The sequence below is a fragment of the Anolis sagrei genome, chromosome X (genome assembly GCF_037176765.1).
Source record: "Anolis sagrei isolate rAnoSag1 chromosome X, rAnoSag1.mat, whole genome shotgun sequence".
Taxonomy (NCBI): Eukaryota; Metazoa; Chordata; class Lepidosauria; order Squamata; family Dactyloidae; genus Anolis; species Anolis sagrei.
Window position 1 is genome coordinate 110304905 of NC_090034.1, and position 144179 is coordinate 110449083.

Genomic DNA, 144179 nt, shown 5'->3' on the forward strand with positions numbered 1-144179 from the left:
TCTGACCGACAAGAAGCACTCCCTGAACATCAAGCAAAAAGTGGGTGCTAGAAACAACATCATACGAAAGCTGACTGGCACAACCTGGGGATCACAACCAGACACAGTGAAGACATCTGCCCTTGCGCTATGCTACTCTGCTGCTGCGTACGCATGCCCAGTGTGGAACACACCTCACCACGCTAAAACAGTGGATGTGGCTCTTAATGAGACATGCCGCATCATCACGGGGTGTCTGCGCCCCACACCACTGGAGAAATTACACTGCTTAGCCGGTATTGCACCACCTGACATCCGCCGGGAAGGAGCAGCCAATAGTGAAAGGACCAAGGCAGAGACATCTCCTGCTCATCCCTTGTTTGGGTATCAGCCAGCACGTCAACGACTTAAATCCAGACATAGTTTTCTAAGATCTACAGAGACACTCGCCTGAACACCTCAGCAAGCGAGAGTCCAAAAGTGGCAGGTGAAAACCTGGAACTTGATACCAAATGAGAGACTCCCCCATGGGCACACAGGAGACTGGGCGACTTGGAAGGCGCTGAACAGACTGCGCTCTGGCACCACGAGATGCAGAGCCAACCTTCAGAAATGGGGCCACAAAGAGGAGTCCACGACATGCAAGTGTGGAGAAGAAGAGCCAACCACTGACCACCTGCTGCAATGCAACCTGAGCCCTGCCACATGATGCACAAGGGAGGAGCTCCTTGCGGCAACACCAGAGGCACTCCAAGGGGACAGAGACTGGTCAAAGGACATCTAATCAACTACCAAACTTGCAAATTTTGTATTTTGTCTGTTTGTTTGTTTTGTTCTGTTAGAAATGTAATATAATGAACTGGGGCTGGATGGCCATCTGTCAGGGGTGCTTTGAATACGATGTTCCTGCTTCTTGGCAGAATGGGGTTGGACTGGATGACCCATGAGGTCTCTTCCTACTCTTTGATTCTAGGATTCTATGGTTGCCCTGACACGACAAATAAATAAATAAATGCAGTGTTCAAGACCATTTTGATGGCCTTGTAAAACTACAAATCCCAGGATCTTATAGCATCCAAGTGGCATCAAACTGCGTAAGTTATGCAGACGCACCCCCAGACTTCAGGGAACATCAGGTGAAAGCATCACTTGCCTTAAAGGCACAGCTGCAGGAGCCGGTTGAGAAGTTGGCAACCTGATATTTTGGGAGCTGTAGTTCACCTACATCCATAATGTATTATCAGTGGGAGAAAGCAAGCCATTCCTCGGTGTTTGTATTGGAGATCTCCCCAAGGAACCTCAATCGCAAAGCCAAGAAGCATTAATAATAGTAGAAACATTGCGTTGATAATGGATGCTCCGCGGCTTTTAAGCGCATGACATCAACGCAAGGGAGGAAAGGGCGCATGATCTCCCAAGGGCTCCAAGGGACGCCAGCTCTCTGTTTATGTCGACATATGAGTGTTTCTCAACTTGGGGGTCGGGACACATTGGGGGGGGGGGGTTGTGAGGGGGATGTCAGAGTAGTCACCAAAGACCATCAGAAAATGGGAGTTCTGTGTGCCAAGTTTGGTTCAATTCCATTGTTGGTGGAGTTCAGAATGCTCTTTCATTGTAGGTGAACTATACATCCCAGTAACTACAACTCCCAAATGTCAAGGTCTATTTTCCCAAAACCCCACCAGTGTTCACATTTGGGCAAATTTATGCCATGTTTGGTAAAGATCCATCACCAACTCCATCGTTCATGGAATTCAGAATGCTCTTTGATTGTAGGTGAACTATAAATCACAGCAACTATAACTCCCAAATGTCAAGATCTATTGTCCCCAAACCCCAGGAAAGAAGGAACAAAAGAGAGAAAAAGGGAGGGAGGGAGGGAAGGAGGGAAGGAGAGAAGGAGGGAAGGAGAAAAGGAAAGAAAGGTAGAGAAGGAAGGAAGGAGAGAAGGAAATAAAAAAGTGAAAGAGAGAAGGAAGGAGAGAAGGAACAAAAGAGAGAAAAAGGGAGGGAGAGAAGGAAGGAGAGAAGGAGGGAAGGAGAGAAGGAAGGAGAGAAAGGTAGAGAAGGAAGGAGGGAGAGAAGGAGGGAGAGAAGGAGAGAAGGAAGAAGAGAAAGAAAGAAAGAAAGCAAGAAAGAGAAGGAAGGAAGAGAAGGAAGGAAGGAGAGAAGGAAATAAAAAAGTGAAAGAGGGAAGGAAGGAGAGAAGGAACAAAAGAGAGAAAAAGGGAGGGAAGGAAGGAAGGAGAGAAGGAGGGAAGGAGAGAAGGAAGGAAAGAAAGGTAGAGAAGGAAGGAAGGAGAGAAAGAGAGAAGGAAAAAGAGAAAGAAAAAAGATAGAAAAGGACGGAAGGAGAGAAGGAAATAAAAAAGTGAAAGAGGGAAGGAAGGAGAGAAGGAACAAAAGAGAGAAAAAGGGAGGGAAGGAAGGAGAGATGGAGAGAAGGAGGGAAGGAAGGAAAGAAAGGTAGAGAAGGAAGGAGGGAGGGAGGGAGAGGAGAGAAGGAAGAAGAGAAAGAAAAAAGATAGAAAAGGAAGGAAGGAGAGAAGGAAATAAAAAAGTGAAAGAGGGAAGGAAGGAGAGAAGAAACAAAAGAGAGAAAAAGGGAGGGAAGGAAGGAGGGAAGGAGGGAAGGAAGGAAGGAGAGAAGGAAGGAAAAAAAAGGTAGAGAAGGAAGGAAGGAGAGAAGGAAATAAAAAAGTGAAAGAAGGAAGGAGCGAAGGAACAAAAGAGAGAAAAAGGGAAGGAGAGAAGGAGAGAAAGAGAGAAGGAAGGAAAGTAAGGTAGAGAAGGAAGGAGGGAGAGAAGGAGAGAAGGAAGAAGAGAAAGAAAAAGATAGAAAAGGAAGAAAGGAGAGAAGGAACAAAAGAGAGAAAAAGGGAAGAAAGGAGAGAAGGAACGAAAGAGAGAAAGAGGGAGGGAAGGAAGGAAAGAAACAAGGAAGGATGGAAGCCAAGAGCAAAGGAAGCGAGAAAAGAAACAGGTAGAGAAGGAAGAAAGACGAAGGCAAGGAAAAAGAGAGAAGGAAGGAAAGAGGGAGGCAAGGAAAGAAGGAGAGAAAGAGGGAGGGAAGGTTGGGCACAGCAACGCGTGGCAGGTGCAGCTAGTATATTTATATATATTGTATATTCATTTTCTGGAAACTGTATGGACATACAGAGCAGACTGTGGCTGAGACGGGACTCGAACTCGGGTCTCCAGGGCCGGGTTGTGCAATGGCTCCCATTCTTGAGCAAAGACTACCAAGGGATGGTCATTCTTCAACAATGCATGAGTCAGGCCCCAGAAAACGCTCTCCTGGCTGGGTTTAAGGGTGTGCGTTACGGCCCTTTTCCGTTCAGAGGCACGCCTTGCATTTTCATTCCAAAGCTTTGAATTATTTAGAGGCCGTTTCCTGGAATCTTCTTCTTTTCTCTCTCCTTCTTCTTCCTCTTGCTCGCTTGCAGATGACTCAGGGAGGAACCCAATTGCATGTTGTTCTGTTTTTCTTTCTTTGTTTTCTGCAAAACTAATCCGTCTCCGTAAAGGTCTTTCTCCGGTCACCGAATAAAAATATAATGCGGCACTTATGGGAACGGAGGAGTCATATGGCAGTAATGGCATCATCATCATCATCATCATCATCATCATCATAAAAAGGTCATGGTGCTGCAGTGAAAGAGGACTGGGTGAGGTGTCAGAAGGACAGGCCAACTGCACTCAGCAGGATTCGAACCCGTTAACTTCCAGAAAGAGCATTGATTTGGTTGTCTGAGCAGAACAAGCCCAAAGGTCTAATATTTGGTGGTTTCTTGGACTACAAGACCCAGCATCCTGGCTTGCAAACTCTGATTTGATTGTCTGAGCAGAACAAGCCCAAAGGGCTAATATTTGGTGGTCTTTTGGACTACAAGACCCAGCATCCTGGCTTGCAAACTCTAATTTGATTGTCTGAGCAGAACAAGCCCAAAGGGCTAATATTTGGTGGCTTTTTGTGACTACAAGACCCAGCATCCTGGCCTGCAAATCTGATTTGATTATCTGAGCAGAACAAGCCCAAAGGGCTAATATTTGGTGTTTTTTGGGACTACAAGACCCAGCATCCTGGCTTGCAAACTCTAATTTGATTGTCTGAGCAAAACAAGCCCAAAGGGCTAATATTTGGTGTTTTTGGGACTACAAGACCCAGCATCCTGGCTTGCAAACTCTTGATTTGATTGTCTGAGCAGAACAAGCCCAAAGGGCTAATATATTTGGTGTTTTTTGGGACCACAAGACCCAGCATCCTGGCTTGCAAACTCTGATTTGATTGTCTGAGCAGAACAAGCCCAAAGGGTTAATATTTGGTGTTTTTTTGGGACTACAAGACCCAGCATCCTGGCTTGCAAACTCTGATTTGATTGTCTGAGCAGAACAAGCCCAAAGGGTTAATATTTGGTGTTTTTTTGGGACTACAAGACCCAGCATCCTGGCTTGCAAACTCTGATTTGATTGTCTGAGCAGAACAAGCCCAAAGGGTTAATATTTGGTGTTTTTTTTGGGACTACAAGACCCAGCATCCTGGCCTGCAAACTCTGATTTGATTGTCTGAGCAGAACAAGCCCAAAGGGTTTAATATTTCGGGGTTTTTTTGGACTACAAAACCCAGCATCTCAGCTTGCAAACTCAAGAATGATGGGCCTTGTAGTCCACAAAAGTTATACTTTCCCATTTCAAATGGCGAAGCTTTTTTGCAGATGTAAATGAATAGAGATCCAAACAATAGAGGCTCAAAGTGATTTTAACCACCTTGGCTCGATGCTATGGGATGCTGGGAGTTGTGGTTTCCCGAGGCCGCCAGCCCCCTTTGGCAGAGAAGGCACAAGGCCAAAACTCAAGGCCAATGCCCACCGATGTTGGTCATAGGAGTTCTGTGTGCAGAGTTTGGTTCAATTCCATCGTGGGTGGAGTTCAGAATGCTCTTTGATTGTAGGTGAACTATAAATCCCAGCAGCTACAACTCCCAAATGTCAAGGTTTATTTTCCCCAAACTCCACCAGTGTTCATATTTGGGTGTATTGAGTGCTTGTGCCAAGTTTGGTCCAGATCCATCATTGCTTGAGTCCACAGTGCTCTCTGGATGGAGGTGAACTACAACTCCAGAACTCAAGGTCAATGCCCACCAAACCCTTCCAGTACTTTCTGTTGGTCATGGAAGTTCCATGTGCCAAGTTTGGCCCAATTCTATCATTGGTGGGGTTCAGAATGCTCTTTGATTGTAGGCGAACTATAAATCCCAGCAACTTCAACTCCCAATTGTCAAGTCTATGTTCCCCAAACTCCATCAGTATTCACATTTGGGCATATTGTGTATCCGTGCCAAGTTTGGTCCAGATCCATCATTGTTCGTGTCCACTGGATGTAGGTGAACTACAACTTCCAAACTCAAGGTCAATGCCCACCAAACCCTTCCAGTACTTTCTGTTGGTCGTGGGAGTTCTGTTTGCCAAAACAGGTTCAATTCCATCGTTGGAGTTCAGAATGCTCTTTGATTGTAGGCGAACTATAAATCCCAGCAACTTCAACTCCCAAATGTCAAGTCTATGTTCCCCAAACTCCACCAGTGTACACATTTGGGCATATTGAGTCTTCGCACCAAGTGTGGTCCAGATCTATTATTGTTTGAGTCCACAGTGCTCGCTGGATGTAGGTGAACTACAACTCCCAAACTCAAGGTCAATGCCCATCAAACCCTTCCAGTATTTTCTGTTGGTCGTGGGAATTCTGTGTGCCAAGTCTGGTTCAATTCCAATGGGTCACTGAATTAGGAAGGTGACAACACTGTTGTAGATGCACCTTTAGTGAAACTACATGTCCCAGCATCCCACAGCCTTGAGCTATGACAGCCAGGTTCAATTCCAATGGATCAGTGCATTAGGAAGGTTGTAGATGCACCCTTAGTGAAACTACAGCTCCCAGGATCCCACAGCCTTGAGCCATGGCAAAGGGGTGCTAAACTGCATCTATTCTGCAGTGCAGATGCACCCGAAGCCCATCGTGCCGCCCTTGAGACGGGCCCACCGTTCCCCGCCTTGACCCCTGGACCGCTTCACCTTTGTCCCTTTGGCCCCGAACACCCCCCACTTCCCGCATCTCCCTTGTTTGCAGGACAAACAAAGCCCTGTTTACGAGTTGTTTGCCCAAGCGGGGATCGAGGGGGCCATAAAACAATGGCACGGCACCCATGGGATGCGTAGTCTGCTTTGGCACCTTTTGGCTTTGTTTGCCCAAGGCGAGGTGTTTCTTCCCACAACAAGTGCCAACCCACTTGGGCCACCTGCCGCCATGGCCGGCTATGGGGCAACCACACACCATTGGCCATCTACGGCCGCTTTGGGGGTGATTCATCCCCGCCTGATGCGGAAATCATGCAACATGGGCACGGTAGTCCTCCCTTGGCGTGGGCAAACGGCTCGTAAATGCCTTTGGGGTGAATGAGTAAGACGTTGTCCTTCGTGCATAAGGCAAAGGACGATAGGATCTAGAGTAGACGCATCTTCAAGGGTCAAATACAGGGTTTCCATGAAGACGTAGCTCTCCAAATATAATTATGGGGCTGCGTCCTGGATAACCAGCATAAGCAATGATGGGGGATGATGGGATCTATAGTCAAGGGCTTCCAGGGTGAAGATGAAGCCTTCCAAATATAATTATGGGGCTTCGTCCTGAATAACCAGCATAAGTAATGGTGAAGGATGATGGGATCTATAGTCAAGGGTGAAGATGTAGCTCTCCAAATATAATTATGGGGCTGCGTCCTGTATAACCAGCATAAGTAATGGTGAAGGATGATGGGATCTATAGTCAAGGGTTTCCAGAGTGAAGATGTAGCTTTCCAAATATAATTATGGGGCTGCGTCCTGGATAACCAGCATAAGCAATAATGGGGGATGATGGGATCTGCAGTCAAGGGCTTCCAGGGTGAAGATGAAGCCTTCCAAATATGATACTGGACTGTGTCCTGGATAACCAGCACAAGCAATGATGGGGGATGATGGGATCTATAGTCAAGGGCTTCCATGGCGACGATGAAGCCTTCCAAATATGATACAGGACTGCGCCCTGGATAACCAGCATAAGCAATAATGGGGGATGATGGGATCTATAGTCAAGAGTGTCCAGGGTGAAGATGTAGCTCTCCAAATGTAATTATGGGGCTGCGTCCTGGATAACCAGCATAAGCAATAATGGGGGATGATGGGATCTATAGTCAAGGGCTTCCATGGCGACTATGAAGCCTTCCAAATATGATACAGGACTGCATCCTGGATAACCAGCATAAGTAATGGTGAAGGATGATGGTATCTATAGTCAAGGGTTTCCAGGGTGAAGACGTAGCTCTCCAGCATAAGTTATGATGAAGGATGATGGGATCTATAGCCAATCATTTCAAGGGTCACATATGCAAGAAAGCCCTATATAGAGAGCATTCAACTGGAAGGCCAATAGAGTGCAACAATAATAATAATAATAATAATAATAGTTACACTCTCTTAGCCTCAGAGCAAGGCAATGCCAATCGGTCTTGCAAGAAACCCCAATAGAGAGAGCAGTCAACTGGAAGGCCCATAATATGCAGCAATAATAATAATAAAAATAATAATAATTATAGTTACACTCTCTTAGCCTCAGAGCAAGGCAATGCCAATCGGTCTTGCAAGAATAATAATAGTAATAACAACAACAGCCACACTCTCTCAGCCTCAAAGGAAAGCAATGCTAATCGGGTTTTGCAAGAAAGCCTATATAGAAGGCATTCAACAGGAAGGCCCATAATGTGCAGCAATAATAATAATAATAATAATAATAATAATAATAATAATAATAATAATAGTCAGAGCAAGGCAATGCCAATCAGTCTTGCAAGAAAGCTCTAAATAGAGAGCAGTCAACTGGAAGGCCCATAATGTTCAATAATAATAATAATAATAATAATAATAATAATAATAATAATAATAAGTCACACACTCTCAGCCTCAGAGCAAGGCAATGCTAATCGGGTTTTGCAAGAAAGCCTATATAGAAGGCATTCAACAGGAAGGCCCATAATGTGCAATAATAATAATAGTAATAATAATAATAGTCACACTCTCTCAACCTCAGAGCAAGGCAATGCTAATTGGGTTTTGCAAGAAAGCCCTATATAGAGAGCATTCAACTGGATGACCCATAATGTGGAATAATAATAGTAATAATAATAATAATAATAGTCACACTCTCTCAACCTCTGAGCAAGGCAATGCTAGGTTTTGCAAGAAAGCCCTATATAGAGAGCATTCAACTGGATGGCCCATAATGTGCAATAATAATAATAATAATAATAATAATTATTATTATTATAATCATAATAATGTGCAAAAATGAGGTGCAAACCCACTTCAATGAGGGTTTCCTCTTGCTTTAGGTGGGGAAGGCCAGGCCTTTACTGGAAATCGGCAACAGGAAGAGCCACCTGTTTGCCCTGCAAAGGCCTTTCAAAAAAGATGCAAATCCGCCCTTGCAGAGAAAGGCCAGCAAAGGCCTGAGAGAGAGCCAGGTCTGCAGGAATGGGCTCGTTCGGCCAACCTGATTGGAAAATGCACAGCGGAGGATGTTAACATGGGACCGGATCCCTTTGTTGATGTAGACCACATTTAATATGGACCTAGCATAGGTTATCTATGGAGTGAGTGGGAGGGCTAGCAGGACTGAGCATGGAAAGAGCCCTCTTTCTCTGCGCCCTTGAATGCACACTCAGTAAGAGAATCGGCACCTTTTGATTACACGAGGGAACAACATTTGCAAAATGTTCTGCTCCTGGTTTGAAAGTGAGATTTCCTGTTTCGTTGTTGGTTTTTGTTGCACAAACCGGATTGAATTCGTTGCAACTCTATGAGTTATTACCTATTACAGGGAAAACCAGCTGACCCCTAACCCATCTAAAACACAGACATGTGCCTTTCATCTCAAGAACAGACAAGCATCCCAAGCTCTGAGGATCATTACCTGGGAAGGAAGGAAGGAATCCCACGGGAGCATTGCAGCGCACCCAAATCCCTGGGAGGAGTCACTCTGCACTGTGCCCTGACTTACAGATGCACTGCCTGAATATCAAGCAAAAAGTGGGTGCTAGGAACAATATCATACGAAAGCTGACTGGCACAACCTGGGGATCACAACCAGACACAGTGAAGACATCTGCCCTTGCGCTGTGCTACTCTGCTGCTGAGTATGCATGCCCAGTGTGGAACACATCTCACCACGCTAAAACAGTGGATGTGGCTCTGAATGAGACATGCCGCATTATCACGGGGTATCTGGAGAAATGACACTGCTTAGCCGGTATTGACATCCGCCGGGAAGGAGCAGCCAATAGTGAAAGGACCAAGGCAGAGGCATCTCCAGCCCATCCCCTGTTTGGGCATCAGCCAGCATGTCAACGACTTAAATCTAGAAATAGTTTTCTAAGGTCTACAGAGACACTCACTGGAACACCTCAGCAAGCGAGAGTCCAAAAGTGGCAGCTCAATCCCAGCACCTCAACCAATGGCTGATACCAGATGAGAGACTCCCCCCTGGGCACACAGAAGAAGACGGGGCGACTTGGAAGGCGCTGAACAGACTGCGCTCGGGCACCACGAGATGCAGAGCCAACCTCAAGAAATGGGGCCACGAAGTGGAGTCCACGGCATGCGAGTGCGGAGAAGAGCCAACCACTGACCACCTGCTGCAATGCAACCTGAGCCCTGCCACATGATGCACAAGGGAGAACCATATCACAGCCACACCAGAGGCACTCCAAGGGGCCAGGTACTGGTCAAAGGACATCTAATCCACTACCAGACTCCCAAGTTTTGTATTTGTCTGTTTGTTTGTTTTGTTCTGTTAGAAATGCAATATAATGGACTGGTTGTTCTGACACGACAAATAAACTCTATGAGACATTGAAAGGTATACACATCAAAATTTGTAGACTCCGGTTCTTTTTGAATTGAATGGCCCATTGGCGCTGTCCACACAACTTCTGCTCCATTAATAGGAGTACCATCAGTCAAGAGAGTGATGTGGCTCTCTAGCCATTCATCCATGTGTCTAGGTTCGACTGAATGGCCTTTGGGTGCCCCTTCCAACTGTAGGATTCTATCTATCAATCTATTGATCTATCTAGGTTGGACTGGATAGCCTTTGGGTTCCCCTTTCAAATCTGCCTATCTATCTTTAGGGGTTGGACTAGATGGCTTTTGGGTCCCCTTCCAACTGTAGGAATCTATCTATCTATCTATCTATCTATCTATCTATCTATCTATCTATCTATCTGTCTGTCTGTCTGTCTATCTGTCTGTCTATCTGTCTGTCTGTCTGTCTGTCTGTCTGTCTGTCTTACCTATGTATCTATCTTACCTATGTATCTATCCACCCATCTATTGGTGTTGTACTGGATGGCCTTTGGGTGCCCCTTCCAACTGTAAGACTCTATCTATCAATTTATCGATCTACCTAGGTTGGACTGGATGGCCTTTGGGTTCCCCTTCCAAATCTGGAACTATTGTCTATTTATCTTTAGGGGTGTAACTGTATAGCCTTTGGGTGCCCCTTTCAACTGTAGGATTCTACCTGCCTACCTTGGTTGGACTGGATGGCCTTTGGGGTCTCTTCTAACTGTAGGAGTCTATCTATTTACTTATCAGGGTTGGACTAGACGGCCTTTGGGTGGCCTTCCCAATTCTATCTATCTGTCTGTCTGTCTATCTATCTATCTATCTATCTATCTATCCATCCACTACCCACCCATCCGGGTTGGACTAGATGGCCTTCGGCTGCCCTTCCCAATTGTAGGATTCTATCTATCTATCTATCTATCTATCTATCTATCTATCTATCTATCCATCCACTACCCACCCATCCGGGTTGGACTAGATGGCCTTCGGCTGCCCTTCCCAATTGTAGGATTCTATCTATCTATCTATCTATCCATCCACCACCCACCCACCCATCCATCTGGATTGGACTGGATGGCCTTTGGGTGCCCCTTTCAACTGTAGGACTCTGTCTGTCTATCTGTCCGCCTATCTATCTATCTATCTATCTATCTATCTATCTATCTATCTATCCAATCGCATTTATGGAGAGGAGAGGCCAAACTGCTCAAGCCTAAGGCAGAAATGGCAGGTGCCTCCTAGCAAACCCCAAATCTCCTTTGAGGGATATGCCTTCTTCCATCACCCACCCACCCATCTGTATTGGACTGTATGACCTTTGGGTGCCCCTTCCAACCATAGGATTCTTTGAAATTTCACCCATAATGGAAGACCATCTTACTCGTCCAACGAGGGATCGCCTAAGTAAGTAAGTGAAACTTCACCAAAGTCTTCTTCCTGCTCCTCTCCTTCGGCCCCACCCCACAATAACGTACAGACATATCCTTTTTTTCCATACTTAATTTATTCAAATTTTTAATTAAAAACAAAAAAGATTTCACATTAATATATATATTATATATATTTATAAACACCAAAAAGGACCCGTTCTTCTTCCCTGTCCCGCCCTCCCACAATCATCACCGCACCCCATCCTTGGCTCCGTCCCTCGCAAACCATCCCAAAGGGGCCTTTGGGGCACATTGGGGAGAAAGAGGAAAAGAGGGAGATGCTGCCAAGCCAAATGGGTCAATTTCAGGATGCCCCGGCCATGACTTCACGCTTGTTGTGAACACTGAGCCAATGTCTTCCCTTCCAGAAATGCTCGGCATGACGTGCATGGCGCAACCAATGGTTTGGAGCGTGCCAAATGCCATTGCGATTGGACAGGGGATGACTCTGGATCATAAGAGGGAAGAAGGCGACCCCGAAGGGACCCCTGAGCTCTGGACCATAAAAGTGAAGGCGACCCCGAAGGGACCCCTGAAACCTCTCCATTCGCTTTGGTGTTTCTGTGCAAACTCGGCTGCGTTCTGGTTTCTCAAAGCAAAACAAGCCAATCCCCCAACAATGCCTCCCTTCCTTCCTTCCTGCGCTCCCTTCGCCACACTTGGCTGCATTTTGCAAAACAAAGCCCCAAAAAGGACATTCCTTGCAACGAAGGAGGGAGTCCACCCATGTTCTTGCACTCCCCTGAAATGCAATGAAGGAAGAAGGATCCCTCCCTGCCCAAAAGGCTCAAAGTGAGAGATATGTTTATCTCTTGCCTGGCACAACAACCCTGCGGAGGAGGAAAGGGGATGGGCCCAGCGTGCTTTGCGAGCATCACAGCTCAAGATGGCACGGCTCTCCATTCCAGGAATGAGTGCGAACTGCACACACCGCATCCTCATTCTCTTCCTTTGGGCTTGAGAGAAGTCTTGGACTTTAGCTCCCAGAATCCCCAATATGGGGGATGATGGGATTTGGAGTCCAAAACATCCCAGATAGGAAAAAGCTGACGATCACTAGGAAAAGCTTGCAAAAACAAATCCTAGGGAATGCATATTAATATGTCATCCCATTCTTTTCTGTTTGGACGGCACTTTGGGTCTTGATTGACATCTTGGACTTCAGCTCCCAGAATCCCTGACATGGAGGGATTATGGGAGTTGGAGTCCAAAACATCCCAGATACGAAAAAGCTGACGATCACTAGGAAAAGCTTGCAAAAACAAATCCTAGGGAGTGCATATTGATATAATGTCATCCCATTCTTTTCTGTTTGGACGGCACTTTTGGTCTTGATTGACGTCTTGGACCTCAGCTCCCAGAATCCCCGACATGGGGGATTATGGGAGTTGGAGTCCAAAACATCCCAGACAGGAAAAAGCTGAGGATCACCAGGAAAAGTTTGGAAAAAGGTGTGCATATTTATCTATCATCCCAGCGTTTTCAAAAGGGGAAACAGATCCACTTAGATCTGCTTTGCAGTGTCAGCAGGTTGCTTTTGTTCCCTGATTTCGAACTGGATTTTCTATGAGACAAAGATGGGATTTCTAGCAGTATTGGGAAGCTGGGAATTCTGCCCTGGTTTTGCAAAGTTGGGGGAAAAGGCACTGAATTTCGCCATTGCGATGCAAGCATTTCAATGCATCTCAATCCGAGTTCCCTTGATAAGGATACTGCCTAACGTGGATCTGTTTTGCAATGCAGCCGCTTGCTTTGGTTTCCCCGATTTGGAACCGGATTTGAGTTAATCTAAAAGGATCACTGGGAAAAGCTTGGAAAAACAAACCCTAAGGGGTGTATATTGATAGAAAATCATCCCAATGTTTCCAAAAAGGGGAGCAGATCCACTTGGATCCACTTTGCAGTGCAGCAGGTTGCTTATGTTCCCTGATTTCGAACTGGATTTCCTATGAGTTCATGGAGAAGTAGCTGGGAATTCTGCCCTGGTTTTGCAAAGAAAAGGCACTGAATTTCGCCATTGCAAAGCAAGGACCTTGAGCGATTCAAGCATTTCATGGAAAGGACGTTGGGAATTCTGCCCTGGTTTTGCAAAGTTGGGGAGAAAGGCACTGAACCTTGGGTTTGCAACGTTGGGGGGAGGCACTGAATTTCATCATTGCAAAGCAAGAACCTTGAGCGATTGGAGCATTTCAATGCATCGCCATCTCAAATAAGGATGCTGCAAATCGTGGCTCTGTTTTGCAATGCAGCCGCTTGCTTTGGTTTCCCCGATTTGGAATTTGGATTGGAGTTCATCTAGAGAGACAAAGATGGGATTTGCTGTGAGTCAACCGAGAGGGAAAACGGGGAGATTCTAGCCCGGTTTAGCAAAGGGAGCAAAACAAAAAGGAAGCATTTCAATGTTACCGTTGCGTACAAAGAACCCTGAGCAATCCAAGCATACATGGAAAGGTTTCGAATGCTTGTGCGTGCGTGTGTGTGTGTGCAAAGGAACACAAAGGGAGGCGAGCAAAGCAGAACAAGGTGCAGGTGATTGAAATGTGCAGGAACTCAATGCAGAAGCCGTTGTGGGAGGCCAACCCAGCCTGGCGACGGAGACCAATTTGCCGGAGCAAACAGAGCCACTCCGGCGCCTGCAATTCCCTTCCTTCCGTGGCATTAAACGCGGCTCCTTGGCAACCCCAAATCCCAAGAGACAAGTCGACGAGAGGAGAAGTTTGGCACAGCCAGGCCTTGCAAGAAAGGAGAGTATCTCCCCATTGTTGCAGAAAGGCGGAACGCAGAGGAGTTTCCCGGTTCCGGGATGCCGTGGTTGCGGAAAGATTAGCGGGAACCCGAGTCCATGGCCTGCCTTCTCCTTGCTTGTGCCCTGAGCGTGAAATGCTCTCTTGTTTTGCTGCAAAACCACTAACCGTTGCACGAGAGATGGGACCTTCAAAGGGTGGCATCGAAGGCTCCCTCTCCGCTTTGGAAAGAGACATAACGGCGGCACAACGGCGCCTTTGGTTGGAGGCCGATCTTTGCAGAGAGGCACGGAAAAGACTCCAGAGAAGGAGAACAACAACAATAGCAATAATAAAAGCACAAAAAGACAGAGATCCCTGATCATTTCTTCCTGATTTCTGAGTAGATTGTCACGCCGTCCGAAGCTTGTCCGGCTGCCGGGGCCGGCTGCGGAGGATGGCTCGCTTTGAAGGCTAGCGTTGAATATTGTATATCCTCGTCACCCTAAAAAGAAACAGGGGAAAGGGGAAAGGGGGGTTGGGAGGACAAGGAGGTCAAAGGCAGGAGGCGTGCGGGGTGCCAACGCCCCCCAAATTCCCACTTTGCATAAAGATTCCTTCCCCGTTGCATCCTGCAAAGAAGGGCGCAAAACAACATCCTCCACCCCTGTGCTGATTGATGCACCCTAACTCAGTATCTCTACTCTATTGATGCACCTTAACGCAATATCTCTACTCTATTGATGCACCCTAACTCAGTATCTCTACTCTATTGATGCACCTTAACGCAATATCTCTACTCTATTGATGCACCCTAACTCAGTATCTCTACTCTATTGATGCACCCTAACTCAGTATCTCTACTCTATTGATGCACCTTAACGCAATATCTCTACTCTATTGATGCACCCTAACTCAGTATCTCTACTCTATTGATGCACCCTAACTCAGTATCTCTACTCTATTGATGCACATTAACGCAATATCTCTACTCTATTGATGCACCCTAACTCAGTATCTCTACTCTATTGATGCACCCTAACTCAGTATCTCTACTCTATTGATGCACCCTAACTCAGTATCTCTACTCTATTGATGCACCCTAACTCAGTATCTCTACTCTATTGATGCACCCTAACTCAGTATCTCTACTCTAGCCTTCCCAATCCAGGATTAGAAATGAGGAGACTGCAAAAGTCAATAGTTAAATCTGCAGAACTCAAGTCTGGTTTGCAATCAAGCCACAGGGAAAGTGGGGGGTGGGTGGGTTGGGAGGACAAGGAGGTCGAAGGCAGGAGGCATGCGGGGTGCCAACGCCCCCCAAATTCCCACTTTGCATAAAGATTCCTTCCCCGTTGCATCCTGCAAAGAAGGGCGCAAAACAACATCCTCCACCCCTATGTTGATGGATGCATCCTGTGCCCCAATATCTCTACTCTAGCCTTCCCAACCCAGGACTAGAAATGAGGAGATTGCAAAAGTCAATAGTTAAATCTGCAGAACTCAAGTCTGGTTTGCAATCAAGCCACAGGGAAAGTGCCAACGCCCCCCAAATTCCCACTTTGCATAAAGATTATTTATTTATTTATTTACTTGATTTATATACCGCTTTTCTCAGCCCTCAGGCGACTCAAAGCGGTGAACAACATCGATACAAAACGTCACGAGACAAGTATAAAGATTCCTTTCCCATTGCATCCTGCAAAGAAGGGTGCAAAACAACATCCTCCATCCCCATGCTCCAATATCTCTAGTGTGGTCTTCCCAACCCAGGACTAGAAACAAGGAGAATGCAAAAGACAATAGTTAAATCTGCAGAACTAAAGAGTGGTTTGCAATCAAGCCAAGTGGTGAATGTCGACCCAAGATTTGGAGTAATTATCAACCTCTAGATTGCCGATTTATACATTTGAGGGGATACTTTAGGAGTAGAGCAAGGCTGGCTGCAATAATACCAGCAGTTCTGCTTTGGGGGAATCTCCTCTTCACCCTTGCTCAGTCCCTGGTCCTAAAATCCACAAAAACTCCCATGTTCTTCCATATTGATAAAGAGACCAATTGGGACATATTGTCTCCCCATTGAATGCTGCCTCCCTCTCACTTTGTTCTCACACTTCTTTGGGAGCAAAAATTATTTTTCCAACTCCTAAATGGATTGCATTTTGGAAGAAGTCCTGCTGATCATTACATCTGGAAGCATTTGCCCCTTGCCCTCATTTTTTATTGTCCCAGATCCTGGTTTTCCAGGTGTTTTGGACTCCAAGTCCCATCATCTCTGATCACTGGCCAAAGCAACTGAGGCTTCTGCTTATGTTCCCTGATTTCGAACTGGATTTTCTATGAGTTTATGGAGAAGGAGCTGGGAATTCTGCCCTGGTTTTGCAAAGAAAAGGCACTGAATTTCGCCATTGCAAAGCAAGGACCTTGAGCGATTCAAGCATTTCATGGAAAGGACGTTGGGAATTCTGCCCTGGTTTTGCAAAGTTGGGGAGAAAAGGCACTGAACCTTGGTTTTGCAACGTTGGGGGGAGGCACTGAATTTCGCCAAGAACCTTGAACGATTTGAGCATTTCAAGGCTCTGGGAGTTGAAGTCCAAAACACCTGGAAGAGGAGAGTTTGGGGATGACTGGTCTTTTCCTGTTTGGGGACCAAGAAGTCCTCAACGGACCCCAAAGAAGAGCGTCAAACGCAACCCCGATGCCCTTGCAATGCTGAACGCAAACCCATTTCCACTTTTGCAAAGTGCAAAACACAAAAGGTTCATAAAAGTGTGCGTCCTTACCGTTCTGGGCTTGGAGTCAGTGGCGCCCTGGTCTGCAAAGGAAGAGTCAGGACAGAGAGAATCAGGGCACCGGGTGGTGAACAGCCGGCACGGGCACCCGCACGGCCCCAACCGCCCGCAAAGCGTGAACCACGGAGGGAGGGAGGGAGGGAGGGAGGCCGAAGGACGCTTGCTTCCCTTCCGCCGTGGGGTTAGCAGAAGCAAGGCACCGTGTGCGGCGCAAGCGGGGTGAGGAAGCCAGTGGTGCAGGGCAAAGGGAATGGGGTGGGGGCCTCCCTTCTGCCAGGGTGGCATTGAGAGGAGGAGGACAGCTCTGTGCCAGCTGGGTCCAGGCAGGCACCTGACCCAAGCCATCTTGCTGTATGCAACTCTTGACATGAGTTCCACAACACCATTAAGGGTTGCATAGAGAAGACCATGCTGCAATGGAGAAATGCACAAGGCCTTGGGTTGTGGAGACACCTTGCTCGATGCAACTCTTAAAGACCCCCTTGAAACACCTTTAAGAGTTGCATAGAGAAAAAAGAACTTAAATGGAGAAATGGACCAAGTCTTGGATTGCAGAGCCACCTTGCTTGATGCAACTCTTAAAAGACTCCTTGATGTTGGGCCCATAGCCCACTTAAGGGTTGCATTGAGAAGAGAGCATGCACAAGGACTTGGGTTGTAGAGACACCTTGCTTGATGCAACTCTTAAAAGACATCTTGATGTTGGGCCCATAACCCCTTTAAGGGTTGCATTGAGAAGAGAGCATTGCAATGGAGAAATGGGCAAAGACTTGGGTTGTGGAGACACCTTGCTTGATGCAACTCTTAAAGGCCCCCTTGACACACCTTTAAGTGTTGCATAGAGAAAAAAGGACTTCAATGGAGAAATGGACCAAGTCTTGGATTGCAGAGCCACCTTGTTTGATGCAACTCTTAAAATACTTCTTGTTGCTGGGCCCATAACCCCTTTAAGGGTTGCATTGAGAAGAGAGCACTGCAATGGAGAAATGAGCAAAAACTTGGGTTGTGGAGACACCTTGCTTGATGCAACTCTTAAAGACCCCCTTGACATAATGGTCCCAGAACACCTTTAATCGTTGCATAGAGAAAAAAGAACTTAAATGGAGAAATGGACCAAGTCTTGGATTGAAGAGGCACCTTGCTTGATGCAACTCTTAAAGGACTTCTTGATGTTGGGCCCATAACCCATTTAAGGGTTGCATAGAGAAGAGAGCATTGCAATGGAGAAATACACAAGGACTTGGGTTGTAGAGACACCTTGCTTGATGCAAATCTTAAAGGACTTCTTGACATAATGGTCCCATAATGCATTTAAGCGTTGCATTGAGAGGAAGGCTTTGTGCTGGATGGCTCAACCCAAGCATTGTGGCTGAGAAAACCACAAAGACCTGGAACGTAATGCCACCTTGCTTGATGCAACTCTTAAAGACCCCCTTGACATAATGGTCCCAGAACACCTTTAAGCATTGCACAGAGAGGAAAGTTTGGTGCCAGGTGAGTCAATGGAGAAAACTATGACCAAGCCACCTTGCTTGATGCAACTCTTAAAAGACTTCTTGATGTTGGTCCCAGAACATCTTTAAGGGTTGCATGGAGAAGAGAGCATTGCAATGGAGAAATGGGCAAAGACTTGGGTTGTGGAGACACCTTGCTTGATGCAACTCTTAAAGGTCCCTTGACATAATGGATCCAGAACACCTGGAAGCATTGCATAGGTGCAAAGTTCAATGTCAGGTGGGTCAATGGAGAAAACTATGACCAAGCCACCTTGCTTGATGCAACTCTTAAAAGACTTCTTGATGTTGGTCCCAGAACATCTTTAAGGGTTGCATGGAGAGGACAGCACCCCAAATGGAGAAAACTATGACAATAAAGACCTGGATGGTAGAGTCCCCTTGCTTGATGCAACTCTTAAAGACACCTTGACATAATGGTCCCAGGACATCTTTAAACACTGCATAGAGGGGAAAGTTGGGTGCCAGGTGGGTCAAGCAGAACCACCACGTAGAAGGCAACAAAGACTTGCTTTGTGCAGCTCTTAAAAGAGTCCTTGACTTTGGTCCCATAACACCTTTAAGAAAACACTGGAATGGAGAAATGGAGAAAGATCTGGATTGCAGAGTCACCTTGCTTGATGCAACTCTTAAAGGCCCCTTGACATAATGTATCCAGAACGCCTGGAAGCGTTGTATGGAGAGGAAGGCTTTGATCCAGATGGGTCAACTCAAGCACAAAGACTGAGAAAACCACAAAGTCATCTTGCTCTATGCAACTCTTGACATTGGCCCCATAACACTTTCCAAGCATTGCATGGAGAGGAGAAAGCTCCACAATGGGCACTTCGACTTCAGCAAAGACCTGGAACATGAAGCCATCTTGCTTGATGCAACTCTTGAAGACCTCTTGACTTGGGTGACATCTTTAAGAGTTGCATGGAGAAGAAAGCACCGCGATGGAGAAAGCAACAATGACAAAGACTTGGAAGGTAGATGATCTTGCTCAATGCCAAGATGGTCTACCTTCCAAGTCTTTGTCATTGTTGCTTTCTCCTTCATGGTGGAGACCCAGGAAGGAACTTCTTAGGAGCCTGGAATCCAACACAATGCAGTTTCCACCAGTTTGGAAACCAGGCTGGAAATCCTTTTCCTTGTCATTCCAGGTTCTCCACGTCACCACATTTCTGCAATACCTCGGAAGTGTTGCATAGAGAGTTGCATGGAGAAAACGACAACTGCAAACACTTGGTGTTAGAGCCACCTTGCTTATATGCAACTCTTCAAGACCCAGGAACTCTTTTAGAGCCTGGAATCCAAAATCTATAGATCTAAGGGAATGCAAGGATGGTGCACCAACTTGGAAACTGGGTGGGAGCCCACTTCCTGCCCATTTCCCCATTTTGTCGCAGTCCCACTGCAGTCCTCTTCCCTTTGCGTCCTACCTGTCATGGGTCCAGTGTTAACATCCAAGGCTGGCAACTGTTTTCCACCCTCCATTTTTCCACCTTTGCGAGATGGAAGAAGCAAGCGCAGAAACGGCATAGAGGGTGGAAAACAGGAATGTGCCGAAGAAGGATCTCTCCAAATGCAATCCCGTTTGTGCGGGTTCCGGATCTCCATTTTCTCCACCACCAGGTTGTTCTAGAGCTGCTGCAGCAGAAACCCCCAAAGCTGCCCCAAAATGCAAAAGGGGGAGAACGACAGCGGAAGGAGCCAGGGACAGTTGCCGCCTTCCCAATTGCAACCGGTGGATCCCCAAAAGCGGTGGGATCCTAAGCCTTGGAACTGGAAATGCCCTTTGCTTTTCCATAGGGCTTTGTGCATTCGACTGGGGACACAACTAGCCGGGATCCTATGTTAGTCTTGGCAAGAGGGAATGCAAATGACTCGATGGAAAGGATGGAGACCTGGACTGCCCATGCAACAAGGAAAACAACCAGAGTGCATCTACACTATCGAATTAAGCCAGTTTAACCCCACTTCTGAAACTCAACGGCATGGAATTGTGGGAGCTGTCGTATTACAGCATCTTTTGCCTCCTCTGCCAAAGAGCACTTCGGCAAATAAATAATAATAATAGGGTTGTTGTAGTTTTTTTCGTGCTATATGGCCATGGTCTAGAGGCATTCTCTCCTGACGTTTCGCCTGCATCTATGGCAACCATCCTCAGAGGTAGTGAGGTCTGTTGGAACTAGGAAAAAAGGTTTATATATCTGTGGAAAGACCCGGGTGGGACAAAGGACTCTTGTCTGCTGGAGCTAGGTGGGAATGTTTCAGCTGACCACCTTGATTAGCATTTAATGGCCTGACAGTGCCTAGAGCAAACTTTTGTTGAGAGGTGATTAGATGTCCTTGTTTGTTTCCTCTCTGTTGTTGTGCTGTTGTAATTTTAGAGTTTTTTAATACTGGTAGCCAGATCTTGTTCATTTTCATGGTTTCCTCCTTTCTGTTGAAATTGTCCACGTGCTTGTGTATTTCAATGGCTTCTCTGTGTCGCCTGACATGGTGGTTGTGAGAGTGGGTCAGCTCTAGGCACTGTCAGGCCATTATATGCTAATCAAGGTGTTCAGTTGAAACATTCCCACCTAGCTCCAGCAGACAAGAGTCCTTTGTCCCACACGGATATTTCCACAGATATATAAACCCTTTTTCCTAGTTCCAACAGACCTCACTACCTCTGAGGATGTTTGCCATAGATGCAGGCGAAATGTCAGGAGAGAATGCTTCTAGACCATGGCCATATAGCCTGAAAAAACCTACAACAACCCAGTGATTCCGGCCATGAAAGTCTTCGACAATAATAGTAATACTAATACTAATACTACTACTACTAATAATAATAATAAGAGGATGATAATGATGAAGAAGCACTGGAAAACTGTTGTTTGTTGGAAATTAAAAATACAGACTTGTCAACATCTGAAGGGGAATTTTCCAGGGAGACGCATTGTCCCCACTGCTTTTCATCATTGCCAGGATCCCTCTGTCAACAATCTTACAAAAAACAAACCTCGGCTATCAAACGTCTCAGAGATCTCTCAAAATTTCACATTTTCTGTACATGGACGACCTGAAGCTGTGTGGGAAAACCGAAACCGAAATCCAGTCTCTGACTAACATTGTCCGAATCTCTAATAATGGTAATAATAACAACGATACTGGTCTTTATAATAATAATCGGTCACGAAAGCCTTCGACAACACAAATAAAATAATAATCTATATAATAATAATCTATATAATAATAATAATAATCTATATAATAATACTGGTGTTTAATAATAATAATAATTTATATAATAATAATAATACTGATGTATACAATAATGATAATAATAACAATGATACTGGTCTTTATAATAATAATAATCGGTCATGAAAGCCTTCGACAACACAAATATAATAATAATAAAAACAATCTATATAATAATAATAATAATCTATATAATAATAATAATAATACTGATGTATGTTATAATGATAATAACAACAATGATACTGGTCTTTATAATAATAATAATCGGTCATGAAAGACTTCGACAACACAAATATAATAATAATAATCTATATAATAATAATATTGGTGTATATAATAATGATAACAATAACACCGATACTGGTCTTTATAATAATAATAATAATCGGTTCTGAAAGCCTTCGACAACACAAATATAATAATAATAGTAATAATAATAATCTATATAATAATAATAATAATCTATCTATATAATAATAATACTGGTGTATATAATAATGATTTTAATAACGATACTGGTCTTTATAATAATAATTGGTCACGAAAGCCTTTGACAACACAAATATAATAATAATAATAATAATAATAATCTATATAATAATAATAATAATCTATATAATAATAATACTGGTGTATATAATAATGATTTTAATAACGATACTGGTCTTTATAATAATAATTGGTCATGAAAGCTTTCGACAACACAAATATAATAATAATAATAATCTATATAATAATAATAATAATCTATATAATAATAATACTGGTGTATATAATAATGATAATAATAACAATGATACTGGTCTTTATAATAATAATAATCGGTCATGAAAGCCTTCGACAACACAAATAAAATAATAATCTATATAATAATAATCTATATAATAATAATAATAATCTATATAATAATAATACTGGTGTATATAATAATGATAATAATAACAATGATACTGGTCTTTATAATAATAATAATCGGTCATGAAAGCCTTCAACAACACAAATATAATAATAATAATAATAATAATGTAATAACTCCCACAATTCCATCACATTGACACTTAAAAGTGGTGCCAAACTGCATTAATTCTGCATTGTAGACGCATCTATGGTTGGCTCATGTTCGGACAACCCAAAGTTTGGACGAGTTGAAGGAACCAACTTCATTTGGTACAAAAGTACAAAAGGAGAACTCGCTTTCCCGCAGTTAGAGCAGAGCTTGGAAAAGTTACTTTTGCTGGGCAGAACGATGTGTGCCGCAGCTTCCAGCACAACGGACACTAGAGCCTGGATAAGTGACCTTTCTTGGGAGTTGTTGCCCAACGAAAAGTAACTTTCCCAAGCTCTGAAGGAGTCGAGGGGCAGCTCGGTGTTGTGGGCGGGGGCGGTGTTAGTACCCGGAGAGCAGCGCAGAGCAGGCCCCGGCCGGCCCTTCTTTGGGCAGATACTTACTGTGGCCGGGCGCCGAGGGGACGTTCCCATTGGACGCGTGCCGCTCCGTTCTCCTAGGTAAACAGCAGACACTGGGTGATCCCACACACAAGCACAGGGCTCTCCCCCCCAAATCGGAATCCCTATCTATCTATCTTTCTGGGCAACCAAAGAACCCTAACACCCCCCGTCCTTACTTTTGAGTGTGTGATGCAGCAGCACAAACGGCCAATACGATTCTGCTGCATCGATAGGAGTCTAGCGGGGTTGGGCCGGATGGCCTTTGGGGTTCCCTTCCCACTCTAGGATTCTAGGAGTCCATTATCTCTCTCAACATACCTGTCTGGAGGTGGGATGGCCATCTGTTTGGAAGGATCGGATGCTGTCTTCCTGCCTGGCAGAATGAAGCTAGACTGGATGGCCTTTGGGGTTCCCTTCCAACTATAACGAAGTAGGAGGCTTCTCCTTGCTTGTGCTCATTCAGCAGAGGCTAGGTGGCCATCTGTCCAGAGAGCTTGGATGATGTCTTTGTTGGTAGAAGGGGGTTGGACAGGATGGCTTTTGGGCATCCTTCCAATTGTAGGGGTCTCTGTCTATCTATTTATCTATCTATCTGGGTTGGATTGGATTATCTTTGGGATCTCTTCCAACTCTAGGATTCTCTCTGTCCGTCCATCCTATCTATCTATCTATCTATCTATCTATCATCTATCTATCTATCTATCTATCTATCTGTGTTGGACTAGATGGCATTTGGGTGCCCCTTCAAACTAGGATTCTATCTATCTGTCTGCCTGCCTGCCTGCCTGCCTGCCTGCCTGCCTGCCTGCCTATCTATCTATCTATCTATCTATCTATCTATCTATCTAGGACTTGACTGGATGACCTTTGGGTGCTCCTTGGGTGCCCTTTCCAACTGTAGGACTATCTGTCCACTATCTATCTATCTGTCTGTCTGTCTGTCTGTCTGTCTGTCTTGGACTTGACTGGATGACCTTTGGGTGCCCCTTCCAACTGTAGGACTCTATCTGTCTAATATCTATCTATCCATGTATCTATCCATGTAGCTATCCATGTATCTATCCATGTATCTATCTACCTACCTACCCATCTATGTTGGACTGGATGGCCTTTGGGTGCCCCTTCCAACAGTAAGGTTCTACCTATCCATGGTGGATTGGATAGTCTTACAGTTGGTGCCCCTTCCAACTGTAGGGTTATCTGTCTAGCATCTATCTATCTATCTATCTATCTATCTTGGACTTGACTGGATGGCCTTTGGGTGCCCCTTCCAACTGTAGGACTCTATCTGTCTAGTATCTATCTATCTATCTTTCTATCTATCTATCTGGGTTGGACTGGGTGGCCTTTGGGTGTCCCTTCCAACTGTAGGACTCTATCTGTCTAGTATCTATCTATCTATCTATCTATCTATCTATCTATCTATCTGTCCATGTATCAATCTATGTATCTATCTATCTATCTATCTATCTATCTATCTATCTGACTATCTACGTACCTACCCACCTACCTACCTACTTACCTACCTACCTACCCATCTATGTTGGACTGGATGGCCTTTGGGTGCCCCTTCCAACTGTAGAATTCTCTATCTATCTATCTATCTATCTATCTATCCATCTATGTTGGACTGGATGGCCTTTGGGTGCCCCTTCCAACTGTAGAATTCTCTATCTATCTATCTACCCATCTATGTTGGACTGGATGGCCTTTGGGTGTCCCTTCCAACTGTACAATTCTCTATCTATCTATCTATCTATCTATCCATCCATCTATGTTGGACTGGATGGCCTTTGGGTGCCCCTTCCAAAGAAGCCTGGTCCTTTCTAGTGCGGAGAGCGGACTGTCCAAGCGGCTTGGTCTTGCCCCTGAGCCTGGCTGGTGCCTGCCTCCTGCAGGTCTCCCCGATCCCCACGGCTTGTGGGGCAGAGCCCTTTGGCAAAGGAGGGAGGAGAGAGGCAGGCGAGGAGCCCCCCACCAGTGAGGCAGCACCAGACCCCCAGAGCCAGCCCCAAGCCCCGGCCCAGGAGCCACAGAGCAGAGGAGAAGAGAGAGAGAGAGAGAGAGAGATGGGGCAGGAAGGAGTGAAGGAAGGGGTCTGGCTGGCTTACCCCACAGAGGTCCTGGTGCAGATGTAATAGAGGAGCCCCGCAATGAGGATGACCGCGGCCAGGCAGCCAATCACGATCCCGGCAATGGCGCCCCCAGAGAGGCCGGTGTCGCCCCCAGTGTCATCTGGTTTTTCTGGAAGGGACGGAGGGAGAGAGAGAAGGAAAGGGTGAGTTTGTAGACATATCTCACACACACATACACACACACACACAAGAAAGAACTGGAATGTGTTCTACCTGCACCTCCAGAGAGCAGGGTTCAAATCCCTGCTCGGACACAGAAACCCATTGGGTGACACTCTCTCGACCTCAAAGGAAGCATTTGCTACGCTATGCGCATCGATAGACTCATAGAACACCTACCCAGAAGCATTGCACTATCACCATCTCAGTGTTTGGAAAGCCAGGTATGCACACCTGTGATACCTGAATGTTTCCGTAAATGCATACATGTACATAGCATTGGGTTAGAGGAGTGTTCCCAGAAATACATATGTACCATTGCTGCCATTATGAGACCATTATAACATACACACATTTGTGAACATCCTGCGGCTCCTCCATGATGACATTATGGCAACAGTCTTGGACAGCAGTGGCTCCCAAAGTGACCCATTTAAGGTGGAATCGGGTGTCAAACAGGGAAGATGTGTTATTGCCCCAACTCTATTCTCCATCTTCATCGTTATGATACTTCACCTTGTTGACGGGAAGCTTCCCACCGGAGTGGAAATCATCTACCGGACAGATGGCAAGCTGTTTAACCTCAGCAGACTGAAAGCCAAAACCAAGGTCACAACAACATCTGTTATAGAACTCCAGTATGATGATGACAATGCCATCTGTGTGCATTCAGAGGAAGATCTACAAGCCACTCTAAACACCTTCGCAGAAGCATACACGATGCTTGGCCTGTCACTGAACATCGAGAAAACCGAAGTGCGCCAAAACCAAGGTTACAACAACATCTGTTATAGAACTCCAGTATGCTGATGATGACGTCATCTGTGCACATTCAGAAGAAGACCTACCAGCCACTCTAAACACCTTCGCAGAAGCATATGAGAAGCTCGGCCTGTCATTGAACATCGAGAAAACCAAAGTGCGCCAAAACCAAGGTTACAACAACATCTGTTATAGAACTCTAATATGCTGATGATAACGTCGTCTGTGCTCATTCAGAGGAAGATCTACAAGCCACTCTAAACACCTTCCCAGAAGCATACACAAAGCTCAGCCTGTCACTGAACATCGAGAAAACCAAAGTGCTCTTCCAGCAGTCACTGGCCAACCCCTCCCCAATGCCAGAGATACAGCTTAATGGTGTAACATTAGAAAATGTGGACCATTTCCGCTCCTTTGGCAGCCACCTCTCCACCAAAGTCAACATCGACGCCAAAATACAACACCGCCTGAGCTCTGCGAGTGCAGCATTTTTCTGAATGAAGCAGAGAGTGTTTGAGGACCGGGACATCCAAAGGGAGACCAAGTGGCTTGTTGATAAAGCTATTCTCCTCCCAACCCTGCTCTATGCCTGCGAAACGTGGACTGTCTACAGACGTCAACATTGAGACTGAAATAAAACATCGCCTGAGCTCTGCGAGTACAGCATTCTTCCAAATGAAGCAGAGAGTGTTTGAGGACCGGGACATCCAAAGGGAGACCAAGTGGCTTGTTGATAAAGCCATTCCCCTCCCAACCCTGCTCTACGCCTGCAAAACGTGGACTGTCTACAGTTGTCACATGCAACTCCTAGAACGATTCCATCAGTGCTGCCTCCGGAAAATCCTGCAAATCTCTTGGGAATACAAGCGGACAAACATCAGCGTGCTGGAAGAAGCAAAGACCACCAGCACTGAAGCGATGGTCTTCCACCATCAACATTGTCCACGTTGTCCACGTTGTCCGGATGCCCGACCACCGTCTCCCAAAGCAGTTGCTCTACTCCGAACTCAAGAACGGAAAATGGAGTGTTGGTGGGCAGGAAAAGAGATGGAAAGATGGCCTCAAAGCCAACCTTAAAAACTCTGGCATAGACACTGAGAACTGGGAAGCCCTGGCCCTTGAGCGCTCCAGCTGGAGGTCAGCTGTGACCAGCAGTGCTGCAGAATTCGAGGAGGCACGAGTGGAGGGTGAAAGAGAGAAACGTGCCAGGAGGAAGGCGCGTCAAGACAACCCCGAGCAGGACCGCCTTCCACCTGGAAACCAATGCCCTCCTCACTGCGGAAGAAGATGCGGGTCAAGAATAGGGCTCCACAGCCACATACGGACCCACAAGGAAACCCATGATGGTAGACCATCTTACTCGTCCAACGAGGGATCACCTAAGTAAGTAAGTAAAGTAATAACATACACATAGTGTTCACAGAGGTATGTTTGTACGCACACCTTTATGAAAGGCTAGCATTCGCAGGTATACATGTAATATAAATATCAAACTATTATATTAATTCATTATAGAGGAATGCACTGCTCCTTAAGGGGTTAATATTCACAGATACCTATGCACACCTTTGTGACAGTTTAACATTCACCGATACCTATGCAACCTTTGTATTGGGTTAGTATTCACAGGTATGTATGAGTGCACACCTTTATCATAGGTTAGTATTCACAGGTATATATCAATGACCACCTTTATATTGGATCCGTTATCTATATGAACACACACCTCTCGAATGGTTTAGTATTCACAGATACCTATGAATGCACACCTTTGTAATATATTAGTATTCCCAGGTATATATCAATGCACACCTATATATCAAGTGAGTATTCAGCAATACCTATTAACAGACTCCTCCAGAATGGTTCAGTATTCACAGATACCTATGACTGCACACCTTTACAATGGGTTAGTTGTGACAAACAGCACACCTCTATGCGGGGTTGGTATTCGCAGAGATATATTAATCCACACCTCTATAATGGGTTTGTGTATGAATGCATACCTTTTTAATGGGTTGGACTGGATGGCCTTTGGGTGCCCCTTCCAAATGTAGGATTCTATTTATTTACCAATCTATCTAGGTTGGACTGGATGGCCTTTCAGGACCTCTTCTAACTGTAGAATTTATTTATTTATTTATTTATTTATTTATTTATTTATCTACCTGGGTTGGACTGGATGGCCATTGGGTGTCCCTTCCAAATATAGGATTCTATTTATTTATCTATCTATTGGGGTTGGACTGGGTGGCCTACCTACCTACCTATTTACCTACCTACCTACCTATCTGGGTTGCACTGTATGGCCTCTGGCTGCCCCTCTCAAATTTAGGATTTTATTTATTTCCTGTCTGTCTGTCTATCTATCTATCTATCTATCTATCTATCTATCTATCTGTGTTGGTCTGGATGGCCTTTGGGTGCTGCTTCTAATTGTGGGATTGTACCTATTTATTTATCTGTTTGGGTTAGACTAGATGGCCTTTGGGAACCCCTTCCAAATCAAATGTAGGAATCTATCTATCTATCTATCTATCTATCTATCTATTGGCGTTGGACTGGCTAGCCTTTGGGTATCCCTTCCAAATATACGATTCTATTTGTATATCTATCGGTGTTGGATTGGCTGACCTTTCGGTGCCTCTTTCAAATTTAGGATTCTATTTATTTACCTACCTACCTATCTGGGTTGTACTGTATGGCCTTTGGGTGCCACTTTCAAATTTAGGATTCTATTTATTTCCTATCTATCTATCTATCTATCTATCTATCTATCTATCTATCTATCTGTGTTGGTCTGGATGGCCTTTGGGTGCTGCTTCTAATTGTACCAATTTTTTATCTATCTATCGGGGTTGGACTGGATGGCCTTTGGGTGCCCCTTTCAAATGTAGAATTCTATTTATTTGCCTATCTGTCTATATCTATCTATCTATCTATCTATCTATTCATTTTCTTATCACTCTCTCTCTCCATCATCTATTCAACTAGATGGACCTATGATTCTCTAAATGTACCATCAATCTCTCCATCCATCCAGCCATCCATCCATGTTCCTATCTGTCTGTCTGTCTATCTATCCATTCATCCATGTTCCTATCCATCCATCTATGTTCCTATCTATCTATCTATCTATCTATCTATCTATCTATCTATCTATCCATCCATCCATCCATCCATCCATCCATCCATCCATCCATCTATGTTCCTATCTATCTATCTATCTATCTATCTATCTATCTATCTATCTATCTATCTATCTATCTATCTATCTATCCATCTATCCATCTATCCATCTATCCATCTATCCATCCATCCATCCATCCATCCATCCATCCATCCATGTTCCTATCTATCTATCTATCTATCTATCTATCTATCTATCTATCTATCTATCTATCTATCTATCTGGGTTGGACTGGATGGCCCTTGGCTTCCGCTTCTATTTGTGGGATTCTACCTATTTATTTATCTTATGGGACTGGATGGCCTTTGGGAACCCCTTCCAAATGTAGGATTCTATCTACCTATCTATATGGGTTGGACTGGATGGCCTTTGTGTTGGACTGGATTGGCTCCTTCCAACATATGAGTGCATGCCTCTTTCACGGGTTAATAATAGTCACAAAGACATGTGCGCACGTATGTACACACAGGCTCATTTCTTCCAAAAACGGAGCCTTTTATAATTATCGATGGACCAATTTGGCATGGGCTATCCCCGCATTCAGGACCCAGCCCAACAGAGAAGGCTGGTGTTTGTCTTCAATTTCCATGACAAATGCGGAAAGACGAAGCCTTTTTGCTGAAATCTGGAGCTTAAAGAGTCGAAGGGAAGAGTCGGCACCATGAGTCCGATAGTCCTTACCCACAACAGGTCACAGTTAACCTTTAACGTCTCTTTTAAAAGTTTATGGCTTCGATTGTGCGTGATCAGATGTTGTCGCCTTTTCCTTTATGAGACCATAAAGAAGCAGTTTCACCCCAAAGTGTAGGACACTCATGCTCAAAGTAAGCAAATAAAAGTGACAACCACCAGCAACAGGCTGGATCCAGTTCCTTCCATTTGCATCAGTCTCCTTCTGATTTCAATGGGGAAGGTAGGGCGGTTTCGATGGAGCCTAACTGAAACTAACCATCCTTCCAGAAGCTGGCCATTGTCTCCAATTCAATATATGACCAATGAAGCAAGGCTTCAATGTCTCCAATTCCATCTATGACCATTTCAACAAGACTGCCTTATGTACCACAATCCCAATGTCTCCGATTCTATATAGAACAATTGCAACAAGACTGCCTTATGTACCACCATCCCAATGTCTCTGATTCAATATATGACCACTGTGGTAAGACTTCTGTATACACCACAATCCCAGTGTCTCCAAATCAATATATAACCATTGTGGCAAGACTGTACCGCCACCTCAATGTCTCCAATTCAATATATGACATCTGCAGCAAGACTTATGTATGTACCATCATCCCAATGTCTCCAATTCCATATATAACAATTGCGACAAGACTGCCTTATGTACCACCATCCCAATGACTTTGATTCAATATATGACCACTGTGGTAAGACTTCAGTATGCACCACAATCCCAATGTCTCCAAATCAATATATAACCATTGTGGCAAGACTGTACCACCATCTCAATGTCTCCAATTCAATATATGACCATTGCAGCAAGACTGCCTTATGTACCACCATCCCAATGTCGCCAATTCAATATATGACATCTGCAGCAAGACTGCCTTATGTACCACCATCCCAATGTATCTGATTCAATATATGATCGTTGTGGCAAGACTTCCATGAGCACCAAAATCCGAATGTCTCTGATTCAATATATAACCATTGTGGCAAGACAGCACCACCATCCTAATGTCTCCAATTCAACATATGACCTCTGTAGCAAGACTTCTGTATGTACCACCCTCCCAATGTCTCCAATTCCATATATAACCATTGCAAGAAGATTGCCTTATGCACCACCATCCCAATGTCGCCAATTCAATATATGACCATTGCGGAAAGGCTAGTGTATGCACCACCCTCCCAATGTCTCCAATTCAATATATAACCATTGTGGCAGGACTGCACCACCCTCCTAATGTCTCCAATTCAATATATGACCTTTGCAGAAAGACTTCTGTATGCACCACCATCCCAGTGTCTCCAATTCCATATATAAGCATTGCTACAAGACTGCCTTATGTACCACCATCCCAATGTCTCTGATTCAATATGTGACCATTGCGGAAAGACTGCTGTACGCACCACAATCCCAATGTCTCTGATTCAATATATGACCATTGCGGAAAGACTTCCGTATGCACTACCATCCCAATGTCACCAATTCAAGGTATGACCATTGCTGCAAGACTGCTGTATGTACTCCCATCCTAATGTCTCAGACTCCATATATGAGCATTATGGCAAGTTTAATAGATGACCATTGCTGCAAGACTGCTGTATCCACCACCATCCCAATGTCTCAATTTCAATATATGACCAATGAAGCAAGACTGTACTGTGTACCAATATGGCTGCTGTATCTGACCGTAGCAGCCACACTGTCATATTTATTTATTTATTATTCAAACGTATATGCTGCCACTCCCCTGGGGCTCGGAGCGGCTTACAAGAACAGGCTAAAATCTAACACAATTTAAAAACAATTTAAAACAATTTAAAAACAGCAATATCAAAGATCAAAGGCCTGTCGAAACAGATATGCACCAAGATGGAAGAATGTAAAGAATACCTACCATGACAGAATGGATAGACCGAGGAGAAACAGGCACCACATGCCAATGCCTCCAATTCAGTATATGACTACTGCAACAAGACTGCTGAATGCACCACCATCCCAATGTCTCCTATTCAATCTATGACCATTGTGACCATTGTATGTGCACCAACATTGCTGCCATATATGACCGTAGCAGCCACACTGCCATATGCACCAAGATGGAAGAAGAGAAAGAAAGATTACCTGCTGTGATGGAATAGATAGACGGAGCAGAAACAGGCCCTTAATGCCAATGCCTCTGATTCGATATATGACCAATGAAGTAAGGTTGCCGTATGCACCGACACGGCTGCCGTATATAACTATAGCAGCCACACTGCTGTATGCACCAAGATGGAACTGATAGATTGAGTGGAAACAGGCACACAGAACAGCCAAGGTCTCAAGCTTGGACACTCACTAATTTGCATGGTGACATTGACGCTGATTGTGATGTTGGTCTTGGGGTTGAAGGCCTGGCACCTGTAGACCCCAGTATCTTCCAAAGTTGCTGAGATGATGTTGTAGGTTGGTTTGGTCTCCTTCGTCTCGCTGTTGTTGAAAAACCACCGAAACTGCGGCGCGGGGTTGGAGTCGGCAGAGCACACAAGAGACACATTCGAACGGAGGGTGAAGTCTCCAGACTGGACGATCATGGCATAGTAGGGCCCATCTAGAAAGGAAAAGAATCAGGGGTTGGACGGGGATCAAGGCGTTGACCTCTCTGCATTGGTCCCAAAGGACTGGACGTCTTAGCATCTGGAGCAAAGTTTGCCCTTCTTCAAAACTCCATATATGACCATTATGGCAAGTTTAATATATGACCATTGCTGCAAGACTGCTGTATGCACCACCATCCCAATGTCTCAATTTCAATATATGACCAATGAAGCAAGACTGCCATATGTACTAACATGGCTGATGTATCTGACCGTAGCAGCCACACTGTCATATGCACCAAGATGGAAGAACGTAAAGAATACCTCCTATGACAGAGCTATGGGTCAACTGGAGGGTCGCCTTGGAGCGTCAATGCTTCATTGCTAAGCTGACCAAGTTGCTTGAAAAGTAAGAGGGGAAGGGGTTAAGGGGGGCTTTGCTCTGTGTCCCACATAGGAACGCAATCCTCGAGACTATTCGCCATGCTTTCCCCTCTTTATTGAGATCCTTTGCATTCAGGCTCCTAGATACGAGAGATCTAGCTCCGCATAAAAAATAATAATCTTTGATGTCATTACCTATTTCATTTGGACATGGTTTCGATCTTTGCTTTCCCATTAAACACAGTTCCAAGAGTATCGGGCGGCAATGGTCATGGAGTGTAGGACCTTTCTAAACATACGTGAACGGGGAAATATTATTTTACCAGTTTCTAAGGATTCAGTCGTGTTTCTTCCATTGTAAGATGCTGCTGATTGTAAGGCACGCTCTTCACTTCAGTGCTGACGCCACCAACAAAAACCAATTCTTAAAACATGTGATGGAGTTCAGCCTGTGACTGTGTCTAATGATCACGGTTCATGTATCTGATAATGTTTTCAATGACGAGGTTGCTTTAGATGCAGAGAACGACAATGGGATTCCTGCTCAAAGTGTACTTTCTGATGAGAATGTTCCTGAAGGGTTTGGGGATGATTGAATGGCCCCTGGAAGAGGGCTTGAATTGCTACCAGAGAATTCCCAACACTCTGAGCCTGAGAATAGCTCGGCACCTGGGCCAGCTGCAGAAATTAATGAGCCAGTAGATAGGAGGAATATTTTCAGACAAACAACCCAAACTCTCAGGCGTTCTGCCAGACTGAGAGAGAGATTGATAACAGAGTCAAGGCTGAAACGGAATCTGTTCCTGGCCGCTTGGGACATAGAGTAGATTAGGGGATAAAAGTGCCAAGTACAGAATCTGTAGCCAGACGAAGCAACGTTGGAATTGAGTCAAGACTTCTTCCCAGGACCCTGGAAGCCTTGCCTTGGATAGATTCATATGTGTTAAGTGCCTTGTTTGATTCATGATTCAAGTTTTGGGGTTTTACCTTTGAAGTATTAGTATTTGTTTTTCATGAACTCTGGACTATTTGTTTCTACTTATCTTTCCATCTAATTGGAATCACCTATTTTTATGGATTTTTTTACTGCTACTGCTTTTAAAATATCTTCAATAAACTGCTTGCATTTCTACTCAGCTGTGTGGGCTTTCCTGGCCTGGAGTGCAACAGCATGCTCAATTTTTGGAGAGATTTATATAAGGGGAAAATGCGTCTTAGAATGGAAGAAATACGGCCGTTCCGATCTTCTCGTGCGTGGTCCTTACTCCCTTGTTTCTTTGACACTCTTTCCACATCTCCAGTGTTTTGTTGATGTCTCTTACGTCACCTTGAAGGCTTTGTTGGCAATTCACCTTCATAGGTTGCGTGGAGGGAATGGGGATTTGCGGGGCTTTTTGGCTCCTCGGCTTTTCCCTCTCGGAACTCCCGAGGCGAAAGCAGACCCGAAACCGGGTTTACTCACATGCCATGGACAGGACACTGGGGTTGCTGATTTGATTGTCGAGCCCGTTGCTGGCCACGCAGGTGTAACTCCCGTTGTCTTTCTGGGTGAAGCTCTGGATGGTAAGGGTCTCGTCGTTTGCCGAAAGGAGGGCATTCTCGGGGAGCGTGTCTTTGCCATCCTTGCGCCAGGAGACCGTGATGGATTTGGTGCTGGAGGTGTTGCACGTCAAGGTGACGTTCTCCTTCTCCAAGGGCTGGTAGGACGCCGGGGTCAGGACGGGAGGGTAGAGATGCTCTGTGCACAAAACAGAGAGAGAGAGAGAGAGAGAGAGAGAGAGTCACCCGCTCTGCGTCCCATCCGGGCTTCGTCCGCCAAGGAAGACCCAAGTTGGCTTCTCAAGAGAAGGAGGACACAGCTGCGGAGTCCGTTGCTGCCCAAAGGGATCCATGGAAAGAAATGATTTGGAGGCAATATGGCGTGAATGCTTAGCACACACACACACACACACACACACATGCAGTAGAGCAGTGGTTCTCAACCTGGGGGTCGGGACCCCTGGGGGGGTCATGAGGGGGTGTTAGAGGGGTCGCCAAAGACTATCAGAAAACATAATATTTTCTGTGGGTCATGGGGGTTCTGTGTGGGAAGTTTGGGCCCATTCTATCATTGGTGGAGTTCAGAATATTCTTTGATTGTAGGTGAACTATAAATCCCAGCAACTACAACACCCAATGTCAAGGTCTATTTCCCCCAAACTCTAGCAGAGTTCACATTTGGGCATATTGATTTTCATGTCAAATTTGGTCCAGATTCATTATTGTTTGAGTGCTCTCAGGGTGCAGGTGAACTACAACTCCAAAACTCAAGGTCAGTGCCCATCACACCCTTCCAGTATTTTCTGTTGGTCATGGGAATTCTGTGTGCCAAGTTTGGTTCAGTTCCATCATTGGTGGAGTTCGGAATGCTTTTTGATTGTAGGTGAACTATAAATCCCAGCAACTACAACTCCCAAATGACAAAATCAATCCCCCACCCAACACCACTAGTGTTCAAATGTGGGTGTATTGGGTATTTTTGCCAAATTTGGTCCAGTGAATGAAAATACATCCTGCATTTCAGATATTTTCTTTCTTTCTTTCTTTCTTTCTTTATTTATTTATTTATTTATTTATTTATGCACTTGTATACTGCTAATATCTCAGCCTAAGTCGGCGACTCATTGCGGTTTACAACACTTAAAAGAAAAACAGTATTCAGTTAAAAGCATAAAACACATATACCATACAAATTATTGGGCCACCAATAATAATCCCAGGCATCTCGTAACTGGAATTGCAATCCAAAATTCATCGTCCATGATTACCAGTCCTTTAGTCATCAAAATTCGTTGCACCGGATTAACCGAATGCTTGTTTAAACATCCATGTCTTCAATCTATTCCGAAACACCATCAGCGAGGAGGCTGATCGTACCTCTATGGGGAGGGTGTTCCAAAGCCGAGGGGCCACCACAGAGAAGGCCCTGTCTCTCGTTCCCGCCAGCCGCACTTGTGAAGCCGGCGGGATAGAGAGCAGGGACTCCCCAGAAGATCTTAGGGTCCTGGTGGGCTGATAGGCCGAGATACGTTCGGATAGATAAGTTGGGCCAGAACCGTTTAGGGCTTTAAAGGCCAACGCCAGCACTTTGAATTGAACCCAATAGCAGATCGGCAGCCAGTGGAGTTGGCGCAACAGGGGGGTTGTATGCTCCCTGCGCTCCGCTCCCGTTAGTATCATGGCTGCCGAACGTTGGACTAATTGGAGCTTCCGGGCCGTCTTCAAAGGCAACCCCACGTAGAGAGCGCTGCAGTAGTCAAGACGGGATGTAACCAGAGCGTGGACTACCGTGGCCAAGTCAGGCTTCCCAAGGTACGGTTGCAGTTGGCGCACAAGTTTTAACTGTGCGAATGCTCCCCTGGTCACCGCCGAAACCTGGGGTTCCAGGCTCAGTGATGAGTCCAGGATCACACCCAAACTGCGAACCTCCGTCTTCAGGGGGAGTGCGACCCCGTCTAGCAAAATTACAGTTGTGAAGTTGTCATGAAAATAATTTGCTGGTTGGGGGTCACCACAACAGGAGGAACTGAGTTAAGGGGTCGCGGCGTTAGAAAGGTTGAGAACCACTGCAGTAGAGTCTCACTTATCCAACATCAACGGGCTGGCAGAACCTTGGATAAACGGAAATGTTGGATAACAAGGAGGGATTAAGGAAACGCCTATTAAACGTCAAATTATGTTATGGTTTTACAAATTAAGCACCAAAACATCACGTTTTGCAAGAACTCGACAGAAAAAGCAGTTCAGTATGCAGTAACGTTATGTAGTAATTCCTGTATTTACGAATTGAGCACCAAAACATCACAATGTATTGAAACAGCTGTGGATCCGGGTGGGAGGCAGGCTGCGTGGCGTAATACAGAACGTTGGATGAGTGAAAGTTGGGCAAGCGAGACTCAACTCTGTGTGTGTGTGTCTGTATATATATTTTTCCACAGATATACAAACCCTTTTTCCTAATCCCAACAGACCTCACTACCTCTGAGGATGCTTGCCATAGATGCAGGCGAAATGTCAGGAGAAAATGCTTCTAGACCAGGGGTCCTCAAACTAAGGCCCGGGGGCTGGATGCGGCCCTCCAAGGTCATTTACCCGGCCCTCGCTCAGGGTCAACCAAACTCTGAAATGACTTGAAAGCACACAACAACTGCCAACAACTGCCAACTGCGACCGTACCTCACAAAGGCTGATCTGGCCGGAGTGGTCCATGCCTTGGTCACCTCTAGGTTGGATTACTGTAATGCGCTCTACGTGGGGCTGCCCTTGAATACGGCTCGGAAATTCCAACTGGTCCAACGGGCAGCGGCCAGGATGTTAACCGGGGCTCCTTAGAGAGAGAGGTCAACCCTCCTGTTCAAGGAGCTCCACAACATAGGGAACGGCATTAAGGGGTCCACGGCATTGGCAAGGTGGAGAACCACTGCTATAGGGTTTCGAATGAGCCGCTTTGGCCAGGAAACCAGGGCGGGGCCAAGGGGGCAAAGTCCTGGAAAGTGTCCTCAACAGAAACCGCCGGCAATCGAAACGTGGAGCCTCTCTCCATCGCAACCTGCCATCAGACTCACTTTATGGGATTCATGATATCATGCAGACCATAGTTCACAGGGTCCAAAGGTGTGTCACGCTTCTATAAGGCATGGGATCAAATGACTTGCAAGGACCAACCCAACACCCCCAATCTACGCTGCAGAATAAATGCAGTTTTGATACCACCTGGACTGCCGATGGCTCAATGCCATGGGATACTGAGAGTTGTAGTTTGAACTACAACTACAGCTTCTAGCAGTGAGATATTGCGACCAAAAGGGTGTCAAACTGCATTAATTCCACAGTGTAGATGCACTTTGTATCTCGCTTTCTCCAAGAGTGCAAACTACAACTCCAAGGATCCCCTAGCAGTGAGATATTGCGACCGAAAGGATGTCGAAACTGGGAGTTGTAGTTTTAACAAGGGCCCCAAGAGTGCAAACTGCAGTTTCTAGCAGTGAGATATTGTGACCAAAAGGGTGTCAAACTGCATTAATTCCACAATCTTGGTGCACTTTGTATCTTGCATTCTCCAAGAGTGCAAACTACAACTCCAAGGATCCCCTAGCAATGAGATATCACAATCGAAAGGGTGTCGAACCTGGGAGTTGCAGTTTTAACAAGGGCCCAAGAATGCAAACTGCAGCTTCTAGCCGTGAGATATTGTGACCAAAAGGGTGTCAAACTGCATTAATTCCACAATCTAGATGTACTTTGTATCTCACTTTCTCAGAGAGTGCAAACTACAACTCCAAGGATCCCCTAGCAATAAGATATTGCGACTGAAAGGGTGTCAAACTGCATTAATTCCACAATCTAGATGCACTTTGTATCTCGCTTTCTCAGAGAGTGCAAACTACAACTCCAAGGATCTCCTAGCAATGGGATATTGTGACCAAAAGGGTGCCAAAACTGGGAGTTGTAGTTTTAACAAGGGCCCAAGAATGCAAACTGCAGCTTCTAGCAGTGAGATATTGTGACCAAAAGGGTGTCAAACTGCATTAATTCCACAATCTAGATGCACTTGGTATCTCGCTTTCTCCAAGAGTGCAAACTACAACTCCAAGGATCTCCTAGCAATGGGATATTGTGACCAAAAGGGTGCCAAAACTGGGAGTTGTAGTTTTAACAAGGGCCCAAGAATGCAAACTGCATTCTTCCAGCAGTGAGATATTACGACTAAAAGGGTGTCAAACTGCATTAATTCCACAATCTTGGTGCACTTTGTATCTCACTTTCTCCAAGAGTGCAAACTACAACTCCAAGGATCCCCTAGCAATGAGATATTGCAACCGAAAGGGTGTCAAACATGAGAGTTGTAGTTTTAACAAGGGCCCAAGAGCGCAAACTGCAGCTAAAAGTATCTCCTAGCAATGGGATATTGTGACCAAAAGGGTGCCAAAACTGGGAGTTGTAGTTTTAACAAGGGTCCAAGAATGCAAAATACAACTCCAAGGATCCCCTAGCAATGAGATATTGCAACCGAAAGGTTGTCAAACCTGGGAGTTGTAGTTTTAACAAGGGCCCAAGAGTGCAAACTGCACCTCCAGAAATTCCCTAGCAATGAGATATTGCGACTGAAAGGGTGTCGAAACTGGGAGTTGTAGTTTTAACAAGGGCCCAAGAGTGCAAACTACAACTCCAAGGATCCCTTAGCAATGAGATACTGTGACTGAAAGGGTGTCGAAACTGGGAGCTGTAGTTTTAACAAGGGCCCAAGAGTGCTTCTAGCAGTGAGATATTGCGACAGAAAGGGTGTCAAACTGCATTAATTCCACAGTCCAGATGCACTTGGTATCTCACAGTCTCCAAGAGTGCAAACTACAACTCCAAGGATCCCCTAGCAATGAGATATGCGACTGAAAGGGTGTCGAAACTGGGAGTTGTAGTTTTAACAAGGACCCAAGAGCGCAAACTGCAGCTCCAAGGATCTCCTAGCAATGCAACCAAACAGGGTGTCAAGCTGTGTTAATTCCACAGTCTGGATGCACTTTGTATCTCGCTTTCTCCCTCTCAAGGAGACTCAAAGCAGCCAACAAGTAAAAATGGCACAATCTATACATTAAAACATACAAGATGCAAGATAGCATTACATATCAGAAACGTAATAATGATAATGATAATAATAATAGTATGGTCTGAGCATTCAAATATTTTGCAATTCAAGGGAAATTAAATGCCAATAGTAATAATAATAATAGTAATAATAATAATATGATGTGAGCATTCAAATATTTTGCAATTCAAGGGAAATTAAATGCCAATAATAATAATAATAGTAATAATAATAATATGATGTGAGCATTCAAATATTTTGCAATTCAAGGGAAATTAAATGCCAATAATAATAATAATAATAATAATAATAATAATAATGTGGTCGGAGCATTCAAACATTTTGCAATTCAAAGGAAATTAAAAGGCAATAATAATAATAATAATAATAATATGATCTGAGCATTCAAATATTTTGCAATTCAAGGGAAATTAAATGCCAATAATAATAATAATAATAATGTGGTCTGAGCATTCTAATATTTTGCAATCCAAGGGAAATTACAAGGAAATGTTGTGTTTGGGATATTGGTGGCATTATATTATTATTATTATTATTATTATTATTATTATTATTATTATTACTATTGTTGTTATGCTGAAAAACGAGCATTTCTAAGGGAACCAAGAGGGTGGTTTCAAACAGGATACTTTGCAATCTAGACCTTCCGTAATGCTTCGCGGTCGACAAGAGCTCCGATTCTGGAAACTCCGTGGCCGGGGGCCAACTTTGCAGCTTCCCTTTTGTGCCATTTGCATGCCATTGGCACCCATTATCTCGGGTTTCCTGCTCCGATGCAAGTCCCTGGGAAACCTATTCGATTCATCTGTATAATGAATTAAGTTTGGTACTTCTATTATTAATGCTGCGGGATCCTGGGAGGTGTAGTTTGGCAAGCTTCGGCAGGGAAGGCTGGAAAAAAAATCACCTTGGGAAACTACAAATCCCATTATTCCATACCAAGCAGCTGAAGAGCACTCTTGGGTAGGGAAGGCTAGAGAACCTTGGGAAAACTACAAATCCCATGATTCCGCACCAGTTTGACTGGAGCCAAAACTACACTGATTCCCTAATGCACCCAAAAAGGAGCTTGCTATTATTTGGCAGGGAAAGCTAAAAGACCTTAGAAAAACTACAAATCTCATGATTCCGTACCAGTGTAGAGGCAGCCAAAGGGAGTTTGGTCCTCTTTGGCAGGGAAACTACAAATCCCATGATTCCATGGCAGTTCGACGGCATTTGCCCTCAGTGTGGATCCACCTGAAGTTTCCGAGATCTCAGCAATTACTCCAAAACATCTATAATGAGATTGGAAACTTCCTTTGTCTAAATATAATGCCAAGAAGCGGACCGAGATGCGAGTGAACTATATATCCCTTAATAAAAGGGACAATTATGGTTGGCTAACAGGCTCCAGAGCTTAATCCAAAGACATAAGCTGGCTGAGTCCCAGCTGCATTAAGATGACTCTGACCAAAAGGTCATGAGTTCGAAGCCAGCCCGGGTTGGAGTGGGTTTCCAACCAATTGTGTGTAGCCTGTTGTCGACCTTTGCAACCCGAAAGACAGTTGCACCTGTCAAGTAGGAAAATTAGGTACCACCTTAAAAGTGTGGGGAGGCTAAATTAACTGATTTATGAGGCCATTAGCTGTACCCGCCACGCATTGCTGTGGCCAACCTTTCCTCCCTTCTTCTTTCTTTCTCTCCTTCCTTCCCTCCCTCTTTTTCTTTTTCTTTTCCTTCTTCTTTCTTCCTTCTGTACCTGTTTCTTTCCTCATTTCCTTTGCTCTTTGGTTCCATCCTTCCTTGTCTCTTTCCTTCCTTCCTTCCCTCTCTCTTTCTCTCTTTTGTTCCTTCTCTCCTTTCTTCCCTCTCTTTCTTTCCTTCTTTCACTTCTTTTTCCTTCTCTCCTTCCTTGTTGAGAAGAGGAACCCAGTCAAGGCCAAGGAGTGACCCTGGTCCCTGATAACAAGGCAGGGCAAGGCCACATTGGAAGAAGGTATCTTGCCCTCGCCAACCAAGGATTATGGTTCTAAAAACTCTCAGTTGCGGAGCGGGCCTTTCCCGGCACAGCTTGGATCCCTTCCAGACCCTTCTCTCCTCTTGGCTTCCCCTTTCCCCTCCCTGTTGTCTTTCTGCAGAACTTTCCAGGAAAACGAACATTCGGAACTGGGAAATGAGCCTGATCTCCACCAAGCAGGGGCCAATTTAGGCCGTCCAGCAGACTGGAGGAGGGCCAATGTGGTCCCAATCTTCAAGAAGGGAAAAAAGGACGACCCAAACAACTACCGTCCGGTCAGCCTCACGTCGATACCGGGCAAGATTCTGGAAAAGATTGTTAAGGAAGTGGTCTGCAAACACTTAGAAACAAATGCAGTCATTGCTCATAGTCAACATGGATTTATCAAAACCAAGTCATGTCAGACTAATCTGATCTCTTTCTTCGATGGAGTTACAAGCTGGGTAGATGCAGGGAATGCCGTGGATGGAGCGTACCTGGATTTCAGGAAGGCCTTCTTGGACAAGGTCCCCCATGACCTTCTGGCAAGGAAACTAGTCCAAGGTGGGCGAGGCAAAACTACGGTGAGGTGGATCTGGAATTGGTTAAGTGGACGAACACAGAGAGTGCTCACTAATGCTTCCTCTTCATCTTGGAAAGAAGTGACAAGTGGAGTGCCACAAGCAGGGTTTTCCCGTCCTGGGCCCGGTCCTGTTCAGGATCTTTATTAATGACTTAGATGAAGGGCTAGAAGGCAGGATCATCAAGTTTGCACACGACACCAAATTGGGAGGGAGAGCCAAGACTCCAGAGGACAGGAGCAGGACTCAAAGGGATCTCGACAGATGAGAGAGATGATGGGCCAAAACTCACACAATGAAGTTCAACAGGGACAAATGCAAGAGACTCCACTTTGGCAGGAAAAACGAAATGCAAAGAGACAGAATGGGGGGCGATGAGGCTCAAGAGCAGGACGTGTGGAAAAGATCTTGGAGTCCTCGTGGACAACAAGTTAAACATGAGCCAGGAATGTGATGTGGCGGCAAAAAAAGCCAATGGGATTTTGGCCTGCATCAAGAGGAGCATAGTGTCTAGATCTAAGGAAGTCATGCTCCCCATGCTCTATTCCACCTTGGTTAGACCACACCTGGAATATTGTGTCTAATTCTGGGCAGCGCAATTGAAGGGAGATGTTGACTCCAAGCTGGAATGTGTCCAGAGGAGGGCGACTAAAATGATCAAGGGTCTGGAGAACAAGCCCTATGAGGAGCGGCTTAAGGAGCTGGGCATGTTTAGCCTGAAGAAGAGAAGGCTGAGAGGAGATATGATGATAGCCATGTATAAATATGTGAGAGGAAGCCACACGGAGGAGGAGGGAGCAAGCTTGTTTTCTGCTTCCCTGGAGACTAGGACGCAATGGAGGAATGGCTTCAAACTACAAGAGAGGAGATTCCACCTGAACACGAGGAAGAACTTCATGACTGTGAGAGCCGTTCAGCAGTGGAACTCTCTGCCTTCCCGGAGGGAGTGTGGTGGAGGCTCCTTCTTTGGAAGCTTTTAAGCAGAGGCTGGATGGCCACCTGTCAGGGGTGATGTGAATGCAATATTCCTGCTTCTTGGCAGAATGGGGTTGGACTGGATGATGGCCCAGGAGGTCTCTTCCAACTCTTGGATTCTATGATTCTATATTGCAACGCAAAACGTGCCAAAGTTGTCATTCGGAAACGATGTCCATCCTTCCTTCCTTTTCCCACGGTGACATGCAATATCACCCCCATTCTCTTCTGTGTTTGTGATTGGGGGAGACTATTATGGGGTAGATCTGATGACACTGCATTGTCTGCCTATTTGAAAGCAGCCTTTTCCACTCCCAACATGGGAGAGAGGAAGAACATAAAGAGCGAGGAGGATGGAGAGGAGCCAAGGGAGCGGCCAAGGCGTAAAGGACAAAGGCAATCTATCTAAATAAAAATGTCATGTTCACTTGTGGGATTGACAGAACTCAAAAACCGCTAGACGAATGGACATCAAATTTGGACACAAGACACCTAACAACACCCAATGTATGTCCTTCACCCAAAAAAATGATTTTGTGATGATTTGGGAGTTGTATTTGCTGGGATTTATAGTTCACCTGCGATCAAAGAGCATTCTGAACTCCACCAATGATGACATTGGGCCAAACTTAGCACAAAGGACTCCCATGACCAACAGAAAACACTAGAAGGGTTTGGTGGGCATTGACCTTGAGTTTGGGAGTTGTAGTTCACCTACATCCAGAGAGCACTGTGGATTCAAACAATGATGGATCTGGGCCAAACTCTACACGAATACTCAATATGCCCAAATGTGAACACTGGTAGAGTTTGGGGGAAAATAGAATCTTGACATTTGGGAGTTGTAGTTCACCTACATCCAGAGATCACTGTGGACTCAAACAATGATGGATCTGGACTAAACTTGGCACAAATATTCCATATGCCCAAATATGAACACAGATGGAGTTTAAGGGAAATAGACCTTGACATTTGGGAGTTGTAGTTGCTGGGATTTATAGTTCACCTACAATCACAGAGCATTCTGAATCCCACCAACGATGGAATTGAACCAAACTTGGCACACAGTTCTCCCATGACCAATGGAAAATACTGGAAGGCTTTGGTGGGCAGTGTCCTTTGGTTTTGGAGTTGTAGTTCACCTACATCCAGAGATCACTGTGGACTCAAACAATGGTGGATCTGGACCAAACGCTACACGAATACTCAATATGTCCAAATGTGAACACTGGTAGAGTTTGGGGGAAAATAGAATCTTGACATTTGGGAGTTGTAGTTGTTGGGATTTATAGTTCACCTACAATCACAGATTATTCTGAACCCCACCAACAATAGAATTGGGCCAAACCTCCCACACAGGACCCCCATGACCACCAGAGTGGGTCACAGCAAGGCGTGGCAGGGGATGACTAGTAGTAGTAGTAGTAGTAGTAGTAGTAATAATAATAATATAGATAAAGGAATGGATGCTCAGGCTATGATGATTTTTGCATCAGAATCGGGCACTTGTTGCACGGGGCCGTCAAACGTTGCAAAATGTCCTAATTGGGAAGGTGGTGACTCACGTTTATTGTCATCGTTTCAACCGACAAAGGGTTGCAAAACAGGTTGCCGACTCTGACCTGCCCTTAACATCACCTTATTATTACCCCAAGACAGGCGCCTCACAACAAAAAACTCCATTATTTCCATCAAAAGTCATCTTACCTTGTATCAGGTCCTCCCTTTGTGTCCTAAAAAGACTTTGCTCATTCAGTTTGATCCAAAACACACACAGGAAAAAACCCATTGCACAGAATAACTGATGCGTGTATTGAGATGCTTTGGGTCTCGATCCAGAGATAGAAAACGGGGAAGGAACAATAATAATAACAACAACAACAATAAATGGTCTGAGCATTCAAACATTTTGCACTCCAAGGGGAATTGCAAGCAAACACAGAGTTTGGGATGTTGGTATTATTCGTACTTGTCCACAGCCCGAGGATGTGGACAAGATACTTGGAGGAATGAGGCCCACCACGTCCATCCTAGACCCCTGCCCATCCTGGCTTCTGAAGGAGGCCAGAGGGGGATTGGCTGAGTGGGTAACGGTGGTGGTGAATGCCTCCCTTCGGGAAGGCAAGATTCCAGCGAGCCTAAAACAGGCTATCATAAAGCCGCTGTTGAAGAAGCCATCACTGGACCCCACCAAATTCGAAAACTTTCGGCCTGTTTCCAATCTCCCCTTTTTGGGCAAAGTCATGGAAAGCGTGGTGGCCTCACAACTCCAGGTATTCTTGAGAGACACGGATTATCTGGATCCGGCGCAGTCTGGTTTCAGACCGGGACATGGAACCGAGACGGTCTTGGTCGCCTTAGTGGATGATCTGCGCCGGGAGCTAGACAGGGGGAGTGTGTCCCTGTTGGTGCTCCTGGACCTTTCAGCGGCCTTCGATACCGTCGACCACGGTATCCTTCTGGGGCGCCTTGTGGAAATGGGTCTCGGGGGCACTGCTTTGCAGTGGCTCCGGTCATTTCTGGAGGGCCGCACCCAGAAGGTGTTATTGGGGGACTCCTGTTCAACACCACAGCCTTTGACCTGTGGGGTTCCTCAGGGCTCCATCCTGTCCCCCATGCTGTTTAACATCTACATGAAGCCGCTGGGTGAGATCATCCGGAGTTTCGGGGTGCGGTGTCACCTGTACGCAGATGATGTCCAGCTCTGTCACTCCTTCCCACCTGCTACTAAGGAGGCTGTCCAGGTCCTGAACCGGTGCCTGGCCGCTGTAACGGTCTGGATGAGGGCGAACAAACTGAAATTAAATCCAGACAAGACAGAGGTCCTCCTGGTCAGTCGCAAGGCCGAACAGGGTATAGGGTTACAGCCTGTGCTGGACGGGGTCGCACTCCCCTTGAAGGCGCAGGTTCGCAGCTTGGGTGTGACCCTGGACTCGTCGCTGAGCCTGGATCCCCAGGTTTCAGCGGTGACCAGGGGAGCATTTGCACAGCTCAGGCTCGTGCGCCAGCTGCGCCCGTATCTTGGGAAGTCTGACTTGGCCACGGTGGTACACGCTTTGGTCACATCCCGCCTTGACTACTGCAACGCTCTCTACGTGGGGCTGCCCTTGAAAACGGCCCGGAAGCTCCAGCTAGTCCAGCACGCGGCAGCCATGTTGTTAACAGGAGCAGGGCGTAGGGAGCACACAACGCCCTTGCTGTCCCAGCTCCACTGGCTGCCGATTTGCTACCGGGCCCAATTTAAGGTGCTGGTACTATCCTACAAAGCCCTAAACGGTTCCGGCCCAAAATACCTTGCAGACCGCATCTTGGCCTACGAGCCCACGAGGACCTTGAGATCATCCGGGGAGGCCCTTCTCTCGATCCCGTCTGCCTCACAGGCACGCCTGGCGGGGACGAGAGAGCGGGCCTTCTCGGTGGTGGCCCCCCGGCTGTGGAACACCCTCCCTGCTGAAGTTAGACAGGCGCCCTCCCTTATGGCCTTTCGTAAGAGCCTGAAAACATGGCTCTTCGAGTTGGCCTTTAACTGAGTGCTATATCTTGGCAATGATGACCGGAATGGACCACGACTATGAGACTGACTATGACCCATGATATGACGAAGCGGATTTTTAGTATAAGTATATGTCAAGTAGTAGTAGCATGTTATGTATTGTTCTGATTACTGTAAATTGTCTTTTCTATGTTGTTGTTCACCGCCACGAGTCGCCCCCTGGGCTGAGAGTGGCGGTAAATAAGTGCAAGTAATAAATAAATAAATAAATAAATATTGTTGTTGTCGTTATTGTTGTTTCAATAACAACAACAATAATAAATGATCTGAGAAACAAATATTTTTCATTACAAGGGGAATTACAAGCAAACACTGAGTTTGGGGTGTTGGTGGTATTATTTGTACTATTGTTGTTGTTGTTGCTTCAATAATAATAACAACAACAACAATAATAAATGGTCTGAGTATTCAAATATTTTGCACCCCAAGGGGAATTACAAGCAAACACTGAGTTTGGGATGTTGGTGGTATTATTATTACTATTGTTGTTGTTCTTGTTGTCGTTATTGTTGTTTCAATAACAACAACAACAACAACAACAACAATTGGTCTGAGCATTCAAATATTTTGCAATCCAAGAGGAATTACAAGCAAACACTGAGTTTGGGATGTTGGCGGTATTATTATTACTATTGTTGTTGTTTCAATAACAATAACAACAACAACAAATGGTCTGAGAATTCAAATATTTTGCAATCCAAGAGGAATTACAAGCAAACACTGAATTTGGGATATTGATGGTATTATTCTTACTATTGTTGTTGCTGTTTCAATAATAATAATAATAATAATAATAATAATAATAATAATAAATGGTCTGAGCATTCAAATATTTTGCACTCCAAGGGGAATTACAAGCAAACACTGAGTTTGGGATGTTGGTGGTATTATTCGTAGTATTGTTGTTGTTGTTGTTTCAATAACAACAACAACAACAACAACAATAATAAATGGTCTGAGTATTCAAATATTTTGCACTCCAAGGGGAATTACAAGCAAACACTGAGGTTGGGATGTTGGTGGTATTATTCTTACTGTTGTTGTTTGTATGCCACTTTCTCTCTCTCTCGGTGATTCAACGTGGCTAACTAATTAAATTGTGCAAACAATAAAACAGAATTAAATGAGGGACTTATTAAAAACAGTTCAATAAAATCACCAAAGCCATTCAAAACCTGTTGAAAACGACATAAAACAATACCATCCTGCTGAAAACACATGTATTGGCATTACAATGACTACTACGGAAAATTATTATTATTATTATTATTATTATTATTATTAGGGGAAAAGGGGTCCAAAGATGGAGAAAGCACACATCTGCATAACACAATACTCCTCGAAATTGCATTTTAGGAAATTGCCCCATGGAAAGACAGAAACACACGAAGGAACACATCATATCGCATTGAGCAACAGCCCCAGATGGGTCAAACAGCATTATTAAATCTCACAGGAAGTGGATCTGGCATGGATTGGATCACACTTCATGCAGGATTTGGAGGCGACAGAAGGCTCACAAAGTTTTGTTTGCCGGCTCCCGTGGGAAAAGGTTCCCAAAGCACAGCAAAAAGATGGGATCCATCGCATGCGCTCTTCCACCAATATATATTATATACAATATATATTATATATGAGATGTCTATCAGTCAATGTTAATGTATATATATTAGCATATATTATCAGTGTAGAATCCCATTTCCATGATTGGGAAATGATAGTGATGGATTGTCAATAGTATAAATCTTGCCAGCACATTGACTTGGAAGGGCAAACATATATACACGTTTTCACATCTGTTTACCTATTTGTTCATCCATTCATCCAGCTATCCATCCAGCTATACCACTCTCTCCATACAGTTATCTATCCATTCACCCATCTCTGTCTCTCCATCTCCCCCTCTCTCTAGTGCTCTCTCTCCATCCATCCATCCATCCAGCTATCTCACTCTCTCCATACAGCTATGTATGTATGTATCTATCTATCTACCCTTCCTATCTAGCTATCTGTATCTCTCTCTCTCTCTCACTCTCTCTATCAATCCACCCATCCATCCAGCTATGTCTCTCTCCATGGAGCTATGTATCTATATATCTATGTATCTATCTATGTATCTATCTATCTATCTATCTATCTCTATCTATCCATCCATCCATCCATCCATCCATCCATCCATCCATCCATCAATTTATCTATCTATCCAGTTCTCTCTCTCCCCATCAAACCATTCATCCATCCATCTACCCATCCATCCAGCTATTCAGCTATTGAACTCTCTCCCTCCGTCCATCCATCCAGTGATCTCTCTCTCTCTCCATCCACCTACTTATCCATCCATCTATCCATTTATCTATCTATCCATTTCTCTCTCTCCCCGTCAAGCCATCCACCCATCCATCCATCCATCCAGCTATTCAGCTATTGAACTCTCTCTCCATCCATCTGTCCATCCACCCAGCGATCTCTCTCTCTCTCTTCATCCACCTACTTATCCATCCATCCATCCATCCATCCATCCATTTATCTATCTATCCAGTTCTCTCTCTCCCCATCCATCCAGCTATTCAGCTATTGAACTCTCTCTCTCCATCCATCCGTCCATCCATCCAGCAATCTCTCTCTCTCTCTCTCTCCATCCACCTACTTATCTATCCATCCATCCATTTATCTATCCAGTTCTCTCTCTCCCCATCCTTCCATCCATCCATCCATCCAGCTATTGAACTCTCCATCCATCCATCCATCCATCCGTCCATCCATCTAGCGATCTCTCTCTCTCTCTCTCCATCCACCTACCTGTCTACCCAGCTCTCTATATCCCATGAAATGTTTACATAGAAGTCTCCAAAACCCAACTTCCCTCCAAAATCTCTCAAAATCATGACTTAGAATGATAACATCTTGGAGTTTGAAGGGACCCTAAAAGACTCTCTAGTCCCAGCTGCAGGAATACACAACTGAAGCCTTCCTGAAAGATGCCCATCCAACCCAGACCACCTGAGGCCTCAATTGATTGATTGGTAAATAGATTGATACTTCTTTCTTACGACAGATAGTAAGAGTGTGTGATTTAGAGGGGCTTTTAAGCACCAGATCTGTACGAGGAACCAACGGACAGCGACACCAAGGCATAAGAGATGCCTTGAAGGTTCAAAACATGCAAAAGAGAGAAGGGCGCATCGCATTGATTATCGTGATTGGAAGGCTCCATGGAGACGGAGCGTATGCTTCGAGCAGAATCTCGGAACGCATGCAGAAACGCAAGAAATCGGATTTCTTGGGTGGGAGAATCAAGGGGACGTTGGCAGACGGCGTGCCAGGAAGACAGGAAGTGGGATCGTACACAAAGGAGGCGGAAATCAACCGGGAGAGATTGGGAAGGGATCCGTGAGTCCCTCGCTCTGCAACTCACTCTTGCAGAGGAAGGCAGAGGCATGCAACTCGCAAGATACTCACCCACAACCACAATCTCCTGGGATCGGGTTTCACTGCGTCCGGTCTGGTCGTTGGAAGCCGTGCAGTTGTAGAAGCCGGTGTCGTCCAGAGTCAGGTTAAAAGGTTCCAAGTTGCTCCCTTGGAAGACTTTGCCATCCCCGTAATGCCAAGTGTAGTTTGCAGGCGGGTTGGAGTCCGCACTGCAGGAGAGGTTGAGCAGGGAGCCCGATTCGTAACGCGTTTTGTTGGGGAGGATGAGGGGGACGTCGGGCCCATCTGGAGTGGACACAGGAGAGCAAGGTGACCGGCCTTGGAAGGGGCTGGAAGGGACTCAAAGGAGCACCAGGGACCCCTCAAGGCCAGGCCATCCAGTCCAACCCCTTTCTGCCAAGCAGGATGACACCATCAAAACCCTCCCAGTAGATGGCCATCCAGTTTCTAGTGGATCATAGAATCCAAACGTTGGAAGGGACCCCTAAAGGCCATCCAGTCCAACCCCTTTCTGCCAGGCAGGACCACACCATCAAAACCCTCCCAGTAGATGGCCATCCAGTTTCTAGTGGATCATAGAATCCAAACGTTGGAAGGGACCCCTAAAGGCCATCCAGTCCAACCACTTTCTGCTAAGCAGGACACCATCAAAACCCTCCCAGTAGATGGCCATCCAGTTTCTGTTGGATCATAGAACCCAAACGTTGGAAGAGACCCCTAAAGGCCACTTTCTGCCAAGCAGGATGACACCATCAAAACCCTCCCAGTAGATGGCCATCCAGTTTCTGGTGGATCATAGAACCCAAACGTTGGAAGAGACCCCTAAAGGCCATCCAGTTCAACCACTTTCTGCCAAGCAGGATGACACCATCAAAACTTTCTCATCAGATGGCCATCATGTTTCTGCTGGACTTTCTCATCAGGTGGCCATAAGGCCTCTGTTTAAAGACTTCTGTAGAGTTGGAAGGGACCCCCAATGGCACTCCAGATGGGATGATACCATCAAACCTCCCCCAACAGATGGCCATCCAGTTTCTGGTGGATCACAAAACCTGAAAGTTGGAAGGGACCCCTAAAGGCCGTCCAGTCCAACCGCTTTCTGCCAGGCAGGAAGAACCATCCGATCCCTCCCGACAGATGGCCGTAAATCCTAAAATGGAGTTGACTCTCAAGGTCATCCAGTCCAACCCCTTTCTGCAATAAAGGGTGGCACCATCAAAACCCTCCCGACAGATGGCCATCTAGCCTCTGCTTAAAACCCTCTAGAGAAGGAGGCTCCACTACATACACCCTTTGCATTCAAATCAACCTGGAGCTTTCTGTTGACCACGTATGGAAAGGCCTTTTCTGGAGATGCCAACTTTGGCACAGAATTGGCCCCTGAAGCCCGTTTCCGATGTTAATTTGCTCAAGTGTGCTGGGACCATGGGCAGAACGGGAATGAGTGGCTCTTCCGAAACTAAAGGCACTTTGATGAAAGCCAGGGATGATTTGCAATATGAGAAGCTTGGGTTCTCTTCAGGACACATTAGTATCGATATTATTATTATTATTATCTTTTAATTTCCCTTGAATTGCAAAATATTTGAATGCTCAGACCATATTATTATTATTATTATTATTATTATTATTATTGGTTTTTGATTTCCCTTGAATTGCAAAATATTTGAATGCTCAGACTATATTATTATTATTATTATTATTATTATTATTATTACAACAAGATGAGTCCATTGCAGACAAGATCACTTTGCTGGCTGTTGTTATTATTATTATTATTATTATTATTATTAATAATAATAATAACAACTTATTATTATTATTGAATTATTATTATTATTATTATTACTATTTTGCCATTGAGACTGCAATGCGCTTATTATTATTATTATTATTATTATTATTATTATTATTACTATTTTGCCATTGAGACTGTAATGCACTTATTATTGTTGTTGTTGTTGTTGTTATTACTATTTTGCCATTGGGACTGCAATGTGCTACAGCTGAGCTAAAATGGGAAGTCCAACCACCTAGTCGGATGTGGGCTATTTTGGGGAACCCACGGCTACGTGCTCTTGAGTCACTTGTGGAAAAGGCGGTTGGTGGGTGCCCAATGGGAAACTCTTAGACTCGGGAAATGCATCCGCAGAGAGAAGGAACCGAGAAAAGGCCAGGTTTCTGAAAAGACCAACGGCATCTCAGAATTGGGTTGGAATGATCGGGTTTGTTTATGGACAGTCTCAGGTCAATGGCACCCATCTCTTGGGTCAGGGGTTATCACCTGAGATTTGGCACCCTGGAGAGTCAACATGAGGGGTATTAGATGTGGAAGTCCTGGCTTGAAAAAGGCATACCTGCTCAGTATGCCAAAATATGAGCTTTCCCACTTTGGGCCCAGTCAGAAGAGGCATCTACACCAGGCACGGGCAAACTTGGGTTCTCCAGGTGTATGGATCCATCCCATTCTCTCTCTCACACTTTCTCTTGCCAGCCAGCCAGCCAGCCAACTATATCACTCTCTCCATACAGCTATGTATGTATCCATCCCTTTCTTTCTTTCTTTCTTCTCTATCTATCGATTCACCCATCCATCCAGCTATCTCTCCCTCCATCCAGCTATGTATCCATCCATCCATCTATCCAGCTATATCTATCTATCTATCTATCTATCTACCTACCTACCTATCTATATCTATAGCTATCCCTCCCTCCCTCCACCCATCCAGCTATCTATCTATCTATCTATCTATCTATCTATCTATCTATCCACCCACCCACCCACCCACCCACCCACCCATCCATCCAGTCATCCAGTCATCCTGTCTATCTATCTATCTATCTATCTATCTATCTATCTATCTATCTATCTATCTATCCATCCATCCATCCATCCATCCATCCATCCTGTGATCCTGTCTGTCTGTCTGTCTGTCTGTCTGTCTATCTATCTATCTATCTATCTATCTATCTATCTATCTATCTTTCCATCCATCCATCCATCCATCCATCCATCCATCCATCCACCCATCTACTCATCCATCCACCCATCCGTTCTATCTATCTATCTATCTATCTATCTATCTATCTATCTATCTATCAGCCAGTAGGCTGTTAGGAATTGTGGGAGTTGAAGTCCAAAACAGCTGGACCCAAGTTTGCCCATGCCTGCTCTACACTGTAGAATTAATACAGTTCGATGCACTTTAATAGCCATGGTTCAGTTACATGGAATGGTGGGAGTTGTAGTTTGGCGAGGCACTAGCTTACGCTGATACAGAAGGCCTTGCAAAACTGCAACTCCCCGAATGGCGTGGCCTTGAGTTAAAGTGGCGTCAAACTGCATTCATCCTGTGGTGTGATGCACCCTGAGCAATACAACGACTTGGACGTGGAGGTCACGATATCAGAAATGTGCCTGTGTTTGCATTATGCACATTTGGTCAATGCAGGCCGAGGTATAGGTCAGTATTTGTCAATCTTGGGGTTATCGCTCTACTTAAAATTATGTATTTTGATTTACTTAATTATTATTATAATCGTCATTTTTATTGTGAACCATGTTATGGGTCAGCATTTCTTTACTTTGGAGTTATTCCTATTGTTTATTGATTAATGATTAATGTTTGCATACTGTTTGTAAGCCATCTTGGGTCTGTGTTGCAGAGAAAGGCGGAATAGACGGGTAGCATTACTTCCCTAGATCTAGACACTATGCTCCTCTTGATGCAGGCCAATGGGATTTTGGCCTCAGGCATCAAGAGGAGCCTAGTGTCTAGGTCCATGGAAGTCCTGCTCCCCATGCTCTATTCCGCCTTGGATAGACCACTTTACCTGGAATATTGTGTCCAATTCTGGGCACCACAATTCAAGAGAGATATTGACTCTAAGCTGGAATGTGTCCAGAGGAAGAGGGCGCCTAAAATGATCAAGGGTCTGGAGAACAAACCCTATGAGGAGCGGCTTAAGGAGCTGGGCATGTTTAGCCTGAAGAAGAGAAGGCTGAGAGGAGACATGATGAGAGCCATGGATAAATATGTGAGAGGAAGCCACAGGGAGGAGGAGGGAGCAAGTCTCCAGGGAGGAGACTAGGACATGGAACAATGGCTTCAAACTACAGGAGAGGAGATTCCACCTGAACACGAGGAAGAAATTCCTGACTGTGAGAGCCGTTCAGCAGTGGAACTCCCTGCCCCGGAGTGTGGTGGAGGCTCCTTCTTTGGAAGCTTTTAAACAGAGGCTGGATGGCCATCTGTCAGGGGTGATTTGAATGCAATATTCTTGGCAGAATGGGGTTGGACTGGATGATGGCCCAGGAGGTCTCTTCCCACTCTAGGATTCTATGACTGTGAGAACCGTTCAGCAATGGAACTCTTTGCCCTGGAGTGTGTTGGAGGCTCCTTCTTTGGAGGTTGGATGGCCATCTGTCAGGGGTGCTCTGAATGCAATATTCCTGCTTCTTGGCAGAATGGGGTTGGACTGGATGGTGGCCCAGGAGGTCTCTCCCAACTCTTGGATTCTAGGATTCTATGATTCTATGACCTATCCTAAATAACTCAATACATGGGACCCAAAGTGGCTCTGGATGCGCTCTTTGAATGAGGAGTTACCCAAACCCAAGTCTTCCCATTCGCTTTCAACCTTCCTAGGAGAGCACAACCCGGACTTACATAAAACATTGAGGAAATGGGTGCTGCTGCTACTAGAAAGGCTGTTATTGGCGTAACAGGTGTAGTTGCCGGAGTCTGACTGGAGCGTTCTGTTGAACGTTAGGTTGCGGTTATCGTCGCTCAGGGAGATGCGATTGTTGCTTTCCAAGATCTGGTCCCCTTTGAGCCAGAAGTAGGAGACCTCAGTGCCCTTTGCGGCACTGCAGTTCAGGCTCACTACGTCATTTTCCTCGGTCTTAGAAGGAGTACTGGTGATGGAGACGTCGCTAACGGGTTCTGCGGAGAAAGAAAAGGGGGACGAAGAAGGGAGAGGGGTGGGGGTTATCCAAAGGAGAAGTCATGGCACTCGATCCGGAGTCTCGTTTTGGGAAGAGACGCACCAACAGGATCCGGTGAAGCGCCTCCATTTCTAAAGCCTTGCTAAAACACGGGTGCAAACAACTGGAGCTTGCACGCTTCAGACCTTCTTTTGCTCCGAGAGACAAAACGGAATCGACGATGAAATGCATATTAAAGTTTTCTAAAGTTGCAGAAACTTCAATAAACCCCAACAAACCCACCAGGATTGTGGCGCAGTGTCTGGCTGAGTGTCAGCTGCATTAAAGATCACTCTGACCAAAAAGGTCATGAGTTCAAAGCCAGCCCAGGTTGGAGTGGGTTTCCAACCAATGTACAGGACGCATACAGACTTCTCAACTATTAAGACTTCCCAGGGGAGAACAGTCTTAAGAGCTCTAAAGCTCTGAGGAATTTCAGAGGGAAAAACAGCTTTGAATATCTAAAAACTCCCGCTGAAGTGACTACAGGCCTACTGGTAGGTCCACTCGGTGCTTTGAGACGCAGTTCAACCCGGTAGTGGAGCCCACATCAGTTAGGTTTAGGTTCACAGTCAGCCTGGGAGGAGTTTGGAAAGGGATTTTCCTTTAGAGTAAAAGTAACAGTTAGAAGCCACCAGTTGCGCAAAGCCTGGAAGCAATTGTTTAACCTTTTGAAGACAAAAGAAGTTTCTGTTGATTGTTCACTGTGACGATGTGTAAGTTTTATTCCTTTGGTTATGTGTAGTTTGGACAGTGGTTTAGGGATGGTAAGTATCGGAGATTATGTTTTGTTGGAGATGGTGGCTTGGCCTTAGCTGAGTTGCCATAGCAACAGGGGCGGAGCCAACTGCCTCTTCAAGAGGCAGCTGTTTTAAAAAGTCAGTCAGTAAGCCGGCGAGCTACTGAGAGGACTGAGTCTCTAGGTGGAGATTCAGGGAATGTGTCTGTAGCCAGTGTGCTATAGGAAAGACTGAATCTCAGGGTGGGGATTCAGGGAATCAATTGGTGACCAAAGTGGTTGCAGAGAAGGACCTGGTAGTGAGAGAGCTACAGGGGGTTGTTGATTCTGAATTAAGAATCAAGGTTTGGCTGGGTTTAAGCCTGCTGTGCCTGCTGTGAAACGTTTTGAAGTCTGTGCCTGAGATTACTCATGAAACCTTTCCAATGTAACCATCAAGATTTGTACCTCTTGAGAAGAAACAGTTAAACATGTTATACTCCTGTTAAAATAAACTTGTTACTGTTTTCCTCAAGCCTTGCCTGATACAGTTGCTCCTAAGTTGAACAGCCTGCAATAGTAAAGTCAAGCCAGGAAAGTAAACGCTACGCTATCAAATGAATAAAGCCTTCTGTAATTAACAGTCCCTTTATAAAATAGCTCCTAGGTTGATATTGATCGTTGCCCGGCTTCCCTCATAGATTAGGTGGCAGTGGGTGTTTTACCACGTGCACCTTCACAATTGGTGGCAGCAGTTTAACAACTCCTTCACATTCACCAATAAAGACTTTGTTATATTTCACAAGCCCTCTAAAGACTGTTTATGGTGAAAATCCTTAAGAATTTCTCTTCAGGCCCCCTGGCTTTCCGCTGGGCTAAAGTTGCACGTCCTGTTTTAAAAGCAATTCATTTCAAGCCCAGCGCGCGACAGAACACCCCTCCATTCCCTCTATGTCTCCCAAGAAATGGTGCCATGGCGTTCATCAACAGAAGAGCAAGACCAACCAAAGAGCGAGAAATAATCACACATTTTGCCACCGTCCACCAATGGAAAGCCAAGCAAACACACAATATTTACTGAAGTGACAGTCAAGGCGCTGATTCAGACAGATGGAACGATTTTGTGCTTTGCCAACGACGATCTCACAATAATCGCAAAACGACACAGAGAGGAGTACAAAACGCAGGCGTTGCAAACCTTTGGAGCGAACCAATGACAATCAAGAGTCAAGATTTGGGGACACAAAAGCAAACCCTAATTTGGAGAACAACGTGAGCAAAAAACCACACCGGAAAAGTGGAATATTGATTGAAAGACTCCAGAAAGAAGCAGAATCTTCGCGTTTGGTGGGACGGCCGTGCGCATCCCGTGGAAGGCAAGCGGCTCCGGAAAAATCATTCTGGATCATAGGACGATCATTTGCAAGGAAGGAAGCCAAGGACACCCAACTGCAGAGGACAGATAGATAGGCTACGATTGGACGCTTGGATACACAGTGTTCCCTCACTTATTGCGGGTATTACGTTCCGGGAACACCCGCAAAAAGTGAAAATCCGCAAAGTAGGGATGCTTTGTAACGTTGCCACCCGGGAGGCAAAAACCCACGAAACTACGAGTCCGCGAAAAGCGAACCGCAAAGTAGCGAGGGAACACTGTATTACGTTTTGGCGTTTACGGAGACACGCAGCCTGAGGATACTCACCCAGGACCTTGATCTCCAGGAACTGAGAAGAGTTCCAGCCGGTCTCCTCATTGAACGCCTCGCAGGTGTAGTTCCCAGCTTGACTCACGTTCAGATTATCAATTAGCCAATTGCCCCCACTATGGGTGTCGTTGTTAAAGCGCCAGGTGTACTGTGCAAGTGGGTTGGAGTCCGCAGTGCAGGTGAGATTGAGACTGGAGCCCGTTACGTAAAACGTTGTGTTGGGGCTGATAATGGGGTCACCGGGCCCATCTGGAGCAGATACAGAAGAAGGAGGTGTTGGGTCTTGGGTGGAATTTTGGGGGGCCAAAAGGGGGGCTAAAACACCAAGGCATGGGCCAATGCACACCTGCATTTCGGGGAACCCAAGGGCACCTTTCGGGGCTCCGAAATTTAAATTCTAAGTGACGTCTCTATTGTTTAAGGGGAAAAGAGACAGACATGGAAACATCCTTTTTGGAGATTCAACCTTTTGCTGAGAAAGGGCAATGCAAACCTGTTCTCTCTCTCTCTCTCTCTGTGTGTGTGTGTGTGTGTGTATATATATATATAAACTAGCCGTCCCCTGCCATGCATTGCTGTGGCCCAGACTGTGTATATGTGTTTTGTGTGTGTATATATATATATGTGTGTGTGTGTGTGGGGGTGGGTGCATATATGTGTGTGTATATATGTGTGCATATATTTGTGTATATGTGCTTGTCTATATGCATATTTGTGTGTATATTTGTGTGTATTAGGCTTGGGCAATCCATGGTTCTAAATGGTTCTAAAGTACTTACAAAACTAAAGTTCTGGTGGTGAAAATTTCAGAACTCTAACGAAACTCTCAAAATTTCATAATAAATGGCCGTTCCTAATTGGTTCTGTCATTAAAATCACCAATAATGAAATAATAATTAAATTTTGAGAGTTTTGTTAGAGTTCTGAAATTTTCACCACCAGAACTTTAGTTTTGTAAGTACTTTAGAATCATTTAGAACCATGGGTTGCCCAAGCCTAGTGTGTATGTATGTATATATGTACATGTGTGTGTATATGTATATATATGCATGTGTGCATATGTATGTGTCTATATGTGTATATTGTGGCGGGATTGTGGAGCAGCCGGCTGAGTGTCAGCTCCATTAAGATCACTCTGACCAAAAGGTCATGAGTTCGAGGCCAGCCCGGGTTGGAGTGGGTTTCCAACCAATTGTGTGTAGCCTGTTGTCAACCTTTGCAACCCGAAAGACAGTTGCATCTGTCAAGTAGGAAAATTAGGTACCACCTTAAAGTGTGGGGAGGCTCAATGAACTGATTTATGAGGCATAAAGAAGACTCCAGCAAAGCATTCCAGCGGGGAAGCATGCAGGGAATGCGGAAGTGCTTCATCAGTGTCGCAGATGGACGAGGAAAGCGACAGCTCCCCTGGCGGCCAGAAAAAGTTAAACAGCCTCTGTGTATGTCTGTATATGTTTGTATGTCAAAAATTGGCATTGAATTGAAGGGCGGAATAGAAAACCTGTAAATAAATAAATAAATATATTTGTGTGTGTTTGTGTGTGTGTGTATATACACACACACACACATATATACACATGTGTGTGTATGAATGTGTGCATGTGTATATGTATATGAGTGTATTTGTATATGTATATATGGTGTATTTTGGGTTTTTTAAGTCTGTTCCGCTGGGGTTTTGTGTGTCCGTACGTACATGTGTTCATGGGTGATGGACACTCGTTGGACTGTTAGGTGCCCTGTGTACAAATTTTGTGTCAATTCTCCCAGTGGTTTTTGAGTTATGTTAATCCCACAAACGACCATGACATTTATATATATATAGATATAAGATATATGCTGTGTTTCTGCAATAAGGACCAAGGAATCGAAATGATCTTCCCAAACCGAAAAATACTTCGATGCAAGCTGGGAATGGCTTTCAGTATTTGGAAACTGAGTTCAGTTTGGGAACTATTACCCAGATATTATTATTATTATTATTATTATTACTTCTCTTTATCTCCGCAAAGGGGACTCAAAGCGGCAGACAGTTTTAATAACAAATTGCAAACTTCCGCTCAACGCCTAACTTTTGTTTCCTGTATTTTAATATGTATTTATGGAAATATGTTTTCAATATGTGTATTCTATGGAGTGTTTGTGTGATTTGATTGTGTGTTTTTGCAATGTTGTGATGCATGCACCTCAAGCCGTGAGGAGAGGCAGGGAAGAAATAAAATTATCGTTGGGGTGCTGTGAGTTTTCTGGGCTGCTCTGGCCATGTTCCAGAAGCATTCTCTCCTGACGTTTCGCCCACATCTGGCAGGGTTTTTCGTAGGGTTTTCAGATGTGGTTTTGCAAGTTCCTTCCTCTGAAACAAAGCCTTTTCTATTTAAGAGGAACTAAATGGCCTAAAATGGGAAGGAAGTTCAGCCTGCCGGGACGCTGGACCCAAATATTTATATCGTGCTATTTTTAGACACTTGCTGTCGACTTGAAACTAGGTGTTTTGGGGTTTTTTTTTTTACAATGTTTTTAGATATATATGAAATATAGTCAAAGTCTTGCTTGTGGGGAAAGCGGAACTGGAAAGCAAGGACGTCGACCCTTCAAAGGCACTTGCAGATTTCGGTTTTCTAGGCATGCCTCAAAAGTGGAAGTTTTTGGACACAGGGCGCATGGACATTGTAGAAGGAACGCACGTTGGCATCCCTTTCACTGCCATAGCTCAACGCCATAGAATCTGTGAGTTGTAGTTTTTCAAGGCCCTTCGCCTTGTGCTACAGATTCTTGGGAGTTGCCATTTTATAAAGCCCTTTCGCAATATCTTATGGACTTCTGGGAGTTGTAGTTTTACAGGACCTTTCACTCTGTGCTATGGATTCCTGGGAGTTGTAGTTTTACTAGCCCTTTCGTCTTGTGCTACAAACTCTTGGAAGTTGTAGTTTTATAAAGCCTTTCGCATTATGTTACAGACTTGTGGGAGTTGTAGTTTTCCAAGGACTTTGTGCTATGGATTCCTGGGAGTTGTAGTTTTCCAAGGCCTTTCCTCTTATGCTACGGATTCTTGGGAGTTGTAGTTTTATAAAGCCTTTTGCCTTACGCTATGGACCCTTAGAAGTTGTAGTTTTCCAAGGCCTTTTGCCTTACGCTATGAACCCTTTGAAGTTGTAGTTTTCCAAGGCTTTTTGCCTTATGCTGCAGACCCTTCAAATTTGTCATTTTATAAAGCCTTTCACATTATGTTACAGACTCATGAGAGTTGTAGTTTTACAAGGCTTTTTGCCTTATGCTACAGATTCTTGAAATTTGTCATTTTATAAAGCCTTTCGTATTATGTTAGAGACTCATGAGAGTTGTAGTTTTACAAGGCCTTTTGCCTTACGCTATGGACCCTTAGAAGTTGTAGTTTTCCAAGGCTTTTCGCCTTATGCTACAGACTCTTGAAATTTGTAGTTTTATAAAGCCTTTTGCATTATACTGGAGACTCATGAGAGTTGTAGTTTTACAAGGCCTTTTGCCTTATGCTATAAGCTCCTGAAAATTGTAGTTTTGCAACGCCCTGTCCCTTACGCTATGGACTCTTGGAAGTAGTCGTTTCACAAGGCCTTTCGCCTTGTGCTACTGACTCCCGGGAGTTGTAGTTTTCCAAGGCCTTTTGTCTTATACTACAGACTCTGAGAAGTTATAGTTTGACCCTTTGCGTCATGCTACGGACTCCCGGGAGTTTTCCTCCTCTGCTAAATGGCGCAGGTTCCTCACCAAACTACAACTCCCAGGATTCCTTAACATTTAACCATGCATTTAATTCTACAGTGTAGACGCACCCTGAGCAAAAAAAAAAGAGGATTTGGACACGAAGCTCACAACATCAGAAATATACCAGTGTTCAAATCATGTATGTTTGGTAAGTGTGGACCGAGGTATTACTTTTCAATTATTATCATTTTTAAATGTTTATCATTTTTGTTATTGTTGTTGCTGTTGCTGTTGTTGTTGTGATTGTTGTGGTTTTACTACTTCACCCCCAAACCCAAATCTTTCCGTTCACTTCCAACCTCCCTTTGAGAGGAAAACCCAGACTTACAGAAAACATCGAGCGAATAGGTGTTGTTGCTACTAGAAAGGCTGTTGTTGGCGTAACAGGTGTAGTTGCCGGAGTCTGACTGGACCGTTGCGTTGAACGTTAGGTTGCGGTTATCGTCGCTCAAGGAGATGCGATCGTCGCTTGCCAAGATCTGGTCCCCTTTGAGCCAGAAGTAAGAGACCTCGGTGCCGTCAGCATTGCAAGTCAGAGTTGTGACAGTCCCTTCCACAACCTTACTGGGATTACTGGTGATGTTGACATTTCTAACGGGTTCTGCGGAGAAAGAAAAGGGGGGAATGAAGGGAGAAGAATGGGGGATATCCAAAGGAGAAGTCATGGAACTTGATCTGGAGTCTTGTTTTGGGAAGAGATGCACCTCATGGTGGTCCCTTCCACAACCTTACTGGGATTACTGGTGATGTTGACATTTTTAACGGGTTCTGCGGAGAAAGAAAAGGGGGACGAAGGGAGAAGGATGGGGGTTATCCAAAGAAGTCATGGAACTTGATCTGGAGTCTTGTTTTGGGAAGAGATGCATCTCGTGGTGGTCTCATCCACAACCTTACTGGGATTACTGGTGATGTTGACATTTCTAATGGGTTCTGCAGAGAAAGAAAAGGGGGACGAAGGGAGAAGGATGGGGGTTATCCAAAGGAGAAGTCATGGAACTCAAGCTGGAGGCTCGTTTTGGGAAGAGATGCACCTCATGGTGGTCTTTTCCACAACCTTACTGGGATTACTGGTGATGTTGACATTTCTAACGGGTTCTGTGGAGAAAAAAAGGGGGGAATGAAGGGAGAAGGATGGGGGTTATCCAAAGGAGAAGTCATGGAACTTGATCTGGAGATTTGTTTTGGGAAGAGATGCACCATTGGAACTCAATCTGGAATCTCATTTTGGGAAGAGGATCCAATGAAGCATCTCCATTTCCTTGCTTTGAAACACAGATGCAAAGAACTGGAGCTTGTACGCTTCAGACCTTAATTTGCTCCAAGAGAGAAAACAGAATAGATGATAAGCTTTCCAAAGTTGCAGAAACTCTTAAGCTTTGCAAAGTTGCAGAAACTTCAATAAACCCCAATGGCGGATGCCAAGGAACGGAGCGCACAAATGGAACCGCTTTCGACTTCATCTGTCCGTATGGGTTTGCCGCAACATCAGACAAATCAATACAAATGAGATCATGGATCTTAGTGTTTTTTTCCCCCCAAAAGTTTGCGGGCAAATTTGGAAATGACCAGAGTGAATTGCATTTATGGATCCGGCGCAAAGCAATGCGGAAACGTCTGCTCCGTTTTTGGAATGGAGACCATCAAACCCAAGACAACGAAGAAGAAGACAGAGAAGTACTTTGAAAGATTTTGGACAAGTGAGCAAATGGAAGAAAGGTGTTTACAAACATTGCTCTGAAATTCTGGCCCAACGTGAAGCACTCGACAACCAATGTTTCAAAGGAAAGATCTTGGAAAGAGGACACAAAAAAGGAAAGAATTTCCAGGAGACGATGCACGCAATTTGTGTTGCTTGTCAGAGTTGTTATACGGATTGAGAAACAAGTAGGAGAAACTGGGTTGTTGTAGGTTTTTCGTGCTATATGGCCATGTTCTAGAACAGTGTTTCTCAACCTGGGGGTTGGGACCCCTGTGGGGGTCGCGAGGGGGTGTCAGAGGGGTCACCAAAGACCATCAGAAAACATAGTATTTTCTGTTGGTCATGGGGGTTCTGTGTGGGAAGTTTGGTCCAATTCTGTCATTGGTGGGGTTCAGAATGCTATTTCATTGTAGGTGAACTATAAATCCCAGCAACTACAACTCCCAAATGTTGAGCTCTATTTTTCTCAAACACCTCCAGTGTTCACATTTCAGCATATTGAGTATTCATGCCAAGTTTGGTCCAGATCCATCATTGTTTGAGTCCACAGTGCTCTCTGGATGTAGGTGAACTACAACTCCCAAACTCAAGGTCAATGCCCATCAAACCCTTCCAGAGTTTTCCATTGGTCATGGGAGCCAAGTTTGGTTCAAATCCATCGCTGGTGGAGTTCAGAATGCTCTTTGATTATAAGTGAACTATAAATCCCAGCAACTACAACTCCCAAATGACAGCATCAATCCCCCAATCCCACTAGTATTCAAATTTGGGCATATTGGGTATTTGGGATTTGAAAATACATCCTGCATATAAGATATTTACATTATGATTCATAATAGTAGCAAAATTACAGTTACGAAATAGCAATGAAAATGTTATGGTTGGGGGTCACTACAACGTGAGGAACTGTACTAAGGGGTCACGGCATTAGAAAGGTTGAGAACCACTGTCCTAGAAGCATTCTCTCCTGACGTTTCGCCTGCATCTATGGCAGGCATCCTCAGAGGTTGTGACCTCTCAATCTCTGAGGATGCTTGCCGTAGATGCAGGCGAAACATCAGGAGAGAATGCTTCTAGAACATGGCCCAAAAAACCTACAACAACCTAGTGATTCCAGCCATTAAAACCTTCGACAATACAAGTAGGAAAAAGTTTGGGAATTTCGAGGAAAGACAGGCGTTCGGAGACTGCAATTGTTTTGGGAACGAGTGCGATTTGTGTAAACAGTGCCCAAAGAAGCCATATTTTGACACCTGATGCGCAAAGACAGTTTGTCGCACCCAAATGAATGACCAAGAGTGTGGTTCAAGCTCAAGCGAAGGCGACAGCGGGTCAAGACGACCGCAGGTCAAGACAGCGGGTCAAGACGACCGGAGACGGTCCTTTGGGGTTCGGATAGAGAGTGACCGCTACTCACCCAGGACGGTGACCTGCACGGAGCTGGTGTTGGAAAGGCCGGTGTTGGCGTTGGACGCATTGCAAAGGTAGGTGCCGGAATCGGAAGTCGAAAGGCCCGAGATCACGTACTGAGCGTCATTTCCAATAGGCAGCGAATCATTGCTAAAGTACCAAGTGTAGGTTGCAGGGGGGTCGGAGTCAGCCCTGCAGGTCAGGCTCAGGTTGGTGTCGGCCAGGTAAAGCTGCTGCCTGGGTTCAATGGCGACCGAGTCGGGCCCGTCTGGAGTAAACACAGGAAATCAGCCGCAGGTCGGTTGCACCAACAGCAGGTTGAGACATGGCTCGGCTATAGCCATCCTGGCATCCATATGCAAACCTTTGCGCATCCTTTGCATGCCCTTCCCATATTATTACACTGAGTAGATCATTTTGCCTTAAATATGGGATTTGCCTGCATGCTTTTTTTCTGTACGGAGTCTTCCAGATATAGGGAGCCATAGCAAACCCTATACTAGCTATTGACCCTATATAATAACAGTAACAACAACAACAAGGCCGATGTAGGTTTAGATTTATATTGCACTCTACTTGGCAAATCTTAGATTATCAACTGAACCATTATTATTATTATTATTATTATTATTATTATTATTGTATTGTCGAAGGCTTTCATGGCCAGAACCACTGGGTTGTTGTAGGTTTTTCCGGGCTATATGGCCATGTTCTAGAGGCATTCTCTCCTGACGTTTCACCTGCATCTGTGGCAAGCATCCTCAGAGGTTGTGAGGTCTGTTGGAACTAGGAAAATGGGTTTATATATCTGAGGAATGACCAGGGTGGGACAAAGGACTCTTGTCTGTTGGAGCAAGGTGTGAATGTTTCAAATGCTAATCAAGGTGGTCACCTAGCTCCAGCAGACAAGAGTCCTTTCTCCCACCCTGGTCATCATTCCACAGAGATATAAACCCTTTTTCCTAGTTCCAACAGACCTCACTACCTCTGAGGATGCTTGCCATAGATGCAGGCGAAACGTCAGGAGAGAATGCCTCTAGAACATGGCCATATAGCCCGAAAAAACCTACAACAACCTTATTATTATTATTATTATTATTATTATTATTATTATTATTATTATTATTGTATTGTCGAAGGCTTTCATGGCCATAACCACTGGGTTGTTGTAGGTTTTTTTGGGCTATATGGCCATGCTCTAGAGGCATTCTCTCCTGACATTTCGCCTGCATCTCTGGCAAGCATCCTCAGAGGTTGTGAGGTCTGTTGGAATTAAGAAAAAGGCTTTATATATCTGTGGAATGACCAGGGTGGGACAAAGGACTCTTGTCTGTTGGAGCGAGGTGTGAATGTTTCAAATGCTAATCAAGGTGGTCAGCTGAAACATTCACACCTAGCTCCAACAGACAAGAGTCCTTTGTCCCACCCTGGTCATTCCTCAGATATATAAACCCATTTTCCTACTTCCAAACAGACCTCACAACCTCTGAGGATGCTTGCCATAGATGCAGGCGAAACGTCAGGAGAGAATGCCTCTAGAACATGGCCATATAGCCTGAAAAAACCTACAACAACCTTATTATTATTATTATTATTATTACTATTATAGCAACTGAGCCTATGTTGTTGTTGTTGTTGCTGCTGCTGCTGCTGCTGCTTTAGATTTATATCCCACTCTACTTGCAAATTCTATATTAGCAACTGAGCCTATATGACTATTGTCATATTATTATTATTATTATTATTATTATTATAGCAACTGAGCCTATATTGTTGTTGTTGTTGTTGTTGCTGCTGCTGCTTTAGATCTATATCCCACTCTGCTTGGCAACCTCTATATTAGCAACTGAGTCTATATTACTATCGTCATACTACTACTACTAGGCTTGGGCGATCAAGAAAAAAATTGGTTCTAAACTCGTTTCGTTTCTAGGGTGCGCTAGCGTTTCGAAATTCTGAGGACTTCCGAAATTTAAGATTTCAAAATTTCGAAATTTCGTAAATTACGAATCGATTCGTTAATGGCGGACGCGATTGCGCAATATGCTAAAAAAACCCTCCAAATGGGACACGGGGAAAGCTTCCCTCTCCCTCTGTTGTTGACTATTGGTGTGATAAAACAAACAACAACTATATTATATTATTATTATTATATTATATTGTTGTATATTATATTATAATATTATTATATTACATTATTGTATATTATATTATTATATATTATATTATTATTATAATATTATTATATTATGTTATATATTATTATAATAATATAATATATATAATATATGATATAATAATTTATTATATTACATTATATATATTATATTATTATAATATTTTTAAATTATATTATTGTATATTATATTATTATTATATATATTATATTATATTATAATATACAATTATAATATAATATAATAATAATATAGTAATATAATATATAATATAGTAATATAATATAATATAATATACAATATAATGCACCAGACATACGAAAATAATTACGAAATAATTATGAAAATTGGAAAAAATTGTTTCGATTCTTAATTGCTCCTCACACTACTCCTGCATGGTTCGATATTGGATCGTAAGCTAATTTAAATACGAATCAATAACGAATAACAAAATTAACGAACTGGATCGCCCAAGCCTAACTACTACTACTACTACTACTACTACTATTGCTGCTGCTGCTTTAGATGTATATCCCATGCTACTTGGCAAACCCCAACCCCCCTCTACTCAGAAAACCCTATATTAGCAACTCAGTCTATATTACTATTACTATACGATTAAGCGGCTGAGGGGGGAAAGGAAAGGGCCTAAGGCTGTGAGGAATTGTGGGAGTTGAAGTCCAAAACCCTTGTAGGGCCAAAGTTTGCCCATGCCTGCTCTACACTCAAGATGCACTACTCTTTCTGACAAGACTGGAAGTAAAGCTGGCAGGTCTTTGGGTGCAAGGGAGGAATCTCAGGGTGAGAGAGTTGCCTTTTTTTGTGTGTGCATTCGGGATGGTGTTGCAAGGGGTGGTCTCAACTTTGCAAACAGGAGTTACAAAACAGCAAGGATGAAGGGATGGGCTTGGAGTAGGAGACAAGCCAGACTTACAGTAGACTCTCAGCTCAAAGGGAAGGCTTTCATTGGCGGAGAAGCTGTTGTTCCCAAAGCAAGTGTAGGCGCCGGTGTCCTCCTTGGTTGTGCTGTTGAACGTCAGGACTTGGCTGTTGTTCGTCAGAGAGATGTGCCCGTTGGCGTTGACCAATTTGTTTCCCTTGAGCCAGTAGTAAGAGACATTGAAGCCGAAAGAAGTGCACCGCAAAGTGACCGGATTGGGCTCTATGACGCTGTGTGGGCCCTGGATGGAGACGCCATAGACACCTCCTGCTGCGGACAGAAAACCGGCACGTGTCCTTCCAATGCAACACCTCCACCAGGGACAGGTATGGGACGGAGACAGGTGCGCAGCAACGACAGAGAGGAGTGGGATTCGGAAGCCAACGAGGCCACAAAAGCCCGGTTGGGAAAGACAGCAACAACCATGGAAAATAATGAAGTTGGGGGACAGGAGAGAAGGTCGTAAGCCAAATATACGGTGAGAAAAGGGGCCTAGTGTAAATAAATAGAGCGATGATGATGATGATGACGCCTTGCAAGCAATGTCATGGGTGATTCGGGATGTGCGCCCAGGGAAAATGAGACTCAGCAAGGACATCGTTCCAAAATCAGATATCATCATCACCAGGATAATCATAATAGGATCTCTCCAAGGGTGCATGGAAGCACCCTTCTGTTGGAAGGGCTCTGGGATCCTCAAAGGCCATCCAGTCCAACCCTTTTGGCCATTCAGGAAGACACCACCTGATCCATCTTGACAGGTGGTCATCCAGCCTGTATTGGAACAATCCCATAGAATCCTAGACCTAGAAGGGGCCTCCAAAGGCCATCCAGTCCAACCCCTTTCAGCCATTCAGGAATACACCATCTGATCCACCTTGGCAGATGGTTATCATACCTGTGTTGGGACACTTCCATAGACTCCTTGACCTGTAGGGTACCCACAAAGGCCATCCAGTCTAACCCCTTTCGGCCATTCAGGAAGACATCATCCTATCCATCTTGGCAGATGGTTATCATACCTGTGTTGGGACACTTCCATAGAATCCTTGACCTGTACGGGACCCACAAAGGCCATCCAGTCCAACCCCTTTCGGCCACTCAGAAAGACACCATCCGATCCATCTTGGCAGATGGTCATCATACCTGTGTTGGGACACTTCCATAGAATCCTTGACCTGTAGGGGACCCACAAAGGCCATCCAGTCCAACCCCTTTCGGCCACTCAGAAAGATACCATCCGATCCATCTTGACAGATGGTCATCCAGCCTGTGGCTCTATTCCTGGAGCCTGACAAAGAGGAGACGGAGTGGCCGTTCTCCATGGCTGACCCCATTCCAACCCCATTGTGCTTGGAGGAGCCTCCTTCATGTATTTACCCAGGTGCCTGCACACTCCTGGTTCAAGCTGTTCCTCCCGATGATTTATTGAAAGCGAAGTGCGTCAAACCCATTTTGGAAGGCGTGGGCGCGATTGTCCGAACGCCGCCGTTGCATTCATTGCAAACACAAAGGTGATCCTGCTCCAAGGCATGGACCATGAATGAAAGGGAGCCCGTCAACAACATCTCAGCTCCACTCAAGGGCAGATGCACCTTGCCATTCGTCTCTGGGAAACAATGCACTCTTATCACGCTGGGGAGTTGTCCGCAGCAGCGACATGTGGGGAGGAACATAAAATATGACCCTTGGAAACCTCCTTGACACCCATCCGGGAACATGCCCGTCCTTCTCAATGATTTACCTCTTTCTTGGGAATTATTTTCCAAACTCTTCTGACGGGGCGGAAAGGCTTTGTTATTGGAAAGATGACTTTCCTCCACCCGGGACACAACGGAGGGAAGATCAAACAACGCTTGCAATGTTTGCGGAAAAATAATAATATAGAATGACATTGACTAATCTGGATAGATGGGGTCAGCTTGCAACTAATGACACTTACAACAACTCATTGTCTGGAGTTTTTTCAACAGAGGTTGGATGGCCATCTGTTGGGAGGGCTTTGAAGGTGTCCAGAAAGGAGGTTGACTGGATGGCTCCTTGATACACACACACACACACACACTGTCTTCCAACATCATTGTCTGGAGGTTTTTCAACAGAGGTTGGATGGCCATCTGTTGGGAGGGCTTTGATGGTGTCCAGAAAAGAGGTTGGCTGGATGGCCCCCTGATACACACACACACACACACACACACACACAATGTCTTCCAACATCATTGTCTGGAGGGTTTTCAACAGAGGTTGGATGGCCATCTGTTGGGAGGGCTTTGAAGGTGTCCAGAAAGGAGGTTGGCTGGATGGCCTCCTGACACACACACACACACACGCTCTTCCAACATCATTGTCTGGAGGTTTTTCAACAGGGGCTGGATGGCCATCCATTGGGAGGGCTTTGAAGGTGTCCAGAAAGGAGGTTGACTGGATGGCCCCCTGACACACACAATCTCTTCCAACATCATTGTCTGGAAGTTTTTTCAGCAGAGGCTTTATGGCCATCTGTTGGGAGGGCTTTGAAGGTGTCCAGAAAGGAGGTTGGCTGGATGGCCTCCTGGCACACACACACACAACCTCTTCCAAAGGCCATCCAGTCCAACCTTTTGGCCATTAAGACACCATCCGATCCATCTTGACAGATGGTCATCATACCTGTGTTGGGACACCTCCATAGAATCCTAGATTTGGAGGTTTTTTCAACATAGGCTCTATGGCCATCTGTTGGGAGGGCTTTGAAGGTGTCCAGAAAGGGGGTTGACTGGATGGCCTCCTGACACACACAATCTCTTCCAACATCATTGTCTGGAAGTTTTTTCAGCAGAGGCTTTATGGCCATCTGTTGGGAGGGCTTTGAAGGTGTCCAGAAAGGAGGTTGGCTGGATGGCCTCCTGGCACACACACACACAACCTCTTCCAAAGGCCATCCAGTCCAACCTTTTGGCCATTAAGACACCATCCGATCCATCTTGACAGATGGTCATCATACCTGTGTTGGGACACTTCCATAGAATCCTAGATTTGGAGGTTTTTTCAACAGAGGCTCTATGGCCATCTGTTGGGAGGGCTTTGAAGGTGTCCAGAAAGGGGGCTGACTGGATGGCTTTTGGGGGTCCCTTCCCAATGTAGCATTCTATGGACTCCATTGTCCAGAAGTTGAAGCCTGAACACTCAAGCCACGATGTCCTGTCGCTTTTGTGATATATCTTACTATACAAAAATAAGATGGTAGATGAGGAAATGGGAAGGAAAAGGAAGGAGGAAGGGATGCACCCGAGGGGGGGGGGGAAGGGGAAGTGAGCACCAAACCAACCAGGATGGGGTGGAACCAAATGCTGAAGGAACGCCCCATGGGGTCAGAGCATGACAGGTGACAGGTGGTGAGGATTCTCATGACTGTTATGATCCCCTGGTTGCCTCTCTCCATCAAGGCCCAAAGTGGCTCCCGTGGGTGGAAACATGGGTGGAAACCAAAGCTGACAACCGCCCGAAGCGTGAAAAAGTGGACAGAAGGAATGGTGGGTCCTTAAACCAAAGCCGTTGACCATCCAAAGCGTGACAAAGAGGCAGGAGAAGCGTCCAGCTGGAGCGCATGGCCACCTCGGACCACGGAGAGTGGCCTGGAGCTACTCACCCACCACCTCGATGTCCAGCGTGCGGTTGTCCTTGTTTCCCGACATGACGTTTTCCGCTTCGCAGGTGTAATTCCCACTCTGCTCCAGACCCACGTTCGGGACGATGAAGTTATCTCCATGGCCAACAACCCGGCCATCGTAGATCCAGGTGTATTCCGCCTGCGGATAGCAATCGGCCTCGCAGGAGAGGTTGATGTCCATGTGTTCGTAGTAAACCTCCTTACTTGGGATGATTACGGGAGAGTCGGGTCCGTCTAGAGCAAACACCACAAAGCTCACACGTTGGCCAAAGGGGAGACGGAGCTCCTCTCCGCGTCCCTTTTGGGAAGGTTCCTCCACCGGAAGGAGTTCGGAAAGACAGGTTTCGGAAAGAAGGGAAAGTGACAGACGAGGAGAACTCTGCCGGAAGAGAGGAGATGTCAAGAAGGCACTTGGTCTTCTCTAAGTAACAGGAAAGGTCTGTCCGTGGAAGGCCTTCCTCCTTGGCCGATTTGCACATTGGGAAGGGTGTTTTCTAACTAACGGAACATATATTTGTAATGTGGTTACAAAATGTGTTTTCAAAGTGAGCACAATTACAAAAATATATAAACCTGGAAAAGAATGCAGATCAGATCTGCTTTGCTGGAAGACACCACAGCACATCTATCTATCTATCTATCTATCTATCTATCTATCTAGTATCTATCACTGTCATCCTCCCTCCCTCCCTTTTATCTATTTATTCATCCATTCACCACAGTCATCCATCCATCGTCCTATCTATCAATCCATCTCTTTATCCACCCACCCATCCATCCTTCTATCTATCCACCTATCTCATTATCCATCCATCTCTCTATCCATGTTTCTACCTATCCACCTATCTCTTTATCCATCCATCCATCTCTCTATACATCCATCCATCTGTCATCCATCCATCCATCCATCCATCTATCCATCTATCCATCTATCCTATCTATCCACCCATCTCTTTATCCATTCATCTCTCTATCCATCCACTTGTCACCCATCCATCCTTCTATCTATCCACCTATCTCTTCATCCATCTAACCATTCATCCATTCATCCATCATCTATTCAGCCATACATCAATCTACCCTTCTATCTATCTGTCTGTCTGTCTGTCTGTCCATCCATCCTTTTATCTATTCACCCATCTCTTCATCCATCTCTTTTTTCTATCCATCTCTCCATCCATCCATCCATTCATCCACCCACCCATCCATCCATCTATCCTTCTATGTATCTATTCTTCTATCTATCCACCCATCTCTTTATCCATTCATCTCTCTATCCATCCATTTGTCATCCATCCATCCATCTATCCATCCTTCCTTCTATCTATCCACCTATCTCTTCATCCATCTAACCATTCATCCATTCATCCATCATCTATTCAGCCATATATCAATCTACCCTTCTATCTATCTATCTGTCTGTCTGTCTGTCCATCCATCCTTTTATCTATTCACCCATCTCTTCATCCATCTCTTTTTTCTATCCATCTCTCCATCCATCCATCCATCCATCCATCCATCCATCCACCCACCCATCCATCCATCTATCCTTTTATGTATCTATCTATTCTTCTATCTATCCACCCATCTCTTTATCCATCCATCCATCCATCTATCCATCCATCCTTTTATCTATTCACCCATCTCTTGATCCATCCATCCATCCTTCTATGTATCTATCCTTCTATCTATCCACCCATCTCTTTATCCATTCACCTCTCTATCCATCCGTCCATCCACCCATCTCTTGATCCATCCATCTCTCCATTTGTCAGTTATCCACCCATCATCTATCTACTCATTCATTTTTCTATCTCTACCTCTTCTGTGACTAATCTTAGCTGCAAGTTGCTCTCTTTCACCCCTCATGGCCAAAATGAACTGATATTTGGTGGAGGTTTTTAATCTATTGACTGTGTTTCTATATTGAGATGTCAATCACATTTATGTAGGGTCTTATGATTCATATAGATAGGATTATGTCTATGCTGTTGCTTTTTTTAATTGTATGTTATATTCTTGCTTGTTTACATGTTGAGCACCGCTTTGAGTCCTGAACCGGGAGAAAAGAAGGATATAAATAAATAGATAGATAAAGAATGCTTTGCTTTCTCTTTTCCTTCACGATGCCTTGGTTTTCAATCAGTTTATGGATGTGTTCAGATAGATGGCTCCAAAGAGCATCTGTCCAAAAGGTCAGGGTCAAATATCTATCCATCCATCCATCTATGTATGTATCTATCTCCATCCAAATATTTTCCCTTTCCATTCCATCAATGAAGCATCATGGCTTCATAAAGCAAAACTTCCTTTGGAAGAAGTATTGCTTTAGCTCTGGAAGAACCAGAAATGCTTGGGTCGCTTTGATACTGCACCGTTATCTCACTTTGGTCCCACTTTAATTGCCATGGCAACCAACTAAGTTGCCAGATCTCCCTGCCAGGCTGCAAGTCCCCACTTTCCATGGATCAGGCTCCTTCCCAGTCATCTTGGGCAAAAGCAAAGCGCTGCACTCTTCCCTTCCCTAGCATTCTTGTTCCATCTCATTCATCACTTTGGCCACCTTGGCCACACTTGCCTTGGTTTTCATTTGCAAACTATTGGGGGGCATGGGGACCCCAGTCTTCACCCCAGTTTGGGTGGAGGAGGTGGGAATGGAGCAACAGGGAGGCCACAGAAACAGCCCCGGGTTTTTGCTCCCGCCGCGTGACTTTGCCACGGAGGAGATTTATTGCTGAGGCCTCTCCTCCACCTGCCAGGAGGCAATTCGATTGTGCAAACAAGGAAGGACAACCAGAAACCGTTGGCTGGTGCCATTTCCAGGCAGCGCTGCCAAGGCAAGCTTTAGCCAAGGCCATAAAGAAGGAGCCATGCGGGCAGGTGGGAAAACTATACATAATAAGGAAGGCTCAAGCTCTGCTTTGGGTTCGCTTTGGGAGAAGGGAAGTGGCTCTGGAGTCGCACCGCCAGGGACCTGAGCAAAGGGTCAGTTTGCTTTCCAGTAGATTTGGTCACTCCAATATATCTCACCCCAATGAATCCTAGAGTTGGAAGAGACCTCCTGGGCCATCCTCCAGTCCAACCCCATTCTGCCAAGAAGCAGGAATGTTGCATTCAAAGCACCCCTGACAGATGTCCATCCAGCCTCTGTTTCAAAGCTTCCAAAGAAGGAGCCTCCACCACACTCCGGGGCAGAGAGTTCCACTGCTGAACGGCTCTCTTTACAGTCAGGAAGTTCTTCCTCATGTTCAGATGGAATCTCCTCTCTTGGAGTTTGAAGCCATTGTTCCATTGCGTCCTAGTCTCTCTCCAAGGAAGCAGAAAACAAGCTTGCTCCCTCCTCCCCCCTGTGGCTTCCTCTCACATATTTATACATGGCTCTCATCATATCTCCTCTCAGCCTTCTCTTCTTCAGGCTAAACATGCCCAGCTCCTTAAGCCGCTCCTCATAGGGCTTGTTCTCCAGACCCTTGATCATTTTAGTCGCTCTCCTCTGGACACATTCCAGCTTAGAGTCAATATCTTTCTTGAATTGTGATGCCCAGAATTGGACACAATATTCCAGGTGTGGTCTAACCAAGGCGGAATAGAGCATGGGGAGCATTACTTCCCTGGATCTAGACACTAGGCTCCTCTTGTTGCAGGCCAAAATCCCATTGGCTTTTTTTCAATAGATTTGGTTGCTCCAATATATCTCACCCCAATGATATCTTACTCATCCAATATTTCACTTCTCTGATATTTGGCCTCTCCAATTTCTTCCTTATTTGCTATTTGGCCTCTTTGATGCCTCTGATATTGGGTCTCCCCAATGCCATGCCAGTCCCATAAATTGGCCTCTCTTATCTCTTTCCTCTCCAATATCTTGCCTATCCAACACTTGGCCTCTCCAATATCTTGCCTCTTTATTATTTGGCCTCTCCAATAGCTCCAATATTTGGCCTCTCCAATGTCTTGACGATTCAACATATTTGGTTTCTTCAGTACCTTGCCTTTCTAACGTTAGGCCTCTCCAATATTTCCAATATCTTGCCTCTTTATTATTTGGCCTCTCCAGAATATGGCCTTTCCAAGTGATATTTGGTCTCTGATATTTGGCCTCTCCAGTATCTTGCTTATTTGATATTTGGCCTATCAATATCTCATCACTCCGATATATTTGCCCTCTCTGATACTATGCCTGTCCAATATTTGGCATCTCTGGGATTTGGCCTCTCCAATGTCTTGCCTATCCAACATTTTTGCCTCTCCAGTATCTTGCCTTTCCAATGTTTGGCCTCTCCAATATTTTGCCACTTTGATACCTCTGATATTTGGCCCGTTCCATGCCTTGCCTCTCCAATATACTTGGCCTTTAATATCTTGCCTTTCCAATATTTTTGCTCTCCAATATCTTGCTGATCCAATATATTTGGCCCCTTGCCTCTCTGATATTTGGCCTACCCAGTATATAGCCTGTCCAGTATCTCTAATATTTGGTCTCTCTGATATTTGGCCTCTTCAATGCCTTGCCTCTCCGATATATTGCCGTTCTGATATTTAGCCTTTCCGGTCTCGTGCTTATTTGATATTTGATATTTGGCCTCTCCAATGCCTTGCCTCTCCAATATACTTGGCCTCCAATATCTTGCCTCTTTATTATTGGGCCTCTCCAGTATATGGCCTTGCCCTCTCCAATATCTCTGATCTTTGGCCTCTCCAATATCTTGCTTATTTGATACTTGACCTATTGGTTATCTCCTCAGGCTGGTATATTTGCCCCCTCGGATACCACACCTGTCCAATATTTGGCATCTCTGGTATTTGGCCCCTCCAATGTCTTGCCTATTCAACATATTTGGTCTCTTCCGTATCTTGCCTTTCTAATGTTTGGCCTCTCCAATATTTCCAATATTATTTGGTTTTTCTGATCTTTGGACTCTCCAATATCTTGCTTATTTGATACTTGTCCCCACAGTTATCTTGCCACCCCAATATATTTGGCCTCTCTGATACCATGCCTGCCCAACATTCGGTCTCTCTGATATCTTTCCTCTCCAATATCTTGCCTTTCTAATATTTGGCCTCTCTGATATTTGGCCTCTCCAATGTCTTGACTATTCAACATTTTTGCCTCTCCGGCATCTTGCCTTTCCAATGTTTGGTCTCTCAGATATTTGGTGTCTCCAATAACTTGCTGTTTTGATATATTTGGCCTCTTTGATACCTCTGATATTTGGCCCGTTCCATGCCTTGCCTCTCCAATATACTTGGCCTCCAGTATCTTGCCTTTCCAATATTTTTGCTCTCCAATATCTTGCCGATCCAATATATTTGCCCTCTTCAATATCGTGCCTCTCCGATATTTGGTCTACCCAGTATATAGCCTCTCCAATATTTGGTCTCTCTGATATTTGGCCTCTCCAATGCCTTGCCTCTCCAATATTTGGCCTCTCCAAGATCTGGCCACTTTGATATAGTTGGCCTCTTTGATCTCTCTGATATTTGGCCCCTCCAATGCCTTGCCTCTCTAATATTTGGCCTTTCCAAGATTTGGCCTCTCCAAGATTTCGCCTATCTAATACATCTGGCCCCTTCAATTTCTTGTTTATCTGATATTTGACCTATCGAGTAAATAGCTTCTTCAATATCTCTGTTATTTGGCCTCTCCAATATCTTGCCTCTCCGGTATCTGTTCCCTCTGATATATTGCCTTTCTGATATTTAGCCTTTCCAGTATCGTGCTTATTTGATATTTCGCCCCTCCAATATACTTGGCCTCCAATATCTTGCCTCTCCAATATTTGGCCTCTCCAATATCTTGCATATCTGATATTTGGCCTATCCAACATATATAGCCTTTCCAATATCTCAGACATCTGGCCTCTCCAATACTTGGGCTTTCTCATATCTTGCTTATAAGATATTTGGCCTTTCCAATATCTCTGGAATATATAGTCTCTCCAATATTTGGCTTCTCCAATTTGGATATATTGCCCTTCCTGGTATCTGGCCTTTCCGGTATCTGTCTGACTTGCTATTTGGCCTCTCCAACGCCTTGCCACTCCGCTAGTATCTGATATTTGGCCTCTCCGATATCACGCAATTGGGGTTTGCAAAGGCAGTGACCGACTTCCTTTGGATTGATCCCTTCCTTTGAATTATTCAGAGCCCCTCCTTCAAGAGGAAGACCTCCCCGGAGGGCGGCTGCTCACGTGGGGAAAAGAGAACGCCAGAGCAAAAGGCACTGGAGAGAAGAAATGCAGGGGACATTTGGTGGCAGGCTGGACAAAGGGGAATTCCATTAGAGAATTTTGTCTTCATGGGGTTTTTTTCTGTACTGAATTTTCCAGAAGTTGGGAAGCTGTGGAAAATTCTCCAGTAGAAATTGCCCTATATAGTATTATTGTTTGTTATTATTATTACTAGCTGTGCCCACCATGCGTTGTGGCCAATATTCTCCCTCCCTCTTTCTTTCTCTCCTTTCCTTCCTTCCCTCCCTTTTTTTTCCTTCTCTCTTCCTTCCTTCTCTATCTCTTTCCTTCCTTCCTTCCTTCCCTTTTTCCTTCTATCCTTCCTTCCCTCTTTCTCTCCTTCTTTCTCTCCTTCCTTCCTTCCTTCCTTTTCTTTCTACTTTCTTCTTTCTCTACCTCTTTCCTTCCTTCCTTCCTTCTCTTTTTCCTTCTATCCTCCCTCTCTCTTTCTCTCCTTCTTTCCCTCCTTCCTTCCCCCCCCCTTTCCTCCCTCCCTTTTCTTTTCTTTCTACTTTCTTCCTTCTCTATCTTTCCTTCCTTCCTTCTTTTTCCTTCTATCCTTCCCTCCTTCTTTCTCTACTTCCTTCCTTCTCTACCTCTTTCCTTCCTTCTTTTTCCTTCTATCCTTCCCTCCCTCTTTCTCTCCTTCTTTGCCTCCTTCCTTCACTCCCCCTTTCCTTCCTTCCTTCCTTCCTTCCTTCCTTCCTTCCTTCCTTCTCTATCTCTTTCCGCCCTTCCTTTGCTCTTTGCTTCCATGCTTCCTTCTCTCTTTCCTTCCCAGAGAATGCTTCTGGAACATGGCCAGACAGCCCAGAAAACTCACAACAACCCAGTGATTCCAGCCATGAAAGCCTTCAAAAATAGATTATAGGTCCCTCTCTTTCGTAATAGTCCAGATATCTCCCTCTACTTCGAAAATTCTTACTAGAGGCCACAGCAACGCGTGGCAGGGCACAGCTAGTTTATTCTATTTATTCAGAGAGATGGTGGTGGGATGTCAATAAAGGTTCCTATTCCTATGACTGTGTCTTCTTCCCCTCTAAATGGGCAAAAGCTGCTTCCCGTGTTTGCAAAGGCAGAACGCCACGCCACGCAATCCATTTCCTCGCACTGTGTTCTGAAAGCAGAAAAGAGGAGGGTTTGTTCCAGTCTGCAAGGGTCAACTCTAAATAAAGCCAAACTCAAAACAAACCCCGTGTGTGTGCATGTGTGTGTGTGTGTGTTTCCGTGTTCTTCTTTGGCAGGGGGAAGGCTTCTGCAGGCAGCCGTGTGCGTTCCCAGAAGGCAAGCCAGGCCAGGTTGCGTTCTGCAGAGTAATGCCAGAAGGCCGAGAGATTTTTCCCCGGACGTGCGCACGCCACACCCGGCCAAATTGAATTTGCCGTTTGGATAATGGAGAGCCGTCATGGCCGCCTGGGCACCGCGGACTCGTTTTTCCAGCTCTTGTCGAGGGAGAATTAAAGTAATTATATGGACAAAAAAACAATAATAACCAGATAGCAGGAAGGCCGTTCGTTATACGGTCACAATGAGGCCTTTGATGTCCAGCTTATTGTGAGCCTTCGAGACAAAAGGCACTCTATGTCTCTCCAGCGGCTTCCGGTTCTGGTTAAGGGTTTCGTGGCAAATCTCCCGCTTTTCTGTGTTTCACTGCACGACAAATGCAGTTCGGCACCACTTTAAATGCCACAGCTCGATACGATGGGAGTTGTAGTTTCACAAGGTCTTCAGCCTTCACTGCAAAAGAGTGCAAACTACAACTCCCAGGCATTCCATGGGAGTTGTAGTTTCGCAAGGTCTCCAAGCCTTCACTGCCAAAGAGTGCAAACTACAACTCCCAGGCATTCCATAGCATTGAGCCATGGCAGCCAAAGGTGCCAAACTGGACTAATTCTACAGTGTAGATGCACCCTTTGGCAGCAAAGGCTGAAGACATCGGGAAACTACAACTCCCAGGCATTCCATAGCAATGACTAGGGCAATGAAAGTGGTGTCAAACTGCATCCATTCTACAGTGTAAAGACACCCAAAAAAGGCTATAAATCTTGAGAAACTACAGCTCCCAGCACTGGGCAGCATGGAGTCATTACAGTTAAAGTGATGTCAAACTGGATTAATTCTATAGTGTAGATGCACCCAAAGGTGGCTACGTAACTTGGGAAACTACAACTCCCAGGACTGGACAGCATTGAGTCATGATGGTTAAAGTGGTGTCAAACTGGATTAATTTTACAGTGTGGATGCACCCTTCAGCAGAGAAGGTTGAAGACCTTGGGATACTACAGCTCCCAGGACTTCTATAGCATTGAGCGAGGACAGTGAAAGTGGTGTCAACCTGCATTCATTCTACAGTATCAGTCCACCTAAAGAAGGCTATGGACCTTGGGAAACCACAACTCTCAGGACTGGACAGCATTGAGTTATGGCACTCAAAGTGATATCAAACTGGGTTAACTCAACAGTGTAGATGCATCCTTTAACAGAGAAAGCTGAAGCCCTTTGAAAACTACAGCTCCAAGAATTTCTATAGCATTGAGCCAGGGCACCGTAGAGATACCCAAAGAAGGCTATTGACCTTGGGAAACTACAACTCCCAGGGCTGCACAGAATTGAGCCATGGTGGTTAAAGCGATGTCAAACTGGATGAACTCAGCAGTGCAGATGCATCCTTCAACAGAGAAGGCTGAAGACCTTGGGATACTACAGCTCCCAGGATTTCCACAGCTGCGTCAAAGGGCATTCATTCTATGTCGTCAATGCACCCAAAGGTGGCTTATGGACTTTGGGGAAACTACAACTCCCAGGACTGGACAGCATTGAGTCATGGCAAATTGAATTAAAATTGCACCTTAAAACGGAATGGCGAAATACGAAATAATTGGTGTTTTCCCCTGTTTTTCCTTATTTCTCGTGGAAACGCTTTGGCCTCCCTCCAGTCCAGGGGAGGAGACTCGGGCCTTCCCTTTGGCCTTCGGACGGTCTCTCTTCCCTCTGGCTCAAGCGGTTGCCCTTCGGCCCCTCGGAGCAGCAACACAGGGCGGCCGGCAACCTATGCGCCTGACGCCAGCGCATGAAAGCGGCCTCCGAGTTAATGAGAAACAAAAGAGGAAGAGGAAAAACAGAACTCGCTCGCTCGAGTTGAAAGAGGGGGAAATCCTGCCCCTTGAATGCACCTGGCCTTTGGCACCTTCTGTTCCATGCACCTTCCACACCACACAATTCATTTGGGAAGACCTGGAGCTCATTCACATTGCATCACAGGTGCATCTACACTGCAGAATTAATGCAGCTTGGCACCACTTTAGCTCAATGCACTGGAGTCTTGGGAGCTGTAGATTATTATTGTTGTTTATGCCTCGCTTTTCTGTCCATAAAGAGACTCAAAACAGGTCGTTCTGGCAAGATGTTTGGGGTGCATCTACATGGTTGAATTAATACACATTCTGCACAAATTAAATTCCTCTGGGATCCTGGGAGTTGTAGTTTGAGACGATCTTGAGTCTTCTCTGCAAAAGTGTGCACCTACCTTATAGAATTAATCCAGTTTTGCATTGTAGTCTTTAAGCCCGGGTTGGAGTGGGTTTCCAACCAATTGTGTGTAGCCTGTTGTCGACCTTTGCAACCCAAAAGACAGTTGCATCTGTCAAGTAGGAAAATAAGGTACCACCTTAAAAAGTGTGGGGAGGCTAAATTAACTGATTTATGAGGCCATAAAGAAGACTCCAGCAAAGCATTCCAGCGGGGAAGCATGCGGGGAATGCGGAAGCGCTTCATCGGTGTCGCTGGTGGACGATGAAAGCGACATCTCCTCTGGCGGCCAGAAAAAAAGTTAAAAATAGCCTCTGTGTATGTCTGTCTATGTTTGTATGTCAAAAATTGGCATTGAATGTTTGCCATATATGTGTACGCTGTGATCTGCCCTGAGTCCCCTGCGGGGTGAGGAGAAGGGCCAAATAGAAAAGCTGTAAACAAATAAATAAAATAAATAAATTGTATTGTAGCCTTTAAACCATTGCTGCCAAAAAAAAAGTGTTAAGGCCTCACCGAACTACAACTCCCATAGAGAGAGATGGATGGATGGATGAATCAATAGGTAGATAGAGGGATGGATGGATGGACAGACAGACAGATGGATGGAAGGAGGGAGGGAGAGAGAAAGAGAGAGAGAGATGGATCGATGGGTGCATGAATCAATAGGTAGATAGAGGATTGGATGGATGGATGGATGGATGGATGGATGGATGGATAGATAGATAGAGGGATGGATGGACAGACAGACAGATAGAGGGATGGATGGAGGGAGGGATAGATAGATAGAGTGATGGATGGATGGACGGACGGATGAATGGATAGTTAGGGATGGAGGGAGGGAGGGAGGGAGGGAAGGAGAGATAGATAGATAGATAGAGGGATGGATAGATAGATAGATAGATAGATAGATAGATAGATAGAGGGATGGATGGATGGATGGATGGATAGATGAATGGACAGACAGATAGAGGGGTGGAGGGAGAAAGGGAAGGAGAGGGAGAGGGAGATAGAGGGATGGATGGATGGATGGACAGATAGACAGATAGAGGGATGGAGTGAGTGAGGGATCAATCAATCTATAGATAGATAGATAGATAGATAGATAGAGGGATGGGTGAATGGATAGATGTAGATAGATAGATAGATAGATAGATAGAGGGATGGGTGAATGGATGGGTAGATGGATGGATGGATAGATGTAGATAGATAGATAGATAGATAGATAGATAGATGGATGGAGGGAGGGAGGGATGGCTCGAGGGATGGATGGATGGATGGAGAGAGAGAGAGAGAGAGAGAGAGAGAGCTAACAGAGATAGATAGATAGATAGATAGATAGATAGATAGATAGATAGATAGATAGATAGATGGATAGATGGAGGGAGGGAGGGAGGGATGGCTCGAGGGATGGATGGATGGATGGATGGAGAGAGAGAGAGAGAGAGAGAGAGCTAACAGAGATAGAGAGATAGAGAGATAGAGAGATAGATAGAGAGGGCCTTGGCCTTTGTAAGCTGCATTGTCTCTACAGTGTAGAGACACACCCTTATGCATCTATTCTCCACCTAAGCAAAAACAGGAAGTTACTTCTTTCCTCTTCCATAATTGTAACTTGAAAAATGAAAAAATAAACTCACTCCTAACTATTTACGTGCACTTGAGTCCTTGCATGCGGCAATTGTGGGAAATGCTAACCAAAGCCTAAGCTATATTACGTTGTTGTCACTGCAAATTCAGAAATAACATGGCCACACAGCCTGGCCACACAGCCTCTTGGTCGACCCAAGGATGCTGCAATTACTGGGAAAACATTCCCAAAGGCCTAAGCTGCATCATATAATTATGGCCGCTTGAAAAATAACTTCACTGGGAAGTTAGTTAACTTACTGGAAGACTTAGCAAAGACATGACATAGGTATTACTAGATGTCCCCTGCCACATGTTGCTGTGGCCCAGTCTGTGTATATGTGTTTTCTGTGTGTATATATGTGTGTATACATGTGTGTTTGCATGTGTGTATGTGGTTTTGTGCATGCCTAGTAATGTATTTTTTTTTGGGGGGGTGGCTTTTAACATCTCTTCTGCTGTGTTTTTCAATGTTTTTATGAGTGATGGTCACTCGTTGACCTGAGTTACCTGGGGGCTGAGAAGAGTGGTATACAAATAAAGCAAATAAATAAACAAACAGGTGTCTTGTGTCCAAATTTGGTGTCAATTTGTCCAGTGGTTTTTGAGTTATGTTGATCCCACAAACAAACATTACATCTCTATTTATATAGAATAGCTATACCTGCTACGTGTTGCTGTGGCCAACCTTGCATCCCTCTTTCTTTCTTTCTCTCCTTCCTTCCCTCCCTCTTTCCTTCCTTCCTTCCTTCCCCCTTTTTCTTTCTCTTCTTTTTTCCTTCTCTACCTTTCCCTCCTTCTTTGCCTCCCTCCCTCCCTCTCTCCTTCCTTCTCTGCCCTTTCTTTCTCTCCTTCCCTTCTTTCCCTCTTCTCTCCCTCCTTCTTTACCCTTTCTTTCCTTCTTCCTCTCCTTCTTTCCCCTCTTTCCTCCCTTCTCTACCCTTCTTTCCTTCTTCCCCCTTTCTCTTTCCTTCCTTCTCTACCCTTCTTTCTCTCATTCCCTCCTTCTTTCCCTCTTTCTCTCCCTCCTTCATTCCTTCCTCCCTTCTCTACCCTTCTTTCTCTCCTTCCCTCCTTCCCCCCTCTCTCCTTCCGTCCTTCTCTACCCTTTCTTTCCTTCTTTCTTTCCTTCCCTCCTTCTTTCCCCTTTCTCTTTCCTTCCTTCTCTACCCTTCTTTCTCTCCTTCCTCCTTCTTTCCCTCTTTCTCTCCCTCCTTCTCTCCTTCCTTCCTTCCTTCCTTCCTTCTCTACCCTTCTTTCTCTCCTTCCTCCTTCTTTCCCTCTTTCTCTCCCTCCTTCTCTCCTTCCTCCCTTCTCTACCCTTCTTTCTCTCCTTCCCTCCTTCCCCTCCCTCTCTCCTTCCCTCCTTATCTACTCTTTCTTTCCTTCTTTCTCTCCTTCCCTTCTTCTTTCTCTCTTTCTCTTCCTTCATTCTCTGCCCTTCTTTCCTTCCTTCCTTCTCTCCCTCCTTCTCTCCTTCTTTCCTTCCCCCTTTCTGTGTATGTGTTTTGTGTGTGTATATGTGTGTATATATGTGTGTATGTGGTTTTGTGCATGTGTTGTACTGTATTTTGCACATGCGTTGTACTGTATTTGTTAAAAATGTTTTGGCTTTTTAAGTCCCTTCTGCTGTGTTTTTCAGTGATTTTATGAGTGATGGTCACTCGTTGGCCTGATTGCTGTCTCGTGTCCAAATTTTGTGTCAATTCACCCAGTGGTTTTTGAGTTGTGTTAATCCCACAAACGAACATAACATTGTTATTTCTATAGATCATTTCCACTTGAAAGGTAACTTCACTTATAACTTTGTAGTTCATTTCAACACTTGCTATTGCAACTGTTGGGAGCACGAACAAAAGGCATACGCTACATTGTGTGACGATTGCAACTTGAAAGATAACTTTTGAGGATGCTACAATTGCTGGAAGCGGGAACCAAGGGATTGCTCCCTTATGGTATCACTAGCTGTACCCGCCAGGCGTTGCTGTGGCCAACCTTCCCTCCCTCTTTCTCTCCTTCCTTCCTTCCTTCCTTCCTTCCTTCCTTCCCTTTCATTCATTCTCTCCTTCCTTCCTTCCTTCCTTCCTTCCTTCCTTCCTTCCTTCCTTCTCTTTCTCTTCCCTTCCTTCCTCCCTTTTCTTTTCCTCCCTCTCTCTCTCCTTCTCTCTCCCTCTCCTTCCTTCCTTCCTTCCTTCCCTTTCATTCATTCTCTCCTTCCTTCCTTCCTTCCTTCTTTCCTTCCTTCTTTCCTTCTCTTTCTCATCCCTTCCTTCCCCCCTTTTCTTTCTCTCCCTCTCTCTCTCCTTCTCTCTCTCTCTCCTTCCTTCCTTCCTTCCTTCCTTTCCTTCTCTCCTTCCTTCCCTCCTTTTCTTTCCCTTCCTCTTTCTCCCCTTTCTTCCTTCTCTATTCTTGGACTGCAACTCCCAGCAGACCTCCTGATCAATCTACCTACCTACCTACCTATCTCTATCTAAACTATTAATCTGGAGGGATTCTGGGAGTTGCAGTCCAGGAATAGGAAACTGGAAATACGGAGGGACATTATGATTCATAACAGTAACAAAATTACAGTTACAAAGTAGCAATGAAAGTAATTTTATGGTTGGGGGTCACCACAACATGAGGAACTGTATTAAGGGGTTGCGGCATTAGGAAGGTTGAGAAACAGTGCCCTAAATGGTTCCGGCCCAGCTGACCTGTCTGAACGGATCTCCCCCTATGAACTATCTTGGAGATTAAGATCATCTGGGGAGGCCCTGCTCTCAGTCCCATCTTCTCTGCAAGTGCAACTGGTGGGTACGAAGGACAGGGCCTTCTCAGTGGTGGCCCCTCAGCTGTGGAACTCCCTCCCCAGTGATATTGTATCAGCCCTCCCTCAGGACAGTCAGAATGGGAAAGCAAAACATGAAAATGTCAAGGAGAGGCCTTTCCAGACAACATCCCAACTTCGGAGCTGATTCAGGTCGAGATCACCAAAAGATTGCCAAGAGATTGGATGGAAAATACGCTTCCAAAGAAACCAAAGCACCTGGAACGAGGTGCAGGCGGGACAGGATAAAGCAGGACAGTATGAATGGGAAAGGAAAACATGAAGATGACACTGAGGGACCTTTTAAGACAACGTTCCAGCTTTGGAGCTGATTCAGGTCGAGATCACCAAAGGATTGCCAAGAGATTGGATGGAAAATGGACTTCTGAAGGAACCAAAGCACCTGGAACGAGGTGCAGGCGGGACAGGAGGGGTCAAGACAGGAAAGCGTTCCCTCTTTGACGATGGCAAAGACGAATCTTCTAATTAGCCAGCTTTGGGTTAATATTGGTCACCAAAAGGAACGGTGAGATGCCCAAAAGACTGAATGGACAATACATTCATAAGGAGCGGAAGCACCCGGAAAGCGGTGCCGATGGGGCAGGATCAAACAGGACAGGAAGAATGGGAAAATGAAGCGGAACCTTTGAATCCGAAACCCCAAGTTTTGGGACCGACAGAGCTGAAGATGGCCACAAGACTGGCCAAAAGTCTGGATGGGGGATACGCCCCATAAAGAAACTGAAGCACCCGGAAGCGGTGCAGACGGGACAGACCGAGACAGGAGAGCCAAGAGTCCAGGGCCGGACAGACCGGACGGACGGACGGCATCCGGATACTCACAGACCACCGGGATGCGAAAGGCGTTGCTGGTTTCGTCGAAGGCCAGATTATACACCCGGCACTGGTAGTCCCCAGCATCGCTGCGCTGAACCGGCCAGATCTCCAGCGTGCGGTTATTGTCCGAGAGATGGACGCGGCTGTCGTTCCCCGGCAGCGGCTGCCCATTCAAGAGCCAGGCCACGTCGGCCAGGACGGCGCTGGTGTTGCAAGTGAGCTGGAGGGTGTCTAGGTTCTCTGTGGGGTAAGGGACCGGGGGCCTGGGGATGGTGGGCTTGGAAATAATCTCTACGGAGGGAAAAGGAGACAACGTTACACTCGGCGCTGAAGGTGCGAGACAGAACCGGAGGCGGCGGTTCCTTTGGCCGAAGCGGAGACTTATTTGGGGAAAGAGAGGCGCAGAACCAAGCCAGGAACGGACAATGTTGCATGGAGCGTCGGCGCTTTTTGCAGCAACTCTCAAGCCAAACTCATGCGAGAAACCCAGAACTAAGTAACAGGCACTTTTCCAATTGCAAGATAGATAACCAAATTAGAAATGGACAATTTTGCACAGAGAGTTGGCAGTTTCGCAGCAAAGGTCTTGCTGATTCTGTAGCCAAACTCGTGCTAGAAACCCAGAACTAAGTAACAGGCACTTTTCCAATTGCAAGATAGATAACCAAATTTTGCACAGGACTTGGCAGTTTTGCAGCAAAGGTCTTGCTGATTCTGTACCAAACTCGTGCTAGAAACCCAGAACTAAGTAACAGAAACTTTTCCAATTGCAAGATAGATAACCAAATTAGAAATGGACAATTTTGCAAAGCGAGTCGGTAGTTTCGCAGCAAAGGTCTTGTTGATTCTGTAGCCAAACCCATGCTAGAAACCCAGAACTAAGTGACAGGCACTTGTCCAATTGAAAGATAGATAACCAAATTAAAAATGGACAGTTTTGCACAGAGAGTTGGCAGTTTCGCAGCAAAGGCCTTCCTGATTCTGTAGCCAAACTCGTGCTAGAAACCCAGAACTAAGTGACAGGCACTTGTTTCAATTACAAGACATATAACCAAATTAGAAATGGACAATTTTGCCCAGAGATTCGGCAGTTTTGCAGCAAAAGTCTTGCTGGCTCTGTAGTGAAATGCATGCTAGAAATCCAGAACTAAACAACAACCATTGCATGTTAAGTAAACAAGTAAATTACAAATATTGTCGGTTACTCAGACATAACTCATGGCTTCCATTTCAAGGAAGTGGTGCATTTGCTCTGGGTTTTAGTCTGAAAAAACAGATATTTGTTTTAAATGCAAGACATACAACCAAGTTAGAAATGGGTTGCTGTGAGTTTTCCGGGCTGTCTGGCCATGTTCCGGAAGCATTCTCTCCTGATGTTTAACCCACATCTATGGCAGGCATCTTCAGAGGTTGTGGGGTCTGCTGGGAACTAGGCAAGCGGGAATTATATATCTGTGGAAAGTCCAGGATGGAAGAAATAACTCTGTGTGTGAAGGTTGCAATTGGCCACCTTGATTAGTATTGAATGGCCTTGCAGCTTCAAAGCTGGCTGGTTGCTGCCTGGGGGAATCCTTTGTTGGGAGGTGTTAACTGGACCTGATTGATTATTGTCTGGAATCCCCTTGATGTGGTCAAAACGTCAGGAGAGAATGCCATACAGCCCGGAAAACTCACAGCAACCCGGCGATTCCAACTTCGACAACACAAGTTAGAAATGAACAATTTTGCGCAGAGTTGGCGGTTTTTGGAGCAAAGGTCTCTAGCCAGAAAACATGCTAGAAATCCATAACTAAGTAACAACCATTGCATGTTGAAGTAAACGGGCAAATTGCAAATACTGTCAGGTACTCAAAGGTAACATGTGGCTTCCATTTCAGGGAAGTGGTGCATCTGCTCTGGGTTTTTGTCCGGAAAAGCAGACACTTGTTTTAAATGCAAGATCTACAAACAAGTTAGAAACAGACCATTTTGAACAGTTTTGCAGTAAAAGTCTTGCTTGCTTGCCTTGGGAAGAGAAAAAGCAAAGTGCAAATCAACATGTTAATAATGATGATAGTAATAATAGCTGACTCTGTAGCCAAACACATGCTAGAAATCCAGAGCTGAGTAACAACCGTTGCATGTGAAGTAAACGAGGAAATTACAAATACTGCCAGTTACTCAGACATAACTCATGGCTTCCATTTCAAGGAAGCGGTGCATCCGCTCTGGGTTTTAGTCTGAAAAAGCAGACACTTGTTTGAAAATGTGAGGTAGACAACAAAGTTAAAAACAGACAATTTTGCACAGAGAGTCGGCAGTTTTTGCAGTAAAGGGGAGAGAAAAAGCAGAGTATAAACACACATAATAATACTGATAATAATGACTGAGTAACTAGCCAAACGCATGCTAGAAATCCAGAACTAAGTAACAGACACTTGATTTAAAGGCAAGATATATCACCAAGTTAGAAACAGACAATTTGGCACAAAGATTCGGCAGTGTTTGCAGTCAAGGTCTTGGTGACTCTTTAGCCAAACTCATGCTAGAAATCCAAAGCTAAGTAACAACTGGGCTGTTGTAGGGTTTTTCCGGGCTCTATGGCCATGGTCTAGAGGCATTCTCTCCTGACATTTCGCCTGCATCTATGGCAAGCATCCTCAGAGGTTGTGAGGTCTGCTGGAAATAGGAAAAAGGGTCTATATATCTGTGGAATGACCAGGGTGGGGCAAAGGACTCTTGTCTGTTGGAGCTAGGTATGAATGTTTCTACGGTAGACTCCTGCAGAAGGGAGAGGATCTCTCCTGTCCTTTGCTGAATGTAGCATTTGTTGGATTTTGCATGGTAGACTCTTCTGCAGGAGTCTACCATGTACCATGCAGCTGTGGACAAGAAGTCTACATAGATAGGGACCCCCCAAACGCAGCAACATCATTGCCCAAACACGCATCAAGGAACATGGAAGGCACTGCGGACTCCTTCAACCAGAGAAGTCAGCCATAGCAGAGCACACGATGAACCAACCTGGACACAGCATATTATTTGAGAACACAGAAATGCTGGACTATTCTCACAACCACCACATCAGGCTACACAGAGAAGCCATTGAAATCCACAAGAAGCAGGTGGACAATGTCAACAGAAAGGAAGAGACCATGAAAATGAACAAAATCTGGCTACCAGTATTAAAAAAAACTCTAAAATTACAACAGCAAAACAACAGAGAGGAAACAAACAAGGACATCTAATCACCTCTCAACAAAAGTTTGCTCCAGGCACTGCAAGGCCATCAAATGCTAATCAAGGTGGTCAGTTGAAACATTCCCACCTAGCTCCAGCAGACAAGAGTCCTTTGTCCCACCCTGGTCCTTCCACAGATATATAAACCCCTTTTTCCTAGTTCCAACAGACCTCACTACCTCTGAGGATGCTTGCCATAGATGTAGGTGAAACGTCAGGAGAGAATGCCTCTAGACCATGGCCATATAGCCCGAAAAAATCTACAACAACCCAGTGATTCTGGCCATGAAAGCCTTCGACAACACTAAGTAACAACCATTGCATGTTAAACAAATGAGTAAATTGCAAATAGTGTCCGGTACTCAAAGGTAACAAGTGGCTTCCATTTCAAGGAAGTGGCCCACCTGCTCCAGACACTTTTAAAAAATGCAAGATATACAACCAAGTCCATTTTGCCAACCAGCCCCGCTTTTGCAGGAAATCCAGAGCTAAATGCCCACAGGAACGTAAACAACCATGGCATGTTCGGCCAATGAGACATGCCGCCAGTTACTCAGAAGCAACTCATTGCTTCTGTTTTATCCGCACTGAGCGTTCAATACTTCCAAGCTGAAGTAGACAGACAACAAACTCCCTTGGAAGCGCACAAAAGGAACCTCTATCTGCCATATCAGTTTGGGTCATCACCATTTGGTTCCAGGATTTCCTATGTCATCATCTGCACGGAGAACCCGCTTTCTTAGATGGGCCTTGAGATACATCACCAAGTCAGAAATGAATTATTTTCCAATAAGGGCCTGTTGCTTGCCAGCAAGGAAATGCAGGAAATCTGGAGCCAAATGACCATAAACAGGGAGACAAGCATTGCGTGCTAAGCCAATAAGGAAATTAGAAATGCTCTCCATTATTCGGAGGCAGCTTCTGTTTCAGGGAAGCAAGGAATCCGCTCTTACGTTCAGCCTGAATCTTAAAAGAGCCATTCGAGTTCCTGAACCATTCTTGAAGATTGGTGCATGGGGTCCTAAGAGTGGATTCAAAACCCTGTTGATTTGGAAGCCATTAATCCACAAAAGACACCATTTTGAGGATGTCTCCAAAAAGAATATTTTGGTCCACATTTTTTTTGCACACATTCGACCCTCCCTTAATAATAATCACAAGGTATTTCGGGCTGTGTTCTAGAAGCATTCTCTCCTGACGTTTTGCCTGCATCTGTGGCAAGCATCCTCAGAGGTTGTGAGGTCTCTTGGAAACTAGGCAAGTGGGATTTTTATATATATATATATATATATATTTGTGGAATGATGTCCAGGGTGGGAGAAAAACCTCTTGGCTGTTTGAGGCAGTTTGGGGGTCCTCCTGGACTTAGCGCTGACGCTTGAAGCACAGGTGTTGGTGGTGGCTGGGAGGGCCTTCGCGCAATTAAAACTCGTACGCCAACTGTGACCATACTTCGTGAAGTCTGACTTGACTATGGTGGCCCATGCCTTAGTTACCTCTAGACTGGACTATTGCAATGTTCTCTACGTGGGGCTACCCTTGAAGACGGCCCGGAAATTACAACTTGTCTAACAGTCGGCAGCCAGATTAATAACTGGGGCGACTTACAGGGCGCAGTAAACTCCCCTGTTTAAGGAGCTCCATTGGCTGCTCTTCATCTTCCGGACCCAATTCAAGGTACAGGTTCTGACCTATAAAGCCCTAAACGGTTTGGGACCCGCCTACCTTTGTGACCGTATCTCTCTCCATGAACCAGGCCAAACTCTTCAATCTTTGGGGGAGGGCCTCCTTTCGCCCTTGCCAGTCTCTCAAGCCTGCCTGGTGGGTACAAGGGAGAGAGCCTTCTCACCTGTGCCACCCCCCCCCCCGACTCTGGAACTCATTGCCCGGAGAGATTAGGAAAGCCCCCACCTTAGAAACCTGCTCTCTGTCATTATGTTTGGTTTCTATGTTTTGTGTATATTGTTTATATGCTTTGATGTTTTATACTTTATTGTTTTGTTTATTTCACTGCAATTTGTATTTTTGTATTGTAATTTGTTGTTCGGGCTTGGCCCCATGTAAGCCGCTCTGAGTCCCCATTGGGGGAGATGGGGGTGGGGTATAAATAAAGATTATTATTATTATTATTATTATTATTATTATTAGAGAATGTTGCAGTTGGCCACCTTGATTTGCACTGAATGGCCTTGCAGCTTCAAAGTCTGGCTGATTGCTGCCTGGGGGGATCTTTTGTTGGCTGGTTAACCTACAACAACCTAGTGATTCCGGCCATGAAAGCCTTCAACAATACATTGAACATCTCTACAGGGAGGTGTGAATGTTGCAGTTGGCCACCTTGATTTGCACTGAATGGCCTTGCAGCTTCAAAGTCTGGCTGGTTGCTGCCTGGGGGTAACTTTTATTGGCTGGTTAACCTACAACAACCTAGTGATTCCGGCCATGAAAGCCTTCGACAATACATTGAACTTCTCTATGGGGAGATGTGACTACTGCAGTTGGCCACCTTCATTTGCACTGAATGGCCTTGCAGCTTCAAAGCCTAGCTGATTGCTGCCTGGGGGATCTTTTGTTGGCTGGTTAGCCTACAATAACCTAGTGATTCTGGCCATGAAAGCCTGCCACAAATGTTAACCTCTGAGGATGCTTGCCATAGATGCAGGCGAAATGTCAGGAGAGAATGCTTCTAGAACATGGCCATATAGCCCGAAAAACCTACAACAACCCAGTGATTCTGGCCATGAAAGCATTCAACAATACATTGAACAGCTCTACAGGGAGAAACTGTTAATTTCTGAGGATGTCTGCCATAGATGCAGGCAAAATGTCAGGAGAGAATGCTTCTAGAACATGGCCATATAGCCCGAAAAACCTACAACAACCCAGTGATTCCAGCCCACAAAAAATAACAAAGCCAGTGGACCTGATGGGATCCCTGCTGAAATCTTTAAAGAGGGAGAACCTGAGCTGACACAACAACACCAATTCAACAATACATTAATCACAAAGTAAGTAAAATTTTGCACAAAAGGGAATTTCAATCGTTGCTCACATCCCCGCAGATCCTTTCGGCAAACAGTAATTCAGTATGAGCAGTCAAACATTTGGGATTCAAGCCACGAATAATCAAGCTGAGTTCATACATTGGATTTGGATTTTTGTATCATTTCGACATGCAGAAACTTCTTGGAAGCCAACACCATGAATCCATTATTTGCACTTTGGGTGACATCTCACTCCCAAATATTTCCAACCCTGAGGGCGACATTGCTTTCCTCGAGGCTCTGATATGTCTGAGATCATTTGGGTCATGGTCAAGCACAGATTTTTAAAACTTGAGATGCAAACCATAGCAATTACACATTAACAGCCTCTGCCGAACAGATCCAGAAGCAACCGGAACGCCACAGAAGAATACAAAACAGTAAACAAATGCCGCACACAAATCATCTCTCTCCAAACGAAACCATGCAAGCAACCGTTTGGAAATGCAAAAAACCCAACGTCATTCATCGCAATCTCTTTGCAGTTCAAACACACACACCCAGCCAGGGCAAGAATCGACATTTTGGTGTCAAAGGAGAAACTCCCAAAGGCATCCTTTGTTCGCCAGATTAACATGGAATGCGATCCAGGCAAAGACGATCTCTTGAACCCTTTCACTTTCAAATGCAAGACTTGCAAATGCCGCTTGGGCGAGAGAGACAGATCTCCTATCTCGCACATCAACATTGCTTGCAGCCAATGAATCACTATCAGCCTGGCTCTCCATGTTGGATAACCCATGCGCCACAACAACACTTTGAGCCCACTTCAGAAAGCCTCAAAGCACAAACTGCACAACTTTAGTCGCAAAGCATCCTGTCTCCATCTTTCACTTGGGCAGTGTGGGCAATAGTCATGGGCAACCCTTTAATGCAGTGTTTCTCAACCTGGGGGTCAGGACCCATAGACGGGTCAGGGGGGTGTCAGACCATCAGGAAGCACAGCCTTTTCTGTTGGTCATGGGGATTCTGTGTGGGAAGTTTGGCCCAATTCTGTCATTGGTGGGGTTCAGAATGCTCTTTGGTTGTAGGTGAACTGTAAATCCCAGCAACTACAACTCCCAAATGTCAAGTCTATTTTCTTATACTCCAGCAGTGTTCAAATTTGGGCATATTGAGTATTCGTGCCAAGTTTGGTCCAGATCTGTCACTGTTTCCTTCTAGTATTTTCTGTTGGTCGTGGGAGATCTGTGTGCCAAGTTTGGTTCAGTTTCATCGTTGGTGGAGTTCAGAATGCTCTTTAATTGTAGGTGAACTGTAAATCCCAGCAACTACAACTCCCAAACGTCAAGTTTATTTTCCTCATACTCCAGCAGTGTTCAAGTTTGGGCATATTGAGGATTCGTGCCAAGTTTGGTCCAGATCCATCATTGTTTGACCCCACAGTGCTCTCTGGGTGTAGTTGAACTACAACTCCCAAACTCAAGGTCAATGTCCACCAAACCCAGTATTTTCTGTTGGTCGTGGGATCTCCGTATGCCAACTTTGATTCAGTTCAATCGTTGGTAGAGTTCAGAATGCTCTTTGATGGTAGGTGAACTATAAATCCCAGCAACTACAACTCCCAAATGTCGAGTCTAATTTCCTCAAGGTCCACCAGTGTTCAAATTTGGGTATATTGAGGATTTGTGCCAAGTTTGGTCCAGATCTATCACTGTTTCCTTCTAGTATTTTCTGTTGGTCATGGGATCTCTGTATGCCAACTTTGGTTCAGTTCAATCTTTGGTAGAGTTCAGAATGCTCTTTGATTGTAAGTGAACTATAAATCCCAGCAACTACAACTCCCAAATGTCAAGCCTAGTTTCCTCAAGCTCCACCAGTGTTCACATTTGGGCATATTAAGGATTCATGCCAAGTTTGGTCCAGATCTATCATTGTTTGAGCATACAGTGCTCTCTGGATGTAGTTGAACTACAACTCCCAAACTCAAGGTCAATGTCCACCAAACCCAGTATTTTCTGTTGGTCGTGGAATCTCCGTATGCTAACTTTGATTCAGTTTAATCTTTGGTAGAGTTCAGAATGCTCTTTGATGGTAGGTGAACTATAAATCCCAGCAACCACAACTCCCAAACGTCAAGTCTATTTTCCTCAAGCTCCACCAGTGTTCACATTTGGGCATATTGAGGATTTGTGCCAAGTTTGGTCCAGATCCATCATTGTTTGAGCCCACAGTGCTCTCTGGATGTAGGTGAACTATAACTCCAAAACTCAAGGTCAGTGCCCATCAAATCCTTCTAGTATTTTCTGTTGGTCGTGGGAGTTCTGTGTGCCAAGACTGGTTCAGTTCCATCCTTGGTGGAGTTCAGAGTGCTCTTTGATTGGAGGTGAACTATAAATTCCAGCAACTACAACTCCCAAATGTCAAGTCTATTTTCCTCAAACTCCACCAGTGTTCACATTTGGGCATATTGAGGATTCCAGCCAATTTTGGTCCAGATCTGTCATTGTTTGAGTCCACAGTGCTCTCTGGGTGTAGGTGAACTACAGCTCCAAAACTCGAGGTCAGTGCCCACCAAATCCAATTCAGAGTGCTCTTTGATTGTAGGTGAACTATAAATCCCAGCAACTCCCAAATGACAAAATCAATCCCCTCCAACCCCACCAGTATTCATATTTGGGTGTATTGGGTATTTGTGCCAAATTTAGTCCAGTGAATTAAAATACATTCTAATATTTACATTAGGAGCATTCATAACAGGAGCAAAATCACAGTTGAGAAGTAGCAGCGAAAACAATGTGACGGTTGGGGGTCACCAAGACATGAGGAACTGTATGAAGGGGTCGTGGCATGAGGAAGGTTGAGAAGCACTGCATTAACGTTTCCTTAGCTCTCTCCAACCAGAGACCTAATCTCATATCACGGGACAACAGCAGGATGAGAAACACTGCTTCAATGGCTCACTTTGCGGGAAGAGTTGCATGCAATGCCAGCAGCATCCCTTCATTTTTTATTCCCGATTTGGGATATAGGACTCAGGCTTTAGGCCAAGTCTTACTCACATCCGGAACTCCATATTGTGATTTTGGATTCTGGATCCAGATTATTTGGGGATTTTGATTCCAAAATATCATTCAAGGTGGACTCTTTGCTGCCCATGACTAGAGGCCACAACATGCCCATCAATGGGTATTTCCTAAGCCCGAGATGGAACAGAATCAACTCATTCGGTGCCAAAATGAGGTGACTCATTTGGGTTACATTTGCACCACAGCTCCTTGGAGAAAAGGGCTGCTGGGAAACGTAGCGTGGCTCAGGCCAAAGGACAAGCATGACTTCAACAAGCTGGGCTGTGTAAGCCAACATTGAACCATGAGATTTCATTGGCACAACTGGTAAACAAACCTGGTTTGGTGGCAAATCGGGACAAAAACAAGGAGCCAGAATTCACCAAGCCACAGCCAATTAGGTGCAAATCTAGTTTTTGTGCCTATGGCACTCTTCTTTACCAAATCTGATCAATTTTTGCCAGGCTGGATCCAATACGTTGACGTCCCAGAAATCCGGCACCATTTCAGTCCTGAGCCACACCTTCGGAGTCTCTTCTTTCCAGACCAACCCAATCTGACCTCTTTCTCTGTCCTTCCTGAGAGAAGGACAACTGTGGGTAGAGTGTCAGCTCTGGCAACTCAACAGACCTAAGAAGGACGATTTTGTAGCCACATCCAATAGCCAAAGGACAACCATAGCAAAATGCAAAAAGGGAAATTCTCTGAGGTCGCCACCTCCTCATTCAGTGGAAATGGCTGCTCTTAGGTCCCTTCTACACTGTCATATGAATTGGATTATATGGCAGTGTAGACTCATATAATCCAGTTCAAAGCAGATAATGTGGATTGTCTGCTTTGATAATCTGGATTATAAAACAGTGTAGAAGGAGCATTAGTGCAGAAAGAAAGGCAGGACGCATAAAGAACATCTGAAACGTACCTGAGACGAGGAGTTCCACTTCCCCTTTCTTATTTCCGTCAGAACTCTCTGCTAAGAACGTATAGGTTCCAGAGTAGTTTCCTGCTAAATTTGTGATGTTAAGGGAGCACGTGGAGTCCATAGTCTCTCGCCCAGTGTAGTTGGCTTCTAGTGTCAGTTTAGGAGCTGGATAGAAGAAGAGGATAAAGATGGTGCTTGCAGGATCATTTCCCCCTCGAAACCAACGGCAAGTACTAGTGGTTGCAGGGATGCTTGCGGGGATGAGGCTGACGTCTCCTCCTTCAATCGGCTTTGATGGCTTCACAGAGATAGTGGTTGTTGTCCCAGTCTGGGCTCTGGTCAACAAGAAGCACAGACTCAGGACCAACACTGTAGTGAAAAAAAGAGAAGGGATGTCACATCCTGCAAAACATTCACTCCAAAAACAAAAAACCCCAGCCACAACCTCAAAGTCACTTCTAGGTCTCCAAAATATCTCCCCAAAGTCTTTGGGTTTCCCCATTTGGCTTTTCAGAGAGCGGGAGAACCCAACCATTGCAATGTACAGATCATTGAGCCCAAGGGTAAATAATAATAAGAGGGAAATATAAAGGAAGGACAGCCAGTCATTTGCCTGCCCACTTAAGCCTTCTCAGTAGCCTCATTCAGTAGCTTCTCCAAGAGCCCCCTCCAGTTACCCATTCAGTAGTCCCTCCAATAGCTTTTCTAGGAACCCCTTCTGTAGCTTTTTTCAATTACCTTTCAGTTACCCATTCAGGAGTTTTTCCAGTAGACCCTTTCATAGCCTTCCTAGAAGAAGGCTCTGAAAGAAGACAAGAGAGGAGATTCCGTCTGAACACGAGGAAGAACTTCCTGACTGTGAGAGCCGTTCAGCAGTGGAACTCTCTGCCCCGGAGGGAGTGTGGTGGAGGCTCCTTCTTTGGAAGCTTTTAAGCAGAGGCTGGATGGCCATCTGCCGGGGGTGCTTTAAATGCAATGTTCCTGCTTCTTGGCTGAATGGGGTTGGACTGGAGGATGGCCCACCAGGTCTCTTCCAACTCTAGGATTCTGATTCTATGAGTAGGAAGGTTATGAAGCCCTTTCCAGTAACTTCTTCAGAACCCCATTAAGAACTCCCTCAGTAACCTCTCCGTGAGCCCATTCATTACCCCGCTCCCTTGGCCTTTTTATTTGCTTTCCCAGGAGCTCCTTCAGTAACCTACACAGCAGTCCTTCTAAAAGCTCTTTTTCTGTAGCCTTTTGAGGACCCTCTTCAGTGGTCTTTCCAGTTGACCCTTTCGTAACCTTCCTAGGGGTTCCAAGGCCCCATCTACACTGCCAGATTATCTGCTTGGATAATCTGGATTATATGGCAGTGTAGATTCAGCCTCAGCAGTCTTTTCAAGTCACCCCTTTCATAGCCTTCCTAGGGCTTCCTCTCGGGAGCCTTCTCACAATAGTCCTCTTCAATAGCCCTATTCAGGAGCTCCTCAGAAGCTTCTTCAGATGCCCTTAAGAGGCCCCTCAATGGCCTCTCCATGAACCCATTCATCAGCCCCCCTCAGCCCCTTCAGTAACCTGTTCAGCAGTCCTTTCAGAAGCCCATATTTCTAGAGTTCCCTCCCAGGAGCCTTTTCAACAGCCCTCTTCAATATCTTCTAGTAGCCCCTTGTTAGCTTCTTCAGAAGTCCCGCCAGTGGCCCCTTTTCATACCCTTCCTAGAAGTCCCTCTTTTCAAAAACCTCCTTCAATAGCTCTTCCAGAGGTCCCTCGGGAGCTTCTTCACAACTCCTTGAAGACCCCCCCCCCCATAGCCTTTTGAATTGCTTTCCCAGGAGCCCCTTCAGTAACCTATGAAGCGGTCCCTCCAATATCTCCTAGGTCCCCCTCCAGTGGTCTTGTCTGTGCCCTCTTCCAGAGCCTTCCTAGGAGTTCCTCTCAGGAGCCTTTCAAGTAGCCCCTTCCAGAGTCTTTCCAGGGCCCTCAGGAACTTCGTAGGAGTTCCAATCACAAGGTTTTTGAGCAGCTCCCTTCAATGGCTCTTCCTCAGTACCCTCTTCAGTCAGGAGCTCCCTCAATGGCCCTTTTCAGTACTTTCTAGTTGCCCCTTTCCTAGCCTTCCTAGGAGTTCCTCTCAGGAAGCCTTTTAAGTAGCTCCCTTGAAGAACCTTCCCAGAAGACCCTCAGGAGCTTCTTCAGAACGCCCTGAAGAGCCCCTTCAGGACATCCCCAAGCGCCCATTAATGAGCCCCACTAGTGGCCTTTTCCCTTGCTTCCCTAGGAGACCCTTCAGTAAGCTGTTCAGCAGTCCCTCCAGTAGGAGCCCCTTTTCATTGCCTTTCTAGGGGTTCCTTTCCAAAAGCCTCCTTCAAGAGCTCTTCCAGGAGCCCCTCAGGAGCTTTGTCTGAGCCCCCTTTAAGAGCCCCCTTTCATAGCCTTCCTAGGAGTTCCCCAGGAGCCTTTGAAGTAGCCCCCTCTGAGAGCCTTTCCAATAGCCCCCCCCCCCCGGCCAGGAGCTTCTTCAGAGCCCCTTTTAAGAGCCCCCTTTCGTAACCTTCCTAAGGGTTCCTCTCAGTAGGCTTTTGAGCAGCTCCCTTCAAGGGCTCTTCCAGGAGACCCTCAGGAGTTCCCTCAACGGCCCTTTCAGAAGTCTGCTCAGAATCCAAGAGCCTTTCCAGGAGCCCCTCAGGAGCTTCTTCAGAACCCCCTTGAAAAGCCCCCTCAGTAGCCTTTTGACTTGTTTTCCCAGGAGCCTCTCAGAAGCTCCTCTAGCAGACCCCCCAGCAGCCCCCTTTCAGCTGCCTTTCTAGGTCCCCTTCTAGTGGTCTTTCCAGTCTCCCCTTCCAGTGCCTTTCTAGGACTTCTTCTCATGTCTTCCTCAGAACTCCTTGAGGAGCCCCTTTTGGACCAAGAGCCCATTCATCGGCCCCTCCCCAAGTAGCCTTTGGACTTGCTTTCCCAGAAGCCCCTCAGTAGCTTCTCCAGCGCCCCCCTTTCAGCCGCCTTCCTAGCTGCCCTTCTGGTGGTCTTTCCAGACTTCCCTTCCAGACCCTTCCTGGGAGTTCCCCTCATTTGCCATTGCAGCTTCTTCAGAACCCCTTTAGAGCCCCTTTTGGACCAAGGGCCCATTCACAGCCCCCTCCCCAAGTAGCCTTTGGGCTTGCTCTCCCAGGAGTCCCTCCAGTATGCCCTTTCCCCCTCCGGTGGTCTTTCCTGTTACCCTTCCACGGCCTTCCTTCGTGGGGTCGTGTGTCCCCCCCCCCCATCCTACTCACCGGCCAGGGGCGCTCCTGCCCCGCCTTGGCCCCCGAGGGCCCCCCTTCCTCGCATCCTGCCCGGCTCTCCGCCTGCCTTCTTTCCTTCCTTCCTCCCTCCCTTCCTTCTTTCCTTCCCTTCCACGCGCAACCCTGCTTCTGCCTCCTCCTCTCTTCTCCTCCTCTGGGACTGGGCTCCGGCTCCCCGGCGGGGGGCCACTTAGGCTGTGCGGGAAGGGACACGCCCCTCGCCCCGCCCACTCCCCGGACACGACCCCGCCCTTCAGCCAGGGGGAAGGGAGGAAGGGAGGGAGGGAGGGAGGGCTCAAGGCAGATGTGGCTTCCCCGGCCAGTCCCTTCGTGTTGCCAAATCTGCCCTCCCCACATTGCAGGGGTTCCATCACTTGGGTCCTCCTCTGCATGATGGATTCTGTAGTGGTTCTTGTGGGTTTTTTCGGGCTCTATGGCCATGTTCTAGAGGCATTCTCTCCTGACGTTTCGCCTGCATCTATGGCAAGCATCTTCAGAGGTAGTGAGGTCTGTTGGAACTAGGAAAATGGGTTTATATATATGTGGAATGGCTGGGGTGGGGCAAAGGACTCTTGTCTGCTGGAGCTTGGTGGGAATGTTTCAACTGACCACCTTCATTAGCATTTGAAGGCCTGGCTTAGCCTGGGGGGATCTTTTGTTGAGAGGTGATTAGATGTCCTTGTTTGTTTCCTCTCTGTTGTTGTGCTGTTGTAATTTTAGAGTTTTTTTAATACTGGTAGCCAGATTTTGTTCATTTTCATGGTCTCTTCCTTTCTGTTGAAATTGTTCACATGCTTGTGGCCATTGAAGCCATTGAAATCCACAAGAAGCATGTGGACAATGTCAACAGAAAGGAAGAGACCATGAAAATGAACAAAATCTGGCTACCAGTATTAAAAAAACTCTAAAATTACAACAGCAAAACAGCAGAGAGGAAACAACCAGGCACATCTTAACACCTCTCAACAGGGGATTTTCCCAGGCTCAGCCAGGCCTTCAAATGCTAATGAAGGTGATCAGTTGAAACATTCACACCTAGCTCCATCAGGGAAGAGCTCCTTGCCCCACCCCAGCCATTCCATAGATATATAAACCCATTTTTCCTACTTCCAACAGACTTCACTACCTCTGAGGATGCTTGCCATAGATGCAGGTGAAACGTCAGGAGAAAATGCCTCTAGAACATGGCCCTATAGCCCGGAAAAACCCACAAGAACCTAGTGATTCCAGCCATGAAAGCCTTCGACAATACATATTCTGTAGTGAATTTTCCAGAAGTTGGGGGCCCTATATTAGCTATTAACCCTATATAGCAGGCAGGGGCAAACATAGGCCGTCCCTCCCTCCAGGTGTTTTGGACTCTTAGGAATTGTGGGAGTTGAAGTCCAAAACACCGGGAGGGAGGGAGGGAGGGCCCAAGTTGGCCCAGGCCTGCTATATAACAACAACAACAACAATATGGCAGATGCTACTTTAGATTTATATCCCACTCTACTTGGCAAAACCTAATAATATAATAATAATTTGTTGTTGTTGTTGTTGCTGCTGCTGCTGCTTTAGATTTATATCCCACATGACCTTGGAGGTGTCTACGGACAACGCCGGCTCTTCGGCTTAGAAATGGAGATGAGCACCAGAGTCCCAGAGTCAGACATGACTGGACTTTCAGGTGGTACCTAATTTTCCTATTTGACAGATGCAACTGTCTTTCGGGTTGCAAAGGTCGACAACAGGCTACACACAATTGGTTGGAAACCCACTCCAACCCGGGCCGGCTTCAAACTCATGACCTTTTGGTGCGAGTGATCTTAATGCAGATGACACTCCGCCAGCTGCGCTACAATCCTGGTGCATACATACATATACATACATACACACAAATATACACACAACTATGCATATAGACAAGCACACACATATACACTCAGCCAGCTGTGCCACAATCCCGGTGTTGTTAGTGTTATTGTTATTGTTGCTGCTTTAGATTTATATCCCACTCTACTCAGCAAACTCTATATTAGCAATCAAGCCTATATTACTATTACTATTATTGCTGCTGCTTTAGATTTTTATCCCACTCTTCTAGGCAAACCCTATATTAGCAACTGAACCTGTATTACTTTTGTCATATTCTTATTGTTGTTATTGCTTCTGCTTTAGATTTATACTCCCCTCTACTGGGCAAATCCTATAATAGCAACTGAGCCTATATTACTGTTGCTATTACTAGTGGTGTTGTTGCTGCTGTTTTAGATTTATATACCACTCTACTCAGTAAACTCTATATTAGCAACTGAGCCTATATTACTATATTATTATTATTACATCCCGTTTAGACTACTGCAATGCTCTCTACATGGGGTTGCCTCTGAAGACTGCCCGGAAGCTTCAACTAGTCCAACGCTCGGCAGCCAGACTATTAATGGGTGCTGGGTCCAGGGAGCACACCACTCCGCTGTTACACCGCAGTTACACCGGCTGCCAATTAGCTTCCGAGCACAATTCAAAGTGCTGGTGTTGACCTATAAAGCCCTAAACGACTCCAGCCCTGTTTACCTCTCCGAACGTATTCTCCCCTACGAACCATCAAGATTACTAAGATCGTCTGGAGAGGCCCTGCTCTTGGTCCCACCGGCCTCTCAGGTGCATCTGGTGGGGACGAGGGACAGGGCCTTCTCGGTGGTGGCCCCGCGACTCTGGAACTCTCTCCCACCGGAGATCAGAACCGCCCCGTCTATCCTGACATTTAGGAAACAGCTGAAGACGTGGTTATGGAGACAGGCATTCGACGAGTGAGCCAACACCCTGAGATATGGATGGAGGAGGAGGAGCAATGATTTTAGTGTGACGACTGACCATTATAGTTATTGATTGTAATGGCTGTTTTAATGTTTTACTGTAATATGTATTATGGTGTTTTATTGATTGTATGTGATATTATGGTTGGAAACCGGTCTGAGTCCCTCAAGAGAGGTGAGAAGGCCAGTATACAAAACTTTTAAATAAAATAAATAATGATGATAATAATAATAATAATAATAATAATAATAATAATTGCTGCTGCTTTAGATTTATATCCCCCTCTACTTGGCTAACCCTATAATAGTAACTGAGCCTGTATTACTATTACTATGAGAAGAGCCAACCACTGACCCCCTGCTGCAATGCACCCTGAGCCCTTCTTCCACATGACGCACCGTGGAAGACCTCCTTGCGGCAACACCAGAGGCACGCCAAGGGGCCAGCTACCGGTCAAAGGACATTTAATAGAATACCAAGTCTGCAAACTTTGTATTTTGTTTGTTTGTTTGTTGTTAATGCAATACAACTGTTTTGCTTCGCTCCTGACATGATAAATAAATAAAACTATTACTATTATTGTTGCTGTTATTGTTGTTGCTGCTGTTTAGATTTATATCCCATCTACTCAGCAAATTCTATATTAGCAACCGAGCCAATATTACTATTACTATTATTATTATTATTACTGCTGCTTTAGATTTATATCCCCCTCTACTCAGCATATTAGCAACCGAGCCTATATTATTATTATTATTATTATTATTATTATTATTATTATTGGTGCTGCTGCTGCTTCAGATTTATATCCCACTCTACACAGCAAACTCTATATTAGCAACCGAGCCTATATTACTATAGTAAAGGTCAAGGTTTCCCCCTGACATTAAGTCCAGTTGTGTCCGACTCCGGGACTTTGGTGCTCATCTCCATTTCTAAGCCGAAGAGCCGGCGTTGCCCGTAGACACCTCCAAGGTCATGTGGCCACTGGCATGACTGCACGGAGCACCGTTACCTTCCCGCCAGAGCAGTACTATTGATCTACACACATTTGTATGTTTTCAAACTGCTCGGTTGGCAGAAGCTGGGGCTGACAGTGAGAGCTCACCCTGTTCCCCGGATTCAAACCTGCATCCTTTCGCTTACCACTTCAGCAGCTCAGTGGTTTAACCCACTGCACTACCAGGGGCTCCTCTATATTACTATATTGGGCAGGAAAAATGAAATGCAAAGAGACAGAATGGGGGACGATGAGGCCTGGCTCGAGAGCAGTACGTGTGGAAAACGCCTTGGAGTCCTTGTGAGGAGAAAGTTAAACATGAGCCAGGAATGTGATGTGGCAGCAAAAAAAGCCAATGGGAGCCTCGTGTCTAGGTCTAGGGAAGTCATGCTCCCCATGCTCTATTCCGCCTTGGTTAGACCACTTTACCTGGAATATTGTGTCCAATTCTGGGCACCACAATTCAAGAGAGAGATTGACTCTAAGCTGGAATATTGTGTCCAGAGGAGGGCGACTAAAATGATCAAGGGTCTGGAGAACAAGCCCTATGAGGAGCGGCTTAAGGAGCTGGGCATGTTTAGCCTGAAGAAGAGAAGGATGAGAGGAGATATGATGAGGGCCAGGTATTAATATGTGAGAGGAAGCCATAGGGAGGAGGAGGGAGCAAGCTTCCTTTCCGCTTCCTTGGAGACTAGGACGCAATGGAAGAATGGCTTCAAACTCCAAGAGAGGAGATTCCATCTGAACATGAGGAAGAACTTCCTCACTGGGAGAGCTGTTCAGCAGTGGAACTCTCTGCCCCGGAGGGAGTGTGGTGGAGGCTCCTTCTTTGGAAGCTTTGAAACAGAGGCTGGATGGCCATCTGTCAGGGGTGCTTTGAATGCAATATTCCTGCTTCTTGGCAGAATGGGGTTGGGCTGGATGATGGCCCAGGAGGTCTCTTCCAACTCTAGGATTCTAGGATTCTATGCTGCAATAGATTTATATCCCGCTCTACTCAGCAAACCCTAAATTAGCAACTGAGCCTATATTACTATTATCACATTGTTATTATTATTATTATTATTATTATTATTATTATTATTATTATTATTATTATTTCATTATTATTATTAATGTTGCTGTTTTAGATGTCTCTCCCCCTCTACTTGGCAAACCCTATATTATCAGCTGAGCCCCTATTACTATTATTGCATCATATAACATCATGTAACACAATTTGAAAAAGTTTCTGTTCCTGGTTTGAAAGTCTTATTTCCTGTTTAATGGTGCGGTCCTGACTTTGAAAGCAGTTGTTCTACTCCAGAAACTTTGTTGTTTTTGTGGCTGCCCCAAACTAGGTTGAATTGGTTGAGATATTCATTGGCAAAATGTGCTCGAGCAGGATGAGGCCCCCTCCTGCAAAAACAAAGTTTTGTCCGTTAAATGCACTTTCCCTGATAGAACCAATAAGGAAACGACATTTCTAACCCAGGAACAAAAATCATACATAGTGTTTTAATCCATCTCCATTGTTGAACTGGCGCAGTTTGACTTCAATCGCCAATGCTAAGGATTTCCCTGGGATTTGTAGTTTTACAAGATCTTTTTGCCAAAGAGTGCAAACCACAGATTTCTAGGCTTTCCTATAGCATTTCATCCATGCCAGTGAAACTGGGATCAAATTGCATTCATTCCACAATTTGGAGTGTAGAAAAGGCAAAAGACCTTGTCAGACTACAACTTCAAGGATGACATCGCATTGAGCTAAAGGGGTGTCAGTACTGCATTGATTCCAGAGTCCTATACTTGTGATCCTATAATAGTAATATGGGCTCAGCTGCTAATATAGGGTTTGCCAAGTAGAGTGGGATATAAATCTAAAACAGCAATAACGTCCTATACTTGTGATCAGTCATGAATTAAAATGGAAAGGAGTGGATATATAAAATCTAGGCTTGGGTGGCTTCGTTCGTTAATTTCGTAATTCGTTATTAATTCATATTTAAATTAGCTTACGTTCCAATATTGAGCCACGCAGAAATAGTGTGAGGAGTAATTAAGTATCGAAACAATGTTTCCAATTTATTTCGTAATTATTTCGTAATTATTTTCGTAATTATTTCGTAATTATTTTCGTTTTATAGTTGTTGTTTTATAACTTTTATAGTTGTTGTTTGTTTTATCACACCAACAGTCAACAACAGAGGGAGAGGGAAGCTTCCCTTCTCCCATTTGGAGATGGTTTTTAGCGTTTTTTAGCGCATTACGCAATTGCGTCCGCCATTAACGAATCGATTCGTAATTTTACGAAATTTCGTATATTTTGAAATTTTTAAAAGGAAAATTTCGGAATTCTTTAAAAAACGAAACGCAGGGGCCCCCTAAAAACGAAACGAGTTTAGAAACAAATTTTTCCGTGGTTACCCAAGCCTAATAAAATCAATCAATTGAATATCCCAATCTCCAGCAATGGCATTGGCCTGCTTTGATGGGTGAGTGTCTCATGCCCCCTGGTGGCTGAATGGGAATCATAGAATCCTAGAATCCTAGAGTGGGAAGAGACCTCCTGGGCCATCCTCCAGTCCAACCCCATTCTGCCAAGAAGCAGGAATATTGCATTCAAATCACCCCTGGGAGATGGCCATCCAGCCTCTGTCTCAAAGCCTCCAAAGAAGGAGCCTCCACCACATTCCCTCCAGGGCAGAGAGTTCCACTGCTGAACGGCTCTCCTTACAGTCAGGAAGTTCTTCCTCATGTTCAGATGGAATCTCCTCTCTTGTAGTTTGAAGTCAAACTACAACTCCAAGGATTACATAGCATTGAGCTAAAGGGGTGTCAATACTGCAAGAATTCCATAGTCTAGAATGCATCCCAAAATGTCCTATACTTGTGATCAGCAGGGGCGGCTCGTCCATTACGCGAAGTAAGCGGTCGCAGAACACTTTTTTTTGCCAGGAGCGCAGAGGCACCTCTGTAAAAGTGGCGCAGAGGCACCGCCACTCGAGGAGCGGCCCCTCAGCTCACAACAGCCCTAGCAGTCCGGGGGGAGCCTTGGCTTTCTTGCCTTGCTGCCGGGCGATCCTCTTCCCAAAGGGGCCGGGCCCTTGAGACTCCCCTCGCCCCTCTCGTTCCTGCTCCACCCGCGAGCAAAGTCAGCGCGCAATCGTTCTCCACGTTCGATCCCTTCCCCATGACCAGCTCCCTTTTCCGATCCCCTGGCTCTCCACCCGCCTCCTCTCCTCTCCCCAATCCGTGGGTGGGCCAAGGGGCGGAGCCGCCATGCCTGGCCCACTTCGGGTCCGGAGGCGTGTCTGAAGACCCCAGCGTGTGCACCAAAAGTCGCCTCTTCTCCTGACTTTCTCTTCAGCCATTGGGACCAAGACAGAGAGAGAGAGAGAGAGAGCCCCTCCGGCTGGAGGTATCTCCCACCTCCGCTCCCTCCTTTGTTTTTGCGCCTACCTTCAGGAAAGGTGGGCATCTCCACCTCTCTGTCTCTCTCTCTCTCTCTCTCTCTCTGTCTTGGTCCCAATGGCTGAGGAGAAAGTCAGGAGAAGAGGTGACTTTTGGTGCACACGCGGGGGTCTTCAGGCACGCCTCCGGACCCAAAGCGGGCCAGGCAAGGGAGCAAGTGCGGCAAGTGTAGTTACTGGGATGTATAGTTCACCTACAATCAAAGAGCATTCTGAACTCCACCAATGATGGAATTGAACCAAATCTGGCACACAGAACTCCCACGACGAACAGAAAATATATATCAATGATTGGTTTGATGGGGGGGGGGGGCGGCAAAATACTGTTTGCTTACCGTTGAAAATTACCTAGGGCCGCCTTTGGTGATCAGTCATGAATTAAAATGGAAAGGAGTGGATATAATGAAATCCATCAATCAGAAGAAGATCTCAATCGAGGAATGGCCTGCTTTGATGGGTGAGTGTCTCATGCCCCCTGGTGGCTGTATGGGAAGCTGCAGCTTCTGCTCCAAAGAAAGGTGAGCTTTTTTCTTACCCTCCCAGGTTATGATTTATCAGCTTCATGGCTGGTCGCTTCTGTGGGAGAGTTTCATCTATGCTGATATGGAGCCCCCGATGGGTGGCGCAGTGGGCTAAAGCCTTGTGCTGGCAAGACCGAAGACTGACAGGTCGCAGGTTCGAATCCCAGGAGAGGCGGATGAGCTCCCTCTATTGGCTCCAGCTCCTCATGCAAAGGGGACATGAGAGAAGCCTCCCACAAGGATGATAAAGCATCAGAAATCATCCGCAACGTCCTTGCAGACGGCCAATTCTCTCACAACAGGAGCAGTTGCTCTTGACACAACAAAAAAAATCTATGCTGATGATCGTGCCATCACCGCTCAAGCAGGGAGCTTTGAGATGGTTGAACAGAAGCTCTCCGAAGCTCTAGGTGCCCTTACTGCCTACTACAGGGAAAACTAGCTGATCTGGAATCCATCTAAAACACAGACATGTGCCTTTCATCTCAAGAACAGAGAAGCATCCCGAGCTCTGAGGATTATTACCTGGGAGGGAATCCCACTGGAGCATTGCAGCACACCCAAATACCTGGCAGGAGTCACTCTGGACCGTGCTCTGACCTACAAGAAGCACTGCCTGAACCTCAAGCAAAAAGTGGGCGCTAGAAACAACATCATACGAAAGCTGACTGGCACAACCTGGGGATCACAACCAGACACAGTGAAGACATCTGCCCTTGCGCTATGCTATTCTGCTGCTGAGTACGCATGCCCGGTGTGGAACACATCTCACCACGCTAAAACAGTGGATGCGGCTCTTAATGAGACATGCCGCATTATCACGGAGTGCCTGCGCCCTACACCACTGGAGACTCTCAACCATGTCTACTGCCAAATAAATAGGTTCCTTAAGGGTTAGCTTTTCTTCAGCTTTCTCTTCTGATTGTATTTCATTGTCTTTGTCAATGAGCTCAGCAGAGGTAATTTCTTTACTTGCAGCTGAAGGTAATACATCTTTTAAAGTCAACAATTCTTTCAGCTCTTTTTTCTCCTCAGAATCCATCACTTGTTCTGCAGGAACCACTGTCTCTACATTCTCATCACTGGCTCCATCTGGGTGCTCATCATGTCTCTGAGGTACCTCACTTTGGGTGTAAGAAACAGCTGGAGACTTGTGGTCCAAAACTTCCTTGTATAGAACTTCATTTTTGATTACAAATCGGTTTGGTTTCTCTGGGGTTAACTCTGTCTTTTCGGTTTGAGTTGTATCAAACAAGGTCTGGAGTGTGTCATCAGCCTTTTGATCTTTAGAAATTTCATTTTCTCCTTTTGTCCCTTGAACTAACTCAGTTACAATAGAGCTTGCTTCAGGTTTCTGCCCCAGAGGTTGACAGATGGGCAAACATGAAGTGTTTTGCTCTCCAGTCTGTTCCACAGTCAGGTCTTTTCCCTCTTTAGGTATCTCTGATATTTTTTTAATCCTTCTGACCAGGTCATTTCCAATCAAGCATGAGTAAGGGATCTCTGAACTCATGGCAAAATCCCACATGCCTGTCCAATTGCCATATTTTATAGGCAAAGAGACCACGTTTGAAGTAATCGCTGGTCCTAAGCCTTTTAAATTAATCTGAGAAGTAGGATTTTGATACCTCTCAGGTACCATCTTTGGATGAATTACACAAACTTCGGAACCCGTATCTCTCCACCCTTGTAACAGGTTTCCATCTATTTTGATGGGTTCCAAATAGTCATTTGGGACTGTGTTTAGTACCACAAACAAACACTGTTTTTCAATCTGTTCCCCTTTTTGAACCACCTCAGTGCAATCCTTCTTAGCACTGGGTTCCATTTCTTCTTCAGGGGTATTTCTTTTCCTAATGAAGAAGGTGGACTTCTCTTTTCTCAGGAGATTACATTGATACTTAAAATGTCCTAATTTTCCGCAATGAAAACGGCTCTTATTTCCCTCAGCACTGTTAGGCTGCATAGTGCCTGCCATCCTCCAGGCAGTGTTTTCTACTGAAAAGCCTCTCCCTGGCTGACTGTGAGGGGAGTTTTTAAATGGCGGTTGGGATTGTCTTGTTTCCTTTCTGACTCCTTCTTCTTCTTTAAATCCTTCCTTTGAAGTAATCAACTGGTCCACCATGATAGCTGCTTGTGTTGAAGCTTCGGGGTTTCGATCCTGTACAATCCATTTATAATCAAGGAGGACCAGTTGATAAAACTGCTCCTTTTGAATTAAGTTTTTGAGCTGCTGGAAGTCATTTACCTCAGCGCCTTTGATCCAGCTCTCAAAGTATTGTGCCTGCTTGGAAGCTAATTGAGAATAACTCTCATATTTTTCTTTTTTGATTGTCCTGAACTTCATCTTATAAAATTCAGGTGTTAGCTGTAATTTCTGTTGGATTTGTCATTTGAATTTAGAGTAATTTCTATGTCCTGTCTCTGCCATGTCACTGTAAATCTCCAGGAGTTTACCACAAATCTGTGGCCTTAAATATGCCATCCATTTTTCCTCAGCCACATTGAAGTCCCTACAACATCTTTCGAAGGAAATTAGGAACTTTTCAATATTGTCTTCTTTATTGTATCTTGGGAATTTTCTCAAAATATGATCCATAGGGATCTCCTCTGGTCTCTCCTGTATATTCGCTTGTGTCTGAGGGAGAGTTAAACGTTGTTTTTCAATTTCTAATTCCATTTTCCGTAATTCAGCCTGCCTAACTCTCTCCTCCGCTTGTCTGATTTGTTCCCTCTCTTCAAACTCCATTTGTGCCCTTTGGGCTTCCATTTCTGCCTGTCTCTTTTGGGCTTCCATTTCCAATTTCCTTAACTCTAGTTGATATTTGTACTGTAACTCAGTCATAGGAGTTTGGTCTGTGTCTGAGCTTCCCTCTTCTTGATAAGCCTCAACCTCCTTTGTTACTTTGCCTTGCTTTTTGGCTCCAACTTTTACCTCAAGATTTTTCCTTTAGGCGATCTTAGGCACTAAATCAGATGTTAAACGTATCCCACCGCTGCCACCAATTGTGAAGGTGCGCGTGGTAAAGCACCCACTGCCACCTAATCTATGAGGGAAGCCGGGCAACGATCAATATCAACCTAGGAGCTATTTTATAAAGGGACTGTGAATTACAGAAGGCTTTATTCATTTGATAGCGTAGCGTTTACTTTCCTAGCTTGACTTTACTTATGCAGGCTGTTCAACTTAGGAGAAACTGTATCAGGCAAGGCTTGAGGAAAACAGTAACAAGTTTATTTTAACAGGAGTATAACATGTTTAACTGTTTCTTCACAAGAGGCACAAATCTTGATGGTTACATTGGAAAGGTTTCATGAGTAATCTCAGGCACAGACTTCAAAACATTTCATTAAGCAGATGTAACCCTTCTGGACAACTGTCCTAATATAACAAATAAGCTAAAAGGCTTATTTTAACAGAATTCCCTATAGCACACTGGCTACAGACACATTCCCTGAATCTCCACCCAGAGACTCAGTGTTCCCAGTAGCTCGCCGGCTTACTGACTCACTTTCCAAAACAGCTGCCCCTGAAGAGGCAGTTGGCTCCGCCCCTGTTGCTATGGCAACTCAGCTAATGCCAAGCCACCATCTCCAACAAAACATAATCTCCCATACTTACCATCCCTAAACTACTGTTTAAATTACACATAACCAAAGGAATAAAAATTACACATCGTCACACCCGTCCTTGGCCATATTTGGCCATCTCGCCAAATGCGGCCTGCTCGCCCTCTTCCCTAAAAAGCCGCCTCGTCTTTCTTTACGATCTCTCTTTATTGCCCGAGAAGTTTCAAATAAAACTCTGTGTCAACAGGGAAGCGGAAATGTGGGGCAAAGACGACCCAAAAGGCACGTGGGCTGAGAATGGGTAACTCGAGCACAAAGGTAAACCCTTTCAGGTGCATCTACATGGAAGAATCAATGCAGTTCAACACCAGTTGGACCGCCATGGCTCAATGCTATGGAACCTGGGAGATAGGGCGGGATATAATTAAAGTGTATTACGTTACTATTAGGCGCACAGGTGGCACAGCGGATTAAATTGCTGAGCCGCTAAACTTGCTGACCGAAAGGTTGACGGTTCAAATCCAGAAGCAGGGTGAGCTCCTGCTGTTAGCCCCAGCTTCTGCCAACCTAGCAGTTTGAAAACATGCAAATGTGAATAGATCAGTAGGCACCACTCCAGCGGGAAGGTAAGGGCGCTCCATGTAGTCGCGCTGGCCACATGACCTTGGAGGTGTCTGCGGACAATGCCGGCTCTCCAGCTTAGAAATGGAGATGAGCCCCAGAGTCCCAGAGTTGGACACGACTGGGCTTCATGTCAAGGGGAACATCTTTACCTTTTACTTTATTATTATTATTACTTGGTGAGGCAGAGAAGGTGAAAGACTCAGTAAAACTACAGCTCCCAGTTTTCCAAAGCATTGAGTCACTATTTATTTATTTATTCCGGGGCTTCTACCCCGCCCTTCTCAACCCCCCAAGGGGGACTCAGGGCGGCGTTTGGGGCCTACAATTCTACACAATAAAATACATAGAAACAATAATTATAAACAGTTAAAAACATTACATTAATACAATAAAAAGCCAGCCTGGTGGCCATCGTTTGGCCAAGTCCGTAATTAATAAATTCATTCTGCTTCTCATAGTCCATTTCCAAAGCTCTCATCGTCCTTGTCCATTGTCAGTCTGCTAGATTACCCCAAGGCCTGGCCCCATATCCATGTTTTTAATTTCCTTCTGAAAGAGAGGAGGAGGGATTACGATGATCTGATTTCCCCAGGGAGTGAATTCCACAGGCGGGGGGCCACCACCGAGAAGGCCCTGTCCCTCGTCCCCGCCAGTCTCATCTGTGACAAGGGCGGGGCTGAGAGCAGGGCCCCTCCAGAGGATCTTAAACTTCGAGGCGGGACGTAGAAGGAGATGCGTTCGGACAGGTACGCATGGCAGTGCAAGTGGGGTCCCACTGCATTCCTTCTTCAGTGTAGACCAGGCATGGGCAGGGCTTCTAACTCAGGGGCCGCATGGTGGGCCGGAGCCGGGAGGGAAGGAGGGAGGGAGGGAGGGAGGGAGGCGTTCTCCCCACGGCCCCTTCCTCCTCCCCGGCCTTTCCTACCCTTCCTTCCTCTTCTCCTTCGTAGGCAGAAAGTGAAGGAAAGATGGGAAACGGTTGGGTCCCAACAGCATTGTAATGATGGGAGGAAGAAAGGGAGGGAGGAAAGAGAGAAGGAAGGAAAAACAAAAGGAAAGGAAGTGAAGCCAAACTAGACTTTAGGGGGGTCAACTCCAAGGAGAGATGACCCTTAGTTCCCACCAAAGAGGGAACGCTACCTTGGCGAGCCTTCAGAGAAGCCTGATTCCAGCAATTTTATTTAATATTAATAATTGAAATGAGACCCTTGCCAAAGCGAAGAAGAAGGGACATCGAGGTTTAATGAGCGATTCAGCTGAGATCGGATGCAAGTGGGAATAGTTCCACCACAAGCATACCAATACAGAATTTACTGGCATTTTTATAGAGAAAATACAGCAAAACCTTTTGAAATTTCCGCCTGGCTTCGTGCTGATTGGTTGACAGCCCGAACAGCTGGGAGGAGGCTTGGCGGCCCGCCTTGCCCTGGGCCAATCAGCAGGCTTTCCTTGCTTCTGAGGATGGACGAATCAGAAGAGAGCAGGGCGGGACGACTGCGGGCAATGGGGGAAATGATGGGATTGCAGATTGCTGGCCGGTGGAATGTGGGGCATTGTCTTTGGCTGGCAAGGTGTGAGGGCAGCAAACAAAGGTTTTCCGGTTCATGATGGGCTTTTGGGGGGAGAATCAACAAGATCGGGCTGCGGACCTCAAGGGATCAACGTTGCCCTTTGTAATTTTTAATTATTTTCTTTTCCAAAATCTCATGGACTTCCTTATCTCGCTAGACAGGCTCAGATGGCGAGATAGGGGTGGATGACTATTGTGTTATGTAGATGGATCAATCAACAATTTGAGTTTTGAGGAGGACAGGAATTTTCCTTGAGCCTTGCAGCAGTTCCTGGTCACTTTTTGTAAGGGAAAGGTCAACTGGAAAGGGGGGAGGCAGGGAAACGGGTGGCATCTCATGCATGCAAAGTTCATATAGAAATTCCCTTTCCCACCCCACATCTCTATTATTTTATTACAATATTTGATCTTTATTAAAAAGGGACTAGAAATCCTGTGGAAAGTTCGTGGTAACGGAAGCGGCGAACAGTCCAAATCACGCAGCAGAGAGTCCTGTTTTCAGGCTGGAATCAGCAGATGGGTGCTGAGTTGAAAAACAACAAAATCCATCGCTCTGTCCTTGGGAAACTACAACTCTCACAAAAGGGCAGAAGTCCAAAGATCCAGCCAGTTCCCCAAAAGCCTCGTGGGGTCCTTGTTGTTGTCAGTGTCTTGGCAATGTGACCAAGACTTAACCCTTGTTGTGTAGTCTGGTGCCCTTGCCCTTTGCAGAACTATAAGTCACTACCCCTTATTTTGAGGGAGGGGGGTGCTCGACATCATAAGGAAGGAAGGAAGGAGAAAGAGGGAGAGAGGGTAGGAGGGAGGAAGGAAGGAAAGAGAGAGAGAAGGATATTTATTTCAAATATGTATACTCCGCCCTTCTCACAGGGACTCAGGGGAGTCAGGTGTGGATGATGCGCCCAAAGTCCACCACAGAAGCCAAGATGAGGCTTGGACAGCTCCTCACCGATTCTTTTTTGCCACCCACCCCCACCCATGATATCCAACCCCTCCCTGCCTTCCTCCCATCATTACAATGCTGTGGGAGGTGTGTTTACGACGCTTGCTTATGACCGGAAAGGGTTTTTAAAGACGGGAGCCACTCAGAGATAAGACCAAAAGTGGTATTTAAGAAGGAAACGAAAAGGCAACTGAGGAGGACGACACTCTAGAGAAGCCGCCCCGAAAGAAAGCCCTGGGTGCCAAAGAAGACATTCTGCCCTTGCTGGGACTCTGGTGAGACGGGCGGCCAAGGCAAGGGCGTCACCTCGAGGGGAGCGAGGCCTTGGGGAGCGTCTACACAAGGAGAGGGATCGGGGGGGGGGGGATCGCCTCCTGTCAGCTCAGCTTCCATTTCATGCTTTTCAAAAACTTTGGAGAAGAACAGATGGATCATTGTGTTGGAAGGGTTTCGGGGCCATGAGTTTTTGCTATGAGTTTTTCGGGCTGTATGTCCATGTTCCAGTAGCATTCTCTCCTGACGTTTCACCTACATCTCTGGCTGGCATCCTCAGAGGTTTGTTCAGAGGTCTGTTGGAAATGAGGCCAGTGGAGTGTGTGCGTTGTGTATCTAAAAGGGCCAGGGTGGGAGAAAGAACTCTTGTCTGTTTGAAGCAAGTGTGAGTGTTGCAGTTGGCAAGCGCGAATAGCATTCTGTGTCCAGGCTGGTTCATCAAGTGTGTGTGTGTGTGTGTAGATAGAGATAAAGATAGAGATAGAGGGATGGCATTTGGACAGAATGCAGAACTACTTCCAAACTATCAATCCCTTGAGTCATGAAATGCGCCTTATTGTTATTTTGCAAAGCTGGAAACACCGTGATTCCTACTTTGAAAGACTTAAAAGGGATCACATTGCTACCATGAGAAAATGCCAGGAAAACAATGTATTCCTGCTTTGTAAGATACAAATAAAGTGGAGAAAGTTTGGCAAGGAGAAATTCCAAACATGAGAAAAGTAGCAAAACAAAAAAAAAAAAAGCACGAATTGTTGGTTGGGTTGCTGTGAGTTTTCCGGGCTGTCTGGCCATGTTACAGAAGCATTCTCTCCAGATGTTTTGCCCACAACTATGGCAGACTTGTGAGGTTGTGAGGTCTGTTGGGAATTCGGCAAGTGGGGTTGATATACCTGTGGAAGGATGTCCAGGGAGGGAGAAAGAGCCCTTGTCTGTAGGAGGCAAGTGTGAATGTTGCCGTTCGCCGGCATTGAGTCTCATCAATCCTCCCACCAAAAGCCCTCCTCCTGCTCCCTGGATGTAGGTGAACTACAACTCCCAAACTCAAGGTCAGTGCCCACCAAACCCTTCCAGTATTTTCTGTTGGTCATGGGAAAACTGTGTGCCAAGTTTGGTTCAATTCCATCACTGGTGGAGTTCACAATGCTCTTTGATTGTGGGTGAATTATAAATTCCAGCAACTACAACTCCCAAATGCCAAGGTCCATTTCCCCCAAACTCCATCAGTGTTCACATTTGGGCATATTGAGTATTTGTGCCAGATCCATCATTGTTTGTGTCTACTGTGCTCTCTGGATGTAGGTGAACAAGGCCAATGCCCACCAAGCCCTTCCAGTATTTTCTGTTGGTCATGGGCGTTCTGTGTGCCAATCAAAGAGCATTCTGAACTCCACCAGCGATGGAATTGAACCAAATATGGCACACAGAACTCCCAAGATGAACAGAATATATATATCAGTGATTGGTGGTGGGGGGGGGGGGGGGCGCCAAAATACTGTTTGCTTACCGTTGAAAATTACCTAGGGCCGCCTCTGGTTGGCAATGATGGGATCCGATTGCTGAGATGTCTACAAGTTGGTTGGGTGGGAAGAGGGTTACCAATTATAGCATTTAGCCAGTCTAAGCCACCTCCACTGCCGAGAAAGTGTATCTCCATCTTCTCACGTACGAGTCTAGAACCTACTCGTGATTCATCCCACAAATGAACCGTCTGCTTGTTTTCTTACAGACCTAAACGATGGAGAACGATCTTCCTGCTTTGGTTGTTGTCAATGGCAGTAGAGTATGCAAAGCAGGACTTGCTGGGCATGATGCCCCAACCACCGTGTTTCCTTTTGTTGTTGGGAAAAACCGTTGGGGAAAGGACATCTTTGTGGGCAAGGAAGCCCAGAGCAAAGGAGACGAGCTGGATCTCAGCTACCCAGATGTCTTTGGCATCAACAACTGGGATGCCATGGAGAAGATCTGGCACCATATCTTCTACAATGAGTTGCAGGTGGCTCCAGAGGAGTATCCACTCCTGCTTACCAAACACCACACTAGCCGATATTGCCACGAGGAGAAGTTAATGCAGCTCATGTTTGAGACCTTCCACGTGCCGTCTTGCTACTTGGCCATCCAGGCAGTGCTGTCTCTGTATGCCTCTCACCGGACCACAGGGGTTGTCATACATGTTACAGGTAGACATGCTAAAATTGTTCCCGTCTATGAAGGTCATGCCTTGGAACGTGCTATTAGACATTTTGGAATGGGTGGGCATCACCTGACCACCTTCCTCTCGCGTACCCAGCGGGACTGGATCTCCAGATTCAAGAATGGCACAGAGATCGTGAAGGACATCAAAGAGAAGTTCTGCTATGTTGCCCTAGACTATGAATTGGAGATGGCCACTGCTGCGTCCTCCTCCACCTTGGAGAAGAGCTATGAGCTGCCGGATGGGAAGGTGATCACCGTCGGCAGTGAACGTTTCAGGTGCCCTGAGGCCCTCTTCCAACCCCGGGTGGCAGGTAGAACTCCGACGTGGAACAGTACACGTGGCATCCATGAGGTGGCCTTAAAAGCTATCTTAGACTGTGACAAAGACCTCCAGAAGGACCTCTATGCCAACACTGTGCTGGCCGGTGGGACCACCATGTTGCCTGGCTTTGCCGAGCGGATGGGCACCGAGATGACAGCCCTGGCTCCAGAGAACATGAAGATCAATATAATTGCTCCCTCTGAGCGCAAGAACTCGGTGTGGATTGGAGGCTCGCTCCTGGCATCTCTCTCCACCTTCCGACACATGTGTGTAAGCAAGGAGGAATACAATGAGGCTGGACCAGCCATTGTCCGCCGCAAATGCTTTTGAGCTCCACAGCTGCTGTCCCCCCCAAACAGACCAATGGTTTAGGTGATGATTACGCAATACCGCCGGACCCCAAGTCTGACCGAGTGCCACCTGATGGTCCTCGTGAACACCAAGGCCAGCCCGAGACCCACCACATAAGATGGCTCATGCTTCCTATCCAAGTGAAAGGAGGTCCTTGACCCAAGGCTTGGATCATCTCGATTACTTCTGTGTTACACCTGCTATTGCGGGTCTAGCACTCAGTGCGCTTTTCGCCATGGAGAAGAAAGGCATGGACCGAGACCAAGCGTGAGGGAGACCGTCATCCTTCTAAAGGAGGAGCAACCACGAATGCAAAAAGGAACGTTCTGAGTTAGACCAAAGGGGAAGAGACTGCCTCTTCCCTGATCTTGGCTGGAAGAATGGGTCTCTCCTCAGACAGTGTCTCTCCGTCTTCCTAATGCTGCGATCCCTTAATGCGGTGCCTCAGGTTGTGGTGACCACCATCACATTATTATCACCACATTGTTTTAGTTGCTACTCCACAACTGTTATTTTGCTACTGTTGTGAATTGTAATGTAAGTATCTGATAGGCAGGATGTATGTTCATTCACTGGACCAAATTTGGCACACTGAATACTGGTGGGGTGGGGGTTGATTTGGTCATTTGGGAGTTGTAGTTGCTGGGATTTATAGTTCACTTTCAATCAAAGAGCATTCTGAACTCCACCAACGATGGAATTGAACCAAACTTGGCAGACAGGACTCCTGATATCGAGCTCTTTTGTGGAGGGTCTTCCCAGCAAGGGAGATCCCTGAGGACCGCGCCAAAGAGAGTCCTTAAAAACCTTGGTGAGGCCAGGCGAAGCCAATTTCAGCGATAAAAAATATTAAAAATAATAATCCCCACCAAAGCGGAAGAAGTCCAGCAATCGAGGTGTCTTTATTAGCGATTCAGCTGAGATCGGATGCAAGTGGGAATAGTTCCACCACAAGCATACTGCTAGGCATTTTACAAGCATATTTATAGACAAAATACAAAGGAAACATTTCAAATGTCCCGCCCGCCCTCTGCCTCTGGAGGGCCAATCAGCAGGCTTTCCTTGCTTCTGAGGATGGACGAATCAGAAGCAGGCAAGGCGAGACAACCGCAGGCAATGAGGGGAAATGATGGGATTACAGATTGCCAGCCAGAATGGAATGCGAGGCTTTGTCTTGGCCGGCAAGGTGTGACCGCTGTAAACAAAGGTTTTCCTGTTGGAAATGGTTTTGGGGGAAGAAACAACAGGGTCGGATTGCGGACCTCAAAAGGGATCAACACTATCCTTTGTAGTTTCAATCATTTTTCTTTCCAAAGTCTCATAACTTCCTCATCTCGCCAGTCAAGCTCAGAAAACGAGATAAGGGAATCAATGGCTATTTTCCATGCAGATGAGTTGATCAACAAGAGAGTCCTGGGTCACTTTTTGTAAGGGAAAGGTCAAGAGGGAAAAAAAGGGGGAAGGCAGGGAAGCGGATGGCATCTCATGCATACAAAGTTCATATAAAAATTCCCTTTCCCACCCCACATCTTTATTATTTTATTGCAATATTGATTTATTAAAAGAACTGGAAATCCTGGGGAAGGTTCGTGGAAGCGGAGGTGGTTTGCAGTCCAAGTCAGGCAGCAAAGAGTCATTTCTCCCTGCAGAAGTCAGCAGATGGGCGCTGAGTTGATCAATAACAGAGTCCATCGCTCAGCCCTTGGGGAACTACAACTCTCACAAAAGGGCAGAAGTCCCAAGAACCAGCCATTTCCCAAAAAGCTTTGTGGGGCCCTTGTTGTTGCCAGTGCCTTGGCAATGTGACCAAGACTTAACCATTGTTGTGTAGTCTGGTGCCCTTGCCCTTTGCAGAACTATAAGTCACTATCCCTTAATTATGAAGGGGGGGTTGGTGCCTGACATCACTCCCATGACCAACAGAAAATACTGGAAGGATTTGGTGAGCATTGGCCTTGAGTTTGGGAGTTGTAGTTCACCTGTATCCAGAGAGCACTATGGACTCAAGCAATGATAGATTTGGACCAAACTTGGCACAAATACTCAATATGCCCAAATGTGAACACTGGTGGAGTTTGGGGAAAATAGACCTTGACATTTGGGAGTTGTAGTCACTGGGATTTATAGTTCATCTAAAAAGAGCATGAACTCCACCAGCTATGGAATTGAACCAAATTTGGCAGACAGGACTCCCATGACCAACAGAAAATACTGGAAGGGTCCCGGCCCCCAGGTTGACAGATGCCGTCCTAAGAGGTCAGCTGTTGCTGGCCTCATATTCGCTCTTATATATTTCCATTCTGCTTGGAACGATCAGATTCCAGAATTCCAAAATGCAGAGATGTTTCCCTGCAAGGATGTCCATGAATGCTCTGAAACCTGAGATTCAGCTCCGATAGATGAAACCACCTGGCTCACCTGGACTGATTTTATACATCTTTATAGCAAGCCTATGTGTGACGGCTAACACCGCAATGCCTTCCCTTCACTGACATTCTCTCAAATAAAATGATTTATGCATATACATTTGACTTAATTTCTTTTGAAATTCTCCATTATTTATTGACGAAACCTTTTCAACTTTTTGTTTTTACGTGTCAGGAGTGACTTGAGAAACTGCAAGTCGCTTCTGGTGTGAGCTGTCCACATTTCTCAAGGGAGTGCTTACGCTGTGAGTATTGGACTGGAAGCACGTACACGGACACTTTTCAGAACTAGAAGGCATTGCAATGCTAACAATGTGAATCCGCCAGCAAGAAAATACCTGGGACGTTGTTCACTCTGGATAAGACTTCACCAATACTTCCCTGTCCGCTTGTTTTCCCGCAGATTGGCTCGGAAATGGCGGATAACAACAGGCCCGTTCTGTTTGTGATCAACGACTATCGGACGTGCAAAGCCGGATTTACGGGACGCGATTCCCCGAGTGTTGTCTTCCCCTCTGTTGTTGGGAGGAGCAGCGGGGAGGAGAAGGACGTCTATGTGGGAGCGGAAGCCCAGAGCAAGAGAGACATCCTGACCCTGAAGTACCCCGTGGAATATGGATACGTCAACAACTGGGACGACATGGAGAAGATCTGGCACCACACTTTCTACAATGAGTTGCAAGTGGCCCCCGAGGAGCACCCGGTCTTGCTCACTCAACGACCCCTCAACCCCATACAAAGCCAGGAGAAGATGACACAGATCATGTTTGAGACCTTCAGCACGCCTGCCATGTATGTGGCCATCCAGCCGGTGCTGTCTCTGTACGCCTCGTCTCGAACCACAGGAGTGGTCCTTAATATACGAAACAACTATGGTGAAATTGTGCCTATCCATGAAGGTCGCGTCTTGCCACGTTCTCTTTTTCGTTTCTTCATGTGTGGTCAGGACTTGACCGACTATCTCCTGAAGCTCCTCACAGAAAGGGGCTACAGCTTCACCAGTGAGGCAAGGAGAGGGATGGTGAGGGACATCAAGGAGAAGCTCTGCTACGTCGCCTTGGATCTTGAGCAGGAGATGGACACTGCTGCATCCTCCTCCTCGTTGGAGAAGAGCTATGAGATGCCAGATGGGAAGGTGATCACCATCGGGAATGAGCGTTTTCGGTGCCCCGAGGCCCTCTTCCAACCCTTGCTCATGGAGCAAGAGTCAGGCGGCACACATGGGGGTCTGTGGGAAACCATCAGGCACTGCGACATTGACCTCCATCCATACCTCTACGCCAATACCGTGCTAGCAGGTGGGAGCACCATGTTCTCTGGCTTTGTGGAGAGGATGCACTCAGAGATGACAGCCCTGGCTCCAAAGAACATGAAGATCAATATCATCGATCCACCTGAACACAAGAACTCAGTGTGGATTGGGGGGTCCCGCCTGGCTTCTCTCTCCACTTTCCGACACATGTGTATCAGCAAGGAGGAATACGGCGAGGCTGGCCCGAGCGTTGTCCGCCGCAAAGGCTTTCACTTTTGCGCATCTGATTATTCGCAGATGTTTTGAGCATGTTCCCATTCGGAATCTCGTGGCCCTCCAAACTTAACTGGACGACTTAGAGATGCTCTCGCTAGGCCTCTGAAGGTCCTGTGACACGACTCTTCCAGCAAACATTGACCACAGAATTGTACTGGAGGACTGAGAGGTTGCCAGAGATGTCATGAATCCTTTTTAAAGAAAGGTTCTTTTATTGCCATTTTCAGTGTGAGAGGGTAGATCACAACGTTTACACTTTTACACAAAGAACGGCATTGGACAAATAGACATTCAGATCCTACGTAACTACATTGAGTTCACAAACAGCTTTCAGTTTCATCGGCTAACAAACAAACAAAGGAGGGGTTACATTTTGCTCAGCATTCACATCCACACCAACATTCATTCATCTTCATGCATCTAAATATCACCATATCTTTTCTCCCTCCTTGGAGAAGAACGCCTGCTTCCTTGCAAATCTGTCAATGCACCAAGTGCCAAAATGCATCGTCTTTCCCTAAGAGCGTGACTCTGAAACCGCACTTCTTTCTCTTTCCTTGAGAAAAGGAGGCCAAGTGTCCAGAATCCTGCTTTCCGTGGCAGATCTGACATTCCCCCAATTGCGTGCACCATCTCTATCCTTCCCATGGAGCAGAGCATGGCGGGTGAACATCACAGCTGTCTGTCACACTTTTGGGTTATAATACGGTCTCTTATATAGCAGTATTTCTAGTGATGTTGTTCCAAAGTTGTAAATGAATGATAGATGTTTTTCCAGCTTGAAGCATTCATCAGTTTCCCGGCAGATGTTGACTCTTCTTGATTGGTGTTGGTAGACAGAAGCAGCCTTGGGTTTACTTCCTTCTTAATGTAAGGAAACCTTGTAAACATTACCTTAACTTAATGAGCCATTGCCTTCGACTAATGTAAAAACGTTGTTTTTCCTGAAGTTAATCAAGTCAGCAATGTCAATAGAATCCTAGAATCCAAGAGTTGGAAGAGACCTCCTGGGCCATCCTCCAGTCCAACTCCATTCTGCCAAGAAGCAGGAATATTGCATTCAAAGCACCCCTGACAGATGGCCATCCAGCTTCCCTTCTGCTAACCCTTTGGGAAGCAAAACAACCACCACCACCTCCTCCTCGTCATAGAATCCTAGAATCCTAGAGTTGGAAGAGACCTCATGGGCCATCCAGTCCAACCCCATTCTGCCAAGAAGCAGGAATATTGCATTCAAATCACCCCTGACAGATGGCCATCCAGCCTCTGTTTCAAAGCTTCCAAAGAAGGAGCCTCCACCACACTCCCTCCGGGGCAGAGAGTTCCACTGCTGAACGGCTCTCACAGTCAGGAAGTTCTTCCTCATGTTCAGATGGAATCTCCTCTCTTGTAGTTTGAAGCCATTGTTCCCTTGCGTCCTAGTCTCCAGGGAAGCAGAAAGGAAGCTTGCTCCCTCCTCCTCCCTGTGGCTTCCTCTCACATATTTATACATGGCTCTCATCATATCTCCTCTCAGCCTTCTCTTTTTCAGGCTAAACATGCCCAGCTCCTTAAGCCGCTCCTCATAGGGCTTGTTCTCCAGACCCTTGATCATTTTAGTCACCCTCCTCTGGACACATTCCAGCTTAGAGTCAATATCTCTCTTGAATTGTGGTGCCCAGAATTAGACACAATATTCCAGGTAAAGTGGTCTCACCAAAGCGGAATAGAGCATGGGGAGCATTAAATCATTTGTCACAGTTCCTATCAATGTCAGCAATTCAGCAACATTTTCTAGGCCTCGTTCCTTCCGAACTCTGTCTCCAAAATTATTAGCTCTCATTCATTCATCTTTCATACAATTCCATTCAAACCATACATCATATTGCATTGTGACAGAGCAGGGTACTCCCCAGAAAAATAAGTGTCAATATAATTTGAATTATTTATTTATTATTTATTTATTTATTGACTTTGCTTCTATACGGCTGTATCTCAAGCCCGAAGGCGACTCATGGCGGTTCACAAACAGTAAGAACAGTAGAAACAGCAGTGGTTCCATACAACATAGAACAATTGACTGAACACCTTATCCATAAATTACCGATAAGCAATTACAATGCACAATTATTACAAAAAACAACCGTACCCAATCTTCTCATCATCCAAGCGTAGTCCAGGTTCGTCGTCCATTGTTCCCTTCCTATGTTCCATTACCAGATTGCACTAAATTACTCAAACGCCTGCACAAACATCCAGGTCTTCACCTTTTTGCGGAATACCATTAGAGATGGTGCTAGCCTAATGTCCGTAGGAAGGGCGTTCCACAGCCGAGGAGCCACCACCGAGAAGGCCCTATCTCTCGTCCCCGCCAGCCGAGCTTGAGAAGCAGGCGGGATCGAGAGCAGGGTCTCCCCGGAAGATCTCAAAGTCCTGGTGGGTTCATAGGCAGAGATGCGGTCAGATAGGTAGCTTGGGCCGGAACCGTTTAGGGCTTTAAAGGCCAATGCCAGCACTTTGAATTCAGCCCGGTAGCAGATCGGTAGCCAGTGGAGTTGGCGCAACAGGGGGGTTGTATGCTCCCTGCGCTCCGCTCCTGTTAACATCATGGCTGCCGAGCGTTGGACTAGTTGGAGCTTCTGAGCCGTCTTCAAAGGCAACCCCACGTAGAGAGCGTTGCAGTAGTCTAAACGGGATGTAACCAGAGCGTGGACTACCGTGGCCAAGTCAGACTTCCCAAGGTACGGGCGCAGCTGGCACACAAGCTTTAGCTGTGCAAATGCTCCCCTGGTCACCGTCGAAACCTGGGGTTCCAGGCTCAGCGATGAGTCCAGGATCACACCCAAACTGCGAACCTGCGTCTTCAGGGGGAGTGCGACCCCATCCAACACAGGCTGTAACCCTATACCCTGTTCGGCCTTGCGACTGACCAGGAGCACCTCTGTCTTGTCTGGATTCAATTTCAATTGAATTATTATTTATTATTTCCACTTTTGTTCCTTAGTGAATGTGGAGGTCTGATTGCAATGCTGTAGGCAGATTTCAGATCTTTTACACAGCAGCCCTGGATGGCCAATCAATCACATGCCAACACAGTAGTGAATATGAAAAGGGGAATTGAGAAATATATTCTGCCATCCAATGCCATCTCGAATTCAGCATCCTTCCTGACTCAGGGAGTATCTACACTGTGGAATTAATGCTGCTTGACAACACTGGACTGGCTATGGCTCAATACTACAGAATTATGGGAGTTGTCAATGTACAAGGCCTTTCACCCCTGTGGCAAAGAGCGCTAGTGCCTCACCAAACTGTAACTCCCAGTATCCATAGTATTCAACCAGGGTTGTCACGTTGCCGGGGCTCTGCCAGTACGCAGGCAGAGGTGAACCAAACCAAAGACCCAGCTTGTGTCAAACTGTTTAATTAAAGCAGCCCTTACTTTCTGGCTTTTTCATAGTCCAAATGTAAAACATAAAGGGAGCACTCAGCCACAGAATATAAAACAAAGACTGATAGCAAATGCTGATGCAAGTTCAAGAGAACAGAGTAGTCAAAGGGTCCAGTCCAAAGGCCAAACACCGAGGATTCAATGAGTAAAGTCCAAGGATCAAGAGTCTACCCCGTAGTCAATAGCCGGCCCAGAGATTGAAGGTTCCAAGAGTTCAGGAGACAGGTCAGGATGATGTCAGGCACCACCCCCTCCCCCCCCTCATAATTAAGGGATAGTGACTTATAGTTCTGCAAAGGGCAAGGGCACCAGACTACACAGCAAGGGTTAAGTCTTGGTCACATTGCCAAGGCACTGACAACAACAAGGACCCCACAAGGCTTTTTGGGAAATGGCTGGATCTTGGGACTTCTGCCCTTTTGTGAGAGTTGTAGTTCCCCAGGGGCTGAGCGATGGACTCTGTTATTGATCAACTCAGCGCCCATCTGCTGACTTCTGCAGGGAGAAATGACTCTTTGCTGCCTGACTTGGACTGCAAACCACCTCCGCTTCCACGAACCTTCCCCAGGAGCATGGGATTTCCAGTTCTTTTAATAAATCAATATTGCAATAAAATAATAAAGATGTGGGGTGGGAAAGGGAATTTTTATATGAACTTTGTATGCGTGAGATGCCATCCGCTTCCCTGCCTTCCCCTTTTTTTCCCTCTTGACCTTTCCCTTACAAAAAGTGGCCCAGGACTCTTTTGTTGATCAACTCATCTGCATGAAAAATAGCCATTGATTCCCTTATCTCGTTTTCTGAGCTTGACTGGCGAGATGAGGAAGTTATGAGAATTTGGAGAGAAAAATGATTGAAATTACAAAGGATAGTGTTGATCCCTTTCGAGGTCCGCAATCCGACCCTGTTGTTTTTTCCCCCAAAACCATTTCCAACAGGAAAACCTTTGTTTACAGCGGTCACACCTTGCCGGCCAAGACAAAGCCTCGCATTCCGTTCTGGCTGGCAATCTGTAATCCCATCATTTCCCCTCATTGCCTGCAGTTGTCCTGCCTGGCCTGCTTCTGATTCGTCCATCCTCAGAAGCAAGGAAAGCCTGCTGATTGGCCCTCCAGAGGCAGAGGGCGGGCGGGACATTTGAAATGTTTTCCTTTGTATTTTGTCTATAAATATGCTTGTAAAATGCCTAGCAGTATGCTTGTGGTGGAATGATTCCTGCAATGCATCCGATATCAGCTGAATCACCAATAAAACACCTTGATTGCTTGGAACTTCTTCCGCTTTGGTGAGGTATTATTATTTTTAATATTTTTTTTGTCGCTGAAATTGGCTTTGCCTGGCCTCACCAAGGTTTTAGGACCCCTTTGGCACAGTCCTCAGGGATCTCCCTTGCTGGGAAGACCCTCCACAAAAGAGCTCGATATCATTGATACTGAAAATCCACAAACCTGGGGGAGAAAACCAGCAGCATCCACAACTAAAAGAGGACAAATATTTTTCTCCCGAGATCAGTCTCCAGGCTAGCTCCTTATAACCAGTTAAAGCCAACTGCGACCTGCCCCTTGCATGCCTCCACCCTTAACTGCTTTCACCCATAAACTCTTACTTACAGATTACTCAGCCCTTTAGAACTAAGATTAACCCCTTCCATTACCAACTGCCAAGCCTGCCACCACCAACCACCATCAGCTGCAGAACATGATACGTGACAATGGCAGTTCAAGTGGGGTCTGACTACATTAATTCTACGGTATGGGTGCACCGAATGCACTCCGAAGGATTTCATGCATCAACTGGCCTTGTGTTTTCTACAGGAATCTATCTGGTCAGAAATAGCCGTTGTCTTAAATGTCAATTTAGAATAATTAAGAAGTAGGAATTAATTTATGCCGATTTTGTTGATTTTTGGTAGCAAGTCTGTGAATGATGCCTGACTTTGTTATTTTCTTCCCTTTACCTGCTTTCTCTCAAATAAAATGATTAAGCGTATACGTTTGACTACATTTCTTTTTTTACTCTCTCTCACTTGTGGATGAAACCTTCTCAACTGTCCACACTTCTCAAGTGAGTGCTTATGTTATGACTATTGGGCTGGAAGCGTGCACACGTACGCTTTTCAAAATGGCAAGGCATCGCAATGCTAACAATGTGAATCCGCCGGCAAGAAAATACCTGGGACGTGGTTCACTCTGGATAAGACCTCACCAGTTCACTGTGTGCTTGTTTTCCCGCAGAATGGCGGATAACAATAGGCCCGTTCTGTTTGTGATCAACGACCATCGGATGTGCAAAGCAAAATGCAAGTGTGGAGGCATGCCTGCATATCCAATTTCTCACCTGGAATGTGATTCACTCTGAATAATACTTCACAAATTCCCTGTCTGCTTGTTTTCCCTGCAGGTCGGCTCGGAAATGGCGGATAACAATAGGCCTGCCCTCTTTGTGATCAACGGCAATCGGACGTGCAAAGCCGGATATGCGGGATGTGATTCCCCGAGCGTTGTCTTCCCCTCTGTTGTTGGGAGGAGCAGCGGGGCAGAGGAGGACTTCTATGTGGGAGCGGAAGCCCAGAGCAAGAGAGACATCCTGACCCTGAAGTACCCCGTGGAATATGGAATCATCCACAACTGGGACGACATGGAGAAGATCTGGCACCACACTTTCTACAATGAGTTGCGAGTGGCCCCTGAAGAGCACCCGGTCTTGCTCACTCAACGACCCCTCAACCCCTTTCACTGCCGGGAGAAGATGACACAGATCATGTTTGAGACCTTCAACACGCCTGCCATGTATGTGGCCATCCAGGAGGTGCTGTCTCTGTACGCCTCGTCTCGAACCACAGGAGTGGTCCTTAATATACGAAACAATTATGGTGAAAATGTGCCCATCTATGAAGGTCACGTCTTGCAGCGTGCTTTTATGCGTGGCTGCCCGTGTGGTCAACCCCTGACTGACTATCTCCTGGAGCTCCTCACGGAAAGGGGCTACAGCTTCACCAGTGAGGCAAGGAGAGGGATGGTGAGGGACATCAAGGAGAAGCTCTGCTACGTCGCCTTGGATTTTGAGCAGGAGATGGCCACCGCTGCATCCTCCCCCTCGTTGGAGAAGAGCTATGAGATGCCAGACGGGAAGGTGATCACCATCGGGAATGAGCGTTTTCGGTGCCCCGAGGCCCTCTTCCAGCCCTCTTTATTGGGGCTAGAGTCATGTGGCACACATGAGTGTCTTTTCAACACCATCATGAAATGCGACATTGACCTCCGTCCATACCTCTACGCCAACACGGTGCAAGCAGGTGGGAGCACCCTGTTCCCTGGCTTTGCGGAGAGGATGCACGCAGAGATGACAGCCCTGGCTCCAAAGAACATGAAGATCAATATCATCAATCCTCCCGAACACAAGAACTCAGTGTGGATTGGGGGGTCCTGCCTGGCTTCTCTCTCCACTTTCCGGGATATGTGTATCAGCAAGGAGGAATACGATGAGGCTGGCCCGACCATTGTCCACCGCAAATGCTTCTGAGGTTCTGTTGCTGCTTTCACGAATGAGCAGCATGCGTTTGGCGCTACAGATTTGCATTTTCTTTTCAGTTTTGCACATCTGATTATTTGCAGATGTGTTGAGCATGTTCCCACGAGGAATCCCTTGATCCTCCAAATACAACTGGAAGACAAAGAGATTCCTTTCCCAAGTCTTTGGAGGTCCTCTGGCATGATTATTCCAGTCATTACAGTTCTAAGCAGGATAGAGATATGGAACAAGTTCAGAATTTCAGACCAATCTCGTTAGTAAATTGTGATTACACGTTATTTGCAGAATTTTTAGCAAATGGATTGAAACAAAACTTAGTAAAAATATTAGATGGAGATCAAGTAGTTTTTCTTCCAGGCAGGCAGTTAAGCCAGAATGTGAGCAGAGTGGTAAACACTGTATTTTAGAGGTTACAGAACAGGACCCTGATAAAGATATTGTGCTACTACTATTTTTAGATGCAGAGAAAGCCTTTGACAATGTCTGTTGGGAATTTTTGGAAAAGGTATTGGCCCGGTATGGGTTTGGTCAGCAATTTTAAAGGGCTGTAGATGCGATGCTCAAGACAAAGATCTAAACTGAGAATAAATATTCAATTGTCAATTCCTACAGAGAGAAAAAAGGGAGGAGACAAGGTTGTCCTCTGTTGCCTTTACTGTTTATTTGAGAGTAGAAAAATTAAAGATTAGAATGAGAGAAGATAGGTGTCTTAAAGGAGCAAAAATAAAAGGGCATGAATGTAAAGTTAAGGCTGATGGGGATGATATGGTTTGTATTTTAGAGGACCCAACAAAGATCATCCAAAATTTAATGAAGACTATCAGCAAGTACGGCAATCTTTCAGGATTTAAATAAATAAATAAATAAAGAGAAACAACGTTTTTAACTAAAATGTTCTCTACGCCTGTGGATGTCTAGCCAAAGAATATCAGAAAACACAGTATTTTTTGTTGGTCATGGGGGTTCTGTGGAGGGAGTTTGGCCCAATTCTATTGTTGGTAGGGTTCAGAATGCTCTTTGATGGTAGGTGAACTATAAATCCCGGCAACTACAACTCCCAAATGTCAAGGTCTATTTTCCCCAAATTCCACCAGTGTTCACATTTGGGCATAGTGAGGATTTGTGCCAAGTTTGGCCCAGATCCACCATTGTTTGAGTCCACAGTGCTCTTTGGATGTAGGTGAACTACAACTCCAGAACTCAAGGTCAATGCCCACCAAACCCTTCCAGCATTTTCTGTTGGTCATGGGAGTTCTGTGTGCGATGTTTGATCAAATTCCATTGTTGGTGGGGTTCAGAATGCTCTTTCATTGTAGGTGGACTATAAATCCCGGCTACTGCAACTCCCAACCCCACTAGTATTCAGATTTGGGCGTATTGGGTATTTGTGCCCAATGTGGTCCAGTGAATGAAAATGCATCCTGCAGATCAGATTATCTACATGATGATTCACAACAGGAGCAAAACAACAGTTGTGAAGTAGCAACAGAAATAATGTGATGGTTGGGGGCCCATCAACCACAACCTGAAGAGCTGTATTAAGGGGTTGCAACATTGCGAAGGTTGAGGAACACTGTATGTACGAGGGGATCTAGATCAGGTATGGACAAACCCAGGTCCAGGGGCCGGAGGTGGCTCCTCGGGCCCTTTGCTCAGGCCCTCCTCTCTCTCCCCATCCTGTCCTTCCTTCCTTCCTTCTCGCTTTCCTTCTTCTACACTTTCGTCCTAATGGGAGAATGGATTAGGACTCGTTAGAAACATAACCTAAGAGTTACAGAAGTGTTCCTATTGGGTAACAGATGATCACCGGGCACATGGATATCTTGCTTCCATTGACGCTCTCAGCAGAGAAAGATTCATAGAGAAAATGAGGCCATGCTTTAAACTCGTGGAATAATTAAATAAATAAATGAATAAATAAATGAATAAATAAATGCAGGAAATAATGAAATAAAGAGCCCATCAGTGGCCGGGACATGGAAGCGGATGGAAATAAATGAATAAATGAATAAATAAATTGAGGGAATAATGAAATAAAGAGCCCATCAGTGACCGGAGCACGGAAGCTGATGAAAATAAATAAATAAATAAATAAATGCAGGAAATAATTAAATAAATCACCCAGCAGTGACCGGGACATGGAAGCAGATGAAAATAAATAAATAAATAAATAAATGAATAAATGAATAAATAAATTGAGGGAATAATGAAATAAAGAGCCCATCAGTGACCGGAGCACGGAAGCTGATGAAAATAAATAAATAAATGAATAAATAAATAAATAAATGCAGGAAATAATTAAATAAATCACCCAGCAATGACCGGGACATGGAAGCGGATGAAAATAAATAAATAAATAAATGAATGAATAAATAAATAAATAAATGCAGGAAATAATTAAATAAATCACCCAGCAGTGACCGGGACATGGAAGCAGATGAAAATAAATAAATAAATAAATACTGGAAATAATTAAATAAATCACCCAGCAGTGACTCGGGCATGGAAGCTGCTTTATTTTATTTATTTATCGCGTCATCAGCAACTTTGTGCAAGTGATAAACGTGATAATAGTATCATCTCCACTGGAACAAGACCAGCTTTCCACTTCTGTAGGGAGTAAGTTTCTCTGCTGGCTGGAGGGGGCTGGACCCAATTCCCTTTGGAGGTCTCTGGCATCTCATTCCCTGGAGCTACTTCAACAGGCCGGATGGCCGTCTTCTGGGAGGGCTTTCCCTGGTCTTCCTTCCTAGCCGAAAGGGCTTGGGCTGGGTGGCCTTAGTGATTCATCACACGGGTGTCCTACTGTTCTTTCCATAGACACAAAGTCCTCAGTCATTCCAGAAACAGGGACATTTCAGAGCCAATCCCCCACATAGAGACACCAGAGTATCAGAAGCACATTGGCTACCTCTCACTTAATCGTCCAATAAGGTAGCACTTAATGTCTTTAGAATGATAGAATAACGTTATTGTCTCTGTACATTGTACAATAAAAGGAAATGAATTCCCCAACAGACATCACAAAAACATACCCATCCCTCCACACTTCAAGCACCAACCACCATTTCAGAAGGAAGGTCTGTTTCTGTGCACGGGTTGCTCCCATTTTGACACAACATCACACAACATCAGTTCTTAATAGCAAAATACTCAGTTTATTTCTTTGTTTTTAGTCTCTTCCTTTTCAGCTGCTCTTACATTTCTTCGAAGAAGAATCTATAACTTGAATTCTGCAAGTAGGCAGCTGAAGAGTGGCAGGAAAAGGGAAGGGGAAGGGAGAGGAGAAGGGGGGGGGAACCGGAAGGGGAGGGGAAGGGAGGGGAGGGGAGGGGGAAGGGAGGGGAGGGGAGGGGGAAGGGAGGGGAGGGGAGGGGGAAGGGTGGGAAAAGGAGGGAAAGGAGAAACAGAAGGAAAGAAAGAAAGAAAGGAAAGGGAAAAAGAAAAATAGAAAGCAAAGGATACGGAAAAAGGGAAAGAGAAACAGAAAGAGAAAACAAAGGAGAAGATAGCTGTAAAAAAACCTACCGCTCAATTTCAGTATTGCATATTGATGATACATTATTTGCTAATATCTTGGTAGAAAGACTAAAGCACTTTCTAATGGATAAAGGGAGAAGAATGGGGCTTCCTCCCGTAACGAAGAATGAATGATAACGTCAGAACCGCGACAAACGTCATTCTGAAAAGAACAACGATGAAGAATGTGTGTTCTTAGCGCTAGACGCGGAGAAGGCCTTCAACAACATAAATTGGAAGTTCTTCATCTAACTCATGCAAGAATTCGATATGGGGCACTACTTCATAAATGCCATAAAATCGGTATATAATAATATACCGATTTGTAAGATCCTCCTTGATAAGAATTTGGGGAAAGTAGAAAAGCAGATTTCATTTTTAAAAAAACCTCTGAATACCCACCGTGGAAGCGGTACAGAGGAGAGATCGAGGGTGGGAAAGGGGGCTCAGAGACAAAGAGAGACAGTGAACCCAAACAATAGAAGATTGCTTCACAAAGTGAGCAGCAAATATTGGACACACTACATGAATGACTGATTGGGAAAAGAATTTGGAACAAGAAAGTGAAATCTACCAACTCTTACGACCTAGGCGAGAATCGGATCAAAGTATGAAACTGAGGTGAAGAAGAGGTAGACGGAGGCGTGAGAGGGGCCTGAGAAAAGAAAGGAGAAGGCCAAAAGAGAAGGAGAAAAGAAAAAGTGAACAGAGAAGGGCAAAGGGAAGAGGGAGAGGAGAGAGACGAAAGGAGGGAGAAGAGACAGAAAGAAGGGAAAGAGTTAAGAGAAAGGAGGCAGATGAGTGAGACTGTGAGGTATGTGAGATGTGTAGAGTGTGTGAGAAGAAAAAAGGTAAAAGAGAGGGAAAAAACCAGAAAAAAGCAAAATATAAAAAGAAAAAGGGAGAAAAGAGTGATGGGTGATCTGAGATGGGCAACGTGTGTGAGATGTGCATGGTGTATGTGATGTGTGTGCAGTATAATGTGCACAATTTGTGTGGTGTATGAACTGTGTGTACTATGCGTGTGGTATGTGTTCCGTGTGATGTTCGTATTCTGTGTGTTGCATGTGATATGAAATGGGTGATATGAAATGGGCATGTTCATAGAATCATAGAATCAAAGAGTTGGAAGAGGCCTCATGGGCCATCCAGTCCAACCCCATTCCGCCAAGAAGCAGGAATATAGCATGTTGTGTGACATGTGTGTGGTGTGTGATGTGTGTGGTTTGTCTGGTGTATGAGGCGTGTGTATTATGTATGACCTGATGTGTGTGTTCTGTGTGATGAAGTGTTCTGTGTGATGTGTGTGGTGTGTCAGGTGTGGGGAGGGGAGAAGGAAGGGGAGGGGAGGGAGGGAGGGGGAGGGAGGGGGAGGGAGGGGAGGGGGAGGGGAGGGGAGGGGAGGGAGGGGGAGGGAGGGAGGGGGAGGGGAGGGGGAGGGAGGGGGAGGGGAGGGGAGGGAGGGGGAGGGGGAGGGGGGAGGGGGGAGGGGAAAGGGTGGGAGGGAGGGGGATTGAACAGTCAGACTTTTGCCACAACTGAACACACATCTCAAGTCTTTGGGATTTCAAACTGGTGGGAAGTATAAAAAAGCAGAAAAAAAGAGGACGGTTCAGCCTGTCTTCCTTCAACCATGGCCTTCTACTCTCATCTCAAGATGTTTTGGGCTCAGTTCTGTTCACGACTGGTCAATGCTGTGATTTCCTGTTGAGTTCAAATCTAGCCAGAAGTGGATCCAACATCCAGGCGGTTGAGGAGAGGAACATTGGGCATTGGGCAACCCATCAGGAAGAAGAAGAAGAAGAAGGCCAAACGCTGCCTTGGCGTAGTCGTGGTTCTCTTGCTTTCCTCGGATCCCACCTGGCTCTCTCTCACTCCTGGTGCTGTTGTCTCCTGTTGTCTCCGCCAATTCACCTTTCTCTCCAAGTCTTTGGCACAGAGTATGTTTCCGACCGGGCTTGATCCGGTTGAAACCCTGGCTGATATCTCTGCCGTATCCCAACACTTGTGAGGCTTTTCACCTGAGGAGAATGAGAAGAAGGACATCCCATGACACAAGGCAGCTTCACCAGCTTGGTGAAGGACCCAATTTTGGGCCCAGATCTAAAATATGAGGATGCCTGTTGCCCCCCACCTGGCTCCCTTCCCAGATCAGAAGTCCAGCAGGGAAGAGGAGTGGAGACCCCATGCCGGGAACCCAGCCAGACCAGTTCAAACTGCTTTAATGAACCAGAGAAGGAAATGCAAAGACTACCCAAGACTTCTAGAACAAACTTTGTCCTGTGCTGCCTTGGACTCACCTGAGGAGGAGGAACGGGGCAACCCAAGAGCTCTGGTGTCAGTTGGAAGCCCCTTGCAGCATCCTTCTCCTTGCATCGTTGGCAACCAAACAGGCCTGGGTCTTTCTCAGCCATACGTGTGAGCATTTCTTCATGATACAGATCTTCGTGGTACCACTTATCCAGACATACTTCTCCCATGGGGGGCGGGGGTGGGTGTTGATGTGCCTGGAGCTTTGCCTGAAAGCTTGGCCTCACCCTTGCTGAGGCTTGTGGGGCTTGTCGTCCAAGCTGTGCTCCTGCAGAAAGAAAGAAAGAAAGAAAGAAAGAAAGGAAGGAAGGAAGGAAGGAAGGAAGGAAGGAAGGGCTTGAGTCCACGGCACAATGCCATAGGGAAGAAGGAGCATCCCCAGACTTTGCCTAAATGGGGCAAAGTAGCATTCAACCGGGAAAACCTAGAATACTCACCAAAAATACATGTGCATAGCAGATAAACTCTGTGTTGAACTGAAGGTAAATCTGGGTTTTCTATGTAGTGTAGTCAAGCCGCATATAACCACATCTGTAACAGATCCAAAGACACAACTGGACAGGAGTTGGCTGTCTGGCAAGTGGCCAGCCTCTCTCCCTCCCAGCTGCCACCTCTGCTCAGACCTGAAGGTCATCCCGATAGTGACATCATCATCATCATCATCATTCATGGCATCAGAGTGTTTGTGATCAGCTGAGGCTGCCTCCATGTCAACAACAGTTTAGACAACCCTTGGGTGTTTCTTTATTGGAAGTTACATAATGGGTGTAGAAGAGTTTAACAGGAAGCACTCTCTCACTCATCCAAAAGGGTCGGTTACGCACATATTGTGAACAGATAATTGGTAATATTGGTAAAATACATATATATATATTTACATTTCAGTTGGAAGATGAGCAAGTGAAAGACTGTATGATAAAATGGGATGTTTATCGACCAGAAGTTGATGGCAAAAGTGACTAGGAGGGTGATATTGGAATCCTAGGATAACAGAGTTGGAAGAGACCTCATAGATCATCATTAACTGACCCAAATAGTACTTTTTCTGTGACTTTTGTGAGTGTTGACTGTAAAAGTGTAGCTCAGAACTGTCACAGTTTCTCATCACAATATTACGATTATGCTATAAAAGTGCCAATATATGGGAGCTGATTTTCCAGCCACAGAGAACAGATATGACAATACAATGTATTTAGATCTCCGGCATCCCGTTGGGCACACAGAATGTATGTCCTGCCTACAGTCTTATGCGCAGGCCCAGCGTGCGACAGCACAACAACTCCAAAACCTCAAGGTCAATGCCAACCAAACCCTTCCATTATTTATTGTTGCTTATGGGAGTTCTGTGTGCCCAGTTTGGTTCAATTGCATCATTGGCGGAGTTCAGAGTGCTCTTTGTTTGTAGGTGAAATACCAGTAACTACAACTCCCAAATGACAAAATCTATCCCACTGCAACTCCAGCAGTATTCAGATTTGGGCATATCGGTTATTTGTGCCAAATTACGCCAATTAATTTGAAAAATAGGATCCATGTTAGTGTTATTTAACTCAAATCAATCTCCACTTTGTGCAAGTGATAAACGTTCTAATAGTATCATCTCCACTGGAACAAGACCAGCTTTCCACTTCTGTAGGGAGTAAGTTTCTCTGCTGGCTGGAGGGGGCTGGACCCAATTCCCTTTGGGGGTCTCTGGCATCTCACTCCCTGGAGCTATTTCAACAGGCCGGATGGCCGTCTTCTGGGAGGGCTTTCCCTGGTCTTCCTTCCTAGCCGAAAGGGCTTGGGCTGGGTGGCCTTAGTGGTTTATCACACGGGTGTCCTACTGTTCTTTCCATAGACACAAAGTCCTCAGTCATTCCAGAAACAGGGACATTTCAGAGCCAATCCCCCACATAGAGACACCAGAGTATCAGAAGCACATTGGCTACCTCTCACTGAATGGTCCAATAACCATAGAAACCTTAAAGTATTTAGAATGATAGAATAATGTTATTGTCACTGTACATTGTACAATAAAAAGAAATGAATTCCCCAACAGACATCACAAAAACAACATACCCATCCCTCCACACTTCAAGCACCAACCACCATTTCAGAAGGAAGGTCTGTTTCTGCGCCTGGGTTGCTCCCATTTTGACACAACATCACACAACATCAGTTCTTAATAGCAAAATACTGAGTTTATTTCTTTGTTTTTAGTCTCTTCCTTTTCAGCTGCTCTTACATTTCTTCGAAGAAGAATCTATAACTTGAATTCTGCAAGTAGGCAGCTGAAGAGTGGCAGGAAAAGGGAAGGGGAAGGGGAAGGGGAAGGGGGGGGAACCGGAAGGGGAGGGGAAGGGAGGGGAGGGGAGGGGGAAGGGAGGGGAGGGGAGGGGAAGGGAAGGGAGGGGAAGGGGAAGGGGAAGGGAGGGGAGGGGAAAGGGTGGGGAAAGGAGGGACAGGAGAAACAGAAGGAAAGAAAGAAAGAAAGGAAAGGGAAAAAGAAAAATAGAAAGCAAAGGATACGGAAAAAGGGAAAGAGAAACAGAAAGAGAAAACAAAGGAGAAGATAGCTGTAAAAAAACCTACCGCTCAATTTCAGTATTGCATATTGATGATACATTATTTGCTAATATCTTGGTAGAAAGACTAAAGCCCTTTCTAATGGATAAAGGAAGAACAATGGGGCTTCCTCCCGTAACGAAGAACGAATGATAACGTCAGAACCATGACAAACGTCATTCTGAAAAGAACAACGATAAAGAATGTGCGTTCTTAGATGTGGAGAAGGCCTTCAACAACATAAATTGGAAGTCCTTCATCTAACTCATGCAAGAATTCGATATGGGGCACTACTTCATAAATGCCATAAAATCAGTATATAATAATATACCGATTTGTAAGATCCTCCTTGATAAGAATTTGGGGAAAGTAGAAAAGCAGATTTCATTTTTTAAAAACCCTCTGAATACCCACCGTGGAAGCGGTACAGAGGAGAGATCTAGGGTGGGAAAGGTGGCTCAGAGACAAAGAGAGACAGTGAAAACTATATGGAAATCTCTCCTGGTTCCAATACAGACAGCTGAAGGAGGCCTTCAACAAGGACAAGAAATTAGGATTTGAAGGAGGAGGAAAACTATGGGACAAGATAATGGTATCACAGACAAAAGTGATGACTAAAATATATAAAGCCCTTCTAACATGGTCAACTGAAAAGGAAGAAATTAAAGATTGCTTCACAAAGTGAGCAGCAAATATTGGACACACTACATGAATGACTGATTGGGAAAAGAATTTGGAACAAGAAAGTGAAATCTACCAACTCTTACGACCTAGGTGAGAATCGGATCAAAGTATGAAACTGAGGTGAAGAAGAGGTAGACGGAGGCGTGAGAGGGGCCTGAGAAAAGAAAGGAGAAGGCCAAAAGAGAAGGAGAAAAGAAAAAGTGAACAGAGAAGGGCAAAGGGAAGAGGGAGAGGAGAGAGACGAAAGGAGGGAGAAGAGACAGAAAGAGGGGAAAGGAGGCAGATGAGTGAGAATGTGAGGTATGTGAGATGTGTATAGTGTGTGAGAAGAAAAAGGTAAAAGAGAGGGAAAAAACCAGAAAAAAAGCAAAATATAAAAAGAAAAAGGGAGAAAAGAGTGATGGGTGATCTGAGATGGGCAACGTGTGTGAGATGTGCATGGTGTATGTGATGTGTGTGCAGTATAATGTGCACAATTTGTGTGGTGTATGAACTGTGTGTACTATGCGTGTGGTATGTGTTCCGTGCGATGTTCGTATTCTGTGTGTTGCATATGATATGAAATGGGTGATATGAAATGGGCATGTTCATAGAATCATAGAATCAAAGAGTTGGAAGAGGCCTCATGGGCCATCCAGTCCAACCCCATTCCGCCAAGAAGCAGGAATATAGCATGTTGTGTGACATGTGTGTGGTGTGTGATGTGTGATGTGTGTGGTTTGTCTGGTGTATGAGGTGTGTGTATTATGTATGACCTGATGTGTGTGTTCTGTGTGATGAAGTGTTCTGTGTGATGTGTGTGGTGTGTCAGGTGTGGGGAGGGGAGAAGGAAGGGGAGGGGAGGGAGGGAGGGGGAGGGAGGGGGAGGGAGGGGAGGGGGAGGGGAGGGGAGGGAGGGAGGGGGAGGGGGGAGGGGAGAGGGTGGGAGGGAGGGGGATTGAACAGTCAGACTTTTGCCACAACTGAACACACATCTCAAGTCTTTGGGATTTCAAACTGGTGGGAAGTATAAAAAAGCAGAAGAAAAGAGGACGGTTCAGCCCGCCTTCCTTCAACCATGGCCTTCTACTCTCCTTTCAAGATGTTTTGGGCTCAGTTCTGTTCACGACTGGTCAATGCTGTGATTTCCTGTTGAGTTCAAGTCTAGCCAGAAGTGGATCCAACATCCAGGCGGTTGAGGAGAGGAACATTGGGCATTGGGCAACCCATCCGGAAGAAGAAGAAGAAGGCCAAACGCTGCCTTGGCGTAGTGGTGGTTCTCTTGCTTTCCTCGGATTCCACCTGGCTCTCACTCCTGGTGCTGTTGTCTCCTGTTGTCTCCGCAAATTCCCCAAGACTCTCCAAGTCTTTGGCACAGAGTATGTTTCCGACCGGGCTTGATCCGGCTGAAACCCTGGCTGATGTCTCTGCCGTATCCCAACACTTGTGAGGTTTTCACCTGAGGAGAATGAGAAGAAGGACATCCCATGACACAAGGCAGCTTCACCAGCTTGGTGAAGGACCCAATTTTGGGCCCAGATCTAAAATATGAGGATGCCTGTTGCCCCCCACCTGGCTCCCTTCCCAGATCAGAAGTCCAGCAGGGAAGAGGAGTGGAGACCCCATGCCGGGAACCCAGCCAGACCAGTTCAAACTGCTTTAATGAACCAGAGAAGGAAATGCAAAGACTACCCAAGACTTCTAGAACAAACTTTGTCCTGTGCTGCCTTGGACTCACCTGAGGAGGAGGAACGGGGCAACCCAAGAGCTCTGGTGTCAGTTGGAAGCCACTTGCAGCATCCTTCTCCTTGCATCGTTGGCAACCAAACAGGCCTGGGTCTTTCTGAGCCATACGTGTGAACATTTCTTCATGATACAGATCTTCGTGGTACCACTTATCCAGACATACTTGTTCCATGGAGGGGGGGGGGTTGATGTGCCTGGAGCTTTGCCTGAAAGCTTGGCCTCACCCTTGGTAAGTCTTGTGGGGCTTGTCGTCCAAGCTGTGCTCCTGCAGAAGGAAAGAAAGAAAGAAAGAAAGAAAGAAAGGAAGGAAGGAAGGAAGTGTTATCGAGCTCTTTTGTGGGGTCCTCCCAGCGAGGGAGGTCCCAGAAGACCGCTAATGGGGTCTTTGACCTTGGTGAGCAGCCAGCGAAAGCCAATCCAAAGCGCAAGAATATTAGGAATTAATCTCACCAGAGGCTGAAGAGGTATCCAGTGACCGAGGCGTTTATTTGCGATTCAGCTGAATGGATGATTTACAGGAATCGTTCCACTGCAAAGCATGCCGGGGTACAGTGATGCAGGCATATTTATACAATTTTGAAAACCCAGAGTTCAACCCTTCTGCTCCGGCTCCTCTGATGTTCCCCGCTGTGATTGGGTGATGGGCGGACACCTGGGAGGCAGCCCTCCCGCCCCTGGTGCCTCTGTACCAATCAGGAAGCTCCAGTGGTCTGTAGGATCCAATGGGGAGACCTCTGTCACATGGTGGCGACAGCCAATCAGGAGAAATGGGGGCGGGATGAGGGAGCACAAAGGAATCTGGGAAAGGAATCTGCAGACAAAGGAATGCCATGTGCTCAGCGAAAAATGTCTCCAGATGGTTGACAAACAAAGGCTTTCCTGTCCTTGATGAGTCTGGCAGGGAATTTGAATAGGCTAGATCGATATCGGACCACCCAGAGGGTCAACAATATCTGGGTGAATTAATCAGTCTCTTTTTCCGAGGCTCTGCTGACCCTTGTTCCTTCGCTGGCCATGCTCCGAGGGCTAGGGTTGGGGCCAGCAGCATTGTCCATGCAAAATGAGTTAAGAATACAATAAAGTACATAGATAGTCAAAACTATGTAGATAAATATTTTTTCCATATCTTCACTAGAGCCACTCTGTTGTCGCCCATAGCATCAACTTTTTTTTTCTCAAGGGCATAATAGAACAGTTTGGTTTTGAAAATATTTACAGTACCATGTTTATAAATGTTCCATAGGAAGCCCAAACATAGACACTTTAATGATTTTCAAAACTGCAATGCTGTTTTGAAAATCAAAATTTTAAATACAATGAAAAATAAAATTGATCCACCAGATAAGTGTAGTTCTGAAACAAAACCTAAAGAATGTTGAATTCTGCATGTTCTGCTACCATTAAAGTAGAAAATTCCAGGGTGCTTCCCAGAAAGCTGTGTGCATATCTAACCTCTGAGTGCTCAGTTTGATTAATGTTTGAATTAGAATATCATTGGAGTACAGGATTGTAGAACCACAATTGTATAATGAACACTCTCAGTCTCTGTGTGGGCTGCTTTTTTTTTTTTTTTGGAGGAACACATTAAAAGACCAGAGAGGAAAACATGAGCAAGTGAATATTGTATTTTAAATATGTTGTAAACCGCAATGAGTCGCCGCACAGGCTGAGATATTAGTGGTATACAAGTGTACCAAATAAAATAAATAATAAAATAATCAATGGGTGATTTGGGGAAGAGAGGCTTGGGCTCTTTCCCCAGGCAGTTCCTGGTCACGCTGGTTTTTTTTGGGTAAGGGGTCAAGAGGGGAAGATACAGGGGAGTCCATAGGGGTTACATATTTCATTTACATAGGCCACAGGCATCACCAATATACAGGCATTTCATATATCACAACCCACCACCCATCCCAACCCCAGTCCATAGTAATAAGAAAATATTTTATTCATTTCATAAAAAGAAAGAGGAAAGAACTAGACGTCCCAAAGTCTGGACGGAGGGGTTTTGGGTGCAGGGGCCAGTCCATGCATCAGGCTGGCTAGAGAAAGATCAGTCCATTTTGTAAAACAGGAAAGAGAGTGAAGGGGAGCCGGGTTCCACCGTCCAGTCCTTGGTAGAACTAGTGCTCCCAACCGAGGATCGGGCCTCCCTGCCCGATCCCCACTTCCGAGGCTCCTTCTTGGAACAGGAGCTGGAGCTGAAGGGGGAGCTGGGTTGGGTAGTAGCAGAGTCCATAGTCCAGTGTACAAGTCAGAGAATTCACAAAGAGGAAACAGGAACCCAGTTATAGGTGCTGGGTCAGGAAGCAACAGAATCCATTGTCCGGCCCTTGGCAAACTACAAATACTTGGGAGGGGGGGGGAAAGATGCTCCGCATCAGAAGGAAGGGCGGGCTTGAGTCCACGGCACAATGCCATAGGGAAGAAGGAGCATCCCCAGACTTTGCCTAAATGGGGCAAAGTAGCATTTAACCGGGAAAACCTAGAATACTCACCAAAAATACATGTGCATAGCAGATAAACTCTATGTTGAATTCAAGGTACATCTGGGTTTTCTATGTAGTGTAGTCAAGCCGCATATAACCGCATCTGTAACAGATCCAAAGACACAACTGGACAGGAGTTGGCTGTCTGGCAAGTGGCCAGCCTCTCTCCCTCCCAGCTGCCACCTCTGCTCAGACCTGAAGGTCATCCCGATAGTGACCTCATCATCATCATCATCATCATTCATGGCATCAGAGTGTTTGTGATCAGCTGAGGCTGCCTCCATGTCAACAACAGTTTAGACAACCCTTGGGTGTTTCTTTATTGGAAGTTACATAATGGGTGTAGAAGAGTTTAACAGGAAGCACTCTCTCACTCATCCAAAAGGGTCGGTTACGCACATATTGTGAACAGATAATTGGTAATATTGGTAAAATACATATATATATATATATTTACATTTCAGTTGGAAGATGAGCAAGTGAAAGACTGTATGATAAAATGGGATGTTTATCGACCAGAAGTTGATGGCAAAAGTGACGAGGAGGGTGATATTGGAATCCTAGGATAACAGAGTTGGAAGAGACCTCATAGATCATCATTAACTGACCCAAATAGTACTTTTTCTGTGACTTTTGTGAGTGTTGACTGTAAAAGTGTAGCTCAGAACTGTCACAGTTTCTCATCACAATATTACGATTATGCTATAAAAGTGCCAATATATGGGAGCTGATTTTCCAGCCACAGAGAACAGATATGACAATACAATGTATTTAGATCTCCGGCATCCCGTTGGGCACACAGAATTTATGTCCTGCCTACAGTCTTATGCGCAAGCGTGCGACAGCACAACAACTCCAAAACCTCAAGGTCAATGCCTACCAAACCCTTCCATTATTTATTGTTGCTTATGGGAGTTCTGTGTGCCCAGTTTGGTTCAATTGCATCATTGGCGGAGTTCAGAGTGCTCTTTGTTTGTAGGTGAAATACCAGCAACTACAACTCCCAAATGACAAAATCTATCCCACTGCAACTCCAGCAGTATTCAGATTTCGGCATATCGGTTATTTGTGCCAAATTACGCCCATTAATTTGAAAAATAGGATAAACGTTCTAATAGTCTCATCTCCACTTGAACAAGACCAGCTTTCCACTTCTGTAGGGAGTAAGTTTCTCTGCTGGCTGGAGGGGGCTGGACCCAATTCCCTTTGGGGGTCTCTGGCATCTCACTCCCTGGAGCTATTTCAACAGGCCGGATGGCCGTCTTCTGGGAGGGCTTTCCCTGGTCTTCCTTCCTAGCCGAAAGGGCTTGGGCTGGGTGGCCTTAGTGATTCATCACACGGGTGTCCTACTGTTCTTTCCATAGACACAAAGTCCTCAGTCATTCCAGAAACAGGGACATTTCAGAGCCAATCCCCCACATAGAGACACCAGAGTATCAGAAGCACATTGGCTACCTCTCACTGAATGGTCCAATAACCACAGAAAGTCTTTAGAATGATAGAATAACGTTATTGTGTCTGTACATTGTACAATAAAAGGAAATGAATTCCCCAACAGACATCACAAAAACGACATACCCATCCCTCCACACTTTAAGCACCAGCCACCATTGCAGAAGGAAGGTCTGTTTCTGTGCACGGGTTGCTCCCATTTTGACACAACATCACACAACATCAGTTCTTAATAGCAAAATACTGAGTTTATTTCTTTGTTTTTAGTCTCTTCCTTTTCAGCTGCTCTTACATTTCTTCGAAGAAGAATCTATAACTTGAATTCTGCAAGTAGGCAGCTGAAGAGTGGCAGGAAAAGGGAAGGGGAAGGGGAAGGGGAAGGGGGGGGGAACCGGAAGGGGAGGGGAAGGGAGGGGAGGGGAAGGGGAAGGGAGGGGAGGGGAGGGGGAAGGGAGGGGAAAGGAGAAACAGAAGGAAAGAAAGAAAGAAAGAAAGAAAGGAAAGGGAAAAAGAAAAATAGAAAGCAAAGGATACGGAAAAAGAGAAAGAGAAAAGAGAAACAGAAAGAGAAAACAAAAGAGAAGATGGATGTAAAGAAACCTGCCGCTCAATTTCAGTATTGAATATTGATTATAAATTATTTGCTAATATCTTGGTAGAAAGACTAAAGCCCTTTCTAATGGATAAAGGAAGAACAATGGGGCTTCCTCCCGTAACGAAGAATGAATGATAACGTCAGAACCGCGACAAACGTCATTCTGAAAAGAACAACGATGAAGAATGTGCGTTCTTAGCGCTAGACGCGGAGAAGGCCTTCAACAACATAAATTGGAAGTTCTTCATCTAACTCATGCAAGAATTCGATATGGGGCACTACTTCATAAATGCCATAAAATCGGTATATAATAATATACCGATTTGTAAGATCCTCCTTGATAAGAATTTGGAGAAAGTAGACAAGCAGATTTCATTTTTTAAAAAACCTCTGAATACCCACCGTGGAAGCGGAACAGAGGAGAGATCGAGGGTGGGAAAGGGGGCTCAGAGACAAAGAGAGACAGTGAACCCAAACAATAGAAGATTGCTTCACAAAGTGAGCAGCAAATATTGGACACACTACATGAATGACTGATTGGGAAAAGAATTTGGAACAAGAAAGTGAAATCTACCAACTCTTACGACCTAGGTGAGAATCGGATCAAAGTATGAAACTGAGGTGAAGAAGAGGTAGACGGAGGCGTGAGAGGGGCCTGAGAAAAGAAAGGAGAAGGCCAAAAGAGAAGGAG

General features: G+C 45.5%; 4 protein-coding genes across 4 annotated transcripts; 3 read left to right on the top strand and 1 right to left on the bottom strand.

Annotated features, from left to right (window-relative positions):
• Positions 1-12086: 12086 nt before the first annotated feature.
• LOC132765050 (carcinoembryonic antigen-related cell adhesion molecule 5-like) lies at positions 12087-99717 on the bottom strand. Its single transcript, XM_067461199.1, has 14 exons — positions 99626-99717; positions 96372-96740; positions 67488-67760; positions 64384-64644; positions 61596-61868; positions 57524-57775; positions 54786-55061; positions 50146-50400; positions 34419-34694; positions 32335-32586; positions 25171-25303; positions 23060-23112; positions 16851-16882; positions 12087-14572 (listed from the first exon to the last, which is right to left on the bottom strand). Exons 1-14 carry the CDS (start codon positions 99678-99680, stop codon positions 14450-14452), a joined length of 2883 nt encoding a protein of 960 aa, XP_067317300.1. The 5' UTR covers positions 99681-99717; the 3' UTR covers positions 12087-14449.
• Positions 99718-116120: 16403 nt separating this feature from the next.
• LOC132764637 (actin, cytoplasmic-like) lies at positions 116121-117234 on the top strand. The gene has a single exon (XM_060758652.2). The coding sequence runs from the start codon at positions 116125-116127 to the stop codon at positions 117232-117234; it is 1110 nt and encodes a 369-aa protein (XP_060614635.2). The 5' UTR covers positions 116121-116124.
• A 2862-nt stretch (positions 117235-120096) lies between these two features.
• LOC132764638 (actin, cytoplasmic-like) lies at positions 120097-121239 on the top strand. The gene has a single exon (XM_060758653.2). It carries the CDS (start codon positions 120097-120099, stop codon positions 121237-121239), a length of 1143 nt encoding a protein of 380 aa, XP_060614636.2.
• Positions 121240-127051: 5812 nt separating this feature from the next.
• Positions 127052-128161, top strand: LOC132764636 (actin, cytoplasmic type 5-like). The gene has a single exon (XM_060758651.2). The coding sequence runs from the start codon at positions 127052-127054 to the stop codon at positions 128159-128161; it is 1110 nt and encodes a 369-aa protein (XP_060614634.2).
• Positions 128162-144179: the final 16018 nt, after the last annotated feature.

Bases quoted from the DNA above. Each gene is read 5' to 3' on its own strand.
- LOC132765050 (XM_067461199.1), bottom strand. From the start codon at position 99,680: ATGCGAGGAAGGGGGGCCCTCGGGGGCCAAGGCGGGGCAGGAGCGCCC. The intron at 50,401-54,785 runs GTAAGTCCGGGT...TGTCCACTCCAG, and splicing joins CCATTTCCTCAATGTTTTAT to ATGGGCCCGACGTCCCCCTC. The intron at 25,304-32,334 runs GTGAGTGTCCAA...CGTCCCTTCCAG, and splicing joins CAATGTCACCATGCAAATTA to AAAAACCAGATGACACTGGG.
- LOC132764637 (XM_060758652.2), top strand. From the start codon at position 116,125: ATGGAGAACGATCTTCCTGCTTTGGTTGTTGTCAATGGCAGTAGAGTA.
- LOC132764638 (XM_060758653.2), top strand. From the start codon at position 120,097: ATGGCGGATAACAACAGGCCCGTTCTGTTTGTGATCAACGACTATCGG.
- LOC132764636 (XM_060758651.2), top strand. From the start codon at position 127,052: ATGGCGGATAACAATAGGCCTGCCCTCTTTGTGATCAACGGCAATCGG.